Below are 143220 nucleotides of genomic sequence, written 5' to 3'. Positions count from 1 at the left end.
GTGTGAGAGCTATTAAAAGCAAGGAGTATATCTCTGCCCACAATCAGACAATGGGTTATAGTTGTCTGTTTTCTCTTTAAATAGAGAACACAATTCTCTTTAAATAGAGAAAATACCTGGCAATGGAGCCAACAACAACAACAACAAACAAGATAGCAACCAAAATAGCAACCAAGATAGCAAACAAGATAACAACCAAAATAACAACCAAGATAGCAACCAAGATAGCAACCACGAAAGCAAACAAGATAGCAAGATAGCATGATAGCAAGTCCAAAATCTACAATTTGTTAGCGAACTCATGAATTTTTCACTAGCAAAAGTCATTCGTTTGAGGGGGAATGTTAGAATATATAGTTAGGCCCACATTGTTCAATTGCTTAAACTTCTCTCTTGTATTATTCTTTATAAAGATCTTATGTAATAGCTAGGAAATCAATACAATCAATATAATTTCTCTTTTCTTACAGTTTCTTATAAGCGTTGTAGGTGTCTCCTTCACTTACAAATTCTCCCTCAATTTTGCCTTGAGAAAGACGCCTTTCACACAGACGAAGGGCGTCTTTAAAACTTCCTTTTATTTTTATGTAGTAACTCATAATTTAATAGTATATTATGTATCCATAAAACTAGATAGACAACCAACTAATGCTACAAAGTTTTTGTTCCCTGAGTGAGGGCCTCAAACACTTTTTTGTAAGTTTTTTTGTTGAGAAAACACTTTTTTGTAATTTAGGTATAGTATTTTGCTCATTATATTGTAGTTGGAATATGTGAACATAAGTCTATTGACTTGTGCTTGATAGCACTAAATTTAAAAATTAACAAGAATAGGAAAATGCTACGTAGTCCAGCCAAACAAAAACTAAAGTTGAATGTTGATGTTATATTCAATTTTTACTTGGTGGGACTATGTTTGTTGGACTAAGTAACATTGTCAAAAATTTTTATCAGAAAGAACATCACTTTGGGTAGGTTTCAATATCCTTCTCAACCAGTACCACTGTACCTCGGGAGATAGTCCACTACATGTGCCATGTTGAAGTAACATTGTTTTTCTTTTGGTGACAAAATTAAGATGAGTCAAACGTTCATACAATAATGACATACTGTAATACAGTATAACACTTCCAATCTTCCATCCCATAAGATATGAAACATCAGTTTTATAAGCCTGACATGTTTCTCATAACTTCAGGTGGAAAAATCCTCCTTAAACGAATATGGAGGTTGAGAGTTTCAAGAAAAAGTCACAAAGGGAAAGAAAAATTAGTAGGGTCATAATCTCATAGATGACCATATCACCGAAATAGCTCTTTAAAGACGACTAACCTTCGAAATGACTGCCAACAACTCTTGGTTGGAGTAGTATGTGCTATATTCTTCCACCTTATAGGTCAAGGGTTCGAGACACGCTGAACAATTAAAAAAAAAAAACTTCAAAATGACTGTATTTTGCATATTTCTATCCGTCAATTTTTATGTTTAGTTTCATCTTTGTCGTTTATCTTTATTTTGAACATTAATTTTGCATCTCCCTTTTTTTTCTTGTCGGCCAGAGTAGAATGTAGGGGCGTGTTTGAGGGGGTGCGCCTTGTGCGGTCGCATTGACACCTCAAACTACAATTTTTTCGTAAAGAGCGAGGGGTCCTTCCTTATATACCGGTTTAAATTCAAATTGTGTATTTTTTTTGCTTCCAAAAATTTGTTTAAACAAAAAAACACACACGAGAGATTAGAGAGAAAAAAAATTAAGTTTGAAGGTCGCCGAAAATTTTAGTCGGCCGACGACCTTCATCGGAGAAGATGATGAAGTGGCGAGATACATGACGTGGAGGAGAAAGGTGATGAAATGAAGGAGTGATGAGGTGTCTTTAATATTTTTTAAGCAAATTCCATTTTGACCCCCTAGTTTGTTCTAAATAAATTGAATTCGTTTGGGAATCAACCCATATTCAAAAGAGGATCAATTTTGAATTTACAAAATCAATTTCATAGTGAGGGCGATTATAGAAACAAAAAAGTTAACAATTAAAGTTAACAGACGGTGTTAACAAAAGGGGGTCAAATTTGAATTTAGGAAAAATAGAGAGTGGGTCATAAAAGAAACTGGTCACAAAATAGGGGCCGAAAAAGAAATAACTCTTTCTTAAAAGGCCTCCCTTTTTTTTGGAAGTCGACTACAAGCAACGTTAGTTGTTACATTTGGCATTAATACATCAAAGATGTGATAAACTCAATAACTGCCTAAAGCCCAACTACATTATTCATACCCTAATAATCCCAAGTCAAATAACCAAAGACTCCATCTTCTCTGGGATTTGAACCTAAGACCTCCAAGACTTTCTAGAGTTTATGTCAACACCTTGAAACTATTTGGACTACCAACTTTTGACAAAAGGCCAACATTTATACAAAGAAAATGTCATATTTTTTAAACCTACTATACCATAGAGGCATAGAGTATTTCTTGCCCAAAAGGGAAGAACTATCCTAAGGAGAAATCGTAAGCTAAGAAAAGCACATGGCCAGCTAGAGGAGGGTGGGCTATAAAGACTCGAGTTAACGTCCCCCACTACTTTCTTCCCCTTGAACGTGTCACTTTCTTTTAAGTCTACTTAATTCCATTAATAATTAATTAACACTAAAGTTATATCAACTTCTATTATTAATCTACTTTCTACTCTAAATGTGTATTTTGAAAGTGGAAGTAACTTGTTGAAAAAAAAAAAGTGGAAGTAACTTCAAAGATCTCTCATAAGTTATACCTTGAAAATAATCATGACAAATAAAGGGTTGGGTGGTTCAATGGGGCGGAATTAAGCAGGAATCTAAGTACGAGTTCATGTTTACTATTTCTTGGTTTTGTGGTTAGGCACCTATCCCAGAAGAGATCTAAGGTTCAACTCTCAGAAAAAACTAGAACTCATAATTTATCACGACGTACGTTGATCCTAGTCGTCTTCCAAAAAAAAAAGAAAATTCTCAGAGAAAACTAGAACCCATGATTTATTAAGGGAATGATAAAGTTACAAAAGATTTTGACAAAAAAAGATTCCCAACTGATGTGGCGGGTGTGGTTTCAAACTTTGACCAAATCTAGGTCGTTGAGAGATGAAAATCACAACCGCCACATTTAGAGTAGAACCCATGATTTATTAAGAGAAGTCACTTATATAAACAAAGTAAAAGATATGAATAAATGAACTTTAAGCTTCGTACGATGGTTCCGTTATACGTTATTTAGCCTGACGTAAGTTGTAGAATCTACTCAATTCATGATTAACTAGATAATATATTCATTATGACTTTTGCAACAACAAAAAAATTCATCTAATGACTTGGAGTCTATGTCAAAATAATAATAATTAGGAATTTGTATAGCAACACGGTTGTTAATAATAATGCACTAATATAGCAAACATTCCTCCTTAATAATGTAGGTATTTCTTATTAGTTTAGTACATCAATAATTGTAAATATGCACTGGGCTTTAGGCTTATCTTTTTTTCTTTCAATTTAGTAGTTTTTGATGTGGCTGTTTGATTCATGAAACATTTTTGGTTTCTCTACGGGTATCTTGAGATGTCAGGTTAAAAAAAGACAAGAAAATATGCGGAGAAATCAACTCCGAAGTCCCTGATTTTGGAGCTTCGACCAGGATTTATTTGAAACGACACCCTCCGAGTGTTTGAAGAGAGCCCTTGCCAAGGATTCGAGGCAAGACATTCTTCAAAGGTTCAAGTCCAAATCTTCTTTGGGGTTTTCGAACGAAACCCCTCGCGACGGTTTCAATCGCTTGATAGAAGGTTTTCTTGAAAGTCTCAATCAAGATTTTTGCCTCAACCTCCATCCAGATTGAGGATTTTGCCTTAAAACTCGTTTAAGAATTTTCTTTTGTCAGGGTCGAAAGTAATTTCGAAGGTAGAGCAGTAGAGGGGTTCCTCTCCCTCCATTAAAAAAAGAGAAAGATGAGTTAAGAGACACAACCGTGGCGAACAAAGAGACTAGAGAGACCGGATAGAGATATGAAGCAAAAAAATGGCTCATGATGGTTCGGTGATGGAAAATGGCGCACGGAGGGTGTGAAGACGAAGTCAGAGAGAGAAATTGGTCGGGGAAGGTGTCGCCTGCCACGATCTAACTTCATTTTCTTCTTTAATTTTTTAATTGAGGTATAAAAGTAACGTGTGCGGCTTTGTAAAATATTAAATTTGGCTTGTTTGCCTTCAAATGCATCCTCATTTGTAAAATCATCTTTCATTTGTAAATATTAATTTTTCGGCTACGTAATTCTCATCAAATTTGGACAAGGTGCATGTGCATAACTGTTGAAATATCTTTCTATATAATAAGATATCCTATATAATAGATATTAGGAAATATCAAATATTAGAAACTAGTAATAATTAGGAACTAGTAAATATATTAGTATAAGACTCTATTTATAGTGTTACAATACTACTAGTTTCTAACTTTACTAGTTTCTAATATTTTACTAATTTCTTAATAGTTTATACTAATATATTTACTAGTTCCTAATTATTACTAGTTTCTAATATTTGATATTTCCTAATATCTATTATATAGGATATCTTAATATATAGAAAGATATTTCAACACTCCCCCTCAAGTTGGTGCATAGATAACGCACATGCCCAACTTGTCTACCATTTTCGAAAATATTCGACTTGAAACTGCTTTGGTAAGAACATCAGCCAATTGATCTTCAGATCGGACCTTTGGTAACTCTACAATGTTGTCTTCCAACTTTTCTTTAATAAAACATCGATCCACCTCAACATGTTTTGTGCGGTCGTGCTGGACTGGATTGTGAGTAATATCACATGCTGCTTTATTGTCACAATATAATTGAATTGGTCTTTCAGAAGGATATCCTAAATCATCCAACAAGAGTCTTAACCATAACGCTTCACATATGCCATCAGCCATTCCTCTAAATTCAGACTCTGCACTTGAACGTGCAACAACGTTCTGTTTTTTTACTTCTCCATGTAACAAGATTTCCACCAACAAAGGTAAAATATCCTGCAGTTGATCGCCTACCATTTACTTCCCCGGCCCAATCTGCATCAGTATATACATCAATAGTTCGACAACTCGAATTTTTAGTAAACAAAATACCTTTTCCAGGAGCCGCCTTCAAATATCTCAAAATGCGTAAAACAGCATTCATGTGTTTTTCACCGGGATTGTGCATAAATTGACTAACAATACTTAACGCATATGCAAGATCTGGTCTCGTGTGCACCAAGTACATCAACCTTCTAACCAGTCGTTGATATCTTCCTTTATCAACCGGTATCTGATTAGGCTCCACTGACAACTTTAATCCTTCTTCGACAGGTGTATCAATTGGCTCACACGCTGACATACCCACCTCATGTTTTTTCCTTGATGGATTACAAAAGAAATATAAGACTCTATTTATATAGTTACAATACTACTAGTTTCTAACTTTACTAGTTTCTAATATTTTACTAATTTCTTAATAGTTTATATCGTTGTGCTTATAGGTGATCGGAAACGCTAGATAACCCAACAATTTCAATCCACTTAGTGAACAAGTACAGTTAGACCACATTTGGAAACAAAAAATAGAAAAACTTTGATAAAATTGGGACCGTTTATTTCGTACTCCAGTTGTTCTTGTTCACCAAATAGGTTGAAATTGTTGAGTTATCTAGCATTTTCGTATAGTGATCATTGGTTTTGGATTCCAGGTGTTTATGTATAACGGACAACGTTTATAACAAAAAGATGTTTGAGTGTACAAAATTTTCCTACTATTTTTTCTTTGAGAGATTTTAAAAGGCCTCCCCGTTTTTGTTAAAAGGCCTCCCCATGGTTTCGTTGACTTAGTAAAAGACATTTGACTTAGCTTGGTTAAAGGACCCCCCTCTTTGAATGGGTGAAAAAAAACCCCCCTTTAAAGGTGTATTTCACCCACATTTTCTCTCCATCATTTGACCACGCCACATCATCATCTTCTCCGGCAGAGTCGCCGGCTGGCCAAACTTCCGGCCGGCGACCTTCAAAACTTTTTTTTTTTTTTTATTCTCTCTCTCTCTAAAAACAAATTTTTTTTTTTTTCTAAACTCTCTCTCTCTCTACAGATCTAGAGAGAGAGTCAATTGAAGGTCTGCGAACAGACCTTCAATGGATCTGTTCGCAGACCTCCAAACTGAGGGTCTGTTCGCAGACCTCTATTGGGTCTGCGAACAGATCCATTGAAGGTCTGTTCGCAGACCTTCAATGGATCTGTTCTCTCTCTCTAGATCTGTAGAGAGAGAGGGAGAGTTTAAAAAAAAAAAAAAAAAATTTGTTTGTTTTTAGAGAGAGAGAGAAGAGAGAGAATAAAAAAAATAAAAAAAAATAATTTTGAAGGTCGCCGGCCGGAAGTTTGGTCGGCGGGCGACCCTGCCGGAGAAGATGATGATGTGGCGCGGTCAACATTACCGGTCTTGGGTTAAGTTTGACCTAACGGCGTTAACTTTGCCGTTAGGTCAAATATTGATGAAGGAGGTGCTCTTTTGTAGAGGGGGCCCTATAACCAAATGGGTTATAATGAGGGGCGCTTTTAGCGGGGAGGCCTTTTAACAAAAACTGGGGGGCCTTTTAAAATTTCCCTTTTTTTTTGGAAAGTTTTTAAGGGCAACTGTCAGAGAAATTCAACTTGCCCCGGCCCACAATTCTATGGAAACAAAATTTAGCCCAACTAGCTGATTTCTTCAAAACTACCTATTTTTACATAAATAAAGGCCATCATATGAAATCTTAAAGCAACTAATCAAAAACTGCTAACAGTTGAAATAGGAATATAGGATGATGGTTACCAACTTGCTATGTCGTCTCACTACTCGCTAGTTCGGCCTTGGCGTGGGTGACGCACCACGGCTAAGCTGGGTACGACACAAGTGTCATGGGCTCATGGCTAGACCCACCCATGCCCCATAGCCACGACAAGACTGTAGTAGGCCGGGTTGGGCATGAGGGTTTTTTCCCTGAGTTGCAAGTTGGTTTTCAGAGAGAAGTACGGTGTTGTTGTTTTTTCTCAATTTCACATTGTTTCTTTTTCAGCGGTTGCCTGAATCACATACACGTACCAAGTCAGGAAATTATAGACCATCAGCTGAAATGTGCTTAAATGACTCCTCTTATAAAGCATCACATTGGCTTTACCTAACATAATTATGAGATCGGACAAAATATAGGTTAGACATTCGTATTAGAACTTATTTTCGAGACAAACGTACAGGTAAACTCTTCCTATAGTAGATTCTTGCAAGAACAAATTTGCGAATGAGAAAGAAAGTCTAGATGCTAAGGTCAAGGAACTTCCTGGCTGTCGGATGTTTGGCTTCAGAGAGACGATTAGGGTTTAAAACCTCGACGATTCTGCCATCAACTAAGAGGTATACAATATCGACTATCCTTTGTATCTGCCTTATACTATGTGAAACCACAACAGTTGTTATGTTACATGTATTCTTCAGCTTTATAATCGTGTCTTCGATTGCTTTAGTTGATATAGGATCTAGAGCACTTGTTGGCTCATCCAACAACAAAACCTACATAACAAAATGTCACTTGAAATGTAAGGTACAATTCGATTAAAACGTTTATAATCATATTTATTTATTGCAGTACCTCCGGTTCATTGGCTAGTGTTCTAGCAAGCGCAACTCTTTGAGCTTGACCGACAGATAACTCGCCTCCATTTTTACAAGCGAAAGAGGGATCGAGATCAGCAAGGTTGAGTAGCTTGTTTATTTCGTCATTGTTGAGTTTTTTCCCCCTCAATTGTGGTCCATAGCATATGTTGTCTGCAACCGTACCTAAGAATAAAAAGATTTTTCATACCCAATAAACGATATAGTAGTCAATTACTCAATTCACTAAAAACTAGAGTTATATCTAAAATTGTTTTTTTCCTTTATGTAACATTTGGGTTGACTTATGATTACTTAAACTATGAAAAGTTCTCCTCCATAACCTGAACAAAATGAATAAAACAAATATGAGTTTTTTGTCGTATTGAACACAATTTTTAAGTTACACATTTGAAAGTTGTGAGGCCCCGCGTGCCAAAGTGGATAGTATCATTAGCAGTCAGGAAGGTACTCTCACAATCTTATAACTCGTTATCGACATGAAATACTTTATTATAATAAGAAATTGAATGCAATGTGTAGTTTATGCAAAACTATCAAAGAAAGAGAATTCATAGATATTATCTTAAAATGTTGTAACATATATTACTATGGTACTTGATTATCAATGTAATTTTTTTATTGTTTGCTATTTTTTTTTTGATACATGTTTTTCATTTGACTTCGATACACGATAGTCATTACATTAGCATTGATACATCAAAGATGTGATAAGTACTGTAACTACCAAAGCAACATGAACTAGTCTAAAGCCCAATTAACATATGGCCTAAAGCCCATCTACAATTAGTTACGCCCTAATAACTCCAAGTTCAATAATCCAGAAATTCCACCTTCTTTGGAAATCGAACCCGGGACCTCCAGGGACCTTTGGAGTGTATGTCAACACTTTTAACCACTCGGGCAATCAAGTGTTGACATTGTTTGCTATTCTTCTCTGTATTCTTCTTATTTTTATTTTGACAATATATTGTCACGATAATAGTCTATGTGATGATATGGTCTTAGAAATACCGTATTGTAAAGCTTATCACACTAAAAAATGATTGGAGTACTTTTTCGTTTGCTTTCTGGCATACCTCATTGTTGAGGTGGCTAATAAGTGACAAGGCCGGTCCTGAGCCTAGGCGACCCAGACGTCCGTCTAGGGTTCCAAATATTGTAGGCTCCTAGTTTATATATAGATTGGGTTGTTATATGTATTTTGTATGCAAATTTATATCATGTCTATTGAGGTAGTAGAGTAGTTGGTTGGAAAACTTATGGTAAAAGATTCGATTCCTATGAGATATATTATTTTTTAAACATTTTTTCTCATTCAAAAGGGCACTAAAAGAACAAATGTTTCAAAATGTACTTATTAATATGTGATTTAGTGAAACTAATTAAAGTTAAAATGTTGAACACACTCTAAATAAAAAAAAAGTCTAAAAGACAAAATCAAAATAAAGACCGATATACAGTGTAGGAGTCCCACCGATACCATCGTCTAACATCCCCAAAAGTCAAGGGCGCTATCAAGGGAATGAGTATTTTACTCAAATAGAGATCATAAGACAAAAATAGTTTGTTTCAACAAAAAAAGAGACAAAAATAGCAAAAAAGAACAATGAAGAAATGAAAAGGTAAAATGCAGAAGAAAAAGATATAGTATATAAATTGTGGATAAGATTCCTCAATTCCTTGCGTAAGGAATCCCCATAGAACCTAAACCACTTACCACTAATAGTAGGTTAAAAATTGTACCTTCAAATAGAACAGGCACTTGAAACAGCATCCCAACTTTTCGCCGGAGATTTAAAACATCGAGATCACAAATATCTTGATCATCAAGAAAAACACAACCTTTAGGTGGTTCCCACAAACGATTCATAGCTCTAAGAACCGTCGATTTTCCACTCCCACTCGGTCCAATAATCCCAACCGTTAATCCATTAGGTACATCAACACATACGTCACATAATATACTTTCTCCATTATCTGTCACTCTATTTAGTTCATGTATCCGTAATTTTGATTTGACTCCTTCCAATAATTCAACATCAACAAGTAATTGTTGGGTTTCTTTATCTAAAAAGAGAGAGAGAAAGTATGATTGAGAAATGATTAGTAGTAATCATCTAGAGATAGATAAACAAATTAAGGGTAAGTAAAAGAATAATTATATAATCATCCCCAATTTAAAAATGAACTATATATATTTGCTTAACAAATTAATTACCTGATGAATCCATGAAAGGAAAAAATGTAGAAACAGCAGAGAAAGGTAAATGAGGCTTCTTATTCTTTTTAGTGAGAGAGAGAAAGTTAGAGTGAGAGGAGAAGATTTAAGGGGAAGACAAAATGATGAGTCATGAGGATGGGGGGCAGTAGTAAATGAGTTATTTGAGGATTGAAGGGAGTTAGTTCCTTCACCAGAGAGAGGATGTCTTAGTTGCTACCCAAAAATTTTGTTCCCACTCACTCTTTGGAATTGTTAACGTGGCATAGAATATGTGGATGTCCACTAGACACCTATTTCTTATGTGTAACACACAAGCAGACACCTATTTCATAGATGTAACCCACAAGCTTCATTTAAATCAACACCGCTATACAAACCTGCTTCTTGAGATTCCCACTTGAACCGCATGTGAAATAAACAAGAATTTTTCTCTCTACGTGACTGAACATGTGAAAGGAGGGAGAACCATTTATTTCTCTCACATGCGGTTCAAGTGGGACACTCAGGAAGCGAGTTGAGTATACTTTTTACATTTAAATGGGTGAATTTATACACTATCTACTCGTAAGAAGGGAGAAGGAGGAGGGTATCTTTTTTTAAATATAGTATTTTCTTCGAAGTTAAAGATTACAAACCCTCAAACTAATTATTTTGGATTAATTTCGTTTTGGCCCCCGATTTGTGACCAACTCGCCTTTTTGGCCCCAATAAGTGTCTGGCAGTTCGTTTTGGTCCAATGACCAAATTTTTGACGAAATTATCCTTGGGGGCCAAAATAGAATTATTTCTGAAAAAAAAGATAAAAACAAAAAAAACCACATCACACATTTCTTTGTCATCCACTTCACCTTATCTCTCCTCCATCACACCACCTCCTCTTCACCTCACCCTTCTTCTCCGGCGAAAGGTTGTCGGTCGGAATAAAAATTCCGGTCGGCCACCTTTAACAAAAAAAAAAATTATATATATTTTCTCTCTTCTTCCTCCTTTCTCTCTCTTCTTCTTTTTCTTCTTTCTCTCTCTTCCTCTTCATCTTCTTCTTCTTTCTCTCCCTTCCTCTTCTTCTTCTTTCTCTCTCTTCCTCTTCTTCTTCTTTCCATCTCTTTCTTCTTTACTCTCTCTCTCTCTTTACCAAGTCCGGCGAAGGGAGGATCCCCTTCGCCGGACGTCTGGATCTGGAACTCCAGATCCAGACGAATCTGGAAAGGGAACTCCAGATTCGTCTTGAAACCAAACCTTCACGGTCTGGTTTCCAGGCCTTCAAAGTCTGGTTTCCAAACCGTGAAGGTCTGGAAACCGGACGTCCGGCGAAGGGGATCGTCCCCTTCGCCGGACTTGGTAAAGAGAGGGAGAGAGTAAAGAAGAAGGGAAAGAGAGAGAAAGAAGAAGAAAAAGTAAAGAGAGATAAAGAAGAAGAAGAGGAAGAGAAAGACCGAAGAAGAAGAGTAAGAGAGAGAAAGGGATAATTTTTTTTTGTTAAAGGTGGCCGGCCAGAATTTTTTATTCCGGCCAGCAACCTTTCGCCGGAGAAGAAGGGTGAGGTGGACAGAGGTGATGTGGTAATTGTTAGTTGAGGTGGACAAAGAAAAAGAAACAAAAAATAAATTACAGAAATGCCATGGGGGTACAATTGGGAGGTTGAAAAAAAAATTAGTGCCAATTAAGAAATTTTTGGGACCAAAACGAACTGTCGGACACTTATTGGGGCCAAAACGGCGAGTTGGTCACAAATCGGGGGTCAAAACGGAATTAACCCAAATATTTTCAGAGACTAAGGTTTTTTGTTAAATCTGAATCTGATTTAAAATAAGTAATGTGTAATTTACCTGTATAGTTCCAGTAATTGCATGCATTTACTTCTCTAATAAATTCAAATCATAAAACAAGTCCTCTGCTGAAATTTCGACTTGTTCTCAAAGCTGAAAATGTATGTATTGGATATAAAAGGCTAGTTACAAGATCTGAAAACAAAAGCATGCAAAACAACTAAAATAACCTATACAATCATTTTAGATTTTAGATTTTAGATTTTAAATCTACAAAAAAAACAAACTGCACCGAAGACTACACCTCCCAACCTATTTCAAGGATAAAATTGTTTTTTGCTCGACGGACACCGATTATACTCTCGTAGCATCATAAGGGAAGAGGCGTTTTTAAAAACACCCCCCAAAAGTGTTATTTATTGGTGCCCCCTTTCCTCCCAATCTTCTTCCAAAATTTGCTTTAACAGATGCCGATAACAATTAACATGGGCGCTTTTAAAATTATCATAAGGGAAATTCTATAGGGTCATTATTGCTAAAGGCACTCGTTTTCACATGAACACTCCCACAAATTTGATGATGGGGAACGCCCAACGACAGGAGGTGCCTATAGAAATCCCCATAAACATAATTATAAGATGTTTTTTATGGACTTCCAGCGTTATTACCTATAATATAGTATATATATATCATGAAGAAATACATAAATTGATTAAACTCTCTAATTATCGTCATGAAAACATTCTGGAGTTGAATATAGTGTATGTACATATATCAAGGAATTCCTAGATGCATGAGAGCTTATTCCTGATTCACTTTATTTATATTGGGGGTGTACTCGAGTCGAGTCGATGCAAGTAGTAAGATGTTCAAGCTCGATTAGTGTTTTTGTCTGTTTGCTCGAGTTCAGCTCGGTCGAACAATTGTCCACTTTCTCGGACTCGACTCGTATATGTTTGAAAGAGCTCGAGTTGGCATTGTTTTAAGCTCGTTTGGCGAAATATTTCAAATTAAAACAACTTCCTAGATTATCAAAATACTTCAATGATCATTTGTCACATACAACAATAATGATTAATGATTCATATTCTAATAATCTTTTAATGATTGATATCTCATGTACTAGTTTCAATACAAATACATAATTATGTACTACTCTATTATAGATACGAGTAGCTCAGAATACACAGAAGAATGATCAAGCTCAACTAATTTACATAAACGAGCATGATTTTGGGTTCGTGTTAAGCTCGTACTGGTTAATCTTCGAGTCAAGCACGAGCAATAGTGGAGTCAAGTTCGAGCAGTCCATTAAATGCTTGACTCAAGTACACCCCTAATTTATACCCATTAATACAAGTAAAAAAAGATGGGTCCCACTTCTATCGTATATCAAATCTTTGACCTCCGAAATTTCACAATAAATTCACAACCAACTGGCAGTAGTTGGTATAATTATAAGATGTTCATGATTCCTAGAAACAACTTGTAGACAATTTTTTTAGGATCGGATGAGCAATTCGACACTCAAATATAACTGAAAAAAGACGCCCCTTTGGGGCATCAAAGGTTCGGGGTATAAATCTTTTTGCAATCGGAGTAGACACTACTCTCATACTTACATTTTACACCCTAATTTTCGTCACCATCTCATCACCACCACTGCTATTTCTCTCTCCTTATCTACATTCACTCTCTCTCTCTCTTTCTTTATCCCCTTTCATTGTTCAATGGAAAGAATGGTTCACTTCGTTGAAACTTTGTCGTCTTAAACGAAAGAGATATGGTTTTAGGTGAGACCCTCATGGAGATTTCTGATAAACCCTTGGATCAAGGTATCTCGTAAGAGGCCTCTCACGAGATGTTTCGCAGTTGGTCGTCTACGAAATCCACTACCAGAGTTTCATGACCAACCAACCACGAAATATCTCGTTGGAAGCGTCCCACGTGATGCCACGATTGAGGGTTTTGGGGTTTCAGACGAAACTACATGGAGATATTCGCATGACCCTATCCCCTTTGTGGTGGTAGCGGGCGGAGGCGGAGGTGGAGATGAAGATGGTGGGAGAATAAATAAATAAACAAACTGATTTTTGGACTTAAAATTAGATTGTCTTTAAAGAGAATTGGAGATGAATGCCATTGACCAATTTCTACAAACTATATGAAAGTGGATTTCCCAAAACATTGACCCTCTAATACCATACAGGGTGGGAGTCCACTGGCAGACGATTTTAAATGGCACATACCATCCCTGTTTTACCCCAAGTTATGGTAGCTCAAATTTGAGGGTAGTTACACCCTTAAAATGAATGATAGATTACATAGACACAATTCCAACCATACCTTATTTCTTTGATTAGAAACCGTTTCTTTTTTTTCTCAACCATTACCACCCCCTTAAAACATGTAAACAACTATCTTTCCAAGCCAACAATCAACCTCTCTCTCTATCTCTCAATACAATTTCTTTCATTCATTTCTATGATTTCTTTCTAACCCAGATTCTCTTTCTTCATTCTAATATCTCAATACCCATTAAAAAAAACTATCTGTGATTTCATCATAAGGAGAACATGATCTAACTAATGGTCAATCAAGGTAAGCAGACAATATCTACAATTATTTTGGAGTCAGTAAGATATTGTTTACATTTCTCTTTCAATGAAGGTTCCAAGTTTTTTTTGTTCTTTGACTATTTTATTTAAAAATTTAAAATTATACTCATAAGTTCTTCCCAAGAAGCTTAATCACTCCTCACCATTTTTTGGTTTCTTAATCATATTTCATATGATGAATCAATTCATCTCATTTTTACCTTCCATGCATCAAGGATAATAGCCTCATGTGTGTGAGAAAATAAAATTTCACATCATTATTCGTATGACAACCTAATTTTTTTTAGATGAGGAAAAGAAAATATGCTATGCTTTCTAATATCGAATTGTATAAGATATATATGTACAAACTTTTTTAGATACTTGAGTTAAATATTCGTTTATATAAAGTTTTTTAATATCCAACTCAAAACCAATTGATAATGAATGACGACGAGTGTTTGTTAGGTGACTGCAGGAGCACGTACGTGTCGATCTATCACTTCCAAGGTGTAGGCTTTAATTAAGTTTGTGAATATTCTGACTCAGAACTAATTGACGATGATTTGGGAGAGCCATATATATATATATATATATATATTCTTCGTTATGATATCACAATTTGTCTATTTGGGACCATTCTCATAATTTACCCTTTTTTTTTATTTAGAGATCATTAAACAATAGAACTAATCAACTACTCTTCTTTTCCATAGGTGTGCTGAGAGCCTGAGACCCTTCAATATAGTTAATGGCTACAAAAAAGGACTCTTGTAATGGAAAAGAGAAGATTGGGACATCAAAACTTCACCATCATATAGAGACCTCCCATGGGAGATCACCAAGAACACCTAAATCCTCAATTCCAACATCTCCTGAGAAAGTTAATCATGGAGTACTATCACATAAACAAACCCCAAACTATCTCAAGCATACCTTAAGTTCATCATCAGCAGAACCTTCTTCTAGGCTAGGAAAAAAGCCAATAAATTTCGAAGAAAATAGTCCTAGATTGAATCAAAGAAAATCTATTGATAATCCTCCGTCACCAACACAACTTCAAAAAACATCATCATCGAACTCAAGAGACAAAAGTACACCGACTAAACCTTCTTCTCCTTCACCAAAACCCACCATTTCTCCAAGATTGGAGAAAAGCACAATTCGCACGGTGAAACCTGTCTCTGAGAGGGTTAATGTGTCCCCAAAATCCAGCTCGGAAAGAACATCGAAAACACTTAGAAATGTTAAAACTATTCAACCAGTAACAACAAAATCAAAACCTCTGAGAAGAACTTCAAGCAATCCTAGTTCTAAGAATGGGTCTAAAGGTAGTCCTTCTCCATCTATTGCCTCCTCGACAGCTCCTACTAGTCCTGAAACTATTGAAACACCGACCTCCTTAAAAGTCGAGCAAAATGATAAAGTCATATTAAAGCAAGAAGTCCTTGAACATGGAAAATTTCAAGAACAACAAAAAGAAATTTCAGTTGAGGTTCCACCTCATTCTGGTGAAGTACTAATCAATCATCGTACCGACTTCTCCGAAGCATCAAAGAAGGATACATTCATTGAAAAGCCAATAAGTTCTCACACTACCCAAACACACTTAGAGGAGCAAGAACATGAAGAAGTAATACTTCAAACTCCCCATATTGCAGAAACTGCACAAGAGAAAACAATTGAACAAGTAGAAGATGAAAACCAATGTGAACTTGAAAAAGAACAAGTCATGGTCATCAATGAAGACAACAAAAGTATACAAGAATCCTCCAAACTACACCCCGAAAACAGATTGTTAGCGTCCGAATCTCAAGAGAAAGGTGAGAACGAGCTCTTGACCGGAGCAGAAGCCGAAGATAAGATGACAACAAAGCCCAGGATAAAGTTGGAGGTAGAAAATGAAGGTGAAGGAACCCAAAGATTGAAAATGAAAGGGGGAATTGAGGAAGAAGATGAGGCCATAGCCAAGAGTGAAGCTGAAAAACTTTCATTGAGACGTCAAGAAGTAAATAAGGGGAAGAAAGAAAGTCAAGCTTATAATGATGTTATTGAAGAAACTGCAAGTAAATTAGCACAAAAGAGGAAGAATAAGGTTTTGGCTCTTGTTGGAGCATTTGAAACAGTTATTTCCTTACAAGAGCCTGAAGGTCAATAAAAGTCAAACAATCATGTCAAAGTCAAAGTCAAAATACAAGCATTAACTAATTTGGTTTAGTTGAAAGATTTGTATGGGTTTATGCAATGTGAGATTCTAACCTTCACCATTAACAGGAAAACTCAAACACCCAATACCTATGAGGGTTTGAAATTGAAGAGTATTTTTATATAGTTTTTGTTTTATAACAATTTACCTTTTATTTTAAAAAAAATAAGTTTAATTATACTCAAGAGACTCTTGTCATTTACATTTTTACATTTAGAGATTTTTGTTTACCATTAAGTGTCTAATATTATTTTTTTCATTTAGGAGAATTATCATCAAATTTTACGAAATTGTAAGAGATCTTATTATATAATGAGTATGATGATGCTTATAAGATAATATTGAAGACAATTATATTTTTCATTTGTTCTGAAAATCTAGATGCGACACATACGATTCCCAATAGAGGTGGATTGCACCATTTATTGTGTTAAGGTAAGAGCAGTGGCGAAGTCAGAAACTTATGTCAATGGGGGCACTCTTTAGTCATAGTTCTTCAAAAAAAAAATCAAACATATTTACTAAACAATATACATCTAGTGGTCCATTCAATCCAATACACATTTATATATGTTGTACGCCTTAATTGAATAAAGCCAATTAATTATTTATAAACGAAAGTAAGTGTTATCGACCTCTTTTTTGATATCTAATTAAATTACTAATATGCACTAAAAAGTCTTAATGTGTCATTTTGAGCTAAGTTGGGGATTACAGAAGTTTTTTTTTTTTTTTTTTTTGAGCCTCTAGGTTTCGAACCCGTGATGTATCCTATTAAGGCAAGTTAAATAAGAAACAAAAGAGAAAATTCAGTACCCTCGGTTTTGAACCCATGACCTGGTGTACCACAGACAGGGAGACGAAAATTTCTCAAGCTCAAAAAATGGGAACTAGCTTCATCCCATTAGATTTGCTTTTAATGACCTTTAAAGCTTAAAGTGTCATTTGATATTGTAGTTATATAACTTATTCAATTCATGATCTGCCCTTGTCATATTTAAAGTAACTTATAAGGTCCGTTTGATTCTTGTGAAAATATATGGTGTGCCTTTTCTCACATCAAAAATTCAAATCAATAGTGTTTGGCAGGTAATATGAAACTATGTGGTGCCTTTAGAAACTTATATAATGATAACTTTTCAAAGGTGCCTTTAAAAACATATGTAATTAGTAAATTTCCGAAAGGTGTCTATAGAAAGTCAAGTTCTCTTACAAATCTGAGGATATATGTTCTTGAGCTTACTAGACCAGCTTCATTGAAAAAGGATAAAAACCCTAATTCTCAACAAATCTGAAGAGCACAAGAATTGATTTACGAATAGAACAACACCTCCTTTACCATTGATTTATATTCACAAAGGGGTTGCCTGAATTTCCACTCGAATTCTTTTCTTTATTTTTAGTCCAAAAATAAATCTGATTGTATTTTTATCAAGAAAAAAAAAAAGACAATAAGAAAGAAATAAATGAATGTGGCGAGAATTTGTGGCTTGAAACAAGAGAGAATAAGAATCAAGCAATCTTCATCACGCCGAATTTAAGTATTGGCTCTAAGCGGCAGTCAGATTGCCATTAATTAGGCATCTGCTGTTGACTCAGATATAGAGCCTGAAATATTCTAATTTCTAACACAACACAGATCTTACAAAATTTACAGAGAAAAAGTAGAAAAATAAAGTAGTGAGCAAAAGTGTATGACTTTAGCTTGAAACTGTAAACCCTAAATTTCTACTCATTTGGTAAAGCTCTCCGTTCTCTATGGGGTTTTATAAGAAGATCATGAGAGAAGTGATTTTTAGTGTGAAAATTTAGGGTTTTTTCTCTTCCTCTCTTTCACTGCCGACCGTCGATTTTTACCGGAAATTCTAAATCGTGGGGACGTCATACCACTGGTGCCTCCAAAATGTACATTAATGAGAATTCTAAAGGCACCGTATTCTTGTACCCTAAGGAAATCTTATCTACGCTTAGTGGCTTAGTTTTTCTCATACATTCAGCATTTCAAAATTCAATACATCTTTGTCTTCATAAACACCTCCGGATCTGATTTGTTTAGAACCAAACGTTTTTGGGAAAGCCACAGGGCCATGCCTGAGATTCCAGAGGCCCTGTGCGAAATTTGAATATGGGCCCTTCGTGCCATAAAAATTATAAAAAAAAATAAAAAATGTAAACTATTATGGCTCGGTACATGAAACCATAAATGAACCTAATAATATTTTGCAAAAAGTAGTCATTAGAAAAAAAAAATCATTCTAAAAATCATTTTTATTGGAAATTTAGTCTAAGAACTCACAATCACCGCTAAGCAAAAAGATTTATCTATTCTATCTTAAGACTTAAAATATATTTTTATAACTATAAATAACATAATGAAATTTTTAAACTTTAATCGAACTTGTGGATCTTAATGTAATATCATATTAAATATGTATTTTGTCATTGAACAAACAGACGAGGGACGGAACAAAGACTTTAAATAACAAAATGTTTAAGGAAAAGTGTAACGGAATAAAAATAAATATTGGTTTAACAGTTATACTCATAACCTCACAGAGGAGACAAAACCAACAGAAACTCTAAAACCGAAGAATAATGTCAACACTTGATTGCCTGAGTAGTTGAAAGTGTTGGGATAAACTTCAAAACCTTAGAGATCTCATTCGCAAAAGAGATAAACTTCAAAACCTTAGAGATCTCATTCGCAAAAGAGATAGAATTCATAGTTATTATATTTGGGTTATTAAAGGTGTAAATAAATGTTGTCCTTTAGTGTTTATTACATCATAATAATCCCCCAATAGTAATTTTAGCCTTTTAGGCGCCCAATCTTACCTCCCGCACAAAAAATTTAATTAAGATGCAAGCTGGGGGAGTCGAACCCGCGTCTATTGCAAAGCAATCTTACCTCCTTACCAACTGATCTATTGACCTACTAGGTAATAATCTAGATATCCGCTATACATATATGTTAGGACGCTATAAAAAGTAGGCCCTTTACGTTTGGGGGCCCAGTGCGGGCGCCCTGCCCGCACTGCCCCAAACACGGGCCTGGAAAGCCACTCCTTTCCTTCGCCGGAGAGAGACGAGAAAGAGATAGTAAAGAGAAGAAAAAGGAAGATTCTTTTAGTTAAGGTCGCCTTCCGGAAATTATCTGCTAACGACCTTTTGCCAGAGAAGGAAGAATATGGACATTGTCTCCAACCATTTACGGTCAACTTGTGTTGTCCAAGTCTTGAATGGAAAACACAATGCTTTAACAACTTTGGGCATGTCTAACACTTGGTTGCTCAAGTGGTTTAACGTATTGACATAAACTCCAAAAATCTTTGGAGATGATGAGTTCGATCCCCAGATGAAGTGGGATCCCTGAGTTATTGAGTTTGGGTATTAGGGTATAAATAATGTAGTTGGGTTTTAGGTCATTGTTTAGTTGGACTTTAGACTTGTTCTTGTTAAAATTCGGCAATTGTTGTGTTTATCGAATCTTTGATATATCAATGTCACTGTAACGACTATCCTACATCGTAGTCAATTTCAAAAAAAAAAAAAACCTTTTAAGAATTGCCTATAAAAAAGTCCCTTCTAAAAATATATGAAAAAACAACTTTCCGGCATCTTCACAAAGCACAACCTCAATTTAGGTCTTGATATCATTCCACCGACATCCATGAGAAAAAGAAAATCTAATTTTAGATATCATTTAGTTCTCACATTATGTTTTTCATTTGGATTCTTTTCACCCAATAAATGTCTTTTTTTTTTCGTATAATATCTTTATCTTCTTGTCTACTTGTCTTGTTGTTGCTCTTTTTGTTTTCTCCTTTTTTTTTTTTTGTTGATCGTCACTAAAAAGGGGCTGGCTGGTATTGATATGTGATGATAAAAAATCAGCTTAAAATATTAAGAGAAAAATGAACTTGAGGGGACTAAAAGCATTTTGAAGAGAAGGTGAAGAAATCCTCTTTAAGTTTCCCAAAAACTAATTCATGTCGGTCGAAAAGGACAAGTAAAAGGAACCCAATGTATTTTATAGGTGGCAGAATTGTTTGACCAAAAGACTATCACTTGTAATTGGTCTAATATGCCTTTAATTTATTTTGGTTGTTTTTCTTTCTTTTTTTCGTTTTTTTTTTTTGTTGAAATTTCTTTTTTTCCTTCTCTTCTTAATCTACCACCACAATAAAACAACCATTAACCACCACCTTCACCCGCCACCACCAACCACTACCAGAAACAATACAACAATAATCATTTTGTTGTTTCCAAATTGCCACAATATTCTTCAATAGGAATACATCTTTAGTTTTGGTTCTTCTTGTTTTCTAAGGCTTCAAAAGATATACATGCATATCACATTTATATTTCTGTCTTTATTTTATCATCGTAGTGTTGAAAATTTCTATGTAACCACATAATTTTGGCAAGACAAAGGAGTGAGTTTTTGTGAAAATATTTTAAAATACAAATTTCACACATTATTCGTCAAATTCATTCAAATTATGTAAAAATTAGTCTCACGTCAGGACTTAACACCATCAAAATGTTGGTACTTACAAAGTTTTTCTTAAATATACTTAGCGCAACATAGTTTGTCTCCCCCCTCCGAGGGTGATAGTAAGGAGTAATACAACTACCATGGTTGTGTTGTCCTTTTGGATCCCTATAAAATAACAACAAGTAACAATTAATAGGTTTTTTTGAGAAGAAAATGTTATTTGATTTGCAATTTGGCGGCATGTCACAAACCAAAAGTTGATGCGGATGGCTCCCACTAATCAAGATATACTTCACATGGCCTGATTAATAAGAGTCGACCACATCAATTTTCGACCTATAATCTACTTCAATTTTCAGGCCAATCAAAGTCTTTGATTTGAGGAACGTTAACACACACTTTAACTCAAATTTAATATAGTAATATACCAACCCATCACATTTTTTTAATGAACAAACCATCACTTTATTATGTGGCTAGAAATATTTGTGAACTGAGCATCACTCACCATGGATAATGACCACTGCTATTAGTCATAATCACTATCCATTGAGCAAAACCCCACTCTAATGGACATTTGAAAATATAGAATATGTATACATTTCAAAGTTACAGTTTCTTTCATACCAGTTCAAATCTCAAATGATTTTTTCCAAGTGTTTTAGGTACATAATATTTTAATGAACTCCATCTTTAAAAAGAAAATCGTTCCAAATAGTACATTTGAAATTGATAAGAACAATTGCTTTTATTATACAAATAAATTCGTCTAAGATATTTTTTTAACTAAAAAATTTGTATAATATCTTCTGTTAAATAAGTAAAATACTCATAAATCTCATTCAGAATGATCAAATTCTTAAAAGACATCCTACATCAATAAAATGGGACTCCAAACTTCAAATCAAATTTACCAGCAAATTTACCCACTCTTCCCTCCACTTTTCCTTTTGTTTTCTGTCTTTAATGGAGTACAGGAATTCCGACATCTATTCTTTTCAATGTTCAACTATATCCAGTACCCGTACCTCGTTAACAACTGAAGTGTTAACATCTCCGGCGACTTCAAGAGGGTATTAGAGCAAATTCAAATTCTATGGGACTAAAGATCAAAATTTGGGCTTCAACCCCAACCCTCCAACCACTGCGGCTTAGGGTTGAACTAAAGCTTAGCTCGTAGCCCGCCTTCAATCCATTATTAAAGAAGAATGGACTGAAAGCCCCTAACCACATGATCGTTAGGGCCTCATCGGTCATGTAACCAGTCCACTTAAGCGCTGGATGTTCTCCAACGGCCAAAAAAAGGGGTTCAACCCTTATAAATAGGGTTGAATTCATTGTACTCTTAAACTCTCAATTCTCTTTAACAATTTTTTTCATTGTCTCTCAATTTCTTTGTATCTCTTCACAATTTTATCATTTTCTCTTATTTTATCCTTCTCTTCATAATGGATCCTTAAGATGTCCAACAAATGTCCAACGAAAGGTTTATGGAAGTAATGTCTCATAACTTTTCTTTCTCTTATTTCTTCTTTTCTCTTTCCTTTCTTCCTTCTACTTATCTCTCCTCTAAACTATCCGATGAAGTTATGAGACATACCTTAAAGGTATGGCCAGATATGACGAATCAGATCTCCGGCGAAGAGGAACCCCCTTCCTTCGAGAGTTTAGAGATAGAGAGAGGGGAAAGAAGTAGAAGAAGAGAAAAATAGAGATAGAGAGAGCGATTAAAGAAGATAGAGGGAAGAAGAAGATGAGAGAAAAAAAAAAGAGTTTTTTTTTTTAAAGTTTGAAGATTGTCGGAAAATTTGGCCGACCCGCGACCTTCACCGAAGAAGGTGATGAGGTGGAGGAGAAGTGGAGAAATTGAAGAGAGAGGGAGGGATGTGGTGGCTTTTATGTTTTCAAACTTTTTAGAAATAATTTCATTTTGACCCCCGAAAGGTAGTTTCGGGAAAAGATGAATTTTTTTTACCCTGGAACTAAATTGAACTACCAGACACTTATTGGACCAAGACGACGAGCTGATTACAAATCATGAGCCCAAACAGAATTAAACCTAATAAAAAAAAACACAACAAACTAAAAGCTAATTGCAAATTATATACATAAACGTGTCACAATATTACATGTTGGAAACACAAAATCACCAAATTCATGCCTAAATATTTGATTAATTGTAAAGTTTATGGATGGTTCAAAACTTCAAATACATGTCGCATCAATTTTATTATTTTCTTCTCTTGTGTTATTTGTTAAACTATTTTGGATCGATGACATGATCATGGAAAGGTTTTGCCAACTCATAGGTTGTTGAAATTTTTTATTTCTATTTAACTCATAAAATGTGTGATGTGTACTGTATATGATTGACGTTTTTTGGTCGTTGAGGGGTCTATATTTGGATTAGTGCTCTTTTTACTTACTGTCGGTTTGTTGTTCTTTATATACTTTTGGGCAATAGTAGTATTCTGGACGCATCTTTACTCAACATATTAGGTATGAAACCGAAGGCTAAACCACCAAAAAAACAAATTCGATGTTTTGGTTTGTAGATCTGATAACGATGCCGTATGATTTTTCTGGTTTCATCGTTGTTAAATCACATCAATTTACTAACTAGAGCAACCTATACAAATTAGCTTATGTTTCAAACTTAGTTGTGTGGGAAAGATGAAGACAAATGCTAAACGAAGCTTCATAAAGCTATTTGCTTGACACAACCATTTATTTTTTTATTAAATTGCTAAACAACACCGAAGATCGATTTATTGGTTTTATCTAGCAAATAACTTTTTGAATCTTAGATTGCTAAATACAACTATGTTTTAACTTCTCAAAATTGATTACTGGAAACAATTTTCTCTTTTATTAAATTATTAAACAAAAATAAAATTGGTTGTATTAGTATGATTTAATGTTATCTAATATTTTTAAAAAAGTACTTAAACGTGTTATAGGTTTTAAAAAATACATATTATTTTTATGTAGTATGATTTAATGTAGTATGATTTTACGAAATATACATTATTAAGGTTTAAACTAAGCTTAAAAATATACATATATGATTTTATGAATATCCCATGAGATTTTTTTTGTTGAAAATATATCCGTTGGATTTTTTTTTTGTTGAACAATATCCGTTGGACTTGATAAACCAAAATTCTAATCTATAATTACCCGTTGGACTTGATAAACCAAAATTCTAATCCATAAACACGGTTTGATTTAATGAAATATACGCTATTGAGGTTTAAACTAAGCTTGACTAAGTCATAGTAGTAAAGGTTATTTGCGGGCATCATAACCATATGATACCAGAGTCATTGATAGGGCATTCTTACCCAGGTCGACTGAAAGATAATGAGAAAGAATTGGTAAAACGAAAAAATTTGGTTAACCTTTTAGTTTAATGTTCGAATAAATTTTACTGTTAATATTTGGTTAACATTTTAGTTTAATGTTCGAATAGATTTTATTTATGAATAATTAATTATGGTAATAGAAATTTGAATTTTGAGAAAAAATTCGATTCGATTATATTTGAATTTTTTTCTTTTAGTGTTGGGTTTAGCAACTTAAGACAAAATTCAATTAATTCTATTTAGTTATTTTGTGTAATAATTTTTTTTAGAGTTGTGTATAGAATGGAGGAGAGATTCGGTTATACTTGATTTTTGGTGTTGGTGTTGGTTAGCAATTTAGGACACAATTTTTATTAGTTTTATTTAGTTATTTTTGTCTAATAGTTGTCCTTAGCAAAACTGAAGTTGCATATAGTAGCATCCAAGATGAATTTGTGAAATGAAATTAATTGAAAATGTTTAGGAAAAATGTATAGGTTTAGTTCAATCTGGTTGTGTGTGTATCCTTAATTTGGTTCAAGCTTTACTTATCCTAGGTTTACATTTTGTGCCCATGTGGACATTTTATGTAGGTTTTAGTTCAATCAATGGAAAAAATTAAATTGGTTGTGTATAAGTATATAGGTTTTAGTTCAACCAATGGTTGTGTATCCCTTAACTTTCTCTGAGACAACTTCAAACATCGTATTATTTATATGTCACAAGTTACAGATGAGAAAGCAAAGTTACAATGAGGGAGTTAATAGCTGAAAAGTACAAAGTGAAACTTAAATACCTATTGTTAGTTATAATGACTGTAACATAAGCCGTCAAACAACCCAACTCGTTTGTAGCCGTTTTCCGACCATCCTTCATAAGTGGAAGAGTAGCAACGAGGTCGAATAAACAGGTGTGTAGTATAATAAGATATCATTGCAACCCATCCAAGCTCGAGCATGAGATGTCAAGGAACTAACACCACTCCATAAAGCTTTCGAGCAAATCAGTCCAAATTTGTCCCGAAAATACAAACAATTACACCTCCCAAGCAGGGTGAAAGAAGAATTTAATATCTCTAAAGAAGAAAATCAAGTTTCAGACTACGGAATCATCAGACTCCAGGAGTACCCTCCAGACTTCTCTCGATAGAGAAATAATATCCAACTGTCTGCCAGAGGAGGAAAAATTGAATACCTGGTTAGGGTTGCTGGTCTAGTTCAAGTCGAAAGACTCGACTGAATAAGTTAAAAAAGTAGCAAGGCTACTAAAGGTGGAGGGAGTGTGAAAAAATATGTATCCCTTAACTTGGTAAAGTTTTACCTATCCTAAGTTTACGTTTTTTTCTGCGTCGAAATTTTCACGTAACTAAGCGTTCATCGCATCCTACAGACGTAGTAGACTTTTTTTAGTTGACGCCGCTATTGATATACCTATATCTTATCTATGTTTTATGTATGTTAGATGACTACATATAAGAGAGATTCTCCATATAACAACGAAAAAAAATATATATTTTTTCTCAATAGCACTATTAGACAAAAATAAAATTTATAGAGGAAAAAAAATATACAACTAAAAAAAGAAAACTACTCTATTTTTCTCTAAATAAGAGATAAAAGAACAAAAAAAGGGTTATCTTTCAAATGACCCACAATTTTGTGACCAGTTTCCTGCCTAGCCCCCTAATTTAGCAAAAATACCCATATGATCCCCTTTTTCAGTTACCGTTATTACACCGTTTTATTGTCATCACCTTCTCTCCTCCATCTCATCATCTCTCTCTACCACCTCACATTCTCGCCACTTCATCGTCTTCTCCGGCGAGTGTCGCCGCCGACCTTCAAACATAAAAAATAATTAAATTTTTTTTCTCTTCCTCTCTCTCTCTAATACTCCGGCGAAGGTCTTCGCCGGAGTGTTAGAGAGTGAGAGAGAAGAAGAGAGAATAAAAAATTATGTTTGAAGGTCGTCGCCGGAAAATTGGTCGGCTGGCGACACTTGTCGGAGAAGACGATGAAGTGGTGAGAAAGTGAGGTGGCAGAGAGAGATGATGAGATGGAGGAGAGAAGGTGATGACTAGATAACGGTGTTATAACGGTAACTGAAAAATGGGGTCATATGAGTATTTTTGCTAAATTAAGAGGTTAGGCAGGAAGCTGGTCACAAAATTGGGGGTCATTTGAGAAATAACAAAAAAGAAACTCTCCCTAATTTGCAAAGGGGAGAGAGAATTAAAGAAAGGCAAATACTTTATTTTTCTCTCAATAAAAGATAAAAGAAACCCTCTGGTTTGTAGAGGGGAGAGAGAATTTTCATTTATCGTAAAAAAATGTTTTTTCGATAAAAAAACATTGCTTACAAAATTATTACTAATATTTTATACAAATTATATCATTGTTTTAGTGCTAATAGATTTTTCTTTGTTATGTTATACTGCCTAGCGACAATGTAAATTGCATAGTAAAACTTTTTGTTGAGCAAGTGTCTCATATGTATTTTTTTTTTGGTCGAAATCTATGTAATTTTTTTTTTTATTATAAAATCTCATATGTAATTGGGACAATACAGCACCTAGTTTCTGTTATTATTTGTAATTTATGGTCATAGGAGAGCACTGACTCCCCCCAAGTGGGATCTTCCACTAGGGGGCGATCATTTGGATAAAATCGACAGCTAGGTTTAATATGAAGTTATGCACTTCATATTAAACTATGGGTTAATAGCTGTTTAGGCCTTGAAATTTGACCAACGTAACCTTATATTGTTTAGTATTCTGCACACGGGAAAAGGGGTCTTAGCCGGTGGACTTTGAGTTTTAGTGGGTTAACGTTCCTGGACCCCGACACTCAATAAGCACCTAGATTTTCAAGGTTATGTTTACCTCATCCTCTGTTCATGCCGGAGAAGGGTCACTGATAAATTGTTATTATCGACCACTTTTAGAGAACCAATTATTGTTTAGCAAAAGTAAATTTGGCAGATAAGTTGTACTTCTACTCTAAAATTTGGAAATCACAGATTCAATTCACAATAGAAGTGAAATCAATCCTTTATTGACGTATGTTAAAAGATATAAATAAAATAAAGATATTAATAAACTTCCATGCCTCTAAAATGACCTTAAAGATTTATTTATGACCTCTAGTTACTAATATGTCTTTAATGATTGCATTTATCGAGTTTATTCCATTTATGTAATTATTAATGATATATAGGGATCATAGTACACGAGATTGCGCATTCCATGAGCATTAACAAAGGGAAGCGAAAATATATGGGCCTCAACCTACACATGTCAGAAGCTTTTGACAAAATTGAATGGAATTTGTTGACTAACATAATGAACAATCTGGGGTTTTCATCGGATTTTATTCACCTAATTTCTCAATGCATCGCCTCGGCTATCCACACAATCCTTATCAATGGGAAACTCACGAAAAGTCACACACCAACATGACGACTACGCCAGGAGGATCTTATTTCTCCATTTTTATTTATTATTTGCATGGAAGGTCTAAGTAGATTACTTGAAAGCGCAACACATGAGCCACATTCAAGGATTTAAGAACTCAATGCAATCTCCCATAATTACACATTTATTATTTGCGAACGACTCTCTCATATTTGTCAAAATGGATCTCCCATCAGTGCATAAATTATTAGACAACTTGACCAGATTTAACAAGCTGTCAGCACATATTATCAATTTCAAGAAGTCAGACATATTTTTCAGCAACAATGCACATCCGAAATAGTGTAAAATGGTAACTAGACTAATGAAAGTGGCTCGCATGAAAGAAGATGCCAAGTACCTTGTCAAGAAATTACTCTGTAACAAATCAAAAGTAAAAGCTTTCAGTCGTTAGTCGATAAATTGCACACAAAACTTACTATATGGAAAAGTAAGTTACTATCCCAGGCAGGAAGAGGAGAGTTAATTCGAACCTCCATCACCGTTGCCCCTCGTTACTAGATTGCATGCTTTTATCTACAAAAAAAGAAAGACAAAACAAGCCATAACAACCCAACAGAGGAATTTCTGGTGGAAAAAACACACCAAGGGATTCTTTCTCAAAGCGTGGAGCGCTATCACAAAAGCTAAACATAAATGTGGACTAGGCTTCTGAGATATCACTCCAGATAATCAAACAACATAAATCTGGAGACTAATGGAATAAACAAATCGGCTCAACAACCAGGTTCTCAAAACAAAATACTTCAGCAACAAATAATTCAACCAAGCTCACGAACAATTGCTCATGCGTGTGGAAAAGTTTGACCAAACATATTTCCATTGTGGCAACACTTATTCAATGGGAACTAGGAGACAAGAAATCAATAAACATATGAGACCATCAATGGTTTCCAGGATTTAACAATCTAGGACAACCAAGTAGCGAACATAGGTATAATGGGTGAGTCAATTAATAGAAAATCACAACCAGTGGAATTTGCAACTTATAACCCAACTGTTTTCTTCAGAAGTGGTTAATAGCATTCTAACTATTCCAATCAGAGGAGGAACGGAGAAAGCTCGATGGGCAGAAACTTTACCAGGAGAATACAACTTATCATCTATATAGAAATACATCAGTCAGACTCAATCAATTGATCAAGGTAACGATAACTTGTAAAAGAAAATATGGGACAAAAAATCACACTCGAAGGTAAAGCTATTCATGTGGAAATTTAGACAAAATATAGTTCACTTCAAATCTATCCTAGCAGCATACATAACACAGGAGGACTATCATTGTCCGTTGTGTAATCACGAAAAATAAAATAAATCACATTTCTTTACCATGGTCATGTAGTTCATTGAGTTATGTTTGCTTTATCATACACAATTAGATATCCGACACTGCCAAATACATCATTTGTTGAGTGGTTCTCCGCGATTAATTCTTCGCCGCACAACGATGATCCAAAAGAACCAAACCATCACTCATCATCCCAATCACACTATGGTTTGTATGAAAACATCGATGAGAAATGGTGCTCCATAGGCAAAGATTAAATATCCCAAGTATTATCCAGCATATTTTGGCTTTCGTTCAAGTCCTTTAAAGTCGCAAACCTACACAAATGGCTATACACAAATCCAAACCTAATGGCAGAAATTGCCGACAGATTACATAAAGATAAATTTCGGTGTCTCGTTTGTTGACAACTCCGACAACTGCATTGCAGGAAAAAGCTCAAAGTGGTTAGAGTTCGCTCACTAGACGAAAGAAAAGCCAAAGCAGCCATTGAGGGATTACAATGGGCAATAAACAAAAACATCTCTAAAGTCATCGATGCACTGAAATGAAAGAGTCATCGATGCACTGAATTGAAAGAAATCATATCTCTCGATCATTAGAAACAAGGATTTTTAAGTTTAAGGTCCAAAAATAGGAGGGGTAATTAGTCATATATCCACTCCTAAATCAATAAATAAAATAAAACCAAAATAAACCGAAAATGTAAAATAATTCCAAAAATTCACTATTTGGTGGGCCCATGCATCAATCTTTTAATTTTCTCTCAATTTTGCCCTTTTATAAATATTTTTTAACCATTGGTAAACCAAAGGTTTATAATGGTTGAGTTAATACAATTATTCTTTCCATAAATTTTATGAAAGAATATTTATGGTGAATATTTAATGTTAATCTTTAATTCCAAAACTTATATTTTTCTAAAGTAACCTACCAAATCAATAGATATTTACCTAAAACTAGTTTCTCTCTCCCAAACACGAGTTTCTCTTTCTGTAACTATATGTTCTTTGAATTCAAGAAAATATATCATTTTCAAAACTGATATTTGTCTAAATTAACCTACCAATTCAATGAATGTTTACCTAAAACGAGATGCCCTCTCCCAAAAACGCTTTTCTCTCTCTGTAACTCTATGTTCTTTGAACTTCAAGAAAGTATGAATTTGTGATTTGTTTTTTTATCTCTATTAGCATCGGTTGAATTTGTGATTTGTTTTTTATCTCTACCTCGATCCAATTAAACATCTACAAATTCTTTTGTGAGGTTAAAATGCAAACTATTTTGCTAGCATCTTACTGATTCTACTAGCATATTTTACATTCTACTAGCATCTGATGAACGAATTTGATAAAGTAGTTTAAAACGCAAATACTATTTAGCTAGCATCTTATTGATTCTAATAGAAACTTTTACATTCTATTATCATCGGTTGAATAAATTTGAATACAGTAGCTTAAAAAGCAAGAATATTTTGCTAGCATCTTATGAATTTGTTACAATAGGTTAACAAATACTTTTTAGTAATTAAAATATATTATGTGAAATTGTTTTTGTTACATTTTCAGTATTTTACTAGCATTTTCTTGATTCTGTTACCATCTGATATGAATTTGTTACAATAGGTTGATTCTAATAAAATTTTATGCTGGTAGAATCTTATCGAGTCTAACAACATTTTTAACATTTTATTTTAACGTTTGTTTTTTCTTACTCTTCACTACTGTAGATGATGAATGAAACCATCAATCGATTCTCTCTCTCTCCCACTCGATGCTTTCACCTTTTTCACTCGGTTTAATTTGGGCGTCGATGATGAACGAAATCAAAACCTAATTCATATATTAGAAAGTGACGATGCTCCCTCTCTCTCTTCGGTTTGCTTTTGCCCAATTCTAATAGAAATATAAAAGAAAGTATTCTGCTAAACGGTAAAGGCAACTATTTTTCCGGAAGGAAAGTTTGTTTTTGAGGAAATCATTTAATGAATCTCTAAATATTATGGTATATATTATTTTAGGTTATTTTTTTAACTTAGGATAGGTTAGGCAGTAAAAGAGAATGAGAGGATAGACATGTAATTTACTTTGAGTGGATTTATTTTCTATTTCAGATTATCTTTGGTCTCTAGACTCATTGATCATGCGATTTTGGACTTAAAACACATCCCCCGTTAGAAAAATATAAGTTTTGGAATTAAAGATTAACATTAAATATTCACCATAAATATTCTTTCATAAAATTTATGGAAAGAATAATTGTATTAACTCAACCATTATAAACCTTTGGTTTATCAATGGTTAAAAAATATTTATAAAAGGGCTAAATTGAGAGAAAATTAAAAGATTGATGCATGGGCCCACCAAATAGTGAATTTTTGGAATTATTTTACATTTTCGGTTTATTTTGGTTTTATTTTATTTATTGATTTAGGAGTGGATATATGACTAATTACCCCTCCTATTTTTGGACTTTAAACTCAAAAATCCTATTTTTCTAAAGTAACCTACCAAATCAATGAATATTTACCTAAAACTAGTTTCTCTCTCCCAAACACGAGTTTCTCTTTCTGTAACTATATGTTCTTTGAATTCAAGAAAATATATCATTTTCAAAACTGATATTTGTCTAAATTAACCTACCAATTCAATGAATGTTTACCTAAAACGAGATGCTCTCTCCCAAAAACGCTTTTCTCTCTCTGTAACTCTATGTTCTTTGAACTTCAAGAAAGTATGAATTTGTGATTTGTTTTTTTATCTCTACCTCGATCCAATTAAACATCTACAAATTCTTTTGTGAGGTTAAAAAGCAAACTATTTTGCTAGCATCTTACTGATTCTACTAGCATATTTTACATTCTACTAGCATCTGATGAATGAATTGGACAAAGTAGTTTAAAAAAACAAATACTATTTAGCTAGCATCTTATTGATTCTAATAACAATTTTTACATTCTATTAGCATCGGTTGAATAAATTTGAATACAGTAGTTTAAAAAGCAAGAATATTTTGCTAGCATCTTATGAATTTGTTACAATAGGTTAACAAATACTTTTTAGTAATTTTATGAAAGAATATTTATGGTGGATATTTAATGTTAATCTTTATTTCCAAAACTTATATTTTTCTAAAGTAACCTACCAAATCAATGGATATTTACCTAAAACTAGTTCTCTCTCTCCCAAACACGAGTTTCTCTTTCTGTAACTATATGTTCTTTGAATTCAAGAAAATATATTATTTCCAAAACTGATATTTGTCTAAATTAACCTACCGATTCAACCAATATTTACCTAAAACGAGATGCTCTCTCCCAAAAACGCTTTTCTCTCTCTGTAACTCTATGTTCTTTGAACTTCAAGAAAGTATGAATTTGTGATTTGCTTTTTATCTCTACCTCGATCCAATTAAACATCTACAAATTCTTTTGTGAGGTTAAAAAGCAAACTATTTTGCTAGCATCTTACTGATTCTACTAGCATATTTTACATTCTACTAGCATCTGATGAATGAATTTGATAAAGTAGTTTAAAACGCAAATACTATTTAGCTAGCATCTTATTGATTCTAATAGCAACTTTTACATTCTATTAGCATCGGTTGAATAAATTTGAATACAGTAGCTTAAAAAGCAAGAATATTTTGCTAGCATCTTATGAATTTGTTACAATAGGTTAACAAATACTTTTTAGTAATTAAAATATATTATGTGAAATTGTTTTTGTTACATTTTCAGTATTTTACTAGCATTTTCTTGATTCTGTTACCATCTGATATGAATTTGTTACAATAGGTTGATTCTAATAAAATTTTATGCTGGTAGAATCTTATCGAGTCTAACAACATTTTTAACATTTTATTTTAACGTTTGTTTTTTCTTACTCTTCACTACTGTAGATGATGAATGAAACCATCAATCGATTCTCTCTCTCTCCCACTCGATGCTTTCACCTTTTTCACTCGGTTTAATTTGGGCGTCGATGATGAACGAAATCAAAACCTAATTCATATATTAGAAAGTGACGATGCTCCCTCTCTCTCTTCGGTTTGCTTTTGCCCAATTCTAATAGAAATATAAAAGAAAGTATTCTGCTAAACGGTAAAGGCAACTATTTTTCCGGAAGGAAAGTTTGTTTTTGTGGAAATCATTTAATGAATCTCTAAATATTATGGTATATATTATTTTAGGTTATTTTTTTAACTTAGGATAGACATGTAATTTACTTTGAGTGGATTTATTTTCTATTTCAGATTATCTTTGGTCTCTAGACTCATTGATCATGCGATTTTGGACTTAAAACACATCCCCCGTAGAAACAAATAAGAACCGTTTGAAAACTTCAAATTCTCTAATGCAAGTAAATTAAAAGACGACTAGATAAGTTAAAGAAGCAAACATACATAACAAGTATGTGGGATGAGACAAATCCATCACCTAATATTAATAAATCAAATAAAGATTATTTCAGAAAAAAAAGTATTCTATATAATGGGTTTCATTTATTTAAAATAAACACGTGTACTAATAAAGTCAAATCTTCAGACATGGTAGTCCACAAAAACTAAACCGCGTGTCACCTTCATAAAGTGAATCGACGTCCTCCCTCCAATAAGACTAGAAGATATAAAGAAGAAGAAGAAGAAGAAGAGAGAGTGAGAGAGGAAGAGGAGGATATCACAAAGTTATATGCTGATTCGTTTGGTGTCAAAAAAAAAATCTAAAAATAAGATCTAAAACCGTCACGTGTCTGTTAAATTAAGAGAATTTGTGGTGGGAGTGTTTGGACAGTACGTGTTTCACAGAATTCTAGAGAGAGAGAGAGAATTTTTAGAGAGATAAAGAGAGAGAGAGTAGACGCCTGGCGCAAGAACTAACGAAACGTGTTAAGAAGTGTTTTCCATTGAATTTGTCGTTTTACAAGTCAGAGATATTTTTATTTTTATCTGTTTCTGATTTCAAAACTCTTTTTTCTTTTCTCTCTCTATTTAGTTTCTTTCTGTATTTGAAACGGAAATTGAAGATTTGGATTTTCATTCAGATCTAGTAGTAGCTAGCTAGCTAGCTGTACCAATTCTATCTGTGATCTCGTGTCTAGAAAGTGAATTGAAGATTCAAGTCTGGCTGAGGTTAGAAAGTTGACGATCCGATTCGGATTGATAAAGAGGAGGAGGTGGGGGAAAATTAGGGTTAGAAGTGTGAGAAGAGTAAGAGATAGAATAATGGATTTATGGCAGAAGATGGTTTTTCCTGTTAGAAGAATTTGGTTTGCTGTTGCTTCTCGTGTTAAATCTCGTAAAAACGGTTAGTATTTCTTCTTCTTCTTCAGTAATTTTACTCTGTTTTTTTTTTTGGGTGAAGTAGTAGTAGCTAACATGCGCCTCTGGTTAATTATTGGTCTTTTCTTCTTTTCCTCTGGTTTGTCTGTTTGGTTCTAAAATGCGCACGTGGTTAAGGTTTTACCTGTGTAATTTGGTGTAATTTTTTGTGGGTTCTAACATGCGCATGTGGTCGGTGTTAGATGATTTAATCATTTTCTTCGTATTCTCTCCTGGTTCTAACATGCGCATGTGTTTAACTTTCGTTTTGGTGAAATGAGCTAACATGCGCATATGGTCAATATTAGAGGAGTTCTAACCGACTGTCTTTCTGTCTGAATTGGATGGAGTCAGATTTTTTTTTATTTTTTGTCAGACTCATTTGTTAGAAAAAGTGTACTCAATCTGATTGATTCTTTGGACTCCAGCTTGAATCTTCCTTGAGAGAAACAAGGGTTTATCTCGTAGGCGGGTTATGTAGACTTGTTGTTTGTGTTAATTAGCTAATTTAGGTTGGTTTTGGATCAAAAATCCTTTTTGGCAGAACTACGAATTAGCAACCCTCATAGTCATTAGCATCAATTACCTCTTCCTCTAAAATTCGAAACTCGGTTTTCTTAGTTTCTTCCATTAGTTCTAACTTGTTAATCACTTTGAAGTCTGAATTAGCGCACGTTAGCCCTAGTTATTTTCTTTCAACTTTTTTTTAATCTTCAAATTAAAAAAGATAATTAATTTTCTTTTCCTTCAAAGAAAGGAAAGAAAAAGAAAAGAATATATTCTATCTATTTTCTTTACTCAAATACTTTTATGATCTTTAATTAGGGCAAAAGTTATTGGTATGATGGATGATGATAATACTAGAACTTGATTCTTATATATTGATGGGGTCCCAACAATCCATATGCATGATGAATGGGTATGAATTATGATCACACTAAATTTTATGCTAATACATTTATAACCATTAAATCAATTGTCCCCACCCTTTTCGATTGTGCTAATTAGGTCCACTATTCTTTTTTCATCTTTTGCTTTAGAAAATAAACATTCTCACCTTTCCCCTTTTTATAAAAGGAGGTCCAAGTTGATGTATTAAATTATAGTAATACATTTAGTCGGTCGATTTATACAACTTATTTCATTTGTTGGTCTTGATTGATTATATATCGGTTCGAGACAAGACCTCCAATGTTGTTTTTGTGTACCTTGGCTAAATCTTTTCATTAACGAGCGAGATTGGGCTAGTACACACGGTATATATGAGCATACTGAATTGTTGCTCGATATATGCGTGAACCTACTACTAGCATTACTTGTTAGGATCAGGAGTCCCTCATTTGATCTACATTTTATTAGAGAAATTTTCTAGAAGGTACTGGCATATTTATTTTCTTGTCTAGGTCACTTATTCGTTCGATAGGTCTTTTGAGATTTTAACACAATAATACACAACTATAGTATAGAGTAATTGACAATCCTTTAAACAAGAGAAGTTAAGGTTTAGAGATTGAGAATTTGTGGTTTATAGTTGGGTTATCTTAGTATGGATGATTTGTGTCATTACAAAAATCAAACATACAAATAAACATTTATGATAAATAAATGCCCATGTTTCTTGTTCTTAGCTCCATAATGATATGTCATTGTATATATGGAATTTGCTTGTCCACGTTTCATTTTTAGTTCTATTTTGTATGGTTGGAAGTACTGGATAACAACAAGTCAATGTTTTTCTTATTTTATTTTTAATATAGATTGAAGAGTCATGCCCTAATTACATGGCATAGATGTAGCAAAAGTATATCACATCATGAATTAGATAAGTAGTATAATTACCATCGTAAAGATTTTTTGGGTCATATAAAGACGTTTAAGGTCATCCTTTGGGGTCTGAAAGCCCATTTATTTCTACCTCTAGCTTATTTATACCCCTAGTTCAATAAATCATAGATTTCCACTTCCATGCGTATCGAACATGTGGCCTCTAGGATGCAGAGTGGCCAGTGGATGGCCAACACTATACCAAGTGGTGGTGGATAAGTCAATGCTCTGAGTGCTGCAGAAACATCTGCTAGACTAGTAAATTTGTTTGGAACTGGGAAATCATGAGCCAGTCTCATGCTAAACCCTCTAAATTACTTGTAATGTGTGACAATTTAGTCGATGTTCGACAAAAGTTTGGTCTGAGTTTACATGACTCTAACAAGTAGGGATCGGTAATCGGCCCTTACCCCAATTTGAGCCAATCTTGCCCCTATCTACTCACCTTGATTCTATTTTTCAAACCTTCTAAGGGTTAGAAATATACTATAAATCGTATTTTGCAGCATCTACTTTGTATCATTAACATAATCATATTAAGTCATATTGTAGACCATTTGAAATTTAAATACCAAAATTTGATGATGATGTTTATATGGGATGATGACAAACTTTTTTGTGTTTGGTGGGTGAAACAGGTGGAGGATTATTAAAGCTACACAATGATGTTCAAAGTTGTGAATATGAAGATATTCAAGTGATGTGGGAAATGCTTAGAAGATCAGAGTCAGAATTGATGTCTAATACACCTACCAAACGCAAGTTAAAACCCTTTTGGAGAGTCCATGTTTTGTCCACAAACAACAACAACAACACTTCTCTTTCTACTTAGAGAGAGAGACAAACTTATTGCATCTCTAAGTTCTTTTCTCTCTCTCTAAAAATGCACTACAAATAAGAGGAGGATGAGGAAAGATTTTACCACTTGTGTTTTATATATATATATATATATATATATATATATATATATATATATATGTATGTGTACATATAATGTACTAGTTTAGATTATGTATGTATATCAGTATATGTATGTATGGATGGATGGTTGGAATAAGGGGGTTATGCTGTTTGAGGCATAACACCTCTCATTCTCTCTCTCTCTCCCCTCTTTGCTTCTATAATTATAGAGAGATGAAGTAATGAAGTAGAAGAGTGATGATGTAAAAGAGGCGTTTTTGAGATGCCCTTTAATTTCAGGCAAGAAAAAATAAAGCACCTCTAAAATTATTATTGTTGCTCTTATTCTCTTATTTGTCTAGTTTTTGAGTGCTTATTTGCCTTCATTTGGTTTTTGCCTTGCCCTTGAATGTTATATCAAGGATGATTGATTGTACAATTGCATAGAAACAACAAATAGTTTTTTTGGCCTCATCTATTCTGAAAACAAAAATGATGCAATGTCGGGATTTACCGAATCCCTTCCGGAGTACTTGGAAGGGCATGATCGAGTGAAAGAAAGTCAAACACTTCTGAACAGGTCAAGTACCCCGACCAGAATATTGGTCGGGCATAGCATCATCTTGAGAAGATGGATTAGTTGCGGGGTTGTGCACCTAAGGTAATGTAGTACTTGTGTCTCGAATCCGATCACTCTAACTAAGGTTGCTCACCAATTCTAATATATGAAATAGTCACTTCAATGGGAAGAAAAACTCTTCAAATCTTACCACCTTCCTCATTTTAGGATATTTTTGTAGGTAACATGATTTGTGAAGGATTAGGTGCCACCAAGCATCATTGAAGAAGCTCACCTTTGTTCTATTCTTTGTGTTTGCCTTTAGTTTTAGATTTTCAAAGAGTAGAAGAATTATTATTGGTTGAATTCTTCTGTTGGGTCCCCTTCTCTACCAAATTTTGTACGAAAATATGTCACATCCTATTTTCTTACTTTACTTAAACGAGAAGTGGAAAATAAAATGTGTTCATCTCTTTTACTACTTCTGAAACTGGAAGTGAAAAATACGTCTCCATCTCATTTTTCTACAAAGGGTTTTTGATCTCAGAACTTAAACTTCAAGAAATTATTTTATGAAAAGACCAAAAATATTTCACACCTACAAACTTAAAGTTAAAGTATACTTTTGATAAAAAAAAATGTACACCTTTGATATGACTTTGCATATATAGTCACTCATATAAAGTCATTCGTATAAAGTCATTATACGTAATGAATATCTTATAGTATGCACATACGATAAAAGTGGAAAATGGAATTCCTATATACAATATTTGGCAAATAGAATCCCTATCAATTTTAGGGGTTTCTGTTTATTGGGGGTTTAAGATTAGAAAGTTGGGTTGTGCATGATGAAAGAAGATGAAGATGGCCTTTAGTAATTGTGATAGGTTCGTGTATTAGGGCTCCCAGGCCCAAAGGTCACCACCTTCTATTCTATGCCATATAGCAAGATCAGCCTCGTGCCTTGGCATTTTGGCAATTTCGGAGGTGCCTATAGATTTAAATCCCAACACTACTAGAAACAAAGCCTTCAACTTTAGGAGATCAAAGATCTAGGTTTTACTATTTCTCTTTCCATCTACACAAATTTCTTAAACTTTGCAAGATTTGATAAGTTGTAGCCTCTAATAAATAATTGGTAATATAGCTGTTGGCTCTTATTGGTATTTGAAGGATCGTCGGATATATTCTAAATTTGGTTAATGCATTCTAGCGATTATTTAAGTGCTTATACGAACTAGTTTTCTAGATCTTTCGTAAATAAGGTGCAAAGGGGTTGCAGTTTTAAACATCAACTCTAGTAGGTACTCGAAAATTTCTTCTTATCTTTACATTTATACATTGTATTGTTAATTTAGCTGACATGATATGAAACAATTTCTACTTAGCTATATGAACGCCCTTTTAAAATAGAGTGTAAATATTTGTAGTTATATTAAACGCTAAACAAAGGTAACCAATCATACTCTGAGTACCAAATAAAGCTAAATTTGAATTCACATCATCGTCATATTTATTGAATATCTGAAAAGATTCTTTAATTTATACAAGAGATTACTTTCATAAACTCCATAGGAATTTTACAATTCTCAACCAACAAACAAATGAAAACTATCATTCTACAAAACCCTCCAAGTAACATGAGACAAAGGCAAGGCAAATCACAACAGTGATATTGATTGAATTAGGTAATTTAAATTCTTTGTACAATTAGATAATGGTTCAAAGTCCACTATCAAGGAAAGGCCTACCATTTGAACAAAAAAAAAAAGGAAAGACCTACCAATTGCTTAAAGTACAATGTGGGTCTTATTGTCTTACTAACTAACCCTTATTTCCCAAAGGGTAGCATTATAAATGCCCTAACTTTCAGTCTTTCTAGGTATGATTTCTGTCATACCACTCAAAAGATATTAAAAAAAGCAAAGAAACCCAAGAAACATTGAAACTTCTTTATGATAAGGAATCAAGTGAGTGATAAAAGAGAAAAGCAATACACATCTCCATCAAACACTTGGTTAGGTTGTTCCCTTATTAGAATAGAATATGAAACATAAAGACCACCACACAAAATTAATAATATAACCTTTGGGTGTACCAGAAAAATTTATTGCCTTTTCTTTTTCTTTCTTTAGTTGTTTTCTAGAATTTAGAGTTTTAAAATACTATAATTTAGACCGAGCCTATCCTACCTCATTCGTGGTGGATCTTGATTAGTAGGCTAAAATTATTAGGGCCAGCCACTCACAAATATGAATCGATCTAAAATTTGAAGTGTGACCCGAGAATTTTGCAAGCAAAAGTCATAGCCAGAATTTCTGTCCAACCCATTTACTCAATGTTACTCTAGCTTTACAAGGGTGGTTATTATTGTGCTGGAGTAACTTCATTTTGACGATTCTAGAAAGAAAATAAAGGTTGAAGGCCTAAATTGTTCGGAATTTGTCTTCAGAAACTTTTGTTATCTTGTTAATGACAATTATCTCACTATTGTTTGGTGTTGAGTAGACTTTATGATCGAAATACACACCCCTCATGTTTTATTGTGTGTGTGAATTATGATTAATTACTTATTTGAGTAGTTAAATTTCTACTTAAGTTTCTCTCATTCGAACTCCAAACTGTGTAATTAAGTTTAATCCCAAATACGCCAGAAACAATTTCAATTAATCAGTTTGCTAAACGAGTTAAAATTACAAATTTCAAGATTATATTATAACCATCTAACCCCTGTTGATTCTAAATTCTAATTCCTTGCCGGGTCTATCTTGAATTTTGTACTCATATTTGTCCTTATTCTTTATGCGTATTTGGGGTAACATAATTATTTAAATGTCAGGGTAGGTAGATAAAATGTCATCCTCAAATGAGAGATTGCAACCAAAAAAATAATTAATATATAATGAGAGATTGCAACACCAAAATAATATTATTATGAAGAAAGCTAGGCTCTTCCTAAATTAATTTCCTAGTCAAACACCTACCAACTCTCAAAACAAAGAGTGGGTATTTACTTATATAATATTCATATCAATCAGGATGTCAAGGCTTTCAAGTCTGCAAATTGTAACACTAGTTTCACAAGAGAATATGTGATTCAATAACCACAAATATAATGTATAGATCATCTCGACTAGTTATCAATTGGTTTTGAGTTAAATGACCACAAAGTTAACATTGTATGAGAACTTGACTCTTAGGTGATAGATTTAAAAGTCACATGTACTCCATGCACCCAGAAAAAATACACGTATTAGGCTCGAACTATCTCACAGTTGAGAAAGCAGGCAAAAATATTCCACATGTGAGAAAGATGACGTAACAACCAGTGGTAGACTGACTATTTATTTTTGCAAATAAGTAAGCAGTAACATAGTTTGCTTTGGTACCTCTAATCCTTTATCTTCTCACAAAAGGTAAGCATTTTGAGTCAATTTTGGAGCTTAATATGTGTTAGAAAATTAGGTAAGACTACGACTAATTTTTCATTGTGGTCATTCAGCCCTAGAGATCAAATTTATTTATCTCCATAAAATGAAAATTGGTAATAGTTGTGAAACTTAATTATTTTGATGTAATGGTAAGACATATCATGTATGTCACTACTGGAGGGACTAGAGTTCGAACCTCAAAAATAAATAACTAACATATAATAGTTCTTAACAAAAAAAAAACTAACATATAATAGTTAAATTGTTGTTCGTATAAATGAAAAAACGAATTGTACAACAAATGTTTCATCAGTATGTGTATTGTAAGTTCAACAGTACTTACAAATATTTAATTGCCATATCACCTATAACTTTTGGAAAAGGAAAGATGATTATATTTAAGAACCATTGCTCGAAAACGACTGTTATTTTCGTTATAATTTTTTGAAAAGGAAATTCCACTTTTTTTTTTTTAAGAGAAATGGTTCGGGTCAGTTTCTATTTGAATAATAATTTACCATAATCCAAACCAATTTATTATTTCAGTTTAAGTTGCAATCTGTTTCAGTACCAATCAAATAAAATGGGCCAGGCTTTATTTGATTAGTTAGGGTTTGCGTGTTAGACTGTTAGGAGAGAGATTCTTTCATTATCTGTAATTTTAATTGTTATGAGGTTGATGTTTGAGATAACATAAATCATAAACCACTACTAAAATAATATATCATAGTATGTTGCTACTGGCACAAAGAATTCCAGTTAGTTGTGGTGGTGGACTGTTGGTGGTGGTGGACTGTTGGTGGTGGTGGACTGTTGGTGGTAAACAACGGGGGCTCGGTCTCGTTGTCGGAGTGATTACCAAAATAGCTTCTACCTCTAGGAAGGGACGGATCCAAGGGGTACGGGCGCACTCCCTGGATCCTACCAAAAAATTAGTGGTAGTCACTACAAAATTGAGTTGTTTTTACTATGGCTCATATCCGATGCAAATGAACAAAAATTTGTAACAAATGAGCTTTAGTCATGACAAATAGGCGTAACCAATAGTAAAGTCGAAAATTACTTTTAGCTACAAATATTCGGTTACGAGGCAGTTTGTAACTGGAAACCGAGCTCTTTGTTTATGGCTTCTTCGTACCTAAAAGCCATATATTCGTATAATATTTGCTATACCATTTCATTAAATTTAAAGTTATTTTCTTTTTTGGCTCCTTAGTTTGTGTTCAACTTCTTTTTCGAACTCCTGTTTTTCGTAAATTCAAAAGAACCATCTTTCGTTAACACTGTCAGTTTATTGGTTAATTTATTACTTTCTGTAATTATCCTTTTTAGAAAAGTGATTTCCTTTTTAAATATGGGTTGATCCTCGATAAATTCTAACCTTTTAGAACAAACTAGAGGGCCAAAATAACATTCATTTAAAAAAAAAATTAAAAACATTAAATACGCCTCATCCCTCTCTCTCTCTATCCTACATTTCATCACCACTCTCCTTCACATCATCTCTCGCCTCCATTTCATCACCTCTCTCCTTCACATCATCTCTCGCTAGGACTGGGAAAAAGTCCGTTGATCGTGAACCCCTCGGTGTCCACCCGAGTCCGGAGACGCCCGAGACCGCCTGAAGTCTAATCGGGCCAAGCCCGGACCGACCGATTAGAGTTGTCGGCCCGGTCTCGATTTTTAAGCTCTGGTCGGATGTCACATTATCAAGCCCGAACTGATTTTCTTAATAAGCGTTAGATTAAGACAACCAGTCACATTAACAGCCGTTGGATTAAGGGTTTTATCCCTGGGTATAAATAAGTTTTTTTGTATTAAAGACAACCTCATTAACCTAGATGCATCTCTCTCTCATCTCCTGAACTCATCTCATCTCTCTCGTCTCTTCGACTTCTCTCTTTGTCTCATCTTTATCTCGTCTCCTCGACTCCTCGACTTTTCTCTCTGTCTCATATATCTTTGTCTCTTCTCCTCGACTCCTCTCTTTGTCTCATTTCTCTGTCTCGTATCCTTAACTGTCTCAAAGTTCAAGAAGAAGAAAAACGAACTTGAAGAAGAACAAACTTGAAGAAAGACGAAAAAGAATGAAGAAGAACGAAGTTGAACAAGAACGAAGAAGAAAAACAACAAATATATGACAAAGAAGGAGAACAACGAACTTAGATGATGAAGATCTGTTTTTTTAAGATCTATTGTTTCTTCTTCATATTTATTTCATGTTGTTTCTTCTTAAGATTCGTTTCTTATTATTTTTATTTAAGTCTGTTTCTTCTTAGGAGGTAATGAAGATCTATTTCATCTTGTTTTTCTTCTCATCTTGTTTCATGTAGGACTAGATTTTGCCCTGATTTTAGCCCCTAATTTGTCCTGCTTTCGGCCCCAAATTTGCCTAATTTTGGCCCAAATTTTACCCTAAAAAATATTAGTAATTTCGGTTTACCCGAACTGACCAGACCGATACCTGGGTACCCGAAAAAAAAACTGGGCTTCGAGCGGGCTATGGGCAGGTGACTTTGAGATTTTGCCCGACCCGGCCCGGACCAGATTTCCAATCGGACATAGTGTTGTTCGGTCCGGACCGCCCGAGCCCGATTGATATTGTACCGCAGGCAAGCCCGACCGTACCGATTCCCAACCCTATCTCTCGCCACCTCATCATCTTCTCAAGTGAAAGTCGACGACCGTTCAAATTTTCCGACGACCATCAAACTTAATATTTTTTTAATCTCTTCATCTTCTTTCTCTTGTTTTTTCTTCTTCTTCCTCTTGTTTTTTCATCTTCTTGTTAATTTTTGTATTTCTCCACAAAAAAATTAGGTACTCCCTCCGTCCCAATTTAAGAGTCTCATATCCCTTTTCCGTCTGTCCCAAATTAAGTCTCATTCTTCTTTTATCATATTAAATCTTGGTTTTTTCAATGATACCCATGTTGACAATATATAATTTATTTATTACTTAATTATAACAATTTGTATTTTGGTAATATTTTAGAGAGATAATTTGTGTTTATGGAAACTAATCTTATATATATTGCTACTAATTCTTTGAATTCCAAAAAACATGTTAAAACTAATATGGGTAAAAATGAAAAAGTAAAAATTGTGGAAAAAAAAGTTACATTTCAAAATGAGATTCTTAATTTGGGACGGGGAGAGTATATAATTTAGACCCCTTAGATAGATTTCAGGATCCGTCTCTGACTCTAGGCCTCAGATTTGTGACACAAATAATATTACTTGGATTTGAGACACAAATCATATTGTTTTTCTAAAAAGAGTTGGAAAGAGTTATTTAATTTCTAGAAGAAGAAAGAGAGTACAGAGTTCTAAAATGAACCAAGGGCGGCCCGGACCCAAAGCAAACAAAGCGGTCATTTTGGGCCCTAATGTAGTTAAAGACTTCAAATCTTCGAATTTTGTATGATACCTTCAAAATAATTATATTTCAGATAGATTCAAGACGTGAGTTAAGTTTTTGCTAAGTGGAAAAGATAACGAGGTTTGTATAAGAGGTCAAGGGTTCGATTCTTCTTCTAAACATTATTAGAATTTTATTTATTTTTCGAATATACACTATATTACGATTCCAAATTTGAAATTCGCTCGGGGCCTCCCAAATGCATGGACCCATCCTGATTTAATGAACCTACTCAACGTCAAAGTATTTTATGCTCGTACCATGACTTAACATTGTTGTTATTAGCTGAATCCCAATTTTTCAATTTTTCTAATTGTATGATCTTACGTATTAGATTGACATTTCAATATCCGGAAAAAAAGTCCATTTATCAAACTAAAATATCTCAATATGGAAAATGGTGATATCAGTATCATTAGTGAAGTAGAAAATCATTTCCTTTAAATTGTTATTTTTTCTTTGCCGTTTAGTAGTGAAAGATGTGATGGGTATTGTTTCCTAATAATCTCTTACTTCACCACTTTATCTTAATCGATTTCACCTTACTACTACCTAACAAACAAACAAATATGCCACTCACTCCATGACAAGTAGATGATGTAAACCCTTCTAGTGGCATTACAAGTGTCACTCGTACATACGTAACAGGTGGCTAATCATATGTAAGCACATTGGGCCATGGTCTTGTAATCATACTTTTTTTTTTATGAGACCCTTGTGATCATACTTGGTAAGTTTCTCTTTTTTTTGATGAAAATTGGTAAGTTTCTCTTGCCTCTCTAATATGGATTGTAAAGTTAATGTGATTTTCCTTCCAAATTGTGGGTTTTATGGTCTTTTTTTTTTAGCATATGAGAAGGGTTACATATTTTCATCCATGTATTTGTTAATGGTCAAGAATTTTCTTAGTACCTTCCATTATTTGTTGGTGTATTGATTGGACAACTATTTCGTAACACATGAGTTCCAGGTTCGATTCTATAAAAGTGTAAATACAAGAATTATTGAATTTGTGTGTAAATAAAGTAGAGATAGATTAGTTGGATTTTAGGCTCCTTAAGACGACCTTTAAAGACAGATTCGGTTCGTGAATCTTGGTCTATCTTTGTATTATCTCTTTATGATGTATGTTTGCCTCGTAATCCGACTAAAAAACCCAAATTCTCTTGTTTTTCCTTGATCATATGTTTGAAAAATAAATCCATCTCTAAACACAATGACAATACAATCATGTATTCACCGTACTATTTATAATATTATGTAACAAGTAAGTTCTTAGTACTTCAACAAAAAAAGAAGAAGTAAGTTCTTAGTATTTCATAATAAAAAAAGTTCTTAGTGTTTATAAATCACATATATATATATATATATATATATAAATTCTAAATCTTGAACCCTAAATTGTACACCTACACACTATCAACTTAAACAGTAAAACAGGTATAGGTTACTTCATCACTTGCAAAAAGTTGGTAATGTCTAGTTAGACACGCCCAATTGGTTATGATCATTCTAATTAGTTGTAAAGATTTTCTTTTCTCAAATATACAAGCAAGCAATTAGGTTCATGATTCATTCACCAACACTAAGTACCCTTTTTAGAATTATGATGTTTGTATGTCTAGGTTTTGAACTTTGAACCCATCTTAGTGATGATACAAACATAAAATAAGAATTAGGACAATGCTATTGAAATGAGTGACTGATCGTTTAAATCTGGAAGGTATTTATTTAATCCGATAATTCTCGTTTTCAGTGTGTATTGTTTTTCTCTACTATTTTTTTAAGTAATCTCCTCCGTATATGATATTAGACGACACTTTTTTCTATTTTTTTGAAAACATAAATGGTTGTTTTCTATTTTCCCTTATTACATAAGGAAAATGTTACTCTATGAGAGACATAAAAATAATGGTTTATTCCTATTTAGTTCATATAGTGTGACCAAATCGCCTTTTAAGCTCTTATATTTTGACCAACAGGTATGTATATTGCTCTCCATTTTATCTTTTATGTCCCTTGTACTTAAAGTCATAATTTTTCATCGAATTTTGCTGTTCATCTTTTCAATTTAGTGGTTTAAATTTTGTAAGAGAGCAAGAGGGATGGTGCCGTACAAAAGCTAAAATAGCTAGTTCTCTCTTTTAAAGAAGGCAAATAGGAAACCTTAAAATAAAGCCCTTTGTGAAAAAACAATTTTTTGAAGTACAATATTTATAGTCAAACTCTAATTAATGACGTTCCTTTAAAAAGTTAGATTTTCAAAATAGGTCATTCATTTTGAGACTGAAGGAGTACACTATAATAGATAGTATGTTGATCGAGTTGTTAACGAATAGTTCGGGATACACTAACGAATGATCAAACTTGACTCGTTTATATAAACGAGCATTATTTTGAATTCGTATTAAGCTCGTACTCGTTTCTTTGAGTCGAGCACGAGCAATAGTCGAGTTAAACTCGAGCAACTTGTTATCTGCTCGACTCGAATACACCCTTAGTGAATCATGGTGGTGGTGGGAAATATTCTTTAAGTGGGATGAGATGAAAAAAAAAAACTCTGTACTCCAAAAAAATACTCTTATTTCATCAAACATCCACCAATAAATAGTGCCAAACGTGGCTTTAACTTTCCCACAATTTGTTGATACAGCAAATATGGATAATAGATAAATACAACAAAATCATATTTTTCCTTTGAGGGTCAAATTTGCGTGGCTTCCACCTTGACGATGACGTATCAAAATAAAAGTATTACTCAAATCCATCATTGACCATCCAAATTACAACCTCATGTGTTAATCCAACGGCTGTTATTCCATTAAACTAATTCGAAAGGAAGGCAACTACTTTTTAGTACCTACGTTTTTTGGGGTTTCCTTCAAACCCTCAAAATAAAATCCTCTCTCTCTCTCTAAAAACGACTCTCAAACTTAAACACGGTATCCCATTTCAGAACAGAAATTTTTCCTCTTAAGCACACGAAGAAGAAAGGGTAAGAAGTTATTATTAGATTTTGATTCCTTTTCGTTCTTATTATCAACTATGGTTATAATCTATATACCCATAACTAAGAATTTAAAAAAGTAAAATTGGTTTTCTGGGTTATAATAATTTTTGATGAATTAAAATGGGTTTGTCTTATTTTGTTGAAATTTTTGATTTTTTGATTAGATGGGTTTTTTGTTTCTGGTATTATCTGAATGGGTATTTTTTTTTTCTGGTTTTGTTTCTATGTTTGATTTTGTGTTTTTCAATTAAAAAATTTGGATGAGAAAAAAAGGAAGAGCTAGTTTGATGGCTGAAATCCCGGGAGAGAAAAAAAAAGAGTGTTTTATAATTAGAAAAAGCGAAAAGATTGTTGAAACCAAGTAAGTCTTAAATCCTAAATAAAGTAAATTCAGCTTTTCTGGTATATGTGGTTTCATTTCTTCTTTTTCTGTGGATTTTTCTTCATATCTTCTTAAACTTTTCTTTCTGAGGTGGTAATCTCTTTGGTGGGTAGTTTCAATCAAAAGGTTTTTCATTCTATCTCTCAGATAAATCATCTTTTGATTGATGAACCTGGTCCTTGTTTATCTTTTTGTTTGGGTGTTTAGGTTTGTTTGTTTGATTTGCTATTGTATTTTGTTAGGAATCAATTTATTGGGTTGTGGGTTATTGAGGAAAAGTTCCATGAATCCATGATAATAATCAAAGTTGATATAAGTCATAATTGATATCATAATCTTCTATATGGTTTAGGTGTTTGATGATAAGCTTTGGTTGGTATTTGTCACTATGAATGTTTTAAGTGAGATTAGGTTGATCATCTATTTCTTACTCAAACTTGTTTTAGATATTTGGTTTTGTTTTTTCATGATTTATTCCATTATTTAATGTCTTTTTTATCTGTTTGATGCTTATTGAATTGAATCTCTTTAACATCCTTGTTAAGTGTTTCAGTTTCTATTGATTGATCTTCCTTGAAAAATTCATAAATCATCAGTAAACACGAAGAGAAATGATTCAACTTTGAAATAGCAGTGAATATTAGTATAAGGCCCGTGTTATCCAATTTGTGTTGAACGAAAACGAATTAGCCAAAAAGGGGTGTGAGAATATTTCAGACTCCGATATATTTCAGACAATTGCATCTAAACAGCCTAAAACTTGGGCGATGAATATTATCTCGGTCGAAGTCTATGACTGTATGCCTTATAGCAAGATACAGCTTCTTGACTTATCCATTATTAGTATTTCATCCATGAGAAAGTGCAAATTAAAGATGAAGCAATTATTCCGTTGAATACTCATCTAAATTTAGTTATTTAGCGTTCATCCTTATGTTTTTAGTGGTAGCTGTACACTTTTGGCTGTTAACATAATCCAACTGTTGCTTCCTGATCTTAGTGTGGTCTTTTCAAATGCCTATGTCCCGATACTAGTGAAATAACTTTGGTTTTCTCCTTCTTATTCTATAGTATATTTGTTTCTTCTATTCTAACAAGGAAACTCCATATCCTTAAGTTATTCCAATTTTCAAGCGCACATTGTCGAAGGATAGTGGTGTAACTCTAGCATTAGTTTTGTTCCAACTTCCAAGTACATACAGTTCTGATATCCTGATTTCCTTAGGAGGACAAGAAATCAGCTGTCCTGTCCTACAGCATAACACCATTAGCGCTTCTGAAAATTTTCACGTAATAACTGGTCCTAAGACTTGATGAACTTGTCATCTTCCTTCGTTTTTTCCTGTTCACGTAGTTTCTTTCCTTAGTACCTACTAGTTCACAACTAATTTGTATCTGTTACTTTTTTCCGTTGCGGTATATCTACATTATTGTCTGATTAATTTGAGGAACATACACATGCCACGTAACGTTGCATCTACACTTTATTCATCTAAAACCGAGTTACGAGACCCAATTTGTATATCTTATCTCGAACCGGAAGCCCTTATGATTATATGTCGGATGAGGAGCTTATTAAAGTTTCAACCTGTTATACAAGGATTCCGAGTGTCAAATTCATCTTTTTTTCTCATCAACATTGATTTCAAACGGTTTTATCTGTTCCAGATTTTTGTTCAAGATTATGCATTTCCTAATGTTAAACGTTTGGGTTATTTCAACGGGTCACTGTTTGAGCCTGACAACTGTTATCTTTGTTATCTTTCCGCAGAGACCTGGCTGATTTAACGTATGGACAAGTATGCTGGTAAGAGAATTGTTGGTGGTACTGCTCCAAGAGGGCCAGGCATGACTTCCAGAGATAAACCGAACCATGAGAACCGAAGTACTCAGTGTTGCAACCGACTTGGTTGTAGCACTAGAAATAACTCTATGAAAGGCATCCAGATTGGTGGTACTGATACATATAATAAACCAAATCTTTCTGTTCGTTCGAGGGGTGGTTCAAAAGTTGGAAGCTCCTCGAAAACATACTCCTCCCTGAATGATGTTAGAAAACCTAACAAAGTTTCTGCTGAAACGAGAAAAATGCAAATGGAGAAAGATGTTTCAGATAATAGCTCCACAAACTCGGAACAAGACGATGCCAAATCTGTAGATATAAATGGGAACTCTACTGATAGATCACAAGAAGTGAGTACCAGCAATGAAGCATCAAATACAAGAACGCAGAAGCTAACACGTAAAAGATCTGTACTTGAAAATCAAGTTTTATCTCCAAATACTTCATCTCGACGTTCTTTTGCGCCTAGAAACACAACCCAAGCTGCAAAACCTGCTTCCAATGGTCAGGGTAGTTCAAGCAGATATGGCCTGAAAAATCTTGGATGTTCATCAATCTCTGATGTCCTTCCAGGATGTTCATCTTCAGAACCAAGTCGTAGTAAGACAGCCGTGGCGGCAAAAAGAAGTTCAGTAGTAGGGTTGAAAGGAAAGACCCTGAGCGGATCATCAAGTGGAGAAAATTCAGGAAATAGGAGAAATGTACCTTCCGGTTCTACCATCTCCCTGTCTGAAAGTTCATCATCTCAACAATCTTCAAGAAGAACCAGAAATTGGCCTAGAAGTAGAGAGAGCATTGTTACATCCGTTAGAACTCGAAGGACAACCAACGAGGGTAGCAGGGGAAGCTTCTCTGAAGATAGTGATGACAACAATACCTCAGATTCTGATCCCCATGTTGCGACTTCAGAACTTTCTCACACTGAACTATTAGTTGGTCAATCTAGCTCTTCGCGGCAATTTCCATTGATGAATCCTACAGGTCACCGAAATTCTTATGAACGCCCTGGTAGTAGCAATGGGATTAGGCGAATTAGGCAAATATCTCCTCCGGATGATGATGGTCTTCGGCTGTTCAATGGTTTGTCACTCGGTGGAGATGGATTCCGACGCTTCAACATGGATGGGATTGCAGAGGTAACATTTCAGATTGAGTCTCTTTCCACTTCATAAATTAAAAAGAGAAGTACTGATTTAGTATCAAATAAGTTATCAGTTCAGCCCAGAATTTTTGGATTGTGCCCTAGATTTTACAAAATTGTTCTTGTGAACAGCATGTGGCATGACCATACAAAACTAACAGTTGAGTTTTTCGAAGTTTAATTTTTCCTCTGTTTATGTTATACAGGTATTGCTGGCACTGGACAGGATTGAACAAGACGAAGAGCTCACGTATGAGGTCGGTATATTTTTGTTTTAAACTGTTTTTCCTGTAGCCATTGTTTCTCTGAACAATTTCTTTCACTTCGTGCAGCAATTACTTACTATGGAGGCAAACTTGTTCTTGGGCGGAATTAGCTTTCATGATCAACATAGGGATATGAGACTTGATATCGATAATATGTCTTATGAGGTTTGTTTTTTCTTCATGATGCTCACACCCCAAATCATATATCAGCTCACACTTCCTGATCCTAGATATGAATATTAATCTGATACCCAGATATAGACCCTCTAACAAGCAGATTTACTAGAATCTCAACGATGTGAAACGTGTAACAACTAAACTATTTAACATGGTTAAACCTTCCTCATCTCGCCTAAAATTCATTGTTTTGATAGGAATTACTAGCTCTGGAGGAAAAGATGGGTAACGTTAGTGTTGGCCTCACAGAAGAAGCCACTTTGAAGTGCCTGAAGAGGAGCTTTTATATGAATGTGGATCCAGATGAGAGGGACTCCGACTATAATGACGATGATGTCAAATGCAGCATTTGTCAGGTATTTTGACTAAACTTAGCGAACTCTCAAAAGATGAGTTGAAAGTCCGTCTCAAAGAAGAATGAAGTTTGGATGATCAATATGATTTTGAGGGGTGAACCATCAGTTAGTCAAACTAGAGATTAAATATGGGCAAGAACCATCCGTCCGATTGAAATTTAAGCCGTTGTTCACCCATTAGATAGCTAAGACTCCAAAGGTTCCATGGGTGAAAAAATGGGATTGGCCTGGGGTGTGAAAAGTCCAAAATTAGTGTGGTGGAGTGGGGCATGTAGGCGAAGGGGGTGTGTACATTGTATGTGTATATGTATGATCATATTGCATCCATATTATACGATCAACATAGAGTGGCAACTAACAAAGAAATTAACATATTATGTATTATTATATTAGAGAACATAGTTAATTGGGTTACCTAACTCTATGATTTATTGTTGCCACTCAAAGGCACTAAGCCGAATAGGATGCCTGTGCTTCGGCATCGCCTTTGATAGCGTAGATAACTCCAAGCACTGAAACAGCGAGTTTGTGTTTTTGTTGAATTAACTGGACAAGTTAATGAAGTTGGATGCTTTTTGCAGGAAGAGTATGTCGACGGAGACGAGGTAGGTAAGCTACAGTGTGACCATCGATATCATGTTGCCTGCGTCAAGCAGTGGCTTCATCAGAAGAACCTGTGTCCCATCTGCAAGTCTCCTGCTGCTGCCTCCTAGTTCCTTCTCGTCAACCTGCAAAATGACCCGTGGAAATTTCTGTTTTTACAATTCTGTTCATACTCTCTCTCTCTCTCTGTACATATTACATGCCCTTTAATCTTCACGAAATAAACCATAGTCTTGAGAACTTTCGACGGACATGGGTGTCGACTCTGACAGAATTATCAGCATTTGAAATTACCCTGAAGTGAATATGTTCATAAATGGGATTGTCATTTTACATCGTTTTCTCTAACTTGAGCTTGCTTGCTTCAATGGATATGGATGGACTGAAAACAGTACTAGTGATTTCAAGTTCGACAAAAAAGGGTGCAATCAAATTATGAACTTGTTTCGGGTCAGTTGACGAAATAGAAAATATGTGACACAAGCACTAACTACAAAGTTTCCAAACAGAAGAATTTGAACTAATTGTATGACCTTTTCCGGAACTAAATTAATTATCTGGACTTTCAACAAAAAAAAAAAAAAAATTAATCATCTGGACAAAAATGACCAGAAAACAGAAGCTTAAAAGAAATGACAAGCTGAATATAGAACAGGTTGAACCCTAACTTCTACTTGTAAGGCTAGACACAATCCTGCACATTTTTTCGCCCGTATCTTCCAGCTGTGGGAAGAGGCTAAAACGAACCTGGTTCATTTGATAACTCGCCTCCCACGTCAGTCGTTAAATGATAATTAATACCCATCACCAACTTCATTCGCCTTATAAATTTTTTTACCGAAACAACATCATATTACGATCACCAAAATGAAGCTGAACTTCATATGCATGAACTTTCAAACAAATCCGATAATCAATTCAACTGCCACCTGAAGATAATCTTATACACTCCGAAATGAAGAATCAAAGGAATCGGGGATTATTAGATGAAAATAACTGAACGCAAAAAGACAATGACATAACCCAATACCCATCTATATGCTCTCAAACCCGGAAATATTCAGTGTTGAAGAAAACATTATCTCACTGTAAGACCTGGCACCGCCTGGAACATTTGCCTCATCAAAGCAAAGCCGCCTCAAAGCTTAAAATCGTTTTTTGAGAAAACTGGATCTATTAAAACAACATACAAGAAGAATACACGATCTGAAGCAAACCATCTCAAAGCTTATAATCTCTTTTTTAGACCATTGGCCTTATGAAAACATAAAAGATATATTCACATACAACAGGATTTGGCAAAATCAATCTCTAAATAATCAGTACATAAAAATGTAGATATTTTTTACTACGAAAGTCATGTTAAAACAGATCTGAAATATTTGTATACGGAAACTAACGTCGTCTGAAAACGGTCCACTGCACTGCTGAACATAATGAATAAAAAATATATTTGTAACCATGCTGAAGAAACAATAGATATGATGAATAAACATGTTATAGTCGTTCAAAGTTCAACCTAGAGCACGCGCAAAAAAATAATTCACCACTTATACATATCGAACTTAATTGCATTGCAAATTGGCAAGTGAGAGGATGACAAAGTTAAACACGCCTATGGAAAAACTTTAGAATGATAAAATCATGAAGTATCATGATCAAAATGTACTTCAACAAAAGCCACATTGAGCTGACAAGCAGCAAAATATAAGGGCAGCAAGCTGAACAGGAACTTCAATAAGAGTTATTTGTTTTTTTTTTTTTTTTGTTGAACAATAAGAGTTATTTGTTAATACTGCAAAAGATACTTAAGAGTTGAGACCAAAATAAAGCTAGAAATCAGTAAAGAAAAGAAAAACACAGACAAATAGTATGCAAACGAAGGTGTGATCTTGCGAACAACACTAGTCTTATATAAGAACATGGACGTGTAGAGTTCAAGCTTGAGGTGAACACAAGGAAATCTAAGATCTAGTTGATTTTTAGTTCTATAAGACACCAAAAAGCTTATTTCCTTTCTTTTGGCCTTCTCCCCCCTTTTTCTTCTCATAAGAAATAGGCGAAGAGAGTTTTAGGTGACACACTGCCAAATTTGCAAACTCCACAATCACAAAAGATAAAAGACTACGGCAAAATAAAGCGTTCCACTAGCATTTATTCCTACGTACAAGAAATAGAGTGCTTCATTTTATCAGTGAATCCTGTGCAACTATATATCATGTAATATTACATAACGAGGAAAACTCACTATATTGAAAATTGTATGCTCCAAGATGTAATACTTGTCGACCCAACATTTCAAATTTTGCTATCACGGCTCTGAAGATTTGGGTTTATTGAGGGGTTAACATTTTAAGCTTTCAAAGTAAAAAATATTCAAATAAAAAAGAATGGTAAGCTGCAGTTAATATTAAGATTCCAATTTATTTTCAGATTTGATAATACATGAATGTCTTGCTCTTAGATGACATCGTACCTTTTCTGACCAAGCTACAGTATACTTGCAAAACTCTTTTTGAATTTCCCTTCTAGCTGTAAATTACAGAAAATCTCAAGATCTTCGGCGATGATAGGGAAAACCAACACATTGGTACAAGTACAACATTGCAACCAAAACAAGGGGTAACTTTCCAGAAATTCCCCTTGGACGATTGCAATTAATTGTGTTCTTGACTGTGGGTACCATTTAAGAGAATACAGATTCTTCCTGCTCAAACCCCCCATTTGGAATAGGAAGAGCTCAAGCTTTTGTCGAGTGAGTACACTGGTTCATCAGGGCTATTACGGATAAATCTCTACGTTAGACCTATCCATTCAGAATTTCGCCCGTTTCAGTTTCAACTGTAGTCTGGGAATAAACTAAAGTTACTTTAAATGCTTTATTCATCATATGAATGCAGACATATTCTTTCTAGCAGCAACGGCCAATCTTCCCCAAGCTGTTGTGGTTTCAACTCCATGGCTACCTTGAAATCCAGCAGAGAGATGGGTCCATGGGCCCTGGGTTCTTGCACCCTTTCCATGGACCCAACACTGTTTTGCATCTGTAGCTGCTGACCTGGGTGCATGCCATTAAGAAGCTTTCTTTGAGGTTGTTGATTGTAAGCAGCTGACTTTGTCGGTTCATGTCCAGTCCTTGCTCCTACTAACTCAAAGCAAGATCTGATCAACCTTTTTAAATACCCATCCAACCCATTTTTCAATAAATTAGCACAATCAGTTGATATATGTTCGAGCCCCTGTGCTCCTGCAATTTGTTCCATACGCTTCCTCAATGTCTCAATATCTGGTAATTCCCCAGTGTCGGAAGAGCTAGCGAAACTACTACTGCTCATCACAGGCAAAACCCGGCGGGCCCCACCAACACTTGCCGAGCAAAATGGTATCCCAAGAGGAGCAGAGAGAGGACTTTTAGTAGAGACAGAATTTTCAGTTCGCTCCGAGTCTTCTCTACCTTCAACATGGACTGCTCCAGCAGTAGTTACAGGGCCCTTACTATGTACAGAGACCGGACCATTCTCCAGTGATTTTTTCGTCCTTGGTCTTTTTGCGGGATGCTGAAGCGATTCATCCAGCTCAGTCTCAGGTCGTTCAGCAAGCTCTTGATAATTGTAATGAACCAACCTTCGCAAATCACAAGAATTCAAAGTCCCATTTTCTGGAGGAGCCTCCGTGTTCCCATTATTTGGAATGGTTGATTGATGAGTCAAAAATCCTGTCTTCCCATTTGGTCCAAGAGGACTAGGCCTATCGAGGTGATCCCTTGGCCTTCTTTCCGGAATCCCGGACCTGATTTTACGGGGAGAGGTTGGTAAAACATCTCCATTCGACCGGAAAAGTGGAGGACCCTGATTTTGAGACTGAGACAACCCATTCTGTTGAAACCTATCTTCTATTGACGGAGGTTTTTTCCCTCGCTTTAAATTTGACTTTGCTGGAGCTTCTTTCTCATGGACCGGTGGTGGAACTGTTGCATTACAAGCATTACTCAAAATGGAACGTATTAATTGATTATGCAGCGGCAGATTTTCCCTTCCAAGGGCCCAAAAACAATACTTGTTGAACTCGGTCTTGCTTAATTTCTGGTTCAGTAATCTGTTCAAATAGTAAAAATATTGATTCGACCGATCAGGTCCGAGCTTCTTCACTATCTGAGCTCTTAAGTCACTAAGATTGATCCGTGTTTGCTGTTGCTGTAAAGGTTGCATTTTTACAATGCTTTGAAGTAAGAATTCAAATTGTTCTATACATTCACCAGATCTTTAAAATGTTCTTTGAAACCCTGAAAGCCCCAAAAAGAAATTTCGACAAATAGAGAATTAGGGTTTACCCCGTTTCCAACCACGATAATTATGTAAACCTAAACCTTCCCCTGAGTTCTCCACGACCAAACCAGACAATGCAGTCACAAATTTCATCTTCAATTTAGAAACCCTAAAGAAAATTGAGCTCCCCACAATTCAGCAGAGATCTCACTATAAGAATCAGTAGAAACAAACCCAATAACTTCAAATTTCACATCCATCTAAAATCAAAACCCTAAAACAAACGCCAATACTCAACCCGAGTAACTCCATAAAACCTCATTGTTTTCGCTTATTGGGTTGATGGAATTCAATAATTTTGACTTAAATAGCATAACGAACTTAAAATAACACGGATCACGGACAAGATTTGAGTTCAAGCTATAAGTTCATTCAGACAGAGGGGTAATCTTTGTTTTTGATCGAGTTCGAACAGAGACTTCGAAATTCAAAGAAACCCAAATTGAAGATATGAAAAAAGATGAAGACTTTATTATTAAAGCTCGAAACAATAGTGTTAATAATCAAAGCTGACCTTTTTTCGACCTTCTTCTTCGTGTTTTTCCTGCTTCTTATGAACGAACTTGAGTAATATTGGAATTCAAAATCGCATCTAGAAAAACTTATCTTTGGGTTGGATGAATTCTTTAGTAGCTTCTCTTTCTTCTGTTCTTCTCCTTCTTCTTCCACTGCTACTTCTACTTTCTCTCTCTAAAAATATACTTTTTTTTTCTCGCGCTCTTCTCTGTGAAATAGATTTGCTTGCACCCCTCGATCGCTGCAAGTACTCTCTTCTATTTTCTTGGGTTATTTCCAACTTGCCCTCTAATTTGTGACCAAAGGCAAACTTTTGCCATCATATTTGTTCAGTGTTCTAATAAGACTAGGATATAATATTTTTGTTAGTCAGACTTAACTGTCCAATTTCTTTTTTTTTACCCTGATTTCAAAAGTCTTTTCTTTTTATTCATTCAAAGAAAAAATCGATCTTCTACCATCACCACTACCACCGCCACCACCACTAAATTCTCTTTACTTCCACTCTCTCTTTCTCTGAAATTGTAATTGGGTTTCACAAATAAAATTCCATTGGGGTTTCAAAGAAGTATGAACCTCATCGATGAGAGAAAACCCCACTGGGACTTTAAATCCAACTAAAACCCATCAATGTGATAGGTACAAAACGAGAAAGAGGGGAGAATCCATTAGGTCACAGTGATGGTCAGAAAAAGATTATTGTTTTATTCTTTTGAATGTCATCGACAAAGGGCAGTCGACCGTTGTCGGGGGTGGTGATGGTCAGAGAAAAGGGAAGACTTTTCAATTCATCACAAATTTTAGACAAAATTATAAGTAGCCTTTTTTTTTCCTTTCTCATTTTTATAATAACATAAGAAATATTAAATCACATGTCAAATTAGAAGGTTGGACAAATATGACGCCAAAATTTTCAACTGATCACAAATTCAGACAAAATTATAAGTAGCCTCTTTTCTTTTCTCATTTGTATAATAACATAAGAAATGTCAGCACTTGGTTGAACAAGTAATTGATAGTGTTGCGACTTCAAAACTCTAGAGGCCCCACGTTTGATTCACGAGGGAAGGAGGAATCCATGGTTATTAAAGGTATAAATAATTAATAAGTATGTCGGACTTTAGGCCTCTTTCTTGTTGTTGGGCTTAGGCCTCTTTCATTATTGGTTTAACTTTGACAATTATCATGCTTATCACATCTTAATGATGTATCAAGGCCTTGTAACGACTAACGTAGATCGTAGTCGATTTCTCAAAAAAAAAGTTAAGAAATATGAATTCGGAGGTCAATCAGAAGGCAAAATACATATGGGGCGAAAATTCGAATTGATCACAAATTAGGTACAAAATTAGAATTAACCCCTTTTTCTTTGGTGGATTCTTTGAGGCATAAAGAAAAGTCTCTGGGGAATAAAGGCTTAGTCAATGAAGATTGACTTAGGGTTCACATATTTTTTTAAGTCCAAAAATCCATTTGATTGTTGTTAGCCCCCTAATCTTCATCTCCACCTCCTCTTCACCCCCACCACCATCATATCAGATCACATACCATCTTTTTGTATTCCTCTCTTTCTTTCTCCCTTCTTATCTCTCGCTCTCCCCTTCTCTCCCTATATTTCTCTTTCCTATTCATTATCTCCATCTCTCAAAGTTTCTCCTAAGATCACTCTCTCAAGAAAATGAGGCATTTGAAATCTTTAAACAACATCGGATCCATTATATTGACGGTTTATTGGAAAATTCTAAAGGCACAGATGGTTTTAACTTTCCTGTGTTGCGAAGCCTTTGGTGGTTGATATAAGTGAAGAATCTCACGATGTGTTGATGTGTTTAACCTAGGCCTTTTGATCGAACAAAATCCTATGTCGTGTTGCGAGAATTGTTCAATCATGGTGGAGTAATCTTTAGGGCTCATGTTGCAGGAAATTATGTTAAATGTGTGAAAAGGAAATCATAACTTGATATTTTTGAAGAAGAAAAGTTAGGGAATTCTGGGGGGTTTCTTTCATCATCAATGATATCATACATGCTTAGTCCACATAAACACATATGATTGAGGCAGAGATGCCTTCTCTTAACTTCATTGATGAACTTGCCGGAGAGTTAGGTAAAACCATGAAACTGAATCATTTTAACTTGGATGTCATTAGAAATTCAAGAATTGGTAACCATTACCTGACCTTAATTTAGTTCGTTGGGTATGGACAGTGATAGAAACGAGAGGGAGAAACAAAGAGAAGGGGGGACGAGAAAGGGGGGAAGATTGAGATAGGACGAGTAGGAGAGAGATAGAGGACGAGAGAAGGAGATGAAGAATAGGAGAAAAAACAAATAAAAAATTAAGTTTTAGACTTAAAGTAAATATATCTTTGAAGTCAAGCTCAGTTGACTAAGTTCTTTATTCCCTCGAGATTTTTTAGTATGCCCCAAAGCCGCGCCCTTTTCTTTTCTCATTTGTATAATAACATAAGAAATCGGCATAGGCAGTGTAGAGAAGAATTGTGTACAGAATTTGCTTTCCTTTATTACATGTCACAGCTGATGTGGATAACATGAGAAATCTCCATATGCAGTGTAGAGAAGAATTACAGAATTTGCTTCCCTTTATTACATGTCATAGCTGATCTGGCAAAATAACAAAGCTCTTAAGCTCTATCACTCTTTACCTATCCTTCCTCAATGCCGACAAACATTCTAAAAGCAACTCCAATTTATGGGAGAAAATGAGAAAATGAATGCTTGTTTTCCAATGCATATTATCACAATGATAGATAAGTTTGTGTTTCTTAAAGTGGATGAAATATAGGAAATGAACAAAATGGTCTTTGGTTTGGAGTGTTAGTGTGTAATGGGTGCATTTTTTTGTTGAAAGATGTAATAGGTGCATTGATCTAGATTACTGTAACACACCTTACCAATACAGTTTGGAGTGTCTAAGGCTTTTTTTGTTATAGTCAAAGAAGATTGTGAGTGTGGCAAATAGAAATGGTAAGTGTATATAATATTTCCCTTGTACCATTAGTTGCTTCTGACTGTGGGTGTGCTTTTGAGCTTTGCCTTGGTCCAAAATAGCTTTGTTCAACTGGTGTGTAAGATAAGACATCTGTATAGTTCTATCGACGTCTGTTTTGACACCCAATAGTTTTACACTCTATCACTAGTGTGTAACATAAGACATTTGAAAGATGTCGTCGGTAGCTTTCTGTCGGTAAGATAAAAATGGTGTGTAACATAAGACATCTGTATAGTGACATAGTCCTACTGACAGATGATATAGAGCAACATTTGAAGTGAATTTTGACAAGTTTTATGTCAGTAAGATAAAACCGATATGTTCCATTACATATCAGTAGCTTCGTGTCGACCTATAATGCAACCTGTCAGAAAGATGAAATCAATGTGTGACACAAGGCACCGGTAAAGTCCTACCGACAGATACAGAGAGCAACATTTAAAGAGAATTTTGATAAATTTTTTGTCGATAAGATAAAATCGATTTGTTTCATTACATATGGGTAGCTTTATGTCGACCTGTAATGCAATTTGTGGGAATGATTCCTCCCATAGGTTACCCTTATGGAGCTTTTCGCTTTGGAAGAATAGCACAACTTTCGTTGAAAGAAAAAAATAAAACGAAGATTCATGGGATGTTTTTATATTTTTTTACGGGGTGTTTCTCCAGTTTTTATTTTTTTATTTGGGTCAAAATAAGAATGTGAAATTTCTCTCCTTTCCATGATTTTCATCATCAAAACACAAATACAAAGCTTCAACAATTTGAATATGATATTAAAGGAAGATAGTTGTTTAACTTCAGGTCGTGTTCATCGATTAAAAAAACTTTTAAGTAGTGTGGGGTCGTGACTTTCGTGAATGGAAGAATTACTGGAGGAATCTCTAGGTTTTGGAAGTGGTGGAAGATTTTAGGCCCCTTTTTTTAAGCAGCTTGACCAGCATTCACTTAGTGGTGAGTGTGAGTGAAATTTGACCCAGTCAAAGTAAATTGATCAAGTCAACCCGAATGTAAGTGTAAGAGGTAAAAAGGGTGAGTGTATATAAAATTTCCTGATGACAAATATGAGTGAAATTTGACTCAGTCAAAGCAAATTGATTAAGTCAACTCAAAGCAAATTGATTAAATCAACCCGAATGTAAGTGTGAAAGATAAAAAAGGTGAGTGTATAAAATTTCCTAATGACAAATAGGGGTGCAATGTTACCACTAGAGCCTGACACTCCATTTGGAAGGTTCGAAATATTAAGACCAAGACCGAGCTAAGTTTGTCTGATCTGTCAAAATAGATTGACTACCCATCATTAGGATGCGACCACATGTAAAAGTCATTTGATAGCTAGTTATCAAGGAGTGGGATGTAATGTACTGGTTAGTAACGTACATCCATCGTTGCGATAACCTTTAAGATATATGTTGGACATACATTACTTTCTAGCCGCTAATTACTGTTCCATAGATGTAAACCATGGATTTGACACTTAAAAGGTTGAGTGCCTATCAGGGAGCAGTTTGCTTCTATTGACGTGGACGTATGACAAGAGTGTACGATTACTACATAGGTAGTTAACTAGGCCTCTACGCGTTGGGTTAATTGTAGCTAAACGATGGGCGGTTCTCTTCTTGACGAGCAACCTATGAGGGTCTCACAAATACTAATCCTATGACGCGGAGTTCAGATGGGTACGTAGTTTCTGACCCGAACCTAAATGGATCGGACCCGTTCACGGTTGGGTCCAGATAAAATTAAATTAGGTAATTATTCAGGTAGTCTCAAAAAAAAAAAGGGAGAATTACTGAAACCCCCCACTTTTGATAATGCTTTTACTGAAACCCCCTCTTTTATTAGTAATTAGTGAAACCCCCCACTTTCGTTAGATTTAACGGAAAATATGGGTTAGTGCTTGTCTATTTACTTCACTACCCTTAGTGCTTGTGTATTTACTTAACTGAAACCCCCACTTTTATTAGTAATTACTGAAATCCCCCACTTTTATTAGTAATTACTGAAACCCCCCACTTTCTTTAGAGAGGAAGAGATAATTTCGAGGTATCTCTCTCTCTAAAGATTGCTGAATCCAGGTAATCATCTCTCTCTCTCTCTCTCTCTCTCTCTCTCTCTCTCTCGTACTGATCGAACTACCCTTTAATCGAATTAGGGTTCTTCGAATTGGGGGTGAAGTCAATACACAATTTCTGCAATTTCGAGTTATCTCTCTCTCTCTCTCTAAAAATTGCCGATTGGAATTACATTTATTCGAGCTAGGAATGTTCGAATTAGTGGTGTACTCCATTAGAAGTTCTTCAATTTCGAGCTAGGACTCTTTGAATTAGGGATTTGTCCAACTAGGTTTTCATTTTTGTCTGAAATTGACCATTACTTTGTTCCACTAAAACAAAAGGTGGGGGTTTCAGTAATTACTAATAAAAGGTGGGGGTTTCAGTAAACGCATTAGCAAAAGGTGGGGTAAAACGTAAGAGGGTAAGAAAGTAATATTTAAAATATCAAAGTTAAATCTAACGAAAGTGGGGGGTTTCAGTAATTACTAATAAAAGTGGGGGGGTTTCAGTAAGCATTATCAAAAGTGGGGGGTTTCAGTAATTCTCCCAAAAAAAAAAAAAAAAAAAAAAGAAAAAATGGTCTTTGTGAAATACTAACCTATGTAATTAGTACTAATTACAGACTAAAATTCATACTTGTATTTTTATTAGTGTCTAGATTCATACCAACTAATCAAAATTCCATTTTTGTCTAGATGTATTTTTGCTCTCATACCTATGTAATTAGTACTAATTACAGACTAAAGTTCTTAGTATCAGAATTTTCTTCAATCAGCTAACTGAACATTTTTTTAGGGTTCCCTTATCTCAATTCCCTTTTTCATATTTTTGAAGGTTCTAAATTTTTAGGGTTTTGAAATGGGAAGCAAGGATCAGGGAGAATCATCATTGAAGAAAGCTTCCAGCTTTAAGAACAAGTCAATTGTTTTGGGCGATTCTGCTACCAAGGTTTATTGTCATTATTCTCTTTCAATTTATATGTTAATTTCATTAGATTTTTTAATCAAATTTTTCCATTATATGAATTTTGTAAAATCTTGATCAACATGTAAATCTAGTTCCAATTCACACAAATATTTTATTCTTGGCCAAATTGGATAGTTCCCTGACTGTAAAAGTTTTGGTTACTAATTCCTTGATTACAATTAATGGTGGCAAACATTTTACTTTGTGTTGATTTAGCTTGAATTTCAAGTTCTTGGTCGCCTTCAAATTGGATTCTACTGCTCTTGAATTCTTGCCGGAATGAAAATTTATTTTAGCATCAAATGGGGCAATGTTGTTGATACATATGTTAAATGATATTTTGTGAAATGATAAAAAAGGGTTGGTTCGATTCGATCAAAAGCAGCGTCGAAACTCTGGAAAGATGATAATGATACTCTGAAACTAGGGTGGATGAAATTATTTCTTCTTCGATGAGCAATGTTTGTATGATTTTCGTGAATTTACTACATCTCACATGATATAGTCTTTTTACACCAAGGGATCATGTTTACCTATTTATTTGTCGCTCCAGTTAATTGTTTGTTAGTTCATGGGTTTGACGAAATTTCTACTTTTCTGATTAATAGTTTCCATTTGCAAAATCGAAGTTTTAAATTTTTTTTATCTCTTGTGTATTAGTAATCTGCAGTTCCTCACGGAACTGATGTCGGTTGTGCTTAGCGTTGTAAAATGTAATTTTACTAGTTTCAGGCTTGTAAATCTAGTGTAGCATTCAGACACTAATATTATACTAACTATTATGAACTAGAAAACATGATCAAGAAGGATAAACGGGCAACTAAACGAGAAGATAAAACGTAATAGCAACTTCGTGTTCATTAATTGAATTATGACTTAAAACAATAAGCAAATGGCCGTAATTTAAGGCATGCATAACCCGTTAATAGTAACTCTATGTGAATAATACTTGGAGTAAATGATTTCTAAACACATCAGAGCTGCTTTAATTGACTAAACTTGCTTAACAAGGACCCGGGAGAATCTATCCTAAAAGTTGCTTATCTAATAATAATTATGCTAACTACCTGAAAATATCGTCTAAACCCTAATCGTCTACTATGCCTCATTCCCCTTATGGAATTCTCAGTGCCCTTGTGGTACCCCGAAAATATCGTCTAGACCCTAATTGTCTGCTATTCCTCGTTCCCCTTATGGAATTCTCAGTGGCCTTGTGGTACCCAACAGTTTTGTGCTTCTCCGGTTCCTGCCTAGTTATTTAGTTGCTATAGTAACACTGTGATAGCCTGATCTTACAGCAAAAGGAACAACATAAAGGATGGCCATATGCAATACTAGAGAAGTGGTTAGTACTTTTATGCATGAATTACTGAGTACTGACAAATATCATTGGTTCGAATTGTTGTCACGTGTGAGTATATATGATAATAAGCATTATGCATCTATATACTTATAGGAATGTTTTTTATAGATTGAGCCAGCTTTGTATTTGTTAGGTCATTAATTTGGGTTTTAGTTTTGGGATATGATTAAGTCTTAAGTGTTCAAATTAAGCAATATATGAACTTATTCTAATAGCCTTCAATTCTTTGAAGGAACGCATAAGTTAGGATGTGTCCATCTGTCGATAGTTCATTAGATGGATCAAAGCTTGGCATTTGCTTAGGTGGTCTCGGTTTGGATATGCCTGCTGGAAGTTAAAATAAGCGGATCTGATGCCATGAGTCTGATTCATTTCATAAATAGTTGATCGGTAGGATAAGTTGTCAATTGATCCACTCAAATCGATTTTGATGGGTATCATTGAGTTGCAGTCAGTTAGGATCTAACTTTCGCAATCCAGATTTGATTCATATGAATCTTGCTAATGTTATTTGGGAAGCAAAATATTATTTTTCTTAACATTTTTAGTCTTTAATGCTTAGAAAATCCTATTATTTACCCAAGGAATTATAAGATTGGAGTAGACGAAACTCTTGGGCAAGATCCTACTCTTTTAAGGACTTTACATATAGTTGGAAGGCGATGATTATGGTAGCTTTTATGTGGTTTATGTTTCTCTGTAGTTCAACTCTTGCTATAGTTCATAGCTATTCTCTTTTCTATATCTCACATTTTTTGCAGATAAATAATGTAAATGTTACATAAAAAATGCTTTCCTTGAGAAATCATTACAAAAAGTTATTTTGACCATGTGTTCTTTTGTGTTACAGAACTCTTTGCAACCGCAAGACATGAGTTTGGAGAATACAAGGGCTAGACGTAAGTATCCCATATTGGTGTACTTCCATATAAAGCTAGGCCTATTGGTTATTACCAATGATACTAGATACTCTAATCCCCCTTGCGTACCGCATACGGGATTCCCATACCCTTGCTGGATGGGTTTACGATGCAGTACTCCAAATATGGTGTACCAAATCTTCAGCCTTAATTAACACCAATTCTTTGAAAAATCTAAAAGCTCAAATACTTGAATAGTCAACTACAATATATCTTAGTTAAGATGTCAAGTGCTATGGTCCATGAAGATAAAATATCGTTTGAGTGCCGGAGTTCTTGTTTTATATGCGTCTTAGAGAGAGTATATTGCCTAAGAAAATATTCTAGAAAGTTGGTTTTTAGTCACAGTATTATCTATTCTTTCATTTGATAATCTGATTCTTATAAGCTGTTGCTTCCTGGCAGTGTCAGATGTCCTCAGGAGGCATGGAGAATTAAATGAGCGCTTAATCAGGTACTTCTTTTCTTAGTAACTAAGCAACTAATTTGCATCTACTCCCCGAGTAAGTTTCCTTTGCATTTTCTTGATCAATGATCGTGCCTATTTAGATTACTTCATGTTAGAAGCTGGAAATAGAACTGCACTTAATTAGTTTGGTTGCAGATATGCAGCTAATGTTACTTCACTCATGATCTCGTGAAAATTAATCATGTTTAAGATATATAAATTTTCATTATCGTGTACTTAACATGGATTTTAATCACCTATTAATCATCAGTAGATGTGGGTGTTAGTTTATATGGTTAGACAGAGAGGTGTCAATATGGAGAGGAAATAGAACGAAGAGTTTTGAAGAATTGAGACATAATTAAGTTGCAATTATGAACAGGAAGAAAGACTGCATAATAAAGCATACCAGTTTAGTTGTGACAATCTCTTCTAGTCATCAAATGCTGGCGAACAAACTGTGGAACGAATAACTGGTGAAAGTATTTGAACTGGAAAACCATTTGTGAAACTATCGTTTATTGATGATTATCTATAGTAATGAAAACCTTCTTCTGTAAAGAAGGTTCAATAGGTTATTCGCCTTCATCTGCGGCCAAACCTTCTCCTTCCTGCAAATAAAAACGTAGGTCCGCAAAATAAAAACATAGGTCCTCTCAATTTTGTTGCCTTTCTGATTAGTGGCAGTAATTGACTCTCTGCTGTTAAAGCTGAAGAAAGGGGTCCGGAGTTCAACCCCGAGAGGGATCATAGGGCTGACCCGTTGACTGCATCTGATGTCACTAGCTTTGGAGACTTACCCTTTGACTCTTAATAACATGAAATGACATTAGTCTGTGATATGTATATTTGGACTTGCATTTTCCTTATTCTTTTTGGCATTAGAAGAGGAGGTAGTGTTTTCCCTAGTGCTCTTAGAAGCTGCAGCCTCTTATGTGTTTGCACATATTGAAGGTTTAATTTTTCCACAGAGGTAGTATCAAGATGGTCTATGACCGCCTGGAGGAAGAATTTGACAACGCACGAGCTGCTGCAACAGAAGGTGATTTTCATCTGTTTTTTTTATCAAGTTGTGGGTTGCTAATTTTCGAGAGCTAACTATTGTTTGTGGGGAAACTAATTTGTCCCTCTACGGTCCTCTAAGAGGATTAATCCTGTCCACGCTATATTTGATTGAAAACCCTAATTGTTCATCTCTCTTACTTTTGTGCAAGTTAACTTTCATACTTTATTTCGTTCAATCATCTTCATGTCATTATTTTTCAACTGCTTCTTCTTAGTGTAAAAGGGTAACAATCATAAAGCTAAACTTTAAGAGTCAACTGTTAATGCTCCACAACTTGACAAATTTGATTACCATTGTGACCTTTTATTATGTAGAAGGGTCATAGGATACTAGGTTAAAATCTCTCTATGCTAAAGTAGGTAGTGAGGTAAAGGATCTATATTTTGCAGTTACTCCAGTTACACGTCTGTGTGAGAGTTTTTTTTACCTGTTACTTGTGAAGCAATTGATCACAATAAATGAGAAATGTGCAAGAGCAGACAAGAAATTATTATGGTATTTTTTTTACTTGATCAACGTGCGACTTGATGTATAATCCAATTAGGTCATGTTAAGGTTTCTATTCTTGAAGATTCTACGCTAGTACAACAAATCCAACCTTAACCTTTCTCATTGATTTTAGTTAGTTGAGTACAAAAGTTTTTCCTCTTTGTTCGATAGACAGTTCTCTCTGGCACTTTCTTCGGTACCTTCTCCTGGCCGCCTTTTAAGTCGAGTAGCCAAGTCGTTAGGATGTCAATTCTGTGAACTACTCTGAGGCATTTGGAAGGACCATAAACTTGATCAGTTTAGCCTAGTAATTTGCTTAACTTTCAATTAAATTTTAACTACTAATGAAGTTTAGTTTAGAAAGTATTTCATATGGCTTATAGGATTTAATGCTGACTTTTATCAAAATGTCACACTATTTTCTTTTCGGATTATCTGTCAGCTACTGGCAATCTGGCATGCTGTACCATGTACTGCGTTATATTCTGATAGTGATAGGAGGAAGCCACTTTTGCTTTCATTTGTTTAATCCTTAATGTTTATATTCTGTGGTTGAATTGTATACCTCTTTATGCAAAATTGCGATACTCATTATTAAGGAAGAAGTGATTCACTTTGCAGAGAAACACTTAGATGGTACAGAGTGGAATGATGGCTTATTAGCTACAATAAGGCAGCGGGTATTTTACTTCTCAATAGTTATAGTAAAATAAGAACATTGCTTGAATAATATATTTGTTATTTTGTTACATTAGCTGCAATAACATAGTAATGTGTTAAAATCTAATCTCAGTTTCGTGTATCAGGTTCACATAGAAGCGGAAAGGAAGGCAATGCCAGGAGATGCTGGCAGGATACTCGACCCTCACATCCAGGGGAATATTATTTATATATTTGGACCTAAGGTATTGCAAGTTGTTACACTTACCCTTAATTATCTGTGGATTGCCTTCAGATATGTCTGAAATGACAACAAATTCGTAAAAGTACTACTCTATGTCTGAAATGACAACAAATTCGTAAAAGTACTACTCTATGGAATTGTGTACTTTCTGGTTGTTTATTTTTCAGCCACGTGTACATTCTTTGATTCATGAGAAATTTTGTCTCACTTGAGCTAAAAGGTTCCTTTGGGGAGTACCACACGGTTTCTTAGCGTACCCGGCTCTTATTGAACCTTACTGCAGCCCCAACTAGAAGCAGTTCTTCGAAGTCCTGCAGTATATAGGTTCCGGTTTTGTTGTAGAGAGATGAAGGGGATGTTGCTTTGTAAAGATTTAGATAAATGGTTTATTGTGCTTCCACGGGAGAGCTTGGATTTGGTTTCGTAAAATCTGTTTTCTTTTTCAAATTCTAAATGGTCGGAATGCAATTTGGCAAGCTCAAATGTGCTACTACATCACTCCAACTATACAACACTCAAAGGCGAGGCTGAAACTTTTGTGCCAAAGAAATGTCTGGTTTGTTATTTGTTGAGATGTGGTTTGTCTTTGGCTTAGCCTGTTGTATCTGCAGTCACCGGACGGTCCGGACCTATGTTACCTTCATTTCTTTATCGCCAAAAGGTAAAAGACCCAATGTCAGTCTCATATTGTACCCGAAACTGCGTTAAGTGAGCGCCATCTTAGGCAACAAGATTAGAGGTATTTTTCAGTTTCAAATAGTATAACAAACTTCATTTCTCATATCTTACTTACTGGAGATGTTACTTCCTCATCAGATTTGAAACAAAAGAGTCGTTTAACCCAAAGATTGAAAACCATCGCAGCGTGCAATTAGTATTGATTCGTTATTGTTATGAGCAGGTAATTTGTTGTCTGGGCGGGGCGAGGATTGGCATACAGTATGAAACATCTTTTGCTGGTAATGCTACCACCTTTAAGGAGTTATTATAAAATAAACTAAACTTAGTTTGTTTTGTTATTCAGATCATGAAATAAGCTACAAAAAATGAGCAAAATGAGGTTGCTCAGATTTTTTCTTGGCCTATATTGGAGCCTTGGAGGGAAAGTGTTAGAGGCACATCGGGTTTACCATTGGCACACACCATCCCTCTTTGACTTGGTCCAAGTCTGTTAAGCCCACACACTAGAAGATAAACAGCTGCCGGAGGGTTGAGTGAGAGTGAGAGAGATATGTATCGAGTGGTTAGAACTTAGAAAGAGAATTAGAGAGAGAAAGAGAGTTAGAGAGAGAGAGTTAGAGAAAGAGATCTGCTGGTTGGAGGAAGACAAGTTAGAGGGTGAGAATGTGTGTGAGAGAGTCATCCGATTTTTCATGTTCTAATTAATGTGTGCGTCTATCGTAAAAATCTGATTTTGCCTGTTGTGCATCTAAGGCTCTAACCTTGTGTGCCAATCGTAAAACTGGTTGTGCGCCCAAGACTTCCGTAACTGGAGCGCACACTTGACTTTTGGGGCTGAGCTAAAGTTTAAATGTTTTTGTTGTCCATAGTTTCGGATGTGAGTCGAGAATGCTTTATGGCCACTCCCACGAGATCCAACCATAACGTTAAAGAGTTTGTATTTCCTTGTTGTCTTTATTTCCTTTCATTTATTTTTTATGCTGATTTATTAGGAATAGGATTTCTATTAATCATGATTTTGGTAGTTGTTGTTACCAAAAATTAGAAGTTCTCTAAGAAATATATTAATAGTTCCATAACTTGCTATTTTTGGATCATTTAATACACAAAAAATGTTAAATACTATGTTTGAATTTAGGAGCTGAAGCATAGAAAAGTTACACAAATTCTTTTTATAAAAGAAAATTTGACCTGTGGCTTGTTTTATATACCTAGAGTCCTAAAAGTATTAGGTATCCGGTAGCTAGTTTTTGGAAATAAAAAAAGGCTTTGAAGTCCTCTCTATGGTGTTATCTCTATAAAGAGCCCCCAATACGAATTTTAAATTCTAAAATGCATATTTTGTTTAAGTATGTTCAAGAGGGTACGAATTCTGACTAAGAATTTAGGAAATTATAATTGTCTTTTACCTTTATTCAATAGATTGTAAATTGAAGCTTTCCCCAACCCGTTTACATCAGTTCCATACTGTTTGGGTAATCGGGTGAGAATGCGCTAAATCATCACTCCTTAAAAGTCCTTGAAAATTTCAACACTGTAAAAGTAAAAGTCCAAACGTGTTCTTGATGATAACCCATGAGCACCAAGTTATATCAGGACTATCATTGGTATGCCACGAAATTGGCTCATCCAGGGGGTTCAATATTTCTCCTAGTCCTGAAACCACATACATTTACTTCTGATTACTGCAGGTCAACCTTGTGAACTCTACCATTGTGTGCTCGAGAGCAAATCGTTTCTTGAAAAGATGACTGTTACTGAACACACGCTTCCATTCTTTCTGCCAATACAAGATGCAGAAATCGATCTTCTCCCCTCTAATGCTATGGTAAGTTGGTAATGTTATTGGTTCTTATTTTCTTTATTGAGTATCTTTACTTATGCACTAGTTCGAGCTCCATATTCTGCTGGTGCATTCCGTAGATATTCCTTTAAATACTCATTTATCTCATTATTATGAGCTTTCAGAAATTTATCGACTATGTTGGAGAACTGGTCCAGGCTTTCGTAGATAGACGCGAGCAGGTATGTCGTCAATTCTTACATAACTTCAAAACAAAAGTCAGATGGCCGAAGACCATCAACAGGGTAAAAGGTACTCAAAACATGTCAGTGGTATCATTATGATACTTGGGAATTGGGACATCTTAATCACCATATGAAGTAGCTGCATATGTAGATGTTTGTCTCGTACTAGTTCTCGGCAAAGAAGACACCATCATCTAGGACCTAGTAATATGTTCGAAAATTGACAAATTCTTTGTTTCCTCGAGAAACTTCCAGTAAATATCGTAGAACGTTGATGTTGTCATTACGTAATTTGCATTTCCTAAATATGTATTTGGAAGACGTTGCTCTCACTATTATATCATATTAGGGATGGTAGGTGATCATTTTGTTTAATCCAAGAAATTGTCTAAATGTACAGGTTTGCGTTTTTAAGGAATTGTACGAAGATCAAATTGATGAGCTCTATCAAAGCCTCTCGTACCATGTCCTTGAGTTTGTATTGAATAATTTCGAGTGGTACATCTCTATTAACTATTTCACCTGCATCGAGGATCTGAATTTTTTTCTTACTAATGCTGTCTAGTTCCTATTTTATATTTCCCTATAAATAATCGACTGTGGATAGTGTAGTAGATTTGTGTCACACTCACACTTCATAATAATTGTCTGAAGGTACATACTGTTGCTATTAAACATCAATTTAGGTTTAAGTAGTGTTTTTTCTTTTCGTTCAAATTCTGATTTCAAATCCGACTTGAGATCTGACTTTACTCGAGTCAGATTTCAAAATGTTTGGTTTTCATCTCATGGTACGTCTGACTAGTCTGAGTGAGGCTAATTTGGGGCTATTTGAGTTAGACATAAAATAAGTACGAACAAACAGGGTCCATTATCCTAAACAACCTGAAATGACGACTGTGTCACTTACTAAAACAAGTCAGAGTGTGTTAGACAACTCACATTAAGACAATAAAAAACAAACACCACCTTAGATTATCGGCCTCGTATTGATGAATGATCTGAGGAAACTGAGAAGGACCTTCTTTTGTTATCATGTTTGGATTGTAATTGTATGGCATATTCAGTATCTATCTTGTTGGTTTTGATATTGATCTAGACGCTATGTTAGCTATTAAATGAACTAATCTATAATGAAAAGGCAATGGAAGAAAAGAATAAAAAAGAGTAAACGGAGAAAATTGCAACCGGGATATTTTGTTGGTCAAAGACTAAATGACACAAACAAAAGGCTCCCTTTTATATGGTTCAACCAGCCCATATTGGGCAATACAACTAGCTAAACAAACAACTATCCTTATTTGATTCCACTATAATACTTAGAAATGTCCATATTCTTTCATATTTAGTAACTAACTCTGATTCACAATTTATATTCATTAAAACCTCAATGTAGATCCTAATTCATGTCCCATCATTTCTAAACTTCTCTATGTGTATTAGTTTTTCTTCATTGAAATTGTATGCTCAATGTAGAAAGAGATGCACAAATATATTCCAATAACAGGAGGGTTAGAGTTTTCACAGTAATTATGGGTTGTTGAATTAGTTGCAGTTTTGCAAGTATCCAGCTTTACATGTCATAGCTAGACAAAAAAAACTCGTAATTTTTCATGAAAACCCGCAGTTCTGCTCATATTTACATTGTTCACTTCGATCGAACCATATTCTACGTTTGAATATTTCCAGCTAAATTTGTCATTGCTTGTAAAAATCTAAAACCTAATGTTTTAATTTAGTGACAGTATAATCCTGGCTTATTTGCAGATTTTGAGCTGTAGGTTTGTGTTATTGTTTCTAAAACAGAAAACGTAATTAATTCTTCATTTGTTTTATGCAAACATGGTATTTCTACTGGTTGACTTATGAAATTTGTGGCTTTTCTGGTGCAGCAAGGTGACAGTGAGTATTAGATACGCAGATCTCCTTGCCGTTTTTCCCACTCGGGTCAGAGTGTTAGCTTGGCCAGTGAAATCCAGAAAGAATGTAACAGCAGCAGTGCCAGTGACCAAAAAGAGTCAGGGAGTTCCGGTTCGTCTGCCTTTTGCTGACGACGCCCTGCGAACCATGAGCCTACCAGAAGGTATCCCACTTCACGAAGATAACTGAGGCATTTTTAGAATTGCTACTATACTAGTTAACCCCCTATTTCGGCTTTAATGCCTCACACCGTCTTAAACCCAGTAATGACCCTCGCTATCTTAAACGTGGTTTTGACCCACTTGTTACCCCCCGAGTGCTAGACATGGTTTTATCCACGTGAAAAGTTGATAGAAACTTTGAGCGGTATCAATTCTAAGAACAATATCGTTTTTTTGTCAGTGTGAAATCAATTCATCTAATTTCTTTTTCATAAAATGCGACCCAGTAAGCATGAAATGAACACCACTACTGTGACTTAAAAACCATAAGAAGCAGTCGGGATTGAACAGATCAATACCGTCCTACAAATGAAGTTTCCCTTTTACTATTTCTGGAATGTTTTTCAATTGTTTTATTAATGGAGAATTTCTTTTCGCGTTTTTTTCATATTTGGTAAGAAATTTAATTGCTCCTTCCTTTGCCCTTATGCGCTGTCGTCTCTCCACGCAGCTTATGCAGAGATGGTGCTGAACCTCCCTCAAGCTCTCCGTGAAATCTCTCAGTAACTGGGATTCAGTTACCCTTTCATTTGATTTATATAAAGGATATATCAAAGAGACAAAGAGCATTAATCGATGGTCGTTCTCAAGCAACTTTCACTCTCTGAGCAGCAAATATTGTATCTGAAGCGACCAGGTAAGTAGTTGTTCGTTGCTTGTAAATATAGACTGTGGAATGTGAGTGTCCTGGTTTGGCAAACTAGTGCTATTTTATTGTTCATTCGAAACAGCTTGACCTTTTACATTTTGGAATTAAATCAGTGATACCTAATTTAGATTACTCACATGAGCTTTGTTTTATGTTCTTAGAATTTCATATCTAAGATCTGATTTCAGGGATCTGAAAAATCGATCAAGACTCTGACTTCAGAGTGTTGGTTTATTTTATTTATTTCTGTTTCGTCAAAACCGACTGGTGCAAATTTTCTACAGCGAAGATGTTTTTGACCCTGTTGATTCATACTTGTTTTAAGTCCGAAATGAGGGACTAGTTCGACTCATTACAACATTCATGACCGAATTGGTTGACTGTTTACCAGTCAGATTAGAACAAATGGACTATAAGATAAGTCGGATAGATCGGGGAAAAAGATCAACAACCCTTTAGTAGTCATTAAAATTTTCCATTATCTTCCTTCCTAGAAGCAAAATAATTTTCAGAGGTCTTCAAATATTCAATGGTTTGAATGATCAAATCTGATTTGTGCTTTGAATATACTTTATTTTAATACTTTTAGCAATTAGCCAAGTCAGACTTTGTTATTTTTGTAGGAATTCCTTAAGAAACGTTTTTTTTATGCACTGTAAAAACGAGTTGAGTAGTATCTCTATAGTAAAAGGGTTAATTCTATTGTGCCCCCCTAACAATGACTAGCTGTAACACCGTATTTTTTTTTATATGTCAAATTGGGTGAAAATAACAAAACTCTAGGTCAGTTTGGATTGGATGAAATACTAGTGGATTTAAAAACCCCAATCCTTTTCACTTTTGAAGAAAACATATACAAGAGGGAGATGGTGCAGCCACTCCTTAGTGAAGGAAGGATGAATAAAGAAGCAAAGAGGTAGAGATAAAGTTCTCTAGAGAGAGAAAGAGGCATGATTGTGTTCTTGAAGTCATCTAAGGCGAAAAGAGGTAGATATCCTATCTCCTAATTTTTTTTGCAGGCTCTTTCAATTTATTTCATGATAGGTTTGGTATTGTTAATCACATTAAAGAATGATTAAATGGTTTAGACATTAGTTTTATCTAGAATATCATAAAACATTTATAGAGGACAATATTTCGGTTTAGATTAAACTTGAATCTGGTATTGATAGGTGATGAGTTTTCGTGTGTATCTTATATTTATGGAAAGGTACGTTCGTCTACTTTTCGATGCTTCAAACGGTGCATTAATTGGAGGTGGGAGTGGGGAGTTATGATAGTTTTTATGTAAGGTGTTAAGACAGTCTCTGATGGACGAATTTATTGAGATAATTCACATGGTTTCTGTTCTTTAGGCAATGTATCTCCTAGGTAGATACCTTCTAGTGGTGAGTCTATGTTTGTTAACTATTATTGTTATTTACTTGTTTGAGGTTGCGATCTACGCGAGGATCTACTATGAGCATCATCCCTTTTGACTTGTCATGTGTTGTTGGCTTGAATTGTTTGGTGAACTTGTTTGTAATTCTTGATAAAAGTCAACGTTTGTTTTGTGTTGGTCTGAGATACCCGAACGAGGGTTCGATGATTGTGTCTTTTGACATAATGTGTTTGTCGACGTACATGTCAAGTTTAGTGCTATAAAGGTTTACCTTTGTTAAAGGCATTATATTTTATATCTGCTGGAAAAAAAAATGGAAAGATCGTTGTATTATCAGGATTAGTATGGATTAAAATACGAGAACCTGAAAACCTAATAATTAATCAAAGGACATAAATTATTAGTTCGAGAGGGATGGGGTAAATCTGATATATTATGTTAGTATTCACTGTTGAATTTCAGATAATGTCAATAATGAATATGAATGCAATGCTTCCTTGATTGGGGATTGAGCTTGCTTACCCGAGACTTAGGTATGTGGAAATCTACTGCAGTTGGGTTTTATCCCAGCTATTTTATTTTGCAGGTATTGATTGTGCCCTCATAGTAGGCGTTGCTCATGAATCCAGTTTGAAGGTCTCAAATCTTCGATTTCAAGGCGGTTAACTTGAGATTTGGGGCGCTACAAAGTGGTATCAGAGCTCTAGGTTTAGTGGTCCTATAGTTGTATTGTGGGTTTGTTGTCGACGTTAAACACGTCATTATCAGGAACACTTTGATTAGTATCTTGCACAACTTGTTGAATCTAGAATATGTGTTCTTGGAATTGCTTTATTGTGAAAACTTCAAAGAAGTTTGTCTTTGTATTTATTTTAATCTAAATTGGGAGTGCAAATTTTCCACATGAAGGATAATGCATATTGATATTGTATGTACTTTTGTTTGTGATACGTGTGAGCAAATCTCTTATTTGGTTGTGGTGTTAAACTTAAGGTATGTGATTGTGATTATGACAATCCATATGTTTATTATTTACATGAGGGTAGTGAAACCCTACTTTTATGGGGTTGTGAATTGCTTTGAATGTATGTCGCGTGCTAGTGTATCAGTTAGTTATGAACTAAGACTATCTATTGGAGCATTGAGTTGGATGTTTACTCAATGAGCGATATCAAAATGGCTACTGTGTGGTAAACTATCTAGTAGCATTGAGTTGGATGTTTACTCAATGAGCGATATCAAAATGGTTACTGTGTGGTAAACTATCTAGTAGCATTGAGTTGGTTTACTCAATGAGCGATATCAAAATGAGACTAAGTATGGTTGGCTCGACGATAAGGTCGATGCAAACACAGGTGTGTTGATGTGATATCGGACAACCTAGTGGACCATAATTTTGAGTTCTGTTAATGGATTGAATTAAGACTGGTTGACTCGACACGTGAATCGATATAAACACAGGATTGTTGATGTGACATCGGACAACCTAGTGAACCATGATCTTGAGTTCTAATAAAGGAAATGAACTAAAGTTGGTTGGCTCGACGCATGGGTCGATGCAAACACGGGTTTGATATCGTGATAGTAGAACAACCCAGTGAACCGTGGTCATGAGTCTAGTATGGATGAACAGTTGTAATCCTTTATTAATAGGTGGTTGGCTCGACATGGTAATCGATGCAAACAGAAGTTCATTCTTGTGGACCACATACTTCTAGTTTGAGAAGTAATTTACCAATCAGAAGTTGGTTCGCCTCCTGCTCATATTAAAGTTCTTGTGTTGCACGGATTCTCTATTTGGGAGGTCCATTGTCTATTGAGAGGTTTAAGTCGATGCAAACACATGGGTCAAATCAAATCGACTAGTGGACTTCGGAAATTGGTTGTGACAAGGATATTCCATTGCGATTTAGTGGTTGGCTCGACATGGTGATCGATGCAAACACAAGTTCATTCTTGTGGGCTACGTACTTCTAGTTTGAGAAGTAATTAACCAACTAGAGGTTCGCTTGCTTCCTGCTCATAAGAGGTGCGATGACTGAGGGGTCGCATGATTTATTGGAGAGGATTAAGTCGATGCAAACACGGATAGCAAGCTATCAAGTAGACCTCGAAATTGGTTATAACCCATCGAAAGAGAAATTGAAATGTACGGATTTCAAGAATTGCATAATAGATCTTGTTACGAGACACTGTTATGGAAGCTTTGATATCATATGAGTCTGTTATTGTGATATATAGATTGCACATCGCTTGTGACTCACTTGTATCAAGTCTGATCATGTGTAACTTATGATTTGTTGTAGCGAGCTTGTGAATGTTGTTGGCTGAAACTCTGGTTACAGAGTGTCTTATGTTGTTTTGCATTTCTTGTGCTTATATAACACATATGTTCTAGCATTTGCTACACTTGATTGCATACTGTTCGTGATGGTGGTATGTTTGATTTCGAGTACGAAATCCTCTTTTAGCGTGGCTGAAGCTCGAACTCTACGGATAGACTGACTTGTTTGGATAGAGATTATGACAATACTTATGAGGTCTGCCTTGTGGATGAGACAACCCTGGATAGGTTTGCCTTGTTCAGGGGTACGTATCGTAAATAAGTGGGAATCTTTAGGGTCTGATCTTGTATGTGGATAATCACGGGGGTGACGTCGAGATCTTCAAGGGTCTGATCTAGTTAGACAATCACGTGGGAGATGTGTAAAAGGCCTGACCTTTAGGAGACATAAAGTAATCAAACCGTTGTTGATAAAGTGGTCGAACCCTTGATAAGGTATGAAACCCTTGATCACACGTGGTTGTTAGGAGAGAGAAAGTAGGTGCTTGCTTCCTCAAGGTCCTGTACTTGATAATAAGTCTTGTACCTTGGTGAATAAGGTCTTGCTCCCTCTGTAAACAATACTTGATAAGGTTCTGCACCTTCTGTGAACGGTGATAAGGTCTTGTATCCGAATATAAGACCGTACTTAGATGAGAGGAAGTAAGCAGGATTATCTGATGGAGCAAGATTCTATCAAAGAGCAAGACTCTATGAGAGAGAAAGTAAGTTGTATTCGGTATGTTTGGTGATAATCAGATGATAGTGTTAAGCAAATACTCGATGTGTTTGCCCAGTATCAGATTCTCAGGTGTTTTAGTCGGAAGCTGGATGATCTGTATCATCTCTCTCTCTCGTTTCTTTTATAGTGTTGGTGGTCAACAGCTATCTTTTATGGTGGTAAGCATGGGTTGTCACCATAAATATGGATATCGTAACCCGTTAACGGGCATATCCATGATATTGTCATCTTGAATGACTGTAACGTCTCCCAACAGATACATGGTGACAGGTCCGCTGAGGAGGTGAGGCCTGACCTCTTTATCTAGGGCTAGATGTGCTTACGTATTTTATCGTTGCTTCGGGGTGCCCGAAGGTAGATGGTTCAGACCCATTAGTTATTAATTCATGACCTTGGTCACTGTGTAAGCCCATTAATCGTGGATTCCTGGAAGTGCTCTCTGGTGACGTATTTTGACTCATACAACGTACATGAGGCATCCCCACTACATGGATAAGACAAGGGGCAATGTTGTCTTTGCACACACTTTGAACGAAAATGAAGAGACGATATTACTCCTTGTCCTATTCAACGCGGTTAGATGTGTGAGCAACAAAACATTACATATACTAAAGAAGACCACCTATGTAACTAGCACTTCAATTAAGTTTTGACATCACAATTTTTTTTTCATAAACTGACATCACAAGTTTATACATGAGAAAATGACATAAAAGAAGAGGAAAAAAAAAAAGAAATTCATTGGAAAAGAGGGTAGTTTTGGAAAGAAAAATTAAAGTTTTAGATGACAAAATTGTCTACAGGGGCGGAAACGTCCATTGGACAATCTAGAGGGCCAAAATGGCCGGTTGGTCACATCTGGGGGCTAAAATGGAACTAACCCATATACTTTCTTTTTGGTGTTTGGATCCTACGCGTCCTCTTCTGATCTAACATTTTAGGGCATTGGGTTCTATGATTCTATCCACTAATTTCTTACACAAAATCTCATTTTCTGACCCCAGAAAACAAGCAACTTATCATAACCCAAACAAAACATTCAAATTTCCTTCAGAATTGCAGAAACAAAAACAAGACTAGATAACAAACCAGTGAAAATCTACAAGTTCAAGTAAAGATCTTTAATGGGTAGTTCTGTTTGAGCAGAACAGAGAAAAAATGGGTTTGTTTTCAACACAAATCCAAGGACTGAAAGCAACAGCAAGAACAAGAACTTCATGGTTCAGTCAATCTGAAACAATCTCAGTTACCCATTTATCTCCCTTGAAGGTATTTTTTTTCTCATCACATTTTCTCCAAGTCTTCTCCTTCATCTGAACCAATCTCTACTGTAATTTTGAATTGTATATTCACTTTTCCAGAATAACATTTCACAGTTCAATTCAGTCTCGTCGAAACAAACTGCATTTCTCAAAGGTCATTTTAATATAGAACACCTCCTTTGGGTCACTTCTAGCCGCCGAAGGAGAAACAGAGCAGGTAATCCAAGAATATGGGTTGGTTGTTTACTTCTTTTGATCGACACGCGGGTTTTTTCTTTCTCTGATTTTGATTTTGTTTTGGTATTTTGATGCTCTAGGAATTGTGTCCGTTCTTCCATTAACGGAAGAAAATGTCGAGAAAGTTTTAGATGAAGTTCGACCGGGTTTAATGGCCGATGGAGGAAATGTAGTTCTTCATGAGATAGATGGTCTTGTTGTGATATTGAAGCTACAAGGAGCATGTGGTTCATGTCCAAGTTCAACCATGACTCTTAAATTTGGAATCGAAACTCGACTCAAAGATAAGATACCAGAAATCTTAGAAGTAGAGCAAATCATGGATACTGAAACTGGACTTGAACTCAATGAAGAAAACGTCGAAAAGGTAAGCAATTGATTAATTAAGAAAAAATTAACGAAATCATATTACATAATCATGAAATGTTGAATATGTAAGATAAAATTAAGCATTCATTATTAAGCTTATACCATATTCTTAACATCTTTCATGGCTCAGGTTCTTTCGGAGATAAGACCATACCTTACAGGGACCGGAGGTGGAGTGCTTGAGCTTATTCAGATTGATGGTTACGTGGTGAAAGTGCGGCTGAGCGGACCTGCGGCAGGTGTTATGACAGTGCGAGTTGCTTTAACACAAAAATTGAGAGAGAAAATACCCAGCATTGCAGCTACACAGTTGATAGACTAGTGAATAAATATTCGACAGTGAAATATTGAGATTGATTCCAAAGATGATCTGCTTTCTGCAACATGGATTAGGTAACAGGTACGCGAACATAACTATGTAAAGTATCGTTCTTCAAGATGTTATTCTTGCAATATACAGTGGCTATGACAATCCCAAAAACTTTTATTTGATGGAATCTGTATTATAGACTTGAAGAAGAAATAGAAATTGATTACCTCAATCTCATTGCTTCCATTACTTTCCGAGTCTTTCAGTTGATCCGTTTGAACTTTAAACTTGAATATTAGTGCAACTTTGGATATCAATTGCTTTCAATAATGGTAGCAGTTCAGCCTTTCCATTATACAGTTTGAGCTGTTGTTTGAACCTCCCATTATATGGTTCTAACTGATCAAAGCGGGTTCAGAGATGTCTAATTTGGTCAACTACTATCAAGGGTTCGAACAGATTTTTTTTGAAAATTTGAAGTAATATATTAATGGGAAAACTTTACATGAAAGTACCGATACATGTAATTGTATGTCTATATGTTACGACATAACAGTCTCCCAGTTAAATACTCATGGAACGAGATTGTTAAAGATCTTGTTCTTTTCATCTTTCTATATACACCACATGTTGGCTTCTGGGATCACGTTCCAGATATCTCTTCCTTTTTCTTTTCGTCTCCCATTACTCTATGGTTTGTTGTATTGAATAAGGAAAACACCAACTAATCTTGCCAGATTTTATAAAATAAATCCATAAGCCTGATGCAACTTGTAGTGCGCAAAGAGATGGTCTGCAGACTCTTCTGCTTTTTGCACATGATACGTATCGCTTGAAGCCGTAAAAAGAGTTTAAACAGATTTCAACTTCTGAGTTACTAGTGTTTCAGAGCCGTAAAAGGAGTTCAAACCATCTCGTTGCAGTTTGACATCTTTCCGTTTACCATCAAATGCATATTAGGTTTCCCGTATTTATCAAGAAGCCTGGCATATATTAACAGAAATTGGTAAGCAAGGGATATACATGGAGATGAAAAGAAATGAAAAGAAGAGACTTCATCTATAAATGAACTTGCGCAAAATACCCATAGATTACCTCACTTGTTGCATCCATTAATTCCGAATACTGTAATTTACAAACTGTTTGAACCAGGAATACGAAGAGCATGACCTTTAGATGGAGGCAACACAGTTTGTAGCCTCTTAATCATCTTTTCGAGTTTCGTTAACTTCTCTCCTTCCCCTGCTTGGACCAAAAACCTCTCCAAAACCCGAAACCCGCCTTCATTTGGATGTCTTCCTCTCTCTACCACTTGCTTCAAACACTCATAAGCCGCCTCTACTTGTCCTCGACAGCATAATCCAGTTACCAGAAGATCCACAGCATGTCCATGAGGACAAGCACCTCTATCGACCAGATAATCCCAGAGCTCCATACCCAAATCAATTCGTCGATTCTCACAGAAGTATTTCATCAGCATCACCACTGTACATGATTTGGGTACGAAATTCTTTTCAACCATCCTTCGATAAATCACACAAACATCATCAATAGCATTTGACTTCACCAATCCAAAGTACATTGTGTGGTATGTCACATTATCATGCCCAATTCCTTTCTCTTCCATTTCATCCATTAACCTAATCGCAGACTTCAAATCTCTCGATCGAATATAACAACTCATCAAAGCATTATATGCTCCAATATCAGGAGACAAGTTTCTAGTTGACATTTCATCGAACAATTGACGTGCTTTATTAACGTTACGAGCAATACCCGCACCATGAATCAAAGTAGTGATTGTTTCTAATGAAGGTACGAAACCAAGCTTACCCATCTCCTCAAAAATCCTTAATCCATCACCAAAACTACCTTTCTTACAATAAGCATCAATTCTAATATTATAAGTTACTAAATTAGGGTTAAACCCTCTTCTAATCATTTCATGATAAAACAATTCAACAGCAGTAATATTACCAGTTTCTTTAAACCCTAATAGCAAAATATTTAAAGTTTGGATATTAGGGCTAAACCTTGGATACATCTCCCGGAACACAGCTTTAGCTTCTTTCATTTGTCTCTGTGAACAAAAAGCTTTTAAAAGTACATTAAATTCATCAACCCCAAAAACCCTACCCACAAAAATTTCTTTCTCCATTTTCTCAAAAGCTTCTAGGGTATCTTCATAAGATTGAAATTTGGCAAATTTCGATAAAACAATGCTCATAGACTTAAGGGTAAGTAAATTTGGGTATTTTTGTTTGATATCTTTCATCAATTCCCAAGCTTTATCAAAACATTTCATCCGGGTAAGAATATGAAGTGTTTTTTCAAAGGAATCAGATGTGGGTTTGAAGATTTGAGAGTTGTAGAGAGAGAATTTGAAGAATTCAAAAGCTTTGAGGCCATTAGAATGACCAGAGAAGAGACGACCAAGGACATTTTCGATGAGATGATTGGAGAGGATAGAGAGTGGGATATGATGGAGAAGGTGAGATTGAAGAGATTGATAGTCTGGGTATGGATGATCATTGATTAGTTTGGTGATTCTGTTGATTTCAGTTTCGGAAGATGGTTGGTTTACTGCTGATATTGAAGAGATAGAGAGAGAAAATTTAGGGTTTAAGAGGTTATTGTTGATGATATGATTGATAGGTTTCCATGGATTTCTTACTGCTGGGATCATTGTGTTGTAAAGAAAGGTCTCTGCTTTGGAGTGTGAATTAGTTTTTTAAGTGCAACGGTTGGAAGAAGGAAAATGTATGATAATGGGCCGGGTCGGCCCGGAGGCAAATAGGTCTCATTCGGGTCTATGAATTTACTGTATAACCCGTGCCGGTAGAGAACGAATGGTTCCATATTTTGATGGAACATATTACGTGAGGTTTAGTTATCCGTGTACACTACAAAATGGTTAACGACGAAATCTACATCCTTCTCACATAGACAAAGTCATAGAATGGGGTAGAAAGTGATACATCAAGAATGTAGTCGAGTTTCAAATATCAACTATCACGGGTTCATCATACAATTACTTATATGGGAGTAGTTGAACGAGAGGGTGTTGTTGATGGACGAGATAATAAGTCCCTCACAATACTATTTCGCTATCGGTCACTCAAGAGCATTTAGCCATACAAGGTGGTCATTTCCACGTGTCCCATGCTAGTTGAGTTGGACAGTAAACAAGTGATGCTTGGACTCTCGCCATTTAGGGTGCAACACTCCACTGTGTCGCCTAACAGCACAACGCTTGTATTGCTCTCCATATGTATGTTCACTTCTATGATACAAAAAAAATGGAACACTCTTTGTTAGAATATAGCAGTTTTGCTATTATGTAAAGTTGTTAATTATTGTAATATTCATGAATAGGGAAGTTTCCCAAGTTTCCCATTATTCCTAAATTACTTCTATATGTAAATCCCTTGTAAACCTATAAATACTTGTGTAAATCAATGAATAAAACACACAGAGAAATCTTCTCACATATCTCTCTCTCTCTTTCTTGTCTTCTCTCTCTGTGTTCAAGCTATTATTATTCAAGAGGTATTTCCCACTTCACATGGTATAAGAGCCAATTTAGTTTTTTTTAATAATCAATTTCTTCTATCATGACTACTACTGAAGTCGATTCTGGAGACTATACTCCTCATTCTCCACCTAATCCGGTGTTTGATGTTCATCACTCTGACTCACCAACTACTATTCTCATCACTCCATTATTAACCGGAGATAACTATGCCTCTTGGTCAAGAGCCATGAAGATGGCTCTTCGGGCAAAAGATAAATTCGGGTTTGTAGATGGTTCTATTCCCAAACCCACTTCTCCAAATCAATTACACTCATGGGGAAGGTGTAATGATCTTGTTAGTAGTTGGATTATCAATTCCATTGCTCCGGATATTCGGTCTTCCGTTTTATACGATGAAAGTGCCGCCGATATTTGGCGTAATCTTTATGAAAGGTTTTTTCAAACCAATGCCCCCAAAATTTATCAATTGAAACGGGCAATTTCATCCTTCAAAACATGATGTCTCCTCCTATTTTACTCAACTCGAAACTCTACAAGATAAGTTACAATCCCTCATGGTAATCGATCCATGTATTTGTGGTCAAGGGAAATCGTTACTTGATCGTACTAATCAAGAACGTGCTATGGAATTTCTTCAAGGGCTTCATGACCATTTTTTGGCAATTCGAAGTCAAATTTTGTTAATGGATCATTTTCCTTCAATCCTAAAGATTCATTCTCTTGTCAAACAAGAAGAAATCCAACAAAATATCATGGCCGCTACTTCCAATCCACCGGAAGCCGCCACCCTTGCAACATACAACAATGATCAACGAAATTTTCGAATGGAGAAACCAAACGCTCAACGTCCTAAACGAGCTCGTCCCTTTTGTGACTATTGTCAACAACATGGCCACGTCCGGTCTACATGTTATCAATTAAACGGTTATCTAAACCGTTCTAACTCGGGTGCTCGGCCAAATCGCCCACCACGACCGACCGGTCCACTTGCCGCCACCGTAACCGAGACGGTTGATCCTCCAACGGGAGCACCTCTAGCCACCTCATTAACTCAAGAGGAATGTCAAGGTTTTCTTTCACTTCTCGATCACCAACGCCATTCTAACGGCACTTCCAATCCTACTCAAGGATCTACCGACGCAGGTATTAACTTTACAGGTATTCAATTCCTCTCTTCTCCTTGGGTTATTGATTCCGGTGCCGCCAAACATATATGTAGTTCTTTATCTCGTTTCTCACATTATGTTGATGCTCCACCTCAATGTTTTGTCCGTTTACCGGACGGTAAACGTATTCAAGTACGTCACATTGGAACGATTGTTTTCAATTCAAATTTAATTCTCAAAAACGTTTTACATGTTCCGGAATTTAAAATCAATTTAATTTCTGTCTCCCAACTCACCAATTCTCTTTGATGTTTAGTAACATTCGATTTTTCTTCATGTGTCTTTCAGGACCCAGTGACGAAAACGAGGATTGGACTTGGTGATCTCCATGAAGGACTATACTTTCTCCGCACGGATATTAGGATTTGTTCCTTTTCAATTTCTAGTAATAGTCTATATAATAAAGATGTTTCCGATATTTGGCATTGCCGCCTCGGACATCCTCTTCTTCTATTTTTAAGTCTTTAATTTCAAGAACTCAATGTATGAAATCAGTTTCATTCAATAAAAATCCGTGCGAAATTTGTCCCTTGTCCAAATTTACACGTTTATCTTTTCCGTTAAGCAATTTTACTTCTTCTCGTCCCTTTGAATTAATTCATGCGGATTTATGGGGACCTTTCTCCGTCCCGTCAAACTCTGGTTGTCGTTATTTCTTAACTTTAGTGGACGATTTTACTCGTTTCACTTGGATTTTTTTAATGTCAAATAAATCCGACACTACTCAATTTCTTAAGAATTTTTCTAATTATATATCAACTCAATTTGATTCTTCCATCTCCAATTTACAATCCAGACAAGGAACGTTTCCTATTCCGAAAATTCAATCAATCCGATCTGATAATGGTATGGAATTTATGAATCATGAACTTCAATCATGGTTCCGTAAGAAGGGCATTATTCATCAAACTAGTTGTCCTCATACTCCTCAACAGAATGGCATCGTCGAAAGAAAACATCGACACATTCTGGAAGTAGCACGTCCTTACGTCTTCAAGCCCATCTCCCAATTTCCTTTTGGGGTGAATGTGTTCTAACGGCAGTATATCTCATCAACAAATTGCCAACACCAACATTACAAGACATTTCTCCTCATGAAAAACTCTTGGGTTCTCCTCCCAAATTTGACCATCTTCGGGTCTTTGGATGTCTATGCTTTACTAGACGTCCTTTGGTAAAAACAAAGTTAGATTCCCGAGCATCTCCGGGTATTTTCGTTGGCTATCCCCACAATAAAAAAGGATATCGCGTTTTCGACTTGAATTCTCGTAAAATAATCACCTCTCGTGATGTCCTTTTTTACGAAGACAAATTTCCGGTGTTGTCTAAACATCCGATCTCTTCTCCTCCTCCTTACCGACCGATGGTCTCCATCCACGATGATGGTTCCTTTAATTTTCCGAGGACATCACCATCGGCTCCTCGTCAAGCATCTCATCAAGCGTCTGATGTGCCTATAGGCACTCCCTCACGGCTTTTCGGCTCTGTCCCTTCCGCTTCGAGTCAGCCCGACAGCGACTCCTCTTCGGGCACTCCTGGGCTCCTCACGGACCAAAGCCAGAGCCCGGCTCCCTCCTCCATCACGCACCCACATCTCTAGGGACGCCTCCTCCCGATGGTCCAATTCATCCTTCACGGCCATCCCGCAACCGCCGACCACCCACTTATCTCAATGACTACATCTGTCACTCTTACCCGGATTCTGATGTGGTCTACCCTCTTACTCAATATCTAAATTTTGAACAATTCTCGGGGTCTCATCAAGTCTTTCTCAATTCGGTAATCACAACCGTTGAACCCACTTCTTTTTCTCAAGCCATCAAATCACCTCATTGGCGTGAGGCAATGTCTAAAGAAATTTCCGCTTTAGAATCAAATAACACATGGACCATTACAGACCTTCCTTCTGGAAAAAGGGCCATCGGATGTAGATGGGTCTACAAAATCAAATTCAAAGCCGATGGTTCCATTGAACGCTACAAAGCCCGTCTTGTAGCAAAAGGATACACACAAATCGAGGGTCTCGATTTTCATGACACCTTTGCCCCCGTCGCAAAGTTAGTTACTGTACGCGTTCTTCTATCAATCGCGTCTATTAAAGGTTGGTCTCTCCACCAACTAGATGTAAATAATGCCTTTCTCCAAGGCGACCTCGATGAAGAGGTCTTCATGAAATTACCTCCCGGTTTCTCCAAACAGGGGGAGTCCAAAGTCTGTCGCCTTCAGAAATCTCTCTATGGCCTTAAACAAGCATCTCGTCAATGGTTCTCAAAATTTTCATCCGTCCTTATCAAGAAGGGTTTCACTCAATCCCTCTCTGACTATTCATTATTTTCTCTCTGCACATCTTCCGTACATCTATACGTTCTAGTTTACGTAGATGATATTGTCATCACTGGAAATGATGAATCTGCCATTTCCAAACTTAAATCCTTTCTCCACGCCACTTTCTCTCTCAAGGATTTGGGTCCTCTTAAATATTTTTTAGGGATCGAGGTCTCCCGATCCTCCAAAGGCATATTCCTTTGTCAACGCAAATATGCCCTTGACATCATTAAAGACTCTGGTCTTTCGGCATGTCGTCCTTCTCCTTTCCCAATGGAACAGAAACTTCGCCTCAGTCCTTCTGATGGTGATCCTCTTCCGGATCCCACCGTTTACAGACGGCTGATTGGTCGTCTTCTCTATCTCACCGTAACACGTCCTGATATCTGTTATGCGGTCAATAATCTTAGTCAATTTCTACAAAAACCCAGCACTACTCACCTTGATGCTACTCATTGGGTCCTTCGTTATGTCAAAGGATCCATTGGCCATGGCCTTCTTCTCTCTTCTTCCAGTTCTCTGCACATCACTGGATACTGTGACTCTGACAGGGTTGGATGCCCCTCCACTCGTCGTTCTACCACGGGTTACTTCACTATGTTGGGTCCTAGCCCTCTCTCTTGGAAATCTAAGAAACAACCAACGATTGCTAAATCTTCTGCTGAAGCAGAGTATCGTGCGCTAGCACATCTCACTAGTGAGCTTCAATGGCTGAAGTACCTTCTCAAAGATCTTGGCATCACACATTCTTCACCCATGACGGTTCACTGTGATAACAAAGCTGCTCTCCATATCGCCGATAACCCAGTCTTCCATGAACGAACAAAGCATATTGAGATTGATTGTCACTTCGTTCGGGAAAAGATCAAAGCAAATGTCATCGCTCCTCGTTTCACACCAACTTCTGAACAACTAGCGGATATCTTTACCAAACCACTAGGAGCTGATGCATTCAAGACGATTATTGGCAAGTTGGGCCTCACGTCCCTTTCGGCTCCAACTTGAGGGGGAGTGTTAGAATATAGCAGTTTTGCTATTATGTAAAGTTGTTAATTATTGTAATATTCATGAATAGGGAAGTTTCCCAATATTCATGAATAGGGAAGTTTCCCATTATTCCTAAATTACTTCTATATGTAAATCCCTTGTAAACCTATAAATACTTGTGTAAATCAATGAATAAAACACACAGAGAAATCTTCTCACATATCTCTCTCTCTCTCTTTCTTGTCTTCTCTCTGTGTTCAAGCTATTATTATTCAAGAGGTATTTCCCTCTTCACACTCTTTTTATAACTCAAGGTGTATGTTCCCGCAGGGATCTCAACAATTACTTGTTCGTATTCTGCATATTGATCATTTTATGCTCCTAGTTTCAAGAATCAGATTTGATTATAGTAAACTTGATTCATTAAGTAGAAACCAAATAAATAATACTCAAACTTATGACCCATCCAGCACAGAACCAAAATGCCTTTTAGTGGAGCAACTCTTGATCTGTAATACTTTGTCTCTGTGGGATAATTCTTTATAACATTTCTATGGAAAGTATAGTAATTATTCTTAATACAACCTCAGTATACAATTCTCGTAAATAAGCTTATCACTAAGTAAAGACAATTAACAAATACTAGTTCAATTGTAGTAGTCATCGTCTTCTTCGTCATTCCTTGATCGGGTAAATCTCCTTACTACAGCACTAATTGCTCCAAGGAACATAAATAGTGCAATAACTTCAAACCCTCCCCCAAATCCGATAGCCGCGCTAGGTCCTGGTGCAAAAAAGGAGAACGGCGACCACCCCCATCCACCGTAAAATGGAACTCCGTATCCATAACCATATCCACCAACAAGAGGTGGTGCCACACGTGGGTTGATATAGATATTGGTCCTGTTTCAATTTCTTATTTCGATTATACAATTAAATAACGATAAGACAGTTATACTACCAAAGATAAAATGGCTATTACTATAACAAAGTTTTTGTTGTTTTTTTCGTAGAAGTGCCAACCTCTCAACTCAATACGGGCTAGAATGTGTGGTTTTAAACCATTCCACGATATACAATATCACTTTCGTGGATACTCTAGAAAATGAACATACTACACATTTACTTGCTATCAAACACAATCTTAATTAAATTACGTACCTTGAATTATTGATTCGAGGAGAAGACTGTCGAGGGGAAGATGGTCGAGGAGACGATGACCGGAAAGCCTGACCTCCAATTCTACCACCACTCTTGCCAGCCATAGCATCATGAACTGACCCAAATGTCAAAGCTCCAGCAACTAATGTTATTACCACCAATTTACCCAATCCCATATCTTCTTTCCTGCAAATTCCAAATTAAACAAAGAATAAGAACTCAATTGAGGTACAAATCTCAAATTAGGTTGGTTGTTTCTCTTTCGAAATATGAAACTTACCTAGATGGGTCATGGTGATTGTTGTTCATGGAAGGAGATTTACATGAGACTAGTAATGTTGTTGAAGATGAGTTGATATTCTTGAGTTTGGGTTTTTGGGTTGAAATAAGAAAATTTGTGAGAAAACTTTGTTGTGACGAAGCAAGAGCCATTGATGTTACTCTGATACTACTACTAGTTTTTTTTTCTCTTTTAGATTTCAAGTGTGAGGAGAGTAAGTTGTTTTCTGTTCTCTTCTAAATGGTTTTGTCTACTTTGTTTTGTAGATTACTTTTGGGGTGATATATCATCTTTGTGATGCTAAATTTTACACGTGTCGATCACCCAATGGACTTCATGGAATTTTGTAAAGAGGGGTTGGGCAAAAGGCCCAATCCCTTGGACTAAATAAGGACCCGCCCCACTGCAGAGAGAAAATAGGGAGCAGGTCCAGCGTGTCAGGAGGAAGTTTTGTTTGTCATTAAGGCTTCATTTTTCATGAAATTACAAGAAATGCCATTCACCCAATCCCATACTCTCCCACGTTCTTTTAATTCAAACGTGACATGTGTCCTTTCCTTCCCTTATCTCTTCTCAACTTTATTTATCTCTCCTCCTTATTTCTCTCAAACAGTTTCTCTCTCTAGTTATTTTATTTCTCTCTCCTAAATTATCTATAACTACTTTATCTCTCCAGATTTTTTCTCCTAAATTATTTTATTTCTCTCTAATTATTTTATTTCTCTCTTTCTATAACTACTTTATCCTTCCAGAATTTTTTCTCTAGATTCATCTCTCCCCCTAATTTCTCTCATAAATTTACGGTAAATTTATCTCTCTTCCCCCTATTTTTTTTGGTAAATCTTAAAGTTTTTTTTTTTTGATAGATTTCATTTTCAAGTTTGAGATTTATATCGAGATTTTATTTCCCTCTTTATCATTTTTCTCCTTATATTTTGGGCATTTGTTTAGATTTTCTGTATTGTAAATTTTTTTGAACAATAGGTTTTGTACTGTACATTTTTTTGTGTACTGGACACTGTAATACTGAGAATTTTCTTTTGTGCCAGAAATTTCCTTGTGTATCGAAAATTGTTTTATGTACTAGCCATTTGGTTATGTGCTACACCTTTGTACTGAGAATTTTCTTGTGTACTGGGAATTGTTTTATGTACTAGCCATTGTACTATACACTTTTGTACTAGGAATTTTCTTGTGTACCGGAAATTGTTTTATTTATTAACAATTTGGTTATGTGTTAGACACTTATTTGGTAATGTGCTAGACACTTTTGTACCGAGAATTTTCTTGTGTACCGGGAATTGTTTTATGTACTAGCCATTTGGTTATGTACTAGACACTTTTGTACTAGGTATTTTCTTGTGTACCGGGAATTGTTTTATGTACTAGCCATTTAGTTATGTGCTGGACACTTTTGTACAGAGAATTTTCTTGTGTACCGTGGATTGTTTTATGTACTGATCATTTGGTTATGTACAAGACACTTTTGTACTGGGAATTTTCTTGTGTACCGGGAATTATTCTATGTACTAGCCATTTAGTTATGTACGAGAAACTTTTGTACTGAGAATTTTCTTATGTACCCAGAATTGTTTTATGTACCAGTCATTTGATTGTGTACTAGACACTTTTTGTACTGGGAATTTTCTTATATACCGGGAATTGTTTTACGTACTGTAAATTATGTTATGTACAGTATACAATAGAATGTGGTATACGTTTCTTCTCTCAAATATTATTCTTTATTTTCTAATTTGAAATTTCTCTCCGGATTTTTCCTATTTTAGATCTATCTAGAATTTTATTACTTTTTCATATTTCCTCTCCAGATTTTTCTCTTTCCATATTTTTCTTTTTTAAGCATATCTTCTCTCTCTAATCTTAACTACTTTCCTTCTCTCAAACATTCTTGCCTTATATGTTGGAAGATTTTTATAAAGATTTTTTAATGAGTTTCGGTAAACAAAAATCTAAAAACGCACGTAAATCTAGTTGTTATAATGTATCAAATTTAGACGTCACCAAAGACTTTTATACGTTCTCTTGCTAAACTTTCCTTCCGTAGAACAGATCAAGATATTTTTTTTCTCTATAAAAGAATTAGATACTTCCAGGTTTCGTACTAGATTTTTCATTCAACAATCTTTCGTGCTAGATTTTTCATTCAAAAATATTCGAAGGAAACTTTCACGTTGCAACATTCACAAAATAAGAAAAAAAGATAGAAATATAATAGGAAAGAAACTAAAATATGTATAGTAAACTTCCACATAACAAGGAAACGTGGGAACTGATTGGGAACGATAAAATGTACTGGGAACTGAGGAATGTACATTACATTTTCTCGAAAACTTGGTAATGAAATCCCTCGAAAACAGTAAAAGCAGATCAAGTTAAGGATAACTTCAGATCCGATTTCTTCACCATTATGAATTTCTTTTAAATAAAAAATCTCCAACAATCCGCTTAAATAAAAACCAGATTTGTTGCTTCCTGAACCCAACAATCCGGTTCTTCCTTGTCAACCCAGGTATGAATTTCTCCAAAAGCCATGAATCTCTGTCAAAAAAATAAAATCCAGATTTGTTGCTTCCTGAACCCAACAATCCGGTTCTTCCTTGTAAACCCAGATATGAATTTCTCCAAAAGCCATGAATCTCTGTTAAATAAAAAATCCAGATTTGTTGCTTCCGGTACCCAACAATCCGGTTCTTCCTTGTAAATCAAAAATCACCGATTCATTTCTTCACGGTTAAAAAAAAAAAGCAATCTGACCCTTCACCATACTTCCAAACCTAAATGAATCTGGAGTAGACTTCTTTATTTATATTGTGTGAGAGAAAAAGATTAAACTGGGAGGTTGAAATTTGTAGGAAAGAAAGAGATCGAAGAGAGAGAGATTAGTGAGAAGCAGATAACTATTTTAGAGAGAGAAAAAGAAAAAGCTTCAGAAATTTTCTAAGAGAGAAAGATGAGGAAATTTTTCATTAAGAGAGAGAAAGAAGGGTATTAGGGGTACTTAAAAAAAATTGACACATTCTCTTTTGTACTTTTTTCTTGGGCAGCCCACTCATTAATGAGTTGGACCTGCAACTTATTTTTATTTTGGTGTGACCCTTACCCGTAATGGTACCCCACTTTTTGGGCCATTCACTCATTTTGGCTTTTGTAAACCATTAAGAGCTCTTCAATTTTCAATTGCAAATAGAAGCTGGGAGGGACTCTCTACTCAAATTTAATTTTAAGTTTGTGATGTTCGTGTCTAGAATTTCAATTCCATTTTTCAATTCAATTATTAGTAATTTCGAATTTGAAAACAATTTAGACAAAAACTCAAATAAATAAAAAATTCAATAAAGAAAAGAATTAAATATAAAAAAGAATTTATCTATCCCAAACTAGTCGTTGGGAAGCCCAACGACTCAGACCCGAGGGGAACCCAGCCCGACTCCCCTATTGGACCCCATGGGCCTATAGGAGCTGCTCATCGTTTTACTTTTATGTCCAACATTTATTCGAAGAGTTAAGGTGTCACTAGTGATTGTGTTCAAGTGGGTTGTATTCAACCACAATCCGCACATTTGAATATGGTGAGAGACATACTTCTTTTTTAGTCGGTCTTAATAGATTATGCTGAGAGAATAGTCTTATGGATTTCGATTCTTCTAAGATGTCTGATATAAGAACTTTGTATATTTTTTTTTTGATGAAGGACTTTGTATATGATAAAGACATTGTAATTTATAAATCTTGAAAAGAGAGTTCTACTCGCGCCCCTCATTTGGGTAGCTAGCGCCCTCGACCCAATAAAGCTAATGCCTAAAAAAGCACTAGTACAACTCAAAAATGGGATTTGATAAATAACTCGACCGGATAAAGCTAATGCCTAAAAAAGCACTAGTATAACTCAAAAATGGGATTTGATACATAAAGCACCTCGTTCACAAACCAAAATTCATAAACATAAACCATCACGCATCACTAATAATGTTTCAAACAACTAAATAGACATGGAACCTACATTCTTTAACTAGCTCTGTTTTTCTATTAAGCCACTACAAATAGCTAAAATACCCACAAAACTAGTTTGATTAGAAATACATAACAAAATAGAATTCGTCATCAGAGTGACAATAAAACACGGTAAACTCGTTAAACAACCCATTTATCACATTCGATCTTCTCTCTGTCGTGGGGCACAAGTGATGATTTCATCAACCCTCAGTATCATCTCTGCGGCTTCAGTTGCAGAGAGCAAAACAGCTTGCTTCACTTTAAATGCCTCGGATATTCCCAACTTCTCCATATCTCCTACCTGAAATAAATCGAAGATGCACAAGTGTAACTAAGAAATGGTTGTTGTAACTCGAAAATAAGGGACTTGGATAAAGTTAGTTGTTCTAAAATGGTTCACTTCGTAGTATAGGTAAAACTAGCAAACTTACAGCTCCAGTGATGACGTCAATTCCAGCATTGCTCTCCTCCTTGTGGTGCTCAGCTCGAAGCTGAGATATCAACTCTGCACTGTCCAAACCTGCATTATCAGCAATAGTGGTTGGTATTGCCTGAAGTGCCTTTGAGAAAGCCTCTATGGCGTGTGACCTTTTCCCAGGAGTCTTTCTGGCCAACTCGTCCACTTCCTTCGCCATCACCATCTCAGGCCACCCACCACCAAGCAAAACCCTGCTGTCGACCACTGTCTGGGATAGTACACATAATGCGTCATGAAGGGACCTCTCAGCCTCATCAAGCACATGAAAACTGCAACCAAAGAAATCTATCAGAACCCAGGCAACCAAAAGTGCTTCAAAACGAATTCTAAGTTAACTCTTTTACATTGCTCCCTACTATTCAATTTTCTTCTTTGTCCAAGTTACCCGTTAAGAGGTAATTGCGTTTGATCCCAAAGTCAGGAACTATATTTGACCATATCTAGTCCAGTTCTTCCTGACAAGGTAGGACTAGTATATTTTATTAACACATTATCTCAAGGAAGTAATCCACAAAAACTTAAATTCGCTTTTACTAAGACATAAAACGGTGATGTACCAACAAAAATAACCAATAGACTAGATACTGTAAGGAACATCATACAACTAAAGCACATACCTTGCTCCTCTCAGTACAATGGTACATGCTTGACCCATCTCAACACCAGAAAAGTGAATCAATTTATCTTCACCAATCATGATTTCCTCGATAAGTTTGCAATGACCAAGTTTAACAGATTCGGGATTATCAAAGGTTGACGCAATTTCACCACCAGTTACCAAAGCGAGGCGCTCAATGCCATCAAAATCAGCATGCTCGATAGCAAGGATTCCAGCATCAGCAAAGAGCTCCTCTGGGAAGTTGTATATCAACTGCCTGTTAATAAAACAGTTAATTCCATGACCTATGATCTTTCCCACCTTCTCTTTCATTTTCTCCTTTTCTGCCCCTTCAATTTGTGCAACCCTGGACATTGAGTCAACACGAACGCGAGCCCCATATATTTTTACTTTATCAGTATCCATGGCAGTATTTGCTACCAAAATCTTTGCATTCTCAATGCGCTTTGGTTGGCCAATGCCTATTTTCTTGTCAAGAATGAATCTGCAGCGTTAGAATTTAAATCCAATTAGATTATACATGTATACATGATAGTACCAAGGAAAAGTAAATGGATACACAAACAAGATAATGAAAAAGATAAGAAAGAAAAACATGATAACACAAAACCAAGAAGTAACTAATGCGTTTACATATGGTTTTGCGTTCATATCATTCTTCAAGCATGAGAATCAAAAAGTTCCAAAAGGTCAGGATACTGAGATCGTAGGACCTCCGTGGAGTTGCACATAAGTACATTAACTAAATATTATAAGTTCATAACTTAAACTACCTACCACTAATAAATAAAGACTATTTTTTGTTCTACTACTGAGAAATCACTCATAACAATCAGAGGAAAATCATAAAGCCAGGACATACATGTAATGTGAGGTGGAATATAGCATAGATATTAATCATATTATGGAAACGCCAAGAAAGAAGTCCAGAAACTATGCCACTTCTGAATAATTGTACTTTTTTTTCAATAATGAACCTATGCCACTTATAATGGCGTACTACTATGTAAGTTCATAATCTTACCCTTCATCCAGGAAGGAGTCTTTCAAGGATCCTCCAGGTTTCTTAATAATTTGAATGGACTCTAAGTTCGTACTCCCCTGCAATTATTCAAAAATTGATCAGCATAAACTATAAAACATATCTCAAACTACATATGCACTAAAACAAAGTCTGATACACAAATCTAGAGATGCAAGAAAATAGTCACATTATCGTAAACGTTCAGTAAATAACAGGAATAAAACACAATAGTTCGCAACATTCCCTGGCATTGGACTATTATTACATACTTCAACAAGAGTACTAAAATTCATTTTCGTGTGATAGAGTTAAGTCTAATTCCAATGCTAATATGTAACCTAGTGCAAGAGGTGGAAACAAATGCTGGAAAGATGTCTAAATCAGACTTAGAAAATTCAGGAATGTTGAACATACAAAAGTGATAGCTGTCACTTGTGGTCATCACATGATTCACATTTGTGAAAGACAGATAGTTTGCATGCCAAGTGATCTATAAGCTTCAAACCATTACGCATACTAGGTAAAACTAGATAATTGCTGAAGATTGTTGATAACATCAAGAGGCTGGTAAGAATTTGAGGCAATATAAGTTAACCTTAAGCCTCATAACAGCATCCACGGCTAGTTGTGCAAAGTGTTCCTTGTCCTGAGAGAGAATTTTCGAGCTTAATGTTGTCATCGCAATCTTCATAAGGTCTGATTTAAATTTCTCTGTGACCAAACAATAGCAGAAATGAGTCATGTGAGAAAATCATGCACATCATATTTATGATTAAAATGCTTTTGCAATATTTGTACTAGATAAGAATACAGCGTTATCTATGTAGTCTGTCTCGGGCGAGGTGGCCGAGAATCTCGTGTCTCAACTCGGTCTCGGCCCTCTCCCGAGACGAGACTCAGCCGAAGCACTGACTTAAGGTTTGGCCGAGTTTCTCGGTTATCTTGGCCGAGAGTCTGAGACAGCAACTTTACATTTCTTGGACTTTATATTTTGGGAACTTTAAATGTTAATTGCAGGCGATTTATTACCTTCTTAACTACTTATTATATTCCCCATCAATCTAAGATAAGTAGCAATAAAACTTATTAAAAATTATTGGTTATTAATTACAAAGTATGAACTTTGTTATTTACTTATTTCATGGAAGTAAACTATGATAGGATTTTGTTTATTATGAATGATGTGAAGTAATTTTAGGTTTTAAATCAGGAGAGTTATGAGGTAACGAGGAGCCAGGTAATTAACTTATTAGCTACCCTGCTGTCTCGGCCTGACTCGGTCTCGGATCGCTCTCGGCCTTCGACCGAGACCAACTACATAGAGTGTTTAATAAAGTAAGGTAGAGGCAAAACTGTCTTGCACATAATCTTTAAAATGATGAGCACAACTACTTATATAACTTTTACCTGAATCATCTTTGTTATCCATAACTTTCTTCAACAAAGCGTTTCGTGCACATTCAGCTGCCATCCTGTAACCTGCGAAATCAAACAAAAGTGTTGCAGAGAGGGAAATGCAAGTACTAAATCAAACATTCACGGCATGTGTCTACAAGTGTACAAGTCAAAAGATAGCATAGAGTTACTAATACAAACAGTTGATTACAAGATTGGTTCTAGTTCTATACGTCCAACCAAACAAAACTGAACATTGTTAGTAGACTCATCATAAAACAAACCTGCAATTATTGTCATGGGATGGATCTTGGCAGAAATCAATTTTTCTGCCTCCCTCAGAAGCTCTCCAGCCAAAACAACAACTGATGTTGTACCATCACCAACTTCGTCATCCTGAACTTTCGAAATGTCTGGATATCAAATTAAGAGAAACTGAAGCAACATGATACTATATTGTCAGCATCCATAAACAATTATTAACAGACAGTTGGGTTGTCAATATGAAGAAAAAATGCAATCAATTAAAACCGGTAAAATAAATAATCCTGCAAAATCCCAACGAAATAATTTAACATAAAACATGCGCCAAAGGATACCAACAAGAACTTTGGCAGCTGGGTTGTCAATATGGAGTGACTTTAAGATAGTAGCACCATCGTTTGTAACAGTAATACTGCGTCCTCTGCCAGATGATTGTAATATTTTATCCTACACAACAAACACATTGATAAACTATTAAGTACGATCTCATGATCCAATGAACAACATGTTATATCAGTGTCACCAACATATCATTTTCTAGTGTGAAGAAAGAAATTTTACCATGCCTTTTGGCCCTAGAGTGGTCTTTACCAAATCAGCAACCGCCATAGCACCGATGAAAGAATTCTAAATCATTAAGATAAAAACAAAAAATCACGAGTATGATCAATCGTGTAACTCAAGGAAACAACAATAGGAAATAAACTCGTAACCCTATGAAGTGGGTCACCTAAGCTAAGGATCATATTTGAACTCACCATTCGGGCTCGGTCACCTTTTTCTTCCGTTGCATCATCTTTAAGTAGTCTATCAATCTATATCAATCAAGATTCAAGACCATAAATGTAAAATAAACCAACTTTAATAAATGTGTCGATCCAATCATCTAGAGAAATAATAATCATAATGAATTAGAGTCGTACCGCCATTAGATTGAATAAAACCGGATGAATCCGGCACTGGGTATTTTAAAATTCCTCAAACTATATTACCCAAATCTCTGATTCGTCAAATCTAATGGTATCATAAACAAAAAATATAATCAGAACTTAGACACCATAAAATAGAGTCAGAATCAAGAGTTAAACCAGATGAGAGATAATGAAATATTCAGAGATGATAATGATAAATGCAGATCTATACTAAAATGATAAGTTTCAGAGTTAAAGGATAAAAATTGAAGTAAAAGTAAACACAGTAGAAAAGAAAAGTAACGAGCCTGGTAGATAGAGTGGGAAGTTAGAGAACTAGGGTTTGAAGAACTTACTGAGAAAAATGAACACTTGTTGATGACAGAAGTAACTGGAGGGAAGATTTAAGATTCGACTCTTCCGGTTTTTTTAGGGTTCTTTTGTTTTTCTTCCCCCGCCCAAAGCTTCTACCTCCGTGCTTCGTCTAATAAGCTGGGCCACCAAATTTCTGAATCATGTTCCCTTGGCGAGCCCAATACGATCTAAATTTTTCAGATAGTCCTTAAAGGCACCACTATAATTTTTCTTTTTTTGAGAATTCGACTACGATCGTTAGTTGTTACAAGGGATTCGGGGGTGGGAATCGGTTCGGACGGGCGGGAAACGGACACTAAGTCAACCGGTCCGGGCGGAACGGGCATAAGTCTTAAGTGTCCATTCGGACATCCGGACAAAACGGGCGGGCATTTCGGATTTTTCTCTAACAAAGTGCCCGTCCGTGACCGTTTTGATAGTCGGGCAAACCGGGTATCGGTCGGTCGGGCACCGGTTATTAATGAACAAATAAAAAAAAATTATCCGAAATTAAAATTATTTAGTAACTAAATACAACTTTCTAAACTCCCACTTTACAATTCCAAAAAGTACATGAATACAAAATTAAAAGATAATCATTGAGATTTTTCATGGATTACGATCGGTTATATTCTTCTTCACATGGATTACGATTGGTGCATTGTGGGTTCTATGGTGTATTGTGGGTTCAAGGGTTACTGATGAGATATTGAGATTTTGGAGGAGAGAGAGACTAGAGAAGTAGAGAGGTGAAGATAAGATTAAGAAAAGTGATTTATAGAGTTATATATTTTTACTTTTGAAATCTAACGGTTGTAGCTAACCCTACAAATCTAAAGGCTTAAAATCAATCATATAGGCGGGCGGGTATAACGGGTAGGATAAACGAACGTGTATGGACGGATTCGGTCGGGCGGACAATATAAGCGGGCGGATTCGGTCGGACCACCGGGTAAGGACCTATGCCTGCGTCCGTTCGCTTAAGCTCTTTCGGTCGGGCGGGTACGGACCGATTCGGGCAACGGACGGTCACGGACGCTTCGGACTCGGGCGGTCGTGGGCGGATTCCGGATTTCCCGACCAAAATCCCACCCCCTGGGATTGACACATTAGGAAGATGTGATAAGCACAATAACCGCCTAATTTAAACCATGAATGAAAGAGACCTAAAACCCAACAACATGAAAGAGGTGTAACGCCCGACAAATTTATTACGTTATTTGTTTTATTTATAGCCTAAATTACATGAGATAATTCTTGATGGTAAACTGCTTCCACATCCCACGACCTCATGGACTTGAGATGGATACCTAACCACTGCACCAAAAGCTGGTGGACAAGGCACCACTATATTTGATAAGTAACTACTACTTGAGATGATGTCTTGACCTTAAAAAAAGTGAGCTTCAACTATACCTTTATCTTGGTTAACTTGTGCAGTGGTTGGTCTTGTTATTCTGTCATATGAAGGGGAATAATAGGATAACCTATACCACCATCAAAAAGTTACAATAATTATCTCTTCTCAGACAAAAATCAATTGTATATTTGCCAAAACAATATTAAATGAAGTCTATAGTCGAATTTATTTCAATTTACTTCAATGAACATAAGTTATACAACAATAACATTTTAAAATAGAAAAGAATGTGAGACCCGAAGATGGGGTCAATTCCTTCAAACTCCCTTTGTAATCTCCCTATAGAGCCGACTGAGCACCAAAAATCGCTACATTATCGACAGCCACATAAATCGCTGTCCATGACCTAGGATATACCTGAACAGTGCAACGTGCAATTGCATCTCTCAGATCTTGTAGGTGTTCATCATCCTTCATCCATACCCAATCCGGTGGTGATTTGGTTCTTGTTTTGAGATATAGGTTTTGGAGAGAATCAAATGTGAATCTAAGCAGAATGACTAAGACACTTCTTCAGAAGCTTTCCTAGTTTCTTTGGATTCAGAAGCGAGATTAACACCACAAGAGGTTTATGATTTTCAAAACCTAATAAATAATCAGCAAAAGTTTCAAACCAATATTTTAGTGGAGGATCCTCAACCGAATCCTTTTCAATCATAAAACAACGATTAAAGTAGATTGATATCTCGAAGGGAGCTACTTCAAGGACCACTTGGAGTGATCGACTAATCAAGCAATCGGATGCTGAGATATTATGCAAGGATGGATGATCAATATAATCCACTTGATATGCCAAGAAAAAGAAACGGAGAAAATTGATTTAGGGAGCTATACTAGAAGCGTGCCAAAATGGTTTATGGGGTCATTTTGGTGGTTGATCATCTTTAGCTGGCCAAAATGGAAATAACCCAAATAGACTTTCGTGGTACTAAAGATGCTTAAAATGCGATCTACAACAAGCAAAGTACACGTCATTTCCGAATTATACAGTTTTTGTGCTCTGATTATGTTCTGAAACTAATTAACCTTGGTTAAAAGGAACCTGTTATTACAACTACAATTCTGGAACTACGATATTCAGTTCTAGTGAACAACACTAGTACAAGGCTAAATACAGACAGACTAGCTTCGAAACCTCACTGGTGGCCTTTTTCGGAAGAACCTAATGAAACAATAATATCATAACATGGCCGCGGTTCAGCTACTGATTACTTGATAATCAATTAGATACGAAATAACGTAGCTTAGGTTATCTGTACCAGTCTGCAATTAATCAACAACATTTCGATAGTCGATCTTTTCTGAAACGTGTCGATCCCCCATTTCATCTTACGAGTGGAATGAGCAAGTACTCGGCGTAAAAGAGCTACAAGACAACACAAGAAAATGAACAACCCTTCAGAGAAAGGAAACAAATGATGGGAAACGGAAGGACTGGATCTATGATTCCCGAGATAGTTGGCATTATAATCATTCATATTCATATAATAAATACTTCGCAACCACCAGGGGATATGATACACAACCAGGTAATGTTTTGATACAAATAGGGCACACTCATAATAGATTACCTTCCATATAAACATGTAGAAAGATGTTATTGCAGTTTTGCTTTTCAAATCAATGGATTTAGCACGAAGCCATAGAGTTGAGGCCAAGACGACATGACCCAAAACCTGCAAAGGAAGTATACCGAAACCAAAATAAGAAAGAAACTCAATCAAGTCAAAACATGTATACGGTAGCTAATTGGTCTCGCTTCCCAAGAAATAGAACAAGTTACTCAAATCTTGACGAAGTACAAATTGAATCGTATTGACGAACTTGAATCAAATTCATGCTTATTTGATGTTGTTACTCAGTAAAGAAATCTCAATATCTTACAGACACGAGTTTATAAGCCCTAATCTCCAAATACCTCCAAAGTTGACTTGTCCATGGGGTCTACTTTTGGGTACCTCACACATCATAAAAAGAGTTTATCGAAAAGAAATTGAAAAAAATTACTGTTACTAGTTTGCTCCAGGGATTGGAAGAAGCTGCTCCAACCATAACTGCAACAGCATAAGCCATCTCAAGAAGGTATATACATGTCCAGAATACCTGCTCAACGGAATGTTGGAAATGAGATGAAGTAAATTACGGATCGAACTCCTTCCGTTGTTTTACTCTTACCTGTTTATGGTTTCTTAAAGAAGGAAAAAGAACAAGGAAACAAAGAAAGGAAAAGTGTTATTGACAACTCACTCGCTCTTGACCAAGGCGTACGGTAAAAGAACGAATCCCAAATATCTTGTCTCCGTCAATATCAGGAATATCCTACCAAAAGAGAAAGGAGGTTAAAGCGAAAAGGTTCCTGATACAGTGGTAGGGTTGCAGGAAGACCTCAACGGCGGATTAGTATGTTACTCAAAAAGCTCGATAATAAAAGATAACAGCAGTTTCTTGAGCACATTCTGTCTTTCTAATAAATTTCTGGAACATTCAAAATTTTGTACGTTTCTAGAATTTTATTAAGATCCAGCTATAGAAAAAGTTTAAGAGTGTACCTTGAATAATGCTATAACAACTGAAAAGAAGCTCATGAATGCAGTCGCGAATATCAAAGGCCTCGTCAAGGAAGCAGGTCTTCCATAAACAAATGTCTGTATACAAAGAGCATATGGTTAAGAGAGAGAGGGAGAGAGATTTGTAAGAACAACTGAAGACAGAGCAACTAGCAAAATTGGCTAAATGTTCTTATGAATCTAAAATCTCCTACTATCGTTGCTCATCTAAATCAGATTTATGAACAAATAGTTAACTCAACAGCACGATAATTACTAAGAAGATTACATTTCATTGGGATGGCGAGAAAGACGAGGAAATAAATGTCTACCCATTGGATGGTTAAAACAATTTTATCAAAGAATTTTTTGTGAAAGATCTCCCGAATGAGATCTGCCAGTCAGATTGTTTGGCTTGATAAGAATATGCAGCATTTGAGTAATGGGAAACCCGGTAATATATTAGCTCAATAGTAATTTAGCAACCTAACGTTGCTCTAAGAGAAAATGTATTACAAGAAATTATGAGTTTTCTACAAAAATAAAAAAAGAGAGAGAGAACTAGGGTCCGATTTGAATGAACCTGCATGTGCAGATAAAATGCGAGTTGAACAATGACAGCTCGAACAGCCAGGATGCACATAGCTGCAACCAAAGCAAATCTCTTCCATCGCAGAAACGGTAGCTGAAGCAATAGAAAGATGAAGACTGTATAAATTATTATTAAACTAATAAAAATCTAAATAATTCTGCAGATTTTGTTAATCATAACGCTGTTGTTTTAGGAAGGAATCTATTTATCAACGTGTCTATATAAATCAGGAAATCTCATTAAAGAGAAAGAAATGAAGGAAATACTTTTCATGTTTCCTGGACAAGAGCCAGTAAACCCTTTTGTTTATCTGAAGCTCGAACATGGAAGTCGTGGATTGTCATACTCTAGAATTGGTCAACCTATTTGCAAATGTGTCTGCCAATTAGTATTGAAATGCAAGTAGTACAGTGTTCGTACATCTTATTTATGTTTGTTTCCATACTACTTGAACTATATTTGCTTTACGGAGGAGATCTTTAAAAAAAAGTTCTTTTTTCTCATTTAGCGAAAGAGACAAAATAATTCGACAAAGTTTGTTTTTTCATGCCTCAGTAATATACTCACATCAATTGAATATGCAGTTCCAAGAATAAAGCTGACGAAAAGTGCCCAAAATAATGGCCAAGAACCAACTATCCACCCCAGCCAAAAGCTCTGGAAAGGAAGAAACAGATAAGTAATAACTCTCGGACGGAATTATGTCGTGGTTAACCGCTTTATCCTTCCCTACCTCGCATAGAGCTAAAGTACTTGTATATAAAACTTAAACCACCAAAATCAGCTTCAAATTGCAAAATATAATACCATAATGGCGAAAGACGTAACAATCGCGACTCCGGTTCCAACGGAATACTCCCCTGATGCAAGTGGAAGATATGGCTTGTTAACCTGAAATACAGGAACATTGTTGTTTACTGAAACATTTGGCAAACACTAAAAGCAAGAGAATAGCGGCTCTTTTTAACAAGTTCTCTCCGAAATAACCTAATACGTGGTAGAAAGCTTAGTATTCATCAGATATCCTATAAGAATTGTCTGGTATCAAATTCGGAAATGGCATACAGATTTGTAGACTTCCAACTCAGAAAAAAACGGCACTGAGCGGAGAGGCCCTAGATCTTATATACTTAGTCATGAGACTTTCTTTAATTCATGTACGTATGTTCTCACGCACCTCCTCATGTTTGGTGTTCTTTGAGCCAAGTACATGTATTTTTGTCGGGTGACTTGGAGTACATTTGACTGTTGGGCCTATCTCATGTTGATCAATCTCTACTACTGCCACTTAGCTTGAGACTTCCACTAAGAACCAATACGCAACTATCGGATAGATTCTAGATCTTCTATATTTAGTCATGAGACTTCCCTTAGTCCATGGGATAATATTCTCACATAGTCACATGCATATTATGCAACAATCAGATCTTCCAGCGAATACGCCAGTTGGCCGTCTCGTGCAATAATATAAATATAACAACATCGCAGCTATATGATACATTAAACTTGTTACAAATATGACCAATAATACCTGCAAAGGGGATTGCTCAGCAAGGTGGAATGGATACTGGTAAGCAACATATTCTCTATGATGCATTATATTCTCATTATGCAGACTGCTGCTTTTGGTCGTAGTTCGTTTGGACTCTTCCTAGAGAACATACTCTCTATGATGCATGTATCGTAAGATAGACTTATTCTCAAACAATTAAATCACTATTTTTAAATCTCAACCATATTAACTACTTAACTGCAATCCTACAAATTTTCACTTAAAATTTAGAAATTGGAGACTGAAAATTTCAGTATTTCCGGTAATATTGAACATAACAACGAAGTCTAAAAGGCAATAATTAATATGAACGACCGTACATTATCGTCATTTTGGTCAAGGAAATCTCAAAATCAATAATAACCCACCATTTATGGATCACATCTTTACCTATGCACCATTTACACCTGATCCCTTTGCAGACCACTGAAGTGAGGTGTATCCATGGATTCCACTGGTTTTGAATTTGTCTTTGTTTATGAGACTATAATGTAGAAGCTATGATGTTATAACAGAGACAAATATATAATACCTTGTCTATTTCGATGTCAAACAACTGATTTAATCCAACGATGTAGATATTCATAAAGAGTGCCGCAACAACTGCCTGTGAAAGAGTTCATAAAAAAATGGTCGATTAGGATAGATCACTTAATGAACACTTCCTCTTGGTGAAAACATCCGGTACAATTACCTCCAACAACCCAGTGAAGAACAACGGAGAAAAATCTGACAATCTTTCTACAGCAAGCAAAGAAACTGAGACAATACTCAATGCCTGCTAAAAGAATGAAGACTGTAAGCCTCTACATCAAGCATAATGAAGAAATGGAACAATATCAGTATCATGTAAAGTACTTTATCTAGCATAGAAAGAAGATATGCTTCTAGATAAGCTAAATTAATTAAAACCAAATGTACAATATAGATATCTAAATGGTCGATGTCGGTCGTTTTGCATATATGCCAGGGACGGTAGACAATAACAGTGATATACATGCGCAATACATCTCGATATCAACGACATAAAATTAAAAAAACCAGATTTAGAATAAATATGTGAAGATGTATGTCACAGTATCAAGTAGAACATGGCATTATGTAACACCTGATCAAAGAAAAGGTAAACTTAACTGTGCCTATAACTGTATGGGGCCGCGAAAAACGATAGAAAACATCGACGGCAGCTTGTACAAACTTCCAGGTGCTCTTGGGATTATCAGACTCAGGCTCTGATTCTAAAGAGTGTTCCGAGGCCGCATTTACAAGAAAACTCTTGTTAGGCTTCCGACTAAGAGCAGATTTTTCCCCTTCATCTTTAACGTGATAATTCAAAAAATATCTTTGAAATTTTTCACCATTGTAGTTATTTAAGGTGCCTCGTGCTGTAAACGAGGACACTTGAACTGGTCTATGGCGGCCTACGAAATCCAATGAGCACTGTTAGATTGTGATCAAGGAAAACAAACGAAACTAAGTTTCAAAGAAAAATGTATTGATCAGAAAGCTAGGTCAACTTTTGATTGACGAGAAGAATATCAAAACAAAAAATGGTGTAAGAACATACAAGTGATGGAACCCCACCCAGGAAACAACCCCAACTAACCATATAGACACTTATTTACATCCTTGGACTACATTCAACTACATTAGCATCTTTTTCTTTTAAATGTGGGGTGAGTAGTGCTGTTTGAATAAAGAAGGATCTCCAGAAACTAATTTATCGAAGTAAGATTGTTGCTTGGAAATGGATTTTTCACAAGGCATTACCTAAAAGTCGGTGACTGGTAATAAGACTTCATTTTTCTTGAAAGCTGTCCAATTATGAGCATTCAAGAACCAAAACTAAAAACAAAAATGCCACAATTCTTTTGCTCTTGTTATACACAAAACTGAAACATGTTTGATTCTTCAATGATACCCGAAATATCTAAATGCCTATGAAACACACTATAACGGATACTCTTTTTTTATTTTATTTTTGCCAAAATTTGAATCATCCGATGCTCGACTAATTGTAAAATAATTGTTCTAGCCTCAGTGGGAATAAAGTGAAAATTTTCATACACATTTTGCCTATACTTGCACAAAATCGAATTAGGTTTATAAAATACCACACTAGGCTAATGTCACTCGTGTATACTTAATAATTTATCCAAAAGTATATAATGGACTTTTTCGAACACAATAACTAAGACAAGAACAAATGTAAAAATATGTATGTGAACAGTTGTGTCAATGAATTGAGATTTTTAAGTAGTAGTAGCAGTAGTATCCAACACCTCATGCTGGTTTCAGATAACATACACCGATAAATCATCGTCTGGGTTGGATATGTAAATGCCATAAATGAATAGGATTATTTACTACACCAAATTCCACTAGTAAACAAGTGAGTAGTAGAGAACCCTCACTTGTATATTGACTACCCTTGAATGCATACCACAATTAGATAACTGAGAAGCCTAAAAATAAATACTTCAATAGAACCTAACCATGATAATCAAAACAACAGAAGTAAAATTAGCAAATTGTTTTTCCCCAAATTGAAACTTTTGTTAGCATAGGATTATAGGAACCCCAAAATAGCAAATTAGGAGAAAAGTAAAAGAACCCCAAAAGAGACTAAAAATTAACAAGTTCCAAACTGAAAAGAGACAAAAATTAGGGAAATGGGTATAAGATAAGCAGGTAGTGGAAGAGATTCTGTGATCCAGTTTGAAGCTAAATAATCATGAAAATGGGTATAAAGTGAGGGAGAGAGACTATCAGAACTAGTAAATGAAGTAGATAAATGATTGAAGTCATACTCTTGTTAAGATGAGAGAAATGAATAGTACAAGGACATGAAAGGGGAGAAGAAAGTTTGGGAGACGACCCAAGAAGCAGAGAATCCATTCCAAACTGCAATGTGAATAGTTGGGTCTGGTTTGTTTGTTGTAGAAAGAAGAGAGTGAATGATTTGATTACGAGCTTTATTAGGTGCCATTTCTGGTTCTCTTTTTAAGATATAAATGTTCTTTCATAAAAAAAAAAGATATAAAATGTTGAAGCACGCAATTGAAGTGGAATAGAAATATCGAAATATAGAGTTTCTTTTCGAGACATCTTATGAGTCTGATGCTTTATCTAACATTTCTGATCGTGGATCTGCTCAACAAAGAAGACTTTAATGTATTAAAAGTTTTTTAGAATTAACTCTATTTTGACTCCGAAAAATACTTTAGGATAAATTTGATTTTTTTTAGATGTCAACTCGTGACACATATGGAAGCTAAAATAACGAGTCGATCACAATTTGAGAGCTAAAAGTAAATTAACCCTAACATTAAATGTTATCACATTCTAAATTAAATTTGGATCACAGTGGTTTTCTTTACTTTAAAAATCCTTCGTGTCACTTATAGTTTTTCAAATTGAGTCATGTATTCGAGATGTTCTAAATCACAAACAAGATTGTGGAGACTCTATCTGTCCTAACATTTGGCAGCAGTGACTCACTAACAAGTTACTTTTAGGTTTTCCAACAATCAATTTCAATTTTCTTAAAGAAAGAAGTCTTTTTTTTGTCGAATAGCAGTTATATTGATAGTCGTTTTTTTTTCTTTTTGTTGAAGTTATATCGATAGTCTTTTCCTAGTAATGTATTTGAAAATTGACAACAATAGCGACTGTTAGATATAGTTTGTACGTTTCAAATTTTTTGTTATTTTGGAAATTCACGTCTCACCTTGGCAATTGGCATAAACCTAATTTAAGCGAGTACTGAAATTTGCATCTTGATTTTCCCCAAGAAGATGAGCAACTCACAGTTAACTTGTAACCTTTCTGGCCTCGTGAGCGCATATATTTGGTGCACTATTAGTATTATACTTCAAGAGTTCAAGGGTCCCATCACCTTGCCCTCGCGTGGTGAGTTTTTCATCGTTGTCTAAATTAACTCAAATCAACCCGTATCAACTAAAAAAAATAGCCAAGTCAACTTGTATCAATCATTCAAACAAATCAGACATCATAAATCAGATAAAATTCAATTTTTTGTAATCTTAAACAAGTTATTCAGAGCTGGAGTTTGATTTCAAATTTGAGTTTGAAGAAATAAACGGACTATCTTGGTGCCAAGAAATAAAACATCTTGGTATGCATTCTTCTAGACTACATCAAAATCAAAATATTGCTCAAAATCAATGATAAAATGGTTCTTCAGTTGGTAAATCTAGGGAGAGAGAGAGAGGGTACTTTTCACTACCTAATGTAGGTTACAGATTAAGCTGTACTATAAAAGTAATACACTTAATACCTTCAAAATCGAAAGAAGAATACGATGTTAACGCCCACATTTAGGTTTCTTTCGGACTTGGCTTTCAGAATATCATCTGATGCGTGACCATCGGAAACTCAACCTGACCTCTGTTCATTGAAACACCCCACTCATTGTTTCACATGTAAACGGAACATCGAAAAAATGACAACTATTTACTAAGAAGTGGGGCACCAAAGCGACGATTCGCGTTCAGTCTCTACCACAGATTTTACTCTTTTTGTTTCAGACATCCAAAATCAGAATTTCCGTTTGCAAATACTGTTTGATCTGCAAGATAACAATGAGTCGTAGCATAACCACCAGTAATCTCTAAAGGAGATAGACAACCACGGCATTGTTGAAGGAAGACTAGTGTGCAGAGCCGTTGGAATTCTGAAAGAAGATATATGCGACAATAAATCATGGAAAATATGGTAGAAACCGAAATTACATAATTAATAATAAGTTCGGGAATGCACACCTTTTTCCAGTTAAAACTCCATAAGCTGATCGTGCACCAGAAGAAATTGAAACCCCACGAAACATGTCTCTGTAGTATGGTAAAATGATTTGTCCTGAAATAAATATCTCTATATTAGCCAGGACTACTTAAAAGTTAAAAGTATTATAAGTGGTCCAAGGAAACCATACTCACTCTTCTGTATTCCATAATTTTCTAACAAAGTTTTAGTAGTTAAGGCAAGTATCAAATACCACTCTTACCATTACCAACCAAAATCTAATAAAGGCATGCTGACGGAATAAGAGTTGCATGAAATACGCTCGGTGATGGTGCTTACCTATGCTCGAGATGTTGCTTCTGAGAATTGAAGCCACAACGCCATGTCTTCTTCTATTCTCCATCTCTATCTTCTTTGACTGTGAAACTCGTTTACTGATAAAGCCAATCCTTGAAGAACCGAGCATCTTGCTACCTTCACCTGACACTACATCAAACCATATTCCAGAGGGAAACAATCTCCGTCTCACCATCCAAAGAAAAATTTTGGCATAAGGTGTTGCATGAAGGATCGATATAGAGAGCTCAATCATAACGCATACTAAACTGGTTGTGGTGGTCAGAATAGTGAAGAAAATGTGGAAAACAGAAGTTGTAGGTAGTAGTAATAGTAGGGGTGTGAACAGAAGAGAACCAACTACGTGCTGCTTGACAGTGTAATTGTAACTATCGAATCTTTCCCGAAGTGGGTTCCATTTTCGACCCCTGAAAGTAGTTATCGGACCATTTCAGCTAAAGAGAGATAACAGCAGCAACGTATAACAAAAGAATTAAGAACTAAACAAAGAAAAACAGTATGAAGTAGGATAAGCATCCAATCAACTGCACAAACACAAATCACCAAAAATGGTGAGTGTTTGAGCCTTAGCCTTATAAGAAAACAATAAGTATGCATAGAACTTTTTATAACATTTAAAGTCTAATATTTCAATTCAGAAACGATACGGAAATATTTGTCAATAGGCACAATTCCTAGTACCCTTTGAACAAGACTACCGCTAATATGATAAACGCAACATAATGGTCTGCTTCGCTGAACCAGCGGAAAAGCTGAGACTTCTGCCCGTGCATTATATGGCCATCATCAAGAAATATTTCATTGATTAGTTTAGTACTCTCTTGGGTCAAACAGAACAAACTTCCTTAAATATAATCAAACTCCTGTTCATGGAACCCATATACCATTCTAAACCATGCTACTATTTAAGAGAAAATTCAGGTGGTTAAATAATTAATTGGCTTAAAGCATAAATTTAAGCCTTTAGAGAGACATCACGGGCTCTCAAAATACGGCTGAAAGCATAACTCAATTTTTAGCAATGCACAAACATCTAGAGAAAAAGTTTGTCTTAAATGAATTTTTACCAACTAGACAAAGAGAAAGTTTTAGATATGTGACCTCCCAAAGGTGGTACAGTAAGCTACAGTTAAAAAGAGACATATGCACACACATGTTACTCCTAGTGAAGCAAGAAAGGAGCGATAAGGGTGGCACTACTGCCTGCTGCAACCACCATCCCCCCCCCCCCCCCCCCCCCCCCCAATTGACTCTATAACTAATTCAAATAGGAAACCCCAATTCCTTGGGGAAGTACCCAAAAGGCTAAAACTAATATAATACTGGTGCAACAAGTAATTGGACAGCTACAATTACTAGAAGTACCTAAAAGGCTAAAACTCTTGAATTTGCTCCAGCTCTGCAGATTCACATCACTTAATGAGCTATATATCAAGTGACGCAGAGTATATAAGAATTATTGGTTACGTCCAAAATAAGGATTAGGCAAATCACCTGAAAAGACGCCATAGAGCGGCCAGTGCCTGGATTTGCCCAGAATATAGAAGTGAAATCAATTGTTGAAGGGTTGATACATGTAAGGTTGCTAGCATAATCATGTCTATAACTAGAGCAGCAGGTACTGTGACCCCAAGAATCATCCCAGAGAGAGCGAGACCTTGAATAAAATATCTGAAAAAGACATGCAAAAAGAACCAGATGGTAGACCAGATTTGAATTACATTAAGTGCAATCATCCCAAATATTCCTGCTAGCTCCGTGTTCAATTTGAAGCCTGCCGGGACACCCATCAGCCACACACATCCGGAACGCATCAAATTGTTTGTAATTTCATGGACAAAGTTCAAAACCCATAAGCATAAAGATTCTGTGTTTCGTAATAATGTTAAACCAACAATGTTCCCAATGAAGACGTCAACGGCTACACTTGACCACATGGAGTGATTACGCAAAGCTGCTTTGTGCGCGTATTCGGCACTTGAATGGTACCTATGAAGTAATTGAAAAGGTAAGTGAAAAGATGCAGGTTGAGACGCAGACTGAAGCAATCAAAATTTGTGGAGACCACTAACTGAGAGAGTAAAAGTCAATTTGACAAGGTGGTCAATAACCATCCAACTCTGACAGTTTTTCAGGGTTTCACCAAAATTATAAAATCTTAATGTAAGACCGATATTTGGCAATTAAGATCATCCCATATGATATTTGGCGGGCCCATCCATGTGTTTATATGTGCCATTGTTCTTTGGCAAGCCATCTCTACTTGATATCTGATCATAGACCTCTTTTCCCTTGATTTTAACCAAGCATGTCCTGCTCAAAGTTGTGTATCTAATAACTGGAACTCAAAGTTATTTCGCAAAAGTTGTTTTAAGTTACCTGAGACCACCATCTCGAAGAAATATTGGCCAATAGAGAAGCTGACAACTACGAATATGTATGTTCCTCCAAGTATGACTGAATACCTTAGCAAGAACGGAATAAACGTACAATTGTGATCCATAACTTTGAAATCTATGGCACAACTGCAGAATGATATATAAAAGAGTGACGAAAGAAGCCAAAACACCCGCTGTTAGGTGCCATGCGATATTAACTAACCTGGACAATCACAAAACAGACTATCAAGAAGCAGAATCCAAAAGAATGAGAGTAGCAGCTGATATACGAAGAGTAAGACTGATAAAGCTAAAGCTAGAGATAGGAGATTACATGGAAACAGTAGGATACTGGTCAAAGGAATTCTGGAGACCCACATAATCCTCAAAGATTACTTTAGCAGCAGTTGAACTGTTGACTGCACAGACAACTGAATCCTACATTAACAAATGCAAAACCATCGGTTCAGCAGATCCTTGCAGAATATCATTGAAAAAGAGATATCAAGTGGACTTGATAGAAACAAAACTAGACACGTTAACCAAGATATTACCAATCCTGTCGAAGGCTGTTTTTGGTGAATCCCGTTAACCCAAATGGGTGTCTTGAGGCGCATTTTCACTTGTTCAGATGAACTCCAAGCGTTCAATGAATAATGATGTACACCAAAAATGGGTCTGTCATAAATTATTACCTGAAACCATTAAAATATATGTGGCTTACAAGAAAATCAACAGATATAACCAAAAGAATCAACGAGTAAAGGAACTCCTCACTTACATACGTGAACATCCAAGGTAGGCACTACCAGCCCATCCCAGTGTAAGTGATGCAACTTTGGGATCCCACAGATACCGTCATGACAAAAATCAGTGTCATATGACAACTGGACCCAGTTGCCATTTCTAACGGATGACTTTCTATACTGTTCTATGAAGCTGTTAAGTTTGTGGCATCCACAGCTCCATTCTGCACATTTATCTACTAATAAATCTCCGTTTCTTTGTGGACTTATCTTTTTAGAACATTGATCTCCAACGACTTGCTGTGACCCATTAACGCTGTAATCTACGGCGCAGAGTCCCAGAATAGCAAATGTTGATTTGTCCTGTAAAAATAGAGGCATCTTTGCATTTGTAGAACGCAGAATCTCCTGATGAAGAAATAAGAACATTTTAAGATTCTGATATGCATTAGTTTGAGATTGAAAGAAATACTTGGTAGAACCGCAAAACTTTGCAAACACAATAAATTTCTATCATTAGGTTATACAAATCGCTTTTATAATCCCAAAAATCTATAGTTACAAGGAATCCGTTAAGCATCTTAATCTTTAGGACAACAATTGGTGGAAGACATACTAAGAGCAAGTTTTTGAAGGGAACCCTGATAAGGAATTAGGCAATAAGCACACAGGCAAAGTGGGTCGGCGGAGTGACTGAAAATTAACCTCAGCTGTTCAAGTAAATGAAGAGGAGCTTTTGATCACAGTTTCATACGCAAACTAGACGCAACCCCCAAATATTTGCAAGAGACTATTCTGTCAAGAACAGTGCGATTAAAATAAAGGAAACAATGACAACTTAGTAAAAACCACTTTAAGCGGAACTGACCTCGTGCTCCTAATATAGAACCTCTGGTAGACCTAGCATGCCTTCAATGATATCACGATCGATATATAAATAGTCTAAATGTCTCCATTTTTATAAGCGAATTGTTTGAGTTGTTTAGTCAAGTAAATACAATAAATCATTTCAGAGTTAATTCAACCAAAAAGGTTAAGTCATGGCGTTATGTACGGAGACGATGCCATAGTAATCGATTAACTTACTTAAGTATCTAGTATCTACACTTGGCATTATGTACGTAGACGTGTTATAATAATCGGTTAACTTACTTTAAGTATCTAGTATCGCCCTAGAATTAATTTTCTAGTGTATTAATGGGGTAGTTATCATATCCATTGCCTTACCTCCAAGTTCCTCTAGTTAGTTGCTCATACTAAATTAAATAAAAATTTAACAACACACCAATGTGTATTAATCATCTCTGGAGAGATTTCATCAATTATATCAAATTTAACTTAAATGATCAACAAATCTTACAAAAATTAGGTTCAGTGAAGAATGAGTAATTGAACGGAACAAACATTAAATTCAGAGAAATCATAGAAAACAGAACTCAATTCATTCAAAATATGAAGGAAAAAAAAAGGTCTGAGTAAGATCAAGTCAAATACTAAAACCTCAAGTTGGGCAAGAGAATGTGAGATCTTTTCAGGGGAAGCAACAAGAGAGACGACGACATCAAGTGAAGTTGAAGATGAACGGAAAAACCAACCAAGCAAGATGACTGAATCAAGTTTTTTATTTGAATTTTGTTGTTTCGGCCACCAAATTCGACATTTCCCTCTCATTTTATCAAGAATCGAGAGCTAAACAAAGTAGCTATATGAAACCCTATTTCTCATTTTCTTTACAGAGAATCAATACCAGAGGAACTGATTTACTAAATCCGAAGTTTCTCTCTCTAAAAATGGATAGAGAATCAATACCTGAGGAACTGATTTACTAAATCCGAAGTTTCTCACTAAAAATGGATCGGAAGTAGGAACCCTAGAACCTGCCACTAGACAGATAAAGGTAGGAGAAGTTAGTCCAATGGTACCCATTTACAAGTAAAGAAAGAATGTTCTATAAGCGCCCCACATTGTTGCTATTAGCGCCCATTTACAAGTAAAACAAAAGTTGTACAAGTTAGGTCATATTTTGGGGAGTTAATTCCTATATGGCCCCCTACTTTGTGACCAGCTTCCTTTATGACCCCCTTTTTTTCGTAAATTCAAATATGACCCCCTATTTTCAAGTAAATGTCATTACTACCCTTCTTAATTTTAAATTTAAAACATTTAAAAAACATTATTTCCACCTCACCCCTCTCTCTCTCTCCACCTCATCTCTCTCTACAACTCACCCATCTCTCTCTCCAATTCACCTCGCTATCTTTCCAACTCACCTCTTTCTCTTCCAACTCACCTCTCTCTCTTCCAACTCACCTCTCTCTCTCTCTCCAACTCACCTTCATCTTCCCCGATTAAGGTCGCCGGCCGGCGACCTCCAAAAAAAAAAAAAAAAAAAATTTCCTCTCATCTCTCTCTCTCTAAAAACTCCGGCGAAGGGGGTTTCCCTTCGCCGGAGCCGTGAACAGACCAGATCGGTCTGTTCACGAGCAGACCTCCGGCGAAGGGAAACCCCCTTCGCCAGAGTTTTTAGAGAGAGAGAGATGAGAGGAAATTGTTTTTTTTTTTTTTTTTGGAGGTCGCCGGCTGGAAAAATTTCCGGCCGGCGACCTCAATCGGGGAAGATGAAGGTGAGTTGGAGAAAGAGAGAGAGAGAGAGATGAGTTGGAAGAGAGAGAGGTGAGTTGGAAGAGAAAGAGGTGAGTTGGAAAGATAGAGAGGTGAATTGGAGAGAGAGATGGGTGAGTTGTAGAGAGAGATGAGGTGGAGAGAGAGAGGGGGGAGGTGGAAATAATGTTTTTTAAATGTTTTAAATTTAAAATTAAGAAGGGTAGTAATGACATTTACTTGAAAATAGGGGGTCATATTTGAATTTACGAAAAAAAGGGGGTTATAAAGGAAGCTGGTCACAAAGTAGGGGGCCATATAGGAATTAACTCTATTTTGGGGTTGTTTTCGGATGTAAAGTTGGGACACTTCTAATTCAATGGCGAAAAGTTGGAACAATCAAAAACAAAAGAAAAGCAAGAACAACATCTCTGGGTGACAAGAAAAACAAAAATTATACTCAATCCGCCTCTTAAGACTCCCACTTGAACCGTCTGTGAGAAAATAAGGGTAAGAAAACAAGGATTTCTCTCACAGACGATTCAAATAGGAGTCCAAAGAAGTTAGTCATACAGACTCGTTGGTTAAGAATAATAACTACCAAATTCGACCCTACAATAAAAAGAAAAACTTAGTTCTTTTTCCTTTGTTCTAGGTTTCCAAACCATAGTTTGCCCGACAATATAGGCAATGTTTTTCTACGTGGGCGACAAATTATTTTACCATATATAATGAAGGAAGTTTAAATGAGATATAGATTACTGAGGTGCCTGGAAGAACATAACCACAAGGTTATAAATATCGCAGCACCTTAAACAACAAATCATGGACAAGAAGTGTCAACATGAGTACACTAAGTGCTTCACTAATCACCTCCTCTCTATAAGTACTACGTCCAATTGTCGTAGCTCCCCCACAATTTTAAACCTCTTTAACCCTGTCATTTCCCCCGCTCAAAATGCCGATTTGACAGCCATTCCGAATGGAGCAGAGATAGATCTGGCTATTCAATGGCTGAAGAAGGATGCGGCCCCAGGTCCTGACGGATACCCTCCCTTCTTCTTCCAGGCTAACTGTGACACAGTTAATCAGGATATATACCTGTTAGTTTAAAATTTCTTCCTAACAGCAGAACTTCCCCCTGAGACTAATCACACCCACATCTGTCTCATTCCAAAAACAGTTATTCCCCAAACTCCGGCGCACTATAGACCTATTAGTTTCCCAACACTACTTACAAAGTTATCACAAAAATTCTAGCCGAAAGACTTAAGATCCATATAAACCCGATCATCTCTCCTTTCCAAGTCGCCTACGTTCCGAGTAGGAAAATACCTGATAATATCATCATGGGACAAGAGATTATTCACTCTTTCAAGAAGATGAAAGGTGAAAAGGGATATTTTGGTCTCAAACTAGACATGTCCAAAGCTTATGATAAAATAGTGTGGTCATTCCTGGTAGACATTATGAAAAATCTAGGGTTCTCTGATCAATGTATCAAAATGATTTTCAACTGCATCTCTATCTCTTCTATGGCTGTCATTATTAATGGTCACCCCGGACCAAAATTCCATCCTTCGAGAGGTATTAGACAATGTGACCTTCTGTCCCCTTTCCTTTTTACTCTAGCCATGGAAGGGTTAAGCCGGGTCCTAGCTTCCAGTCCTGACAACGATAAATTTTTAAGATTCCCTACCAATAACCCTAACCTCACCATCACTCACCTTCTCTTTGTAGATTATTGTAATATTTTTAGTAAGAACTCAATCGAAAATGTGCATAATCTCAAAGCCATCCTCAACCTCTTCTGCTCAGCTTCTGGACAAACCATAAACTATGCCAAATCCAATATATTTTATTCCAAAAACTCACATCCGAAATTTAGACGTATAATTATGCGAACTCTTAAGGTCAAATATGCTTCCACCTCGGAAAATATCTCGGAACTCAACTTTTCATCGGAGCACATAACACGAAAATCTTTAATAGTATTCTGGAACAGATTAAAATCAAACTATCCAAATGGAACCACTCGTTCCTCTCTCGGGTCGGTCGGACAGTAGTTATCTCTGCTGTTGCGACAACTATTCCCCGATATCAGATGCAATGCTTTGTCATTCCTAAGGGAATAAGCAAACGCATAATTACTTTACAAAAGTCTTTCTGGTGGGGAAAGTCTAAAGGCATTTGTACAAAAGCTTGGTTGTACATTTTCCTTCCAAAAAAATCAGGAGGGCTCGGCATTCATCATCCTAACTTAGACAACACAGCCCTCTTGAGTAAGCTAGCCGGGCGGCTTAAGTCTAACCCAGATGCCATTTGGGTCAAGTTCCTGAAAGCCAAATACTTTCCTAAGTCTGATCCCCCGGGCCCGGTCAAATCTCATCATGCATGGAACTGGAAGGTTATTAGGAACCACTATGATCTTATAGATAATTATATTACCTGGGAAGTTCATACGGGAGAAAACATTGACATTTGGAAAGATATTTGGGTCCTAGGCATTGATCAACAGGTTCAAAATACGAATAACTCAACCCTTACTAAAGTTTCTCAACTTATTTCTAATAATAGGTGGGACGATTCTATTCTCAGACAAAATTTTAATGACACCACTAGTAATCTCATTAGAGCCATCCCTATCCAAAATGGCTGAAAAGATAAAATGAAATGGAACCTAACCCAATCAGGAAATTGGTGGGCCTAAAAGGTTACCCTAAAAGGTCTACACCCGCAAGTGCACGGGTGTCAAGTAGTAATTTTCCGGTAAGACCAGTTCGTTCCTCAGAGACTAGTCAACCCCGTTCTAAAACTTGGAAGTAACACGATTTTGCTTTTGAAATTGTGATGAGAAGATAAAATAACAAACTGAATTAAAACAATGAAAAGATAATTAATGAGAGACACTTATGAAGATAAATCCTAGAGTTCAAAATCCACTTTAAACATCCATAATAACATCAACCCCCTTTCTATCATGATTTTCTAACTTTATAACTCAACATTTAGAAAAAAAAACATTATTTAAACATCGGAAAATTAAACCTTTTAAACAAATATATCCGAGATGAACTACGCTAAATTTAAATCCTAAATAATCATATCCCAACTATCGCCTATCAAACGACAAATATAAATCATCAAAGAAATTTAATCCTAAGTATGACTTATCAAGCTATAAGCATAAACGATGAAGTTACTATTATTATTCGGTGGAATCAAATTAAGCCTAGTTAAACAATAAAGCGCATCAATGAGAATCACGAAAAGAAAATGAAGAAGTTATTTATTTAGGCTTCCCTACTCATACTTTGCATACACATAATCATAATCAATATACATGGACAAGAAAATAAAGAAGAAAGGAGATCTTATCACCAAGTTCCTCTTGATTGCAGCCTAAGTTACCAAAGATGATATATATGATGAAGTGATGAAGATTAATCTCTCTCACAAAGACTAACTAGCTTGCTTTATTGATCTTCTGTAAAGTGTTAACAAGTCTCTCTACAATTCACTCTGATTTAAGCTCTCTCTCTCTCTCTATCTCTCACTAAAATTAATCTTTGTTTCAGTTCCAGCTCTTCTTCTCTCTCACTCAAATATATCCTTGAAGCTCTGAGAGAGAAGAAGAGCTGGAATAACTGAAACAAAGATTAATTTTAGTGAGAGAGAAAACAGTCCAACCTTTTCCAATATCTCTCTTTATCTCTAAATGATGATAAAAAAAGAAATCCCAGCTCACACCCTTTATAATATCCCCCCGATCTCTCCCTTTCTCTGTCTAAAATCGATCTCCACGACTTTCTCTCCCTACTGTAATGCTTCTTTCACCATATCTAAGAATTCTTCTTCCATATTTAAGAATTGAAACATTCTCTCTCTCTAGATATATTATAAAACTTTCCCGTTGTATCTCTAAAATAAATTAGAGAATAAAAGGAATTCCCGCTTTCCATCTCAATCTCCAACTGGTTCCCGTTCAATCTCTTCCATTTTCATCATACTCCTTTCTCTTTTTAATGTATGTTCCTAAAGTTAGAAATGAGAGGAAATTTTGAATAAGTCTAAGGAGGGAATGAATATGAGAAAGAAAATGATGGCCGCCCCTTCACGTGGGTACTGTTGGGTTGATATAGTTTTGCTACAGCCCTAGGTGCATCAAGATTAGATGAGACACACGTCCATTAGTTGGATCCCAACTCAATCACATTTGGACCATCGGATTCTTGCACGGAGCGCTGAAGCTTTGGTGTGCAAAACACGGAATGATTTCACCAAAAAACCCAGAATACCATCCTTCTATGCCCGATATGATACCGAAATATTCAAATTTCTGTTTTAGTTTGCGCCACGTGTTACAGAAATATCGGATTTTGATCCAAACTTTGACCTCGCCTAAATTGCTCGTCCGTACTCTGATTTGTTCCGTTTTCACCTACGGATCCGTCTTTGAATCTGCTTTCATCTGAGTATCAACATAGACCAAACAACCAAACTATCATAACCTTCAAATGACCAAAATGGTCTCAAGTGTGTCGTTCTTCCGATTTTAGTTATTTTCACAGCGAACTCCGTAAAGACACCTGAGAAAGAGAAATAAACAATTCATCAGAGTAACGGCTCGAATTGGACTAACTAGTCCAAATTAAGAGATTCAGATGAGACATTTTCATGACTCATCAGAAATCACACTGTCCGATCGATGTATCATCACTTGAGCTCCACCTCCCAACCCGATCCACCCCAAGATGTTAACAAGAATTTTATCTGGTCTATCCCCACCATCCCTCGCATTCAGTTGTTCATTTAGAAAATTTGCTCAAAAGTTCTTCCGGTTCGAAATCGTATAGGTAAATATATTGGTAATGTCTTTAATTGCCCTAATTGTACAGACATGGAAACAATGGAACATGCACTTTTACATTGTCCTCTTGCAAAAAACATTTGGTTCCACTTTAATATCATCTTGACTAATATCACATCATTATCTGATTAGATTTTCTCTTGGTAAAACCCGGATCAAATTAGTTGTACTTGCGATAATATACACTTTGTTACAATTTTATGGCATATATGGAAAACTAGATCTGATCACTGCTATCAACAGACGTTATACAATGTTAGTACTATTATTGATCTTATCAAAACTTTTCCGAGGAGTAGTGCACCTCAGTCAAAACCTCCATCAGGAAGGATAGCCAAGTGGCAACCTCCTCCCCATCCCTTTATAAAAATTAATGTTGATGCATCTTTTGTGAATGTTGAGCAAATTATAGGTACCAGTCTAATAGTTCATGACTCTCAATGAAAATTTGTCTATACAAAAGTAGATTATGCTCGTTCGAGGAACAGTGAGGAAAGTGAGGCAATAGCCATTCTTAATAGTCTTGTTTGGGCGAAAGAAAATAATCACATGCAGATTTTAGTCGAAAGCGACAACATCAACTTGGTTAAGCATCTTAATAACCCCTGACACCAGGTGCAATGACAATCGATTGTTCACATTCGTAAAATCAGAAACATCAAGCGTGATCTCCAACTAGTTCGATTTAGTCACATCAAGAGAAATATTAATACTCAGGCAGACAAGCTTGCTAAATGAGCTCGGAAGAAAGAAAGATCTAAATCGTGGAACTGTATTCCCTATTTTCTTTTAAATATGTATTGTAATGCTACCTTGATTCCTTAGTTTATAATATATATATATAAATATATATATATATATATATATCTATTATATATAGCACAATGGTATTTTTTGAGGTGAGCCGTAGATTTATGTCTTGGATATTCGTGTCTGTCGGATTTTCATCTAAGATTTTGCAATCTAACGACTCAAATTGAGTCTGAAAACCACTAAATCTAACTTCCTTTATTTTCTCTTAAGGAATATGTTTAAACTCAAATCTCTAACTTCCAAAACTACCTATGGATTTTCATACCCTTATTTGTTTGAGAAATTACGGGCTAAGTCAACTTCAATGTAATTAACTGAAAGACTGTTATGGAAATTTACACAAATAATACCTTACAACATGGAGAAGATCATGGGAGTGAGCAAAATTAGTGGAGAGGAAATTTGTGTAACTACCCATAATATATTTTCTTTCCTTATTTATTCCACCAAATAAATTTCTCTCACTCTATATATGTCGGTCATAATTTTATATCTTCTTCTTTCAACAAAAAAGTCTCTATCTTCTTGGTCGATTTATATATTTTTTTTTTTACTTCTCCATTGAATTATTTTGAATTGTTTAGATGGAGTAATGGGCAAACATGACTTCTTCTCCTTTTCTTTGATTGAGGTATCTCTTCTTCTTCGAATTTTTCTGTTTGATATTTTTTATTGTACAGATTTTTTTGTATTCTTTAATTTAAGGAGTGGGCATCATGGATAAAATTAGATTGTGAGTTGAACAATGAGTTAGAAGATGGAGATGATGGTTTCATGAATGTTGTAGTCATTGCAGGATGTTGCTAACCATTTGGTGAAGTGGAAGATGGAGCAAACAATAATTTAGTATTCCAACATTCTTAAATTGTATTTGTGTAGGTTCTTTAGTCATGTTATCTCTGATTTCATAATAGATGTATTTTTATTTTTTAAATCTCTAATGTTGAATCTCATTGTATTGTGTTTTTTCCTTGGTTATTGTTTAGACATTCTGATTTCTTGCTCATAGTCTTCAATGTATAATCACTCAGTAGTAAAAAAGTTTTTGATTGCTCTTATAAGTTACATATACTTTTCATTTGTCTTTCTGTCATTTTCATTTCATTCAAAATTCAATCCATCTCTCTCAGACTGTTTGTGTATTTCTTATGTTCAATCTATTAATTTCTTTTTTTTTTTTTGTAGAGAAAGAAAGATGATAAAGGGATCAACCAGATTATTATACATTTAGATATCTCTATCACGGCCTCTAGACTTCAATTGTTCACCTAAGATCTTAGGTTTGATTGAAATTTGTATATGTTTTCTTGAGACATACATCTTAAGATTTCCGGTTATTTGATTTGAGTTGCACATTTTTCAGAGATAATGATATTTTTTCATGAATCGTTTCCTTAATTGCATTGTAATTATCCACTCTTTAATTTATATATTAGTAATTTAACCAATTGTTATTATCTTTTGTTAAGATGTTGGAAAAAGAAAAAAAATTATCTTATCACATTAACAATTTTATATTTATCTATAAACTCTTCATATCTTTTGATGGTTGATAAGGGGATATATTGGTTGAGAAGGGGATATATGTAAATTATGGGTGATCAAATTTGTCCTAATCTTTCTTTATCTCGAACTCTCTTTAACTGTGTTTCTAATTTTGTCGTCCCATATTCGAGTTGTTTCGATGGATTATCATAATTATTAATTATTTTCACAACCCTTCTCTGTGTGCTACCTCCTATTTGGGTTGTTCCCATATGCCATAATAATTCATCAAAATAAAGTTACTTTTTGTTAGAATAACGAGTCTTTTGTGAGGCTTTTACGAATAATTTTTTGTGTCAATAATCTTATATACATTAATTGTCTTACAAATTGTTGAAGGCGGTTTGAGAAAGTAAACAAATAGACAAGAGTCTATGTTCTTTCTTCAACTAGGTGTCCACCGCGTCCTACGGACGCGGTAGATCCCTTTTGGCTAACGCCTTCGAGGTAGAATTTTGCTGTCAACTACGTCTTTGGGGTGCACGTATATCGGGACGGCATATCCCGAGACGTTTATGCGTCGCGAAATTCAGTTCTAGACCATTTAGGATTAGACAGGGACTGTGATTCGCATAACAAATGCGAATCCGATAATTATCCGACGGATATTAGAAATCAATATCCGAATCCGATAATATTAACGGATATCAGATATTATCCAATATTCGAAACTTTAACAAAATTTCAAATTGTTTCTTTGAATTGTTAACCATTAGATCTAATCAATAAATCTCAACCATACATTTTATATATTATTATGAATAAATTTAAATTTTTATTAACTTTTTATATTACTTATCCGATACGGATATTTATCGGATCGACTATGAGTGTATCCGTATCCGATAAGCAGATATCTGATAAGGAATATCCGAATCCGTATCCGAAATTTCAGATATTTTTTTGAAATTCGAATACCGATGCGGATCGGATGTCGAATATTCGGATATCCATTGACAGGCTGAATTACACCATTTTTGGGTACAATTACTACTAGTTGTTCTTCCATTGTTTTTTGGGGTTCTATTTGGTGGATATTATTACTTGAACTTGACCCATACAAGTAATTTTTGGGTACAACTACCTCGGATTGGTAAAGACACGATCCACCCTATCATCGCAGTACAAGTGACACCTCGGCCAGAGTCACTCGCTGATTGGTTCTAGCTCAGGAAGAGTATGACCCATTCTATAGCCGAAGCTCAAACTTCTGAGACAGAGAACGTAACAAGGGTGAAAAGTCACTCGCGGATTGGATCAAGCTCTGGCCTCTGGCTAGGGGTGAGCATGACCCAGTCTATGGGAGAACTTCGGAGTTAGTGGTTCGACATGTAACTAGGGTGATTCAACCGATCGTGAGATGGGAAGGTACTGGCTCGGGATAAACTATTCGAATGGACAAAGTATTTTGGTTGGGGGTGTAGTCCTTATATATCTAAATAAATGGGAGTCATATACTAAAAATTAGGACGGGGGTATTGTGGTCAAAGATCGAGCATGTGATTCGCACGAACGAAAAATGAACTTTGGGGGTTAACGCCTAAATGAAAATATTTTTAGGAGTTTCCCCTTAATATAGCTAAATAAATGGGGTCATTTTCTAAAAACTCATTATTCTTTCCAATCTGTTTTTTAATCTTAAAAATGCAATGATATACGAGTAATAACCAAGGAGTGAAGATATACTGGAGAAAAGAAAAAAAAACAGACCACACCAAATAGGGAAGAAAAAAACTGTTGTTGAATAGTGGATTTAGAGCAAACGTGACGTGACTAGTAATTTTATTTTCATTTTCTTAAATCATGTATATTGTAAGAGGAAAGAAAATGAAAATATCATGATAATTTAAAAAGAACAATTAAGTTTTTCAAGTGAATTCTTCTATAAATTGAATCATTTGTTAGTCCCTTAACCAATAGTCAAACATAAACTTAAACATTTGCGGCGGTACACTGATACTTATAATCTATTACAAAAATGCTTGATTTTTCATAATTCTTTTCTCCGCCGGGGCTATTTAGATTTTTATTAGATTGGTAACATTGTTTATTATTATTTTGAGTAAATAATTGTACAGTAGTTTTTTTTATTGTTGAGAAAAATTTATAATTGAGATGGGGGAGAAAATTGAATCAAAGATTATAAGAAGTGGAATAGAGTTTATTTTAAAAGACATCCCAACTAGGAACCCTAAAACCAGAAAAAGAAAGAATGTTCTATAAGAACTAGACATGTTTGTAAATGTGTAGACCATATCTGGGTAGAGATCCTGTTTTTCATATACACGTCTTAACTGGTGTGACAAAAATTTCTTGACATTTTCTAGGAAGATTGTTTTTCTTTTCTGTTAGCATGTTCAAAATAAAATTTTGTTTTTTTCTTTTCTTTTCTGTTCGTTTGTTCAAAACAAAATTTTATTTTCACTTTGCCCATCCAAAAGATATATATTTGTCTCTCTTAAGAAATATTGTGTTTAACTCTTCAGGCTGCCTATTCAAAAGATGAGCCCATCTTTATTTCAAAATATTTTGCCTACTTAAAGAAAATTAGTACTCATAAGTAGTTTTCGAACATTTAGCAATATTGAATAGTTAAATTCAAAATTTTACATTGATTAGACTGATTTAATTTTCAATAATATATTGTATAAAATTGGTATATGTGACTTCTTAGATATCAGCATCTTGTGTAATAACTACTTGGATTTTCTAGAAATGACAACAATCTTCTGTTTATTTGTTAAGTATAAATCATATAAAACTAAGTTTGAGAGTAAATTACAATCAAAACTTAAACCTAACTCCACCTGAATACTGAAAAGAAGAGGTGCATAATCCAATGGTAGAAGGACACATATCATTTTCTTTCGTAATTTTATGTAAATTTCATGGTTATATATATATATATATTTAGAAAAAAGATTCATGGTTTACAAAAATGCCATGCAGATCAAAGAAAATTATTTTATTTAATTGAGTTTTTTAAGCTTACCACCCGTCACTAACCGGTAATTGAATTTACCTTCCCCCCTCTCAATAATGGGTAACTGAATTTACCCAATTAGATTTACTATTTTTAACAAAAATACAAAAGTCGCGTTTGGCGTACGTGAAATAATTGTGATTATTAAAAGCAATTATTCTTCAATATGCTTCACAGTGGTTATTACACTTCATTTGATTGTTTGATTTGGTCGTGAATATAATTAGTAAAAATTTATTTTGTTTGTATATTAATTTTTTATGATTTTATTATCACATACCAAATATGTCCTTAGTAGTTTTGACAAAAATTCTAAATTTTAAGGGGCAAACTCAATTACTAATTAGTGAAGGAGGTAAACTCGATTAATAGTTAGTGTTGAGGAGGTAAGCTCAAAAAACCCTATTTATTTTTAGTCCTTAGAGGAGAAAAATATGTGAGTTACATTTTTCACTTTCTAAAAGTTACTCCCTCAGTCCCAAAAAGAATGACCTATTTTGAAAACATAACTTTTTAAGGGAACATCATTAATTGAAGTTTGACTTTAAAAAATAACATGGTTTTTCCAATTGTAACCTCATTAACTTTTGTAATTTACAATGAAAAAGTTGAATTTAGTTTTAAAATAAAGTTGTCATTAAATTTATAGTAATGGGTATTGTTGGAAAGAGCGAAAAATTCATTTATTTATTTTTAGAAACGGGACACTAAAATGGGACAACTCAAAATAGAAATTAGGTCATTGAATATGGGACGGAGGGAGTATTACTTAAACAGTTAAACTTCAGACCCTACAATAAAGAGAAAAACTGAATTCTTTTTTCCTTTATTATAAGTTTCCAAACCATGGTTTGCCCGACAATATAGGAGATTTTTTTCTACATGGGTGACAAATTATTTCACCATTCCGATATATAAAGAAGGAAGTTAAAATGAGATAACTTATAGATTACTAAGGTGCCTCGAAGAACATAGTCACAAGGTTATAAATATCCCAACACCTTAAACAACAAATCATGGACAAAAAGTGTCAACACGAGTACACTAGGTGCTGCCATTCAAAAATCGATCTTATTTTACATGCTCCATTTATAAATTACTAGTGATTTTAGTGCAATATTTCTTGTTGAAATAAGTTTTGAACATGATATTTGTCTAGCTTAGTCAAGTGACAACTTATGAGATATCTTAGTGTGTTTTCCGGCTTTGAAGTGTCCATTACATTAATATTTGGTTTTACTATATCTAAATTAAAGACGGTCACTTTGTATCTTGTATTTATTCTTTCCAATCTGTTTTTTTTTTTTAATCTTAAATATGCAATGATATATGAGTAATAACCAAGAAGTGAACATATATCGGAGAAAATAAGACAAAAAAGAACAGAGCACACCAAACGAGGAAGAACACAATTGTTGTTGAATTGTTGATCTAGATTCTAGACCAAAGTTAATGTGACTTGTAATTTAATTTCCATTTTCTTATACCATGGATATTGTAAGAGGAAAAAAAAATGAAAATATCATGATAATTTAAAAAAACAAAAAATAAACTTTTCAAGTGAATTTTGAATCATTTTTTAGTCCGTTAACGAATAGTCAAACATAAACTTAATCACTTGTTTATAACTATTTTGTGTAAAAAATTACAGAGTAGTTTTTTTGTTGAGAAAAATTATAGCTGAGATGAGGGAGAAAATTGAATCAAAGATTATAAGATCTGGAAGGTGGAGTAGAGTTTATTTGAAAATAGAATAGAAACAACTTCTTCCAATTAACTTAAAAAAAATTTGGTGCATTATACAAAATCACTTTGAGAGAAGCCGAGCCTGTTGCATCTGATGAATTTTGGCAAATAAGACTCCTTTAATTGTTTTGGAAAATTGAATCAAATTGTTAACCATTCATATATATACTGTTTTATAAAGTAAGACCAATCAATCCATTAACATGGCACATTTGATGAATTTTGGCAAATAAAACTCCTTTATTTACACATGTGTTGTAAATTGTCGGTCTATTTGCTTCAATGTCTATCGATATTTGCATGCAACTTAATGGAATTAAGAGAAAGAGAAGAGATATAAGTAATGAGTTATACTAAAACAAAAGAGATAAACTTGAACCAAACTTTATTAGATGAATTCTTTCCAAACCTTTTCCATCTCTTACCAATTCATCTCTTACAAACTCATACCAACACTACACCATGTACACCTATTTATAGGTGGGAGAAGTAATAGGGAGTCGACACATAACCCATGTGTTGTCACTTGCATGGTGTGTTGTCACCACCAAGATGACATTTTGCATATGGAGTTGTAGAATGGTGACACATAAACTCATGTGTTGTCACTTGCATGATGTGGTGTCACTTAACCACAAACACTTGTCATATGGAGCTACCATAAGGTGACACTTCTCATATGGAGCTACCATAAAATAACACAACATCAAGGTAGTATTGTAGAAATATTGTAGAAATGGTGGGTTGCTATAGATATAAGTTGGATAAGAAAAAAGTATATTAAAGGCACCCAAATCCACATCCCTTATAACATATGTATGTATTTGTCTTAAATTTCACAATGAATTTACTAACCATACAGATCAAAAAACAAATTCTCTCTCAAGTGAATTGATTTCCTCATGTTGTCTTTCTATTTTTACCATTACTAGGGTAATTCTCTCTCAAGTGAATTTACTAACATATTTCAATTCTTTTTTTTAGAAAATTTTGATGAAAGGCCCAAATTTTGGGCCCAAATCCAAAAAAAACCCAACAAGGTTTATTATCTCACCCAAAACCCAATAATCAAATAATAACTCATATCAAACCCAAATACACATCCCTATGCTCCATCTCTCCCCAACTTGTATCTCTAAGACCTAATGGTTTCTTCTATTCCCAGATTATGGAGAAAGAGAGATATTTTGGAGAGATAAAATCTTGGTTTCTAAAAGGAGGGAGTTGTTGGATATATATAGGAGGGCACATTTGATGAATTTTGGCAAATAAAACTCCTTTATTTACACATGTGTTGTAAATTGTCGGTCTATTTGCTTCAATGTCTATCGATATTTGCATGCAACTTAATGGAATTAAGAGAAAGAGAAGAGATATAAGTAATGAGTTATACTAAAACAAAAGAGATAAACTTGAACCAAACTTTATTAGATGAATTCTTTCCAAACCTTTTCCATCTCTTACCAATTCATCTCTTACAAACTCATACCAACACTACACCATGTACACCTATTTATAGGTGGGAGAAGTAATAGGGAGTCGACACATAACCCATGTGTTGTCACTTGCATGGTGTGTTGTCACCACCAAGATGACATTTTGCATATGGAGTTGTAGAATGGTGACACATAAACTCATGTGTTGTCACTTGCATGATGTGGTGTCACTTAACCACAAACACTTGTCATATGGAGCTACCATAAGGTGACACTTCTCATATGGAGCTACCATAAAATAACACAACATCAAGGTAGTATTGTAGAAATATTGTAGAAATGGTGGGTTGCTATAGATATAAGTTGGATAAGAAAAAAGTATATTAAAGGCACCCAAATCCACATCCCTTATAACATATGTATGTATTTGTCTTAAATTTCACAATGAATTTACTAACCATACAGATCAAAAAACAAATTCTCTCTCTGGTTAAAGATGAAGGAGTTGAAGGAGATGTCCTTCGACCAAGGTGACAATGCGAACAATTTGTCGGATAGGACAATTGATGTGGAAGATCATCAAGTCCGATTGATTTAGGGATCGTAGAGTTGTAGCTAGAGACCAACTACGATCGTCGAATTACGAAGTAATACGCGGCTAACTTCGATCGGATCCTACAACGGGTTACACATAAGAGTGACAAATTGATCTAGGATATGACTAGTGGGAGTGAGATATAATCATGGGAGTGTCCCATAAACATATCTCATAGGCCTAAAAAGGAATTAGGCAAAGATAGTACAAAAAGGCCAAAAACAGGGTTTTTGGGCCTAGACCGGTTCGGGTACTTCTAGGACTCGGATTGGGCTGAATTTTGGAGGGTTAGTTGCTGATATAATAAACATTATATCTGCCAATTTTCGTGGTGTTTGGGCACCTCCTCCTTAGGGAATTGAGAAAATACCAATAGTTGCTATTTTCGACTATTTCCCTAAATCTTATTCTAAAGGGTGTTTTAGGAAACCTAAAAGGAGGTGGATTCTTATTAGGGTTCTATATAAACACTCTTAGGGCAGAGAATAAGGTGTGGAATTTCTCTCTAAGCTTTCTTACTCTACCACATCAAGTAGAGAGGAGAAAGTGAGCTAATTCCCATTAACTATCTATCTAGTCAAGAAGAAGGTCTTCTTATTATCCAACCACCATTGGTGTGCTAGCTATACAACAAGGTGGGAGATCAAATTGATTGCTCGTGTCCCAAGTAGAGGAGCTACACTTGAAGCTCTTGGTCTTCTTCAATCAATTCAACTAGTTTGAGGGAAAAGCGATTAAGGTAATCTACTATCTCCATTAGATTAATTACTAGTTTTGCATGTGATCCTGGGAATACTAGTGTAGACATTAGATGTCATATTTCCGCTATAAACACTAGTAGAAGGGTGTAAATCCCTACAAGAACAACTACAAATATATCAAGAATGAACCAGGTCGTGTGACTGCCGTTTGTTCCAAACCCGGATGTAATTGGAGAGTCCACGGGGTTGCACCATTGGGATGTAAATCTGTGTTTTTGTTGAAAGAGTACGAACCGAAACACGATTGTCTCGATGTTGTTCTCAAACCTGCGGATCCCAAGTTGTCTAGTAAACTTGTTGGCAGCCTAATGGATGAAGACATCAGAAAACACCCAAATTGGAGTACGGCTGAAGTTAAAGAAAAGTTTCAAGACGATTACGATGTTGAATTGAGCTATTATTTTTCTTACGGTGGTAAGAAGGTAGCCATGGACAAAGTATTTGGGCAGGAAGGTGATTCCTATGCAAAGTTGAAGTGGTAAGTAGATGCTTTGGGGACTACTAATCCCAATAGCATAATTGATTTGCAAATCGAACCCACTACCAACAGATTTTAACTGCGGTTACCAAGGACGGAAACGACGGTATGTTTTCATTTTCACATCTTACGTTAACATTCTAATGTTCCTGCTAACACCTGACAAAATGTTAAGAACATGATCTACAATGATGCGGCATACAGTTAGTTGCTGCGTCATTTATTGATGGCATTCCTCATTCTTAAGTATGTTCGGACATTTCATCAAATGATTATGCAATATTGCTTTATGAATCAACAGAACTAATTTTGTATTTATTTTTTTCTTGTTAGGTCTTTTCCCCATTGCTTACGCAGTTGTGGACATTGAGAATGATCATAATTGGGATTGGTTTCTGCAAAATTTGAAATTAGTGGTGGATCCGATAAAACGTTACACCTTTATTTCGGATAGACATGCTGGAATTCTAAAAGGCGTGAAGAATGTTTTTCCCACCGCTCACCACTCATTCTGTGCTTGGCACTTACGATGTAATCTGAACTTGAGAATACATAACGGGGCGCGCCAGTCTCGTTATTTTCAGAGTCTTATGTTTACGGCGGCACGGGCATTACCCGAGAGCGAGTATCACGCAACCATTGAACAAATGGTTGAGATGGGTGGAACCAATGTGGAGAGGTTTTTCCAATCCCTTAATCCCGAATCATGGGCAGATTCCTTTTTCCCAGGGGACATGTATTTTGTTTACTCTTTTTCAGTTATTTTTTCACATTTAATCATATCTTCTGTTATGGAAGGGCATTCTTTTTTATTGTTCCGGCATTCTGAGACATGTTACCACATTTAGTGCACTGTTCTAACACCACATGATTTATTTTAAGCATTACTGAAAATGTTGTGACAGTCTTTATAATGTATTCTTACAGGTATGGCGCCATCAGTTCCCAACTGTCAGCTTCAACAACATGGTAAAGAAAGCCCGCGTTCTCCCTATTACAGCATTGTTAGATGCCATAAGACAGAAGATTATGAACAAGATGAGAAAGCATAGAGACGCCGCTATTGGATGGAATACATTTCTTTGCCCATCCATTAACTTGGAGCAACAAGCGAAATACAAAGTTGCGGAGACTTGGAGATACGTCGAGGCAGCCCCACTTATTTATGAAGTATATTCGACTCCACGCCATTCCGTAAATCTTGGTACTCTCACATGCTCTTGTCGGCGTTGGCAAGTAGATTCGCTTCCGTGTCAACATGCAATGTTATGCATCAACAAGACTCGGGGTGATAGTACATGTTTTTACGATCCGGTCTGGACGGTGGAGGCTTACAGAAACACATACCAACATTGTGTTTATCCCGTTCCAAATTTTGACGAACCCTATTCTTTTGATCCATTAACCAAGACTCTTCCTCCATTAGTTAAAAGGGCACCAGGGAGACCACGTACAACACGGTTGCAGAGTTCCGGAGATGTTACCAGGAGGAAAAGAATATGTCGCAGGTGCAACCAACCCGCTTATCACAACAGTGCAACATGTCGAGCCCAACTGTAGTTCTCATTTTTCTAAATGCTTTAACATTCAACGATATGTCTCACCATGTAACAGACTGTCTGTACATTGTGTTGAATGTTTTAGTAAAATCTTTTGGTATTTAGTACATATTTTTTTCTCTTGTGAATATGTTATAACATTCTACAAAATGTTCAGTGAATGAATCCTTACATGTCTTGCTATTATTTACAATGTGTCAACATTATGAAGTTTTTTTAATACATTCTCATGAATGAAGGAACATTATTACATATATCTCAAACATTTGTCAATATGTCCCAGCATTAAAAGGAATGTTCTAACATGTCTGTGTATGTTCTTCCCTGAAACAAACTCTAAGGGGACAATGCATGTCACACATGTTGTTGAAGAAAAATAATAATATATTCAAATTTTGACGAAAAATAATAATATGTTCTTCCCATCCAAAATCATTGTATGTTGTTAACATCCCAACATAATTTACAAACCATATTTGTTTGTAATCTAATCAAGAATGAAGTCGTTTCGGGTTTAGCGATATGAACATAACCCGTTACCTGAACAACTACTTCATTTTTTATTAAAAGATCCTTTACAAAAAAAACATATGTCGGGGCAACCACACTTTCAACCTCGGACCATCCTCCAAGATATCGTATTCTCCTTCAAAATGTTGTGGGTGAGCTTAGCCCTCTTCCTTTGTGCCAGGGAAACCCAATCTGGGTTTCCTGTACGCTGTTTGGGTCCTGTTGTCATGCAGTCTTCCACGAGCTCTTCAATTTTCAAAATGACAAACAGACCGCAATCCGGGCTGTTCAAGACACAAATGAAATGTTAAAGCATAACCAATAATGTTTCTACAGTCACAGACAATACTGAAACATAATGTTAAATGAGACTACATTAATAATAATTACGTGTCTTTTTATCAATTGTCTTAAAACATAAAAGGTTTTTGTTCCAACATTTCGCGGAATGTTGGAACAATTTCAAACTAATTAAACCATGCATCATAATGTTGGAACAAATAAAGAGTGAAAACACTTACTTTTCTCCCTGAGTAGGGAATTCTGGCTCCCCAACGACATCTGCATATTTTTGTTGGGTTCCAAACATTGTGAATCCCACCTCTTCTATTACATCCTCCACATATGCCGCGTACTCCCTGGCATTTTCGTAGCACTCCTTGGCCATCTTCTTATCAAATGACATCGAATCATAATGGGTCCACCGATGGAGAAATACATTATATATCAAGAGTGTCCAGTGCCCCCCCTTGCTGCGTCTCCCGTTGTTGGTTGGCAGATTGGTGCACACACAAATAATATTTTCGGTTTCCCAGCATTATTACTCAACGTACGGTTGAGCATTTGTTTGATGGAAGCTTGGTTGACCTCGGACTTTATCATTGTCTGTAGAACAAACACAAAGTTATCAAAATGTTCACTCATATAAAAGATGACGATAGGAAAACATTCTAATCAGTTAACTTACATAGATCTCGGATGGGAGGCATAGCACACACTTTTCTTTCAATTCCTTGTGATTAGTGACGAAGGAACTCGCCCAGTTAATTATTTGTGAATCGCATTCGAGATTCATCATCAACATATCTAGCTGCTTCCCACATATGTCGTTAATGCCGTCACTAAACCAGACCTTCGTACTGCAAAATTTGGAATAAACAGGGTCACCTTATCTAATGTTAGGACATTAAATGGAATGTTAGGGCATTACAGTAAGCGAATATAAATTATGCAGCACCTACAGTAATGCTCAAACATTACTGTGACTGCATGAACATTACAGTAACCTACTCGTACCTTTTGTCACTTTTCCTGAGGAATTCTTCCAACAGACCCTTTTCTTGTTCCTTCACATTCTTCCAGACTGGGATTCTTCGCCAGTTTCCAAGCTTCTCACCTTTCTCCTCTGCCGACCTTCCGGCTCCCAACTCTACAATGTCTTCTACATTAATTGTTTTTTTTTTCTCGAGTTGCTTTGCTTTCTCGGTCATAGTTCGGGTTCGTGGCTGAGTTTTAACCCTCTTAACCAAAAGTTTTGTTTGTGTTTCTCTTTCGTTTCAACAACTTCAGCCATTTCAACCTTTGGCTTATCTACAAAATCGTCTGCAGAAGAACTTTCATTCTCCACGATCTCGTAGTTTTCATATTCTTTGGCCACCTCACAAACCTCTGAAAAGAAAGCTGAAGGCCAAGTCAGCTGAAAGTCAAGTTCTTCCGTCTCTTTTTCACCTACATTCAAAAAACTTGCAAATTGCTTTTCACCTGTTCCCACCACCACACGTTTAACTAGTCAACATTCGATAGAAAACCAAATCTTAACAAAAATCATTCTCCAATTCTTGATAAATATATATAAACGTTATCACGGATGTTCTAACATTTTACGTATTTATGCGGAGAAGAACACTTACTTGTTTGTTTCTTATTTATTACTTAGCCGACCACTCTACTGTCGTTCGTGGTAAAAGACAGTCTTCAATTGTCGTGGTAAAAGACATCGTGGGAGTACGATAGAACTCTTTTACTTACCGTTTATCAATAAACTTGTAACGATGGCGGAACAATTTATGTTCATACCAATCATCTGACAAGTAAGTAAGAATTTCAGAGAAGATAGAATGATTCCACACAAGTTAATACGTTGGTTAAAAAAAAATAAACTAGAAATAAAACCAACTTAAATCTAAAAAAGCAATATTCATTTCTTTTATAAATGTAGACTGATTTAAAAACATAATGTTAAATGTTGAAGCATTCTGGTAGTTGCTTCAACATTTCCAACTTCTTCTCAAGCAAAGACAAGAATGTCAACAGAAGTAAAGAATTGCGTGAGCATTTACTCACTTGACCCAGCAACTTGGCTCTCTATCTGCTCCTGGTTTTGCCCCTCCCCTGAAGTTTGACCCTTTACCAACTCATCAGAAATTGCCTTCTTACCCTTATTGTCTATTTCTGCTTGTCCAGTTAGGGCTTCGGCATCACTTTCTTTTTCGTTGCGGGCTTCAACGTTTACTTGTTCCGGTTTTTTTGGGCTACTTCCTGCTCCACTATCTTCTCTCCACCATCTCCACTTTCCACCTCTTGTCTAACCTCCCCACCCTCCACCTCCTCTCCACCAATCACCACATCTCGACCAATCACCTCGTCTCGAACATCCACCTCCCCTCCGACACCAAAATCAAATTCCAAAACATCATTCTTCTCTCCTCTCTCTCTCTTCATCCTCTCCAATTCCTCTCTTAATACTTATCTCTCTCTCTTAACCATCTCATTCTCTTCTCTCAACCTCTCAACTTCCTCCTTCAACTTTTCTACTTCCTCATCATTAATCTCCACCACCACCCTGTCAGTGAACTTTAACAACTCTTCCTCTTCAACAGACTCGGGCACCAACTCCACCTTCACCTACAAGGAGGGATACATATGGTTATTATCTCAACACCTCCCAAAAAAATGCATACATTTAATTAAATTTGTAAAAATGCATGAAAATGCTCCAACATTTCACACAATGTCAATCAGAATTCAGTTATGTTGGAACATTTCATCAAATCACAGAGACATTATAAGAAATGTTAAAACAAATTACTTGCTCCTCTTAAATGCTTTCCAGCTCTTCTTCCAGTCACTTAAGGAAGAATGGCTCGATCATCCATCGATCTATTCTAGGACTTACCCCTACTTCTCCTACCAGGTCCTCATGGATCCTGGTGTGCATGCAATACCAGTACTACAAATAAATTAAACAATCTTAGGTCAGAAGTGTTTTTCTGTATCATCACAAGGATGGAATAACATTTTATAAAATTCCCAAACATTCTGCAAAATGTTTCAGCCTTAGATAACTACCCCAAGTTAATGATGAAACATATTAGAGAATGTCATAGCAAACTAATATGACTTTTATCATTATAAGAATTTATGAAGCATTTAAGTGCATGATCAGGAAAACTTACGGGCAGCAGAGTCAGGCAGCCTGAAGCTTTGGTCGGGTCTTCCGAGTGCTTGTTGATTCTCTCCATCATGTAGGAGTGAATAGCTCTCGGCCATGAAACTCTATTTATCATTCTCTCCGTTTGGAGATTGTGATAAAAACTCCAGACCACCGAGGAGCCGGCCGCTGAAGCAAAGAGGAAGGTTGCTGCCATGTACATGATCCAGAGTTTCAAGAACTCAATGGCAGGAGCCTTTGTTCTGGCAGCCACACTCAGTGCCCTTTCGATGCTCGGGCCCCCAAACGATGCAGACTTCCCCTCTACAATACAGTCTTTGAAATACTTGCTAAGAAACTGGTCCTTAGCCACATCTATGGTGACATTTGTGGGGAATGCTTCGTAAACCTGTCCTTCCATGGGGACTCCCAACAGCAAAGCAACATCTCCGGGAGTGAACTCAATCATCTTCCCTCCGATGTTGAAGGCTTGCCTCTGTTTGTCGTAGCAGTAGAGCATATCATAGATGGCTTTGTTAGGCTTCTCCATCACATTCTCTTTTCGGAAAGTATTACTGGTCACTGCTTTAAAGAAGGCCCCGAAGGGTGAAGCAAGCAACATCTTCTTTTGCTCGTCCGTAATATCCATCATTGATTCCCGGGCCACCTTAAAAACTGCTTTTAAATTACATTTGTAATTAAAAGCAGCTTTCTTCTTCTGCTCCCTAGCCTCTGTTGGTTTTGGTTGAGGCTCCACCTTGGGCTCTCTCGTCTTCGAAGTATACCCTCGATGCTTCACACAATCAGTAACAGATATGTCAGGGCATTCAACAAAATGTTCAACACAACACTGAATGCTACATCACTATAGATAATGGCAGATCATTTTGGAATGTGTTTACACAATAATGAAAGATAACTAATTGAAGCAACATTTTACAGAATGACAACACACGAACATTAATTACAGGACATTGTCAAAGATGTGTATACAATAACATACCTTTGCTTGTTGAGGACTAGCAACTTTTTTGCCTTTTTTGCTAGGCCCAGCAGAGGATGGGTCTTCAGCAGCCCTCTTCCTAGGGCTAGCTGATGTGACATGAAAATGTCACATTTGGAGAGCCTAACTTAGACTAATTATTCCTTTTCGAGTGTTATCAATAATATTTTATGTGTTTTTCATGTTAGGTACCATATTTGGAATAAAGAACTTAATTCGGAATAAAGGGAGCGAATTATCACTATCATTTCATGTACCCAAAACGAGAGAAAAAGACTTCAAACAAATCAAATGAGAAGAAGAGTCAAAGACGAGTCCAACGGTGAAAACGGAAGTCCATTCCGAGTTCGGACGGGGAAGTTGTGAAAGAAAGAAGTCGAGGTTCGGTCTTAAAACAAAGATTCTATGAAGGCACCCCCTTGATTTCCAAGTGTAGATTAAAGCCTAAGTCTAAAACCCAAGAGCCTAGATATGAAGGAATAAAACCCAAGCCCAAAGAAGATGAAAGAAGGAAGAGATTTTGGAGGCACCCAATGGACCCAAGTTTGAGTCAAAGTCAAGGTTGACTAAGTCTAGGGTTGGAGTCAAATACACTATTCATCTTCTTCCTCATTCATCATTCAACAACCAAGAAAGGAGAGAGAAAGGGTGTTAGGGTTTGGTATTCTTCATCAACTTCAAGGGTTTAGAGAGTTAAGGAGGTTGAGAGAGGGAAAAAGAGAGAAGGGGAGGTCCGGCCAAGCTTGGTCGGCCTAGCTAGGCCGGCCTAAGCTAAGCCGGAACAGCAGCAGCTCGGGTGTTTTGGGAGCTGCAGCTGCTGCTCGGGCTGTAGCTTCCTGCTGGCCGGAACGAGCAAGCATTCACGGACGCGTAACAGTAGCACGGGACAGTAGCTGCATGGCCCGGACAGCAGCAGATCTGCTCGGGACAGCAGCAGATCTGCCGGCAGCAAGCTCGGACTGTGTGGGTCTCGCTCGTGAAGGCACTAGGGACGCGCGCACAACACGGCAGCAGCTCGGGACGGATGCACAGGGCCGGGACAGCACCTATGTGGCCGGAACCTCCATGTTTCTTGGCCGGATTTCTTGTTTCTTTGGCCGGAATTATCTAGGCTTTCCGGCCACTTTCTTGGCCGGAAACCTTAGGGCTTTTGCTCCCCATGTCTTGATCTTGCTTCCCATGTAGTTTGATTTGATTTTGGGTTAGAAATTAGTAGAGAGAGAAAGCTAGGGTTTAGCTTTAATGGAGGTTTGTGATAAATGGAGAAGATGATGGTGGTCGCTATGGGGAACCCAGAAATTTGCTAAGGGGAGATCGACTGCACCTTAAAGACTCATATTTTCCGACGATCTTAGCCTTGAACCACATCGAAAAAGGGGGATTCTCTCATCATCTTCTTTCCATTTCTTATTTAATCACCATGTTTAGCTAACTTTAGTGTGTCGATTATATGAGATGAAATGTGATGAATTCGTGATTATGTTTAATATGATTTGATGTTTTGATTATAAATTGATGTTCATTTATTTCGATTATCGTTTTGGTCGTATTTTCATGTGTCTTGTCAAGCACTTCGCATAGTTAATAGACGAAACGAAGTATTCGATATCGATCGTAGTCTAAGTCATAATTTCATGTGTCTTGTCATGCACTTCACATAGTTAGGCGACTAGACGACACTTTCGATGACTCGGGATTAATCGAATTAGGCGTTTGTTTGACTAAGTATGATCTCCGGATATACGTAGTACTTAGAAACATCTACTTTAGGAGTCGAACATCGATTGTACTTCGACACATTAAATCGGACTACACATAGTCGTAGGTTTATCATTATGGATTCCCGGACTTCGACACCTTTCTCACTTATTTGTTGCCCGAATCGAGTCTTACCGTCTCCCAACTCTTGTTCCTCCGACACTTCTCTCGAATCTCTCTCGCCCGTTTACTTTTATTGTTTAGTTTAGTTATTTTACTTGTTTGTTTTATTATCTTATCACCTTATTCGATCAAACCCTCATTTATCTTTGTTTCCTTTCCTTTTTAGTCTAAGTTAGCTTGAAATATCTAGACCGAGGGACAAGACCCTTCGATATCCAAACTACCTTCCTATCCTTGGATCGATCCCGGCTTTGCCGGATTACTACTTGATACCTCCGCCTGGGTGTGTAACCTTTTCGGTTGCATCACTAGCCCTCACTGGCGTCTGTTGTCTTCTTTCAGGACCATCTCCTTTCTTTGTGTTTGTTTTCACCATCTTTGTAATCTTCAAAATTTGTTATGTTTTGTAATAGACACCCACATGTTTCAAACAAACACAGAATGTATGTACACAACCAAAATGTCTTAACATATACTAATTTATTTTACACAACCATGAATGTTAAAACAAACACCCATAAATGTCACCACAGAAACCTAAATGTTAAAACAACCCTAACTTGAAAATTTATGAAGATTCATAAACACCCAAATGACCTTTCTGTGAGGATGCATGCTTCCGAAATCACAAACAACTATCAAAATGTATAAACATAATCTAACATTTCTTCAACACAACCCAGAATGGTAAAACAAATCATTCACTTCATCAACAAAGACAGACCCCCAAAAATCAAAGACAAAGTACTAAATGTCCCCACAGAAACCTAACTTTCGGATCACAACCCTAAATGTTAAAACAAACCTAACCTACAAGCTTGATGAAGAACCATAAACACCCAAATGCTTCCGAAATCACAAAACAACAACCAAAATGTTTTATCACAAACTGTAGAGCAACTTAATCCTAAAACTTTTTTGAAAAACAACCCAAAATGTTTTCTCACAAACTCAAGATCAGACTACTGAACTTGAAATAATAAACCCTAATTCTTTGAAAACACCCCCAAATTTTCGAACACCCCTAAAACTGAACCAACAACCCTAAAATATTACCAACAAACACAGATCTGAAACAACAAACCTCAAAAATTTTCTAACAATCCAAATAATTTACCAACAACAGAGAGACGATCAAGAGTTAGAGGAAGAACAGGGACGTACCTGTGTTTGAAAGAGAGAGAAATCGAAAGAGAAGCACCAGATATGTTGAAAGAGAGCGAAATAGAGAGAGAAATGGGTAGATCCGGTTGCTTAAATAGGTTTGCTTGAGAGAGATTCGCCGGTAACGTTTCGGATGAAAGAGGCGTTAATGGCTGTGTTGTTTCGCTTGAAAAAGAGATAGAGAGAGAGATAGAGTTGGACCGGTATGAATGAAGAGAGAGAGTTTGATCGAAATAGAGAGAGAGATAGAGATGAATCGTTTTGATGGAGGGAGATAGTGGAGAGTTTTTCAATCAGAGAGAGAGAGAGCGCGGAAGCCGAGAGAGAGGAGGAGAGGCTGCATGTGGGTCGGGTCTAATCAAAGTCAGGGAGAGAAAGAGAAAGCCTGTTGTTGGCGGGAAATGAGTGAGGGATATAAGTGGTAAGCATTTCTTTTGGAGGGATAGAGAGGTAAAATCACTTTTTGGGTTTTTTTTAGATAATATTCCCTATTGGGTTGGATTTGGTATTTGGGCTCCTTTTTTGGGCCTTAGATTTATCATCTCCTTTTTTTAGACCCCTACAATTTCTTTATATTTTTTTCTTAAAGTATCTATTATATTTCTAACAAGGATTTATAGATAAGTTATGTTATTACTAAGAAGGAAACAGTTATTTTTTTAGATAAGTTATTTTAGTACTAAGAAGTACTATATTGAAAAAATGTTTATCCAGTCTCCCTCCGTTTCATTATATCCTTGAGAGAGAGAAACATCCGAAATTCGACTTTATATATGTTAAACCCCACATATATTACTCCAATTACAACAAATTAACTTCTATAAGTTTTGATTTTGTGTTCTCGTAATACCACAATTGGAACGAACCAGATCTGAAATCCTTTGTAGATTGTTTTCAAACGGGAACTAGTGTGAAAGAAGAATTTGACGTTAATAAATCCAAGAAATACCCACCAAACATTAGCAGAAATGCTCAGCTGCTTAGCAACAACGCAAGAAATCGACAGTCTCAAGAGAGGTGTCACAAAAAGTACCACAAAGTGTTGCTATGCATACGCTGATGCTCACGGCTCACCTCTTATTAGACACACCCTTTATAATTCTGCTTATCAAGATACAGAGTAGTTGCTTGCGGTTTTGGATAGGGTACAGTAATACAAAACCGCCGGACCACCCAACAGGGCCTGACATGATCCAACCAGGTCAGAGCGGATCCATCCCATTTGATCGAATAAGGTTTTTCTTGTGAGGTCTCAACTCCGGCGACAATGAAATTTTAAGAGGAAAATGGACAGAAGCTAGTATATTTGAGTACTTAAATATCAAAATCCAAGAAGTTCATTTCATAGATGTTGTCAACAGAACAATGACATTTTAAAGAGAGCACTAAAACATCGATATAACATTCCTGCCTCAACAAAAATTGAAATAATACCAGGGTGAACCTCCCATCTTTTGACAGATGACTTAAAGTCTGATAATATGTCTGCAGGCAAAGAGTGTCTGAAAAGTACCTTTCTACCCACTGCTGTAATAGTAAGCTAAAGTTGTCAGGTTTCAACCATGGGTTCAGGATCTGATGATTCAGTAATCGTTGCACGACCCTTGTTGGACTGACGCACGGAGTTGAACAGAGTGTCCTTGATAACCTGAGAGAAAAGTACTTTCTCAGTGAAAAATAGAAAGCATAACAAATTTCAGAAACATAAAGGAAAAAAAAGCAAGCATAAGTGGACCAGGTGCTAGTTACCTGGGACATAAGGCCGTGCACCTGCTCGACTGTGATCTTTGAGCTATCGCGAGTGATTTTTGAGAGTTGAGAATCATCTTGCTGTTTGAGGGGAGGCAAGAAAATGGATACACGTAAAAATTGGGCAAGGGAAGAAACCAAAATAATCAAAATCTGAAAAGAAAAACAAACCCTAATCTACAGACACTCGACCAATTGAACATAAGAAATATAGGAAGTAACTTATTGATACAGATCAAATGCAAAAATTCTTGAAGATGTTAAAATTGACCCTCAAAAATGGATTACCGGAAAAATCGTGGAAAGGGAAATTACAGTCAGTAATAAGCGACTTTACGAGTTCGCTGTAACATATCCAGAACCGGTGAAGGGCAGACGTTTCAACTGGCATTAGAGCAGAACAGGTGAATACTGGCGTAGAGACGTTGTTTGCTAAACAGTCTAAATAATTGAGATATGAGTTAACAGCCTCCTGATTTTAGGTTTACTTATAGCTCTAAAGTAACGAACATAACAAAAAAAACTAGCAGGCATAAAGATTGGTAATAGTTCAGACTTCTATTCATTTTGGATTTCAGAACGTTAAGTTCGACCACATCCAAGGTAGGGCTTACCACCTTAGTAGTTAGAAAATTTCAAAGCTCAGTCTTCTCCCCAAATCCTTTTACAGTTCCGGGGTCAACATCTATCCCATTACGATAACGAGTAGGATA

At 35.8% G+C, this 143220-nt stretch overlaps 13 protein-coding genes and 1 non-coding gene across 20 annotated transcripts in view; 5 read left to right on the top strand and 9 right to left on the bottom strand.

Moving 5' to 3' along the window:
- Positions 1–7223: 7223 nt before the first annotated feature.
- Positions 7224–10156, bottom strand: LOC147564346 (ABC transporter I family member 17-like). Its single transcript, XM_086645122.1, has 4 exons — positions 9916–10156; positions 9441–9764; positions 7672–7859; positions 7224–7592 (listed from the first exon to the last, which is right to left on the bottom strand). Exons 1-4 carry the CDS (start codon positions 9926–9928, stop codon positions 7338–7340), a joined length of 780 nt encoding a protein of 259 aa, XP_086501248.1. The 5' UTR covers positions 9929–10156; the 3' UTR covers positions 7224–7337.
- Positions 10157–14041: 3885 nt separating this feature from the next.
- On the top strand, positions 14042–16826 carry LOC147564345 (uncharacterized). Its single transcript, XM_086645110.1, has 2 exons — positions 14042–14285; positions 14998–16826. Exon 2 carries the CDS (start codon positions 15033–15035, stop codon positions 16437–16439), a length of 1407 nt encoding a protein of 468 aa, XP_086501236.1. The 5' UTR covers positions 14042–14285; positions 14998–15032; the 3' UTR covers positions 16440–16826.
- An 887-nt stretch (positions 16827–17713) lies between these two features.
- On the bottom strand, positions 17714–17856 carry LOC147564344 (small nucleolar RNA snoR77). The gene has a single exon (XR_015231677.1). It is a non-coding gene; the product is annotated as a small nucleolar RNA snoR77 (small nucleolar RNA).
- A 16310-nt stretch (positions 17857–34166) lies between these two features.
- LOC147564343 (elongation factor) lies at positions 34167–37184 on the top strand. The gene is made up of 2 exons (XM_086645098.1): positions 34167–34394; positions 36871–37184. The coding sequence occupies exons 1-2, from the start codon at positions 34313–34315 to the stop codon at positions 37062–37064; spliced, it is 276 nt and encodes a 91-aa protein (XP_086501224.1). The 5' UTR covers positions 34167–34312; the 3' UTR covers positions 37065–37184.
- A 10062-nt stretch (positions 37185–47246) lies between these two features.
- On the top strand, positions 47247–52640 carry LOC147564342 (uncharacterized). 5 transcript variants are annotated; one of them, XM_086645056.1, is made up of 6 exons: positions 47247–47540; positions 49709–50916; positions 51128–51178; positions 51254–51352; positions 51562–51720; positions 52302–52640. In XM_086645056.1, the coding sequence occupies exons 2-6, from the start codon at positions 49729–49731 to the stop codon at positions 52431–52433; spliced, it is 1629 nt and encodes a 542-aa protein (XP_086501182.1). In that variant the 5' UTR covers positions 47247–47540; positions 49709–49728; the 3' UTR covers positions 52434–52640. The 5 variants fall into 5 exon arrangements, with proteins under 5 accessions (XP_086501182.1, XP_086501208.1, XP_086501196.1 ...); XM_086645082.1 differs by lacking the exon at positions 47247–47540 and adding an exon at positions 47547–48348; XM_086645070.1 differs by lacking the exon at positions 47247–47540 and adding an exon at positions 47612–47916.
- A 2082-nt stretch (positions 52641–54722) lies between these two features.
- LOC147564341 (uncharacterized) lies at positions 54723–57526 on the bottom strand. The gene has a single exon (XM_086645044.1). The coding sequence runs from the start codon at positions 56529–56531 to the stop codon at positions 55203–55205; it is 1329 nt and encodes a 442-aa protein (XP_086501170.1). The 5' UTR covers positions 56532–57526; the 3' UTR covers positions 54723–55202.
- Positions 57527–62838: 5312 nt separating this feature from the next.
- LOC147564340 (uncharacterized) lies at positions 62839–76217 on the top strand. 2 transcript variants are annotated; one of them, XR_015227180.1, is made up of 14 exons: positions 62839–63184; positions 65416–65464; positions 65891–65939; positions 66905–66975; positions 68110–68168; positions 68295–68393; positions 69294–69351; positions 70765–70901; positions 71042–71098; positions 71502–71599; positions 72994–73184; positions 73694–73879; positions 74738–74878; positions 75859–76217. XR_015227180.1 is itself a non-coding variant. In XM_086645182.1 (12 exons), the coding sequence occupies exons 1-12, from the start codon at positions 63095–63097 to the stop codon at positions 73747–73749; spliced, it is 1014 nt and encodes a 337-aa protein (XP_086501308.1). In that variant the 5' UTR covers positions 62839–63094; the 3' UTR covers positions 73750–74027. The 2 variants fall into 2 exon arrangements, 1 of the variants encoding a protein (XP_086501308.1); XM_086645182.1 differs by lacking the exons at positions 74738–74878; positions 75859–76217 and having other exon boundaries at positions 73694–74027.
- Positions 76218–77744: 1527 nt separating this feature from the next.
- On the top strand, positions 77745–80747 carry NFU3 (NFU domain protein 3). Of its 2 annotated transcripts, none has more exons than XM_086645194.1 (4): positions 77745–79606; positions 79699–79816; positions 79917–80203; positions 80336–80747. In XM_086645194.1, the coding sequence occupies exons 1-4, from the start codon at positions 79496–79498 to the stop codon at positions 80525–80527; spliced, it is 708 nt and encodes a 235-aa protein (XP_086501320.1). In that variant the 5' UTR covers positions 77745–79495; the 3' UTR covers positions 80528–80747. The 2 variants fall into 2 exon arrangements, with proteins under 2 accessions (XP_086501320.1, XP_086501325.1); XM_086645199.1 differs by having other exon boundaries at positions 79254–79606; positions 79714–79816.
- LOC147564338 (Tetratricopeptide repeat (TPR)-like superfamily protein) lies at positions 80220–83254 on the bottom strand. The gene is made up of 2 exons (XM_086645165.1): positions 81611–83254; positions 80220–81498 (listed from the first exon to the last, which is right to left on the bottom strand). The coding sequence occupies exon 1, from the start codon at positions 83199–83201 to the stop codon at positions 81648–81650; it is 1554 nt and encodes a 517-aa protein (XP_086501291.1). The 5' UTR covers positions 83202–83254; the 3' UTR covers positions 80220–81498; positions 81611–81647.
- A 5800-nt stretch (positions 83255–89054) lies between these two features.
- Positions 89055–90233, bottom strand: LOC147564337 (uncharacterized). Its single transcript, XM_086645152.1, has 3 exons — positions 89970–90233; positions 89690–89875; positions 89055–89431 (listed from the first exon to the last, which is right to left on the bottom strand). The coding sequence occupies exons 1-3, from the start codon at positions 90119–90121 to the stop codon at positions 89176–89178; spliced, it is 594 nt and encodes a 197-aa protein (XP_086501278.1). The 5' UTR covers positions 90122–90233; the 3' UTR covers positions 89055–89175.
- Positions 90234–93872: 3639 nt separating this feature from the next.
- Positions 93873–99250, bottom strand: LOC147564336 (T-complex protein 1 subunit beta). Its single transcript, XM_086645145.1, has 12 exons — positions 99031–99250; positions 98687–98777; positions 98522–98578; positions 98325–98390; positions 98099–98210; positions 97784–97912; positions 97512–97583; positions 96700–96815; positions 96105–96181; positions 95079–95564; positions 94415–94730; positions 93873–94284 (listed from the first exon to the last, which is right to left on the bottom strand). Exons 2-12 carry the CDS (start codon positions 98690–98692, stop codon positions 94138–94140), a joined length of 1584 nt encoding a protein of 527 aa, XP_086501271.1. The 5' UTR covers positions 98693–98777; positions 99031–99250; the 3' UTR covers positions 93873–94137.
- Positions 99251–101422: 2172 nt separating this feature from the next.
- LOC147564335 (homogentisate phytyltransferase 1, chloroplastic-like) lies at positions 101423–108196 on the bottom strand. Its single transcript, XM_086645037.1, has 12 exons — positions 107949–108196; positions 106273–106559; positions 105833–105916; positions 105671–105745; positions 104394–104477; positions 104154–104243; positions 103578–103679; positions 102998–103093; positions 102696–102767; positions 102456–102551; positions 102020–102124; positions 101423–101814 (listed from the first exon to the last, which is right to left on the bottom strand). Exons 1-12 carry the CDS (start codon positions 108034–108036, stop codon positions 101773–101775), a joined length of 1221 nt encoding a protein of 406 aa, XP_086501163.1. The 5' UTR covers positions 108037–108196; the 3' UTR covers positions 101423–101772.
- Positions 108197–109133: 937 nt separating this feature from the next.
- Positions 109134–115358, bottom strand: LOC147564334 (N-acetylglucosaminyl transferase component family protein / Gpi1 family protein). The gene is made up of 9 exons (XM_086645036.1): positions 114884–115358; positions 113423–113791; positions 113192–113332; positions 112972–113075; positions 112639–112860; positions 111754–112248; positions 110242–110666; positions 109923–110016; positions 109134–109834 (listed from the first exon to the last, which is right to left on the bottom strand). Exons 1-9 carry the CDS (start codon positions 115052–115054, stop codon positions 109699–109701), a joined length of 2157 nt encoding a protein of 718 aa, XP_086501162.1. The 5' UTR covers positions 115055–115358; the 3' UTR covers positions 109134–109698.
- A 26687-nt stretch (positions 115359–142045) lies between these two features.
- CSN5B (COP9-signalosome 5B) overlaps positions 142046–143220 on the bottom strand; it is a 6876-nt gene continuing 5701 nt past the window's right edge. The window contains exons 5-6 of the mRNA XM_086645035.1: positions 142508–142588; positions 142046–142406 (exon numbers count right to left, since the gene is read on the bottom strand). Coding sequence (XP_086501161.1) covers positions 142308–142406; positions 142508–142588 — 180 coding nt within the window. The 3' untranslated portion in view covers positions 142046–142307. The remainder of the gene's footprint in view (positions 142407–142507; positions 142589–143220) is intronic.

This window comes from Eschscholzia californica, unplaced genomic scaffold, assembly GCF_041429995.1.
Source record: "Eschscholzia californica isolate CP2 unplaced genomic scaffold, dmEscCali1.0.p SCAF_1, whole genome shotgun sequence".
Classification (NCBI taxonomy): domain Eukaryota; kingdom Viridiplantae; phylum Streptophyta; class Magnoliopsida; order Ranunculales; family Papaveraceae; genus Eschscholzia; species Eschscholzia californica.
The sequence above is the reverse complement of the archived record's forward strand: the minus strand, read 5'-3'. Positions and strand labels throughout refer to the sequence as shown.

Excerpts from the sequence above, each read along its gene's own strand:
- LOC147564336 (XM_086645145.1), bottom strand. Across the intron at positions 97,584-97,783 it reads TCCCATGACAATAATTGCAG|GTTACAGGATGGCAGCTGAA; the intron begins GTTTGTTTTATG and ends TTGATTTCGCAG. Across the intron at positions 94,731-95,078 it reads ATTGTACTGAGAGGAGCAAG|TTTTCATGTGCTTGATGAGG; the intron begins GTATGTGCTTTA and ends CTTTGGTTGCAG.
- LOC147564340 (XM_086645182.1), top strand. The coding sequence starts at position 63,095 with ATGGGAAGCAAGGATCAGGGAGAATCATCATTGAAGAAAGCTTCCAGC. Across the intron at positions 70,902-71,041 it reads TTCTCCCCTCTAATGCTATG|AAATTTATCGACTATGTTGG; the intron begins GTAAGTTGGTAA and ends ATGAGCTTTCAG. Across the intron at positions 71,099-71,501 it reads TCGTAGATAGACGCGAGCAG|GTTTGCGTTTTTAAGGAATT; the intron begins GTATGTCGTCAA and ends CTAAATGTACAG.
- LOC147564335 (XM_086645037.1), bottom strand. The coding sequence starts at position 108,036 with ATGGATTCTCTGCTTCTTGGGTCGTCTCCCAAACTTTCTTCTCCCCTT. Across the intron at positions 105,746-105,832 it reads TCTTCACTGGGTTGTTGGAG|GCAGTTGTTGCGGCACTCTT; the intron begins GTAATTGTACCG and ends ACTCTTTCACAG. Across the intron at positions 102,552-102,695 it reads TACGCCTTGGTCAAGAGCGA|GTATTCTGGACATGTATATA; the intron begins GTGAGTTGTCAA and ends TCCGTTGAGCAG.
- LOC147564346 (XM_086645122.1), bottom strand. Across the intron at positions 7,860-9,440 it reads AGTGCCTGTTCTATTTGAAG|GTACGGTTGCAGACAACATA; the intron begins GTACAATTTTTA and ends TTTTATTCTTAG. Across the intron at positions 7,593-7,671 it reads CACTAGCCAATGAACCGGAG|GTTTTGTTGTTGGATGAGCC; the intron begins GTACTGCAATAA and ends TTTGTTATGTAG.
- LOC147564337 (XM_086645152.1), bottom strand. The coding sequence starts at position 90,121 with ATGGCTCTTGCTTCGTCACAACAAAGTTTTCTCACAAATTTTCTTATT. Across the intron at positions 89,876-89,969 it reads AATCACCATGACCCATCTAG|GAAAGAAGATATGGGATTGG; the intron begins GTAAGTTTCATA and ends TGGAATTTGCAG. Across the intron at positions 89,432-89,689 it reads CCTCGAATCAATAATTCAAG|GACCAATATCTATATCAACC; the intron begins GTACGTAATTTA and ends AAATTGAAACAG.
- LOC147564343 (XM_086645098.1), top strand. The coding sequence starts at position 34,313 with ATGGATTTATGGCAGAAGATGGTTTTTCCTGTTAGAAGAATTTGGTTT. Across the intron at positions 34,395-36,870 it reads TGTTAAATCTCGTAAAAACG|GTGGAGGATTATTAAAGCTA; the intron begins GTTAGTATTTCT and ends TGGGTGAAACAG.
- LOC147564334 (XM_086645036.1), bottom strand. The coding sequence starts at position 115,054 with ATGAGAGGGAAATGTCGAATTTGGTGGCCGAAACAACAAAATTCAAAT. Across the intron at positions 113,076-113,191 it reads AACAGCCTTCGACAGGATTG|GATTCAGTTGTCTGTGCAGT; the intron begins GTAATATCTTGG and ends TTGTTAATGTAG. Across the intron at positions 109,835-109,922 it reads GGAGTTTTAACTGGAAAAAG|AATTCCAACGGCTCTGCACA; the intron begins GTGTGCATTCCC and ends ATCTTCTTTCAG.
- LOC147564345 (XM_086645110.1), top strand. The coding sequence starts at position 15,033 with ATGGCTACAAAAAAGGACTCTTGTAATGGAAAAGAGAAGATTGGGACA.
- LOC147564342 (XM_086645056.1), top strand. The coding sequence starts at position 49,729 with ATGGACAAGTATGCTGGTAAGAGAATTGTTGGTGGTACTGCTCCAAGA. Across the intron at positions 50,917-51,127 it reads ACATGGATGGGATTGCAGAG|GTATTGCTGGCACTGGACAG; the intron begins GTAACATTTCAG and ends TATGTTATACAG. Across the intron at positions 51,721-52,301 it reads TCAAATGCAGCATTTGTCAG|GAAGAGTATGTCGACGGAGA; the intron begins GTATTTTGACTA and ends TGCTTTTTGCAG.
- NFU3 (XM_086645194.1), top strand. The coding sequence starts at position 79,496 with ATGGGTTTGTTTTCAACACAAATCCAAGGACTGAAAGCAACAGCAAGA. Across the intron at positions 79,607-79,698 it reads CCCATTTATCTCCCTTGAAG|AATAACATTTCACAGTTCAA; the intron begins GTATTTTTTTTC and ends TCACTTTTCCAG. Across the intron at positions 80,204-80,335 it reads ATGAAGAAAACGTCGAAAAG|GTTCTTTCGGAGATAAGACC; the intron begins GTAAGCAATTGA and ends TTCATGGCTCAG.
- LOC147564341 (XM_086645044.1), bottom strand. The coding sequence starts at position 56,531 with ATGCAACCTTTACAGCAACAGCAAACACGGATCAATCTTAGTGACTTA.
- LOC147564338 (XM_086645165.1), bottom strand. The coding sequence starts at position 83,201 with ATGATCCCAGCAGTAAGAAATCCATGGAAACCTATCAATCATATCATC.